The sequence below is a fragment of the Centroberyx affinis genome, unplaced genomic scaffold (genome assembly GCF_046629955.1).
Source record: "Centroberyx affinis isolate AG114_WGS23_722 - 3 ecotype Tasmania unplaced genomic scaffold, CSIRO-AGI_Caff_v1 ptg003164l_1, whole genome shotgun sequence".
In the NCBI taxonomy this organism is placed as follows: domain Eukaryota; kingdom Metazoa; phylum Chordata; class Actinopteri; order Beryciformes; family Berycidae; genus Centroberyx; species Centroberyx affinis.
The window spans coordinates 1-133,577 of NW_027281217.1; the positions used below are offsets into that span (position 1 = coordinate 1).

General features: G+C 40.5%; 2 protein-coding genes and 1 pseudogene across 2 annotated transcripts; 1 reads left to right on the forward strand and 2 right to left on the reverse strand.

The window, feature by feature from the left end:
• Window positions 1-3,389: 3,389 nt before the first annotated feature.
• Window positions 3,390-76,208, reverse strand: LOC139659935 (Golgi phosphoprotein 3-like). Its single transcript, XM_071537957.1, has 4 exons — window positions 75,806-76,208; window positions 37,373-37,504; window positions 24,773-24,887; window positions 3,390-3,442 (listed from the first exon to the last, which is right to left on the reverse strand). Exons 1-4 carry the CDS (start codon window positions 76,013-76,015, stop codon window positions 3,390-3,392), a joined length of 510 nt encoding a protein of 169 aa, XP_071394058.1. The 5' UTR covers window positions 76,016-76,208.
• Window positions 76,209-96,623: 20,415 nt separating this feature from the next.
• Window positions 96,624-129,284, reverse strand: mtmr12 (myotubularin related protein 12). The gene is given in 17 exon segments (XM_071537956.1): window positions 96,624-97,515; window positions 98,317-98,475; window positions 101,266-101,442; window positions 102,386-102,555; window positions 103,855-103,925; window positions 104,037-104,115; window positions 104,396-104,520; window positions 105,430-105,527; window positions 109,855-109,930; window positions 110,218-110,310; window positions 110,312-110,339; window positions 112,757-112,847; window positions 113,074-113,210; window positions 113,309-113,381; window positions 116,717-116,856; window positions 117,767-117,824; window positions 129,017-129,284. Coding segments are annotated over 17 exon segments (2,244 nt in total). The 5' UTR covers window positions 129,086-129,284; the 3' UTR covers window positions 96,624-96,915.
• Window positions 123,860-126,214, forward strand: LOC139659932 (uncharacterized; annotated as a pseudogene).
• Window positions 129,285-133,577: the final 4,293 nt, after the last annotated feature.

Consider the following 133,577-nt stretch of genomic DNA (forward strand, 5'->3'; position numbering starts at 1 on the left):
AGTAGGCTATTGGCCTCTAATAATAATTACAGGAACAAGTGCGCCAATTCTTTTTATTAATTTGACCATATTATACAGGCCATTTATTTCAATTCAAGTCAAAAATTACTATGAAAGGCCTAAATTACAAAAAGTAGAAATAAAATAGCATAGCATACGGTAGGCTCGAGGATAGCCTTTTATTAAGGACAGATAAAGAACAATGCCGATATATCTAATAAAACAGCCTACAGCCAAGATATCTTCTAAAAAAAGGTAGCAGTAATAATATTAAATGATGTATGCTAATAAAGCAAGTCATGGGCCGTGACCTACTTGAATGTGAGGAAACGGTTCTTGCGAACAGCAGCATTTCACATTTCACACAGCTGCGCCTCTTTTGAAAATAATAATGATGATCGAAACAATAATAGCCAGAATAACATAGGCTAGAGATAATAGTGTCTCTTTCTTTACAGTGCATACAAACAGATTGAATAATGCGGTAGCCTACGCCGGCGAGTGTCAGAGAAGCTGATTCATCAGTCGGCTTCTCCTCTCCTCCGCTATACGTGAGGCTGCACTGAATATTCTCTCTCCTACAACTTCAAATTTGCTCATATAACGAATTTCTTTTCGAAAGTGGCTTATTTAATGAATTTTATTTCCTTATGCAAGGGACTAATCATTAAATATGAAATTCTATATAGGCAACAGCTGTGGACAAATGGGAACAAAACGGTATCACACACCTTGACCACATCTTTCAGAATAACACCATCACTTGGTCCAGAAGTATGGTATCGGGGAAAAACAATACATTCAATACCTCCATTCTTTATTAAATTCTAAAATTAACAACCTACAGCCTCCCCCTCTAGTGGAAGACATTTTCAAACTGACACATTTTAAGAAAATGTTTTCCAAATTGTACAAACTAATTTCCTCCGACGACAACAAATTATTTTGAGACCAAGTTTTTTGTTATTTTTCCAATGTGAGGGATGCAGGTACCTTGACAATGATATTAATTATTAGAGAAAAAAATAAATAAAATAAATGATAACAATTACAATAATAACAGTAATAATAATAAACTGCCTTGTAGCACTCCCTCGTAGCACCTATGTCCTGTTGGACCAGAACTTAGCTTGTTGCACTGTCTCGTAGCACTTTTGTCCTGTTGGACCAGAACTTAGCTCTATAGCACTTACTCTCGTTGTTCTCTCCTATCTAGAAATTTGCTTGTGTTGTATGCAAATCTCATGTGTAAGTCGCTTTGGATAAAAGCGTCTGCCAAATGTGAAATTGTAAATTGTAAAGATAAATATATACATATATACACACAGTATATGCATATATATATATATATAAAATATACAGTATATAATAATAGTAATGATAAAATAATTAAAATACATTCATATATACGTATATATATATACAGCCACACTAAACCCCCCCCCACATCCTTAACTCCCCCCCCCGTTTTCCACATCAATCTTTACCGTACTCTAAATGTAATTTGAATAAAGAATAAGTGTAAATGGTTTTGCGTTGGTCAGGGATGTTTGAAGGGGAGAAAAAAAAAAAAAAAAAGTATCTCTTCTCTTCCTGTTTCCTTCCTCGCTATTTTTCTCTTCCCTTTAAGTTAATGTGTATTTAACTAAACTCAATGCTTCCATCAAGGCCTCAAGATTCTTCTGACTAGCATGGTTCATCCTTGCTATGGACAGTTCTATGGATACATAGTCTGTTAAAGACTGGTACCACTTATGAATTGATAATGAATTAGAAGGTAGCCATCTTACAGCAACCATCTTTTCAGCAGCAATGATCCCCAAAAGCATCATCCGCCTCTGAGTTAAGTTAAGCATCAGAGATAAATCATCATTTAATAATATTAGAAGTGGCGAACAGTCCAATTTCACTCCTATCATAACAGACAATTTTTGAGAGACCCTTTCCCAGAATGCTTTAACCTCTGAGCACTCCCAGACCATATGCATAAATGTACCTATCAGATTTAGATTACATAAGGTGCAATTCGGAGATGGGGATATTTTCATCAAATGTATTTTCTTTGATGTCAGATGAACTCTATGTACAAAGTCAAAGCTTATAATTTGATTATCCAAGTTCTGTGATGAATAGGCCTGGGTACCGAACTTCGATACTTTTATGGCACCGACCGAATTACGTCGGTACTACCGAGTACCGATTCACGTAAAATCAATCGGTGCCAAATTTCGGTACCTGAGCGCACATCTGGGTGAGAGAGTAGAGAGAAAGAGAGAGAGCGAGACTCTGAGAGCGAGATTACGTCACCCCTGCAGCTTGTTGCTTGTTGTCAGGGCGATGGCGAGCCGAAAGCGGCCCCAAGTGTGGTTACACTTTCAAAACTTGACGCAGACAACGCTCGCTGCAATGTTTGTGATGCGAAATGCAAAGCTGGCCATGGGAACACGTCTGACCTGAGGAAACGGCTGGTCAAACACCAAATATTTCTAAAAGCTGAAGAGTGTATCCTACACTTATTTGATAGCCTAGTCTAGCCAAGTCCCCCGCAGCAGCTGCAGCTAACGTTAGCAGCACGCCTGCAGCCAGCGCCGAAGAAGTTGAACCCTCCACGGACGCCGAAACTTTAAGTGAGGCATCGACAACTTCATCGAGTTTATCATGTTCAGGTAATTAATTAGCAAGTTGGATAAGTTGTTGTTGGAGATAACTGGGCTTTTTTCATTGTCTTAGCTGACGTTAGCTTAGCGTTTTTACTAGCGTTGTCACTATCATCAGCTCGTGAGTCGTGTTGTTTACACTCTTGCGCTCATTGACAGGTCACCCTGTCCCACTCTCAACCCGCCCTCGTGTCACAGTGAGAGCCACAGAGCTTACACCCTTCACCCTGGTGCAGAAGACGTCGTTACCCCGCCAGAGAGTCCGTGAATGCTACAGGGCAGTGACCACGTTCATTGTTAAAGGGAGAGGGATTTTATTTTTAGGGTTTTATTTTGTGTGGTGTGTAAAATTTTCTAAATAAATAACAATGTTGAAATTGAGAAATTTGGACTTATTTTTTACAGCTGAAATTACATTTTTATTATTACAGAGAGAGTAAAGTACCGAAAAAAGGATCGTTCAGGAACCGGTATCGAAGTCAAGGTATCGGTACCGGCACTGGTATCGAAAATGTTTCAACGATACCCAGCCCTAGTGATGAAAGAGTAATATTGTTAAATAGTCTATCCCAATTTATTGAAGAGCCACCAAAATCAATGTCTTTGTTCCATACTCTTGTAATAGCAAGGGGGGAGTGTGATAATGAGGAGCTACAAAGAGAATCATAAATTAACAAAATACTACCTTTTATGGTTGTCAGAATCTTTTTTCTCAATTCCATGAGTGGATGACTAGTGGGTTGTATATTGATGGGTATACCCGCTGCCCGTATAGCTGACCGTAACTGTAAATACATGAAAAAGGATGTAGGTGAAATGTTATACTTTCCACAAAGGTCTTGAAAGGTAGGCCTCTTTCATCCATTACATCACATCAGATTCAATAGTTTTGAGAGTTGGTGTATAGTTTTTCAAGACAATATTTTCAACTGATGTATAGATATTTATACCCACATATTTAAAATGAGTTACTACTGGGATGTTGAAGTTTTCATGTTCCTCCTTAGATATTTGATTCAGTGGTAACAAGGAAGATTTTGCACAATATAGATAAATTGGTCAAGTGTACTAAGGACACTTGGAAGAGATTGCTTGATATTTGAGAGAAACAACAAAACATCATCTGCAAATAAGGATAAATAATGCTTCGTGAACTGTAATTGGGTCAATGTTGCTTGATTGTCTTATAGCCTGCCTCAGAGGTTCTAGAGATAAAATAAATAATAATGGTGAAAGCTTGTCCTTGTCTTGTCTCCTTGTCTGGTAGATCTTGATTTTTTTGTGATCAACTTTTTTTTTTATTATTGTCAATCAGGTATGCATTATGAGCAGTGTACATTCATTGAATTGTTGACATAAGTTTGTAATTTTCCACAAACAAATCAACGTCCAACATGACAAAAAGTAAATAAATTAACTCACATATACAAAAATCTATATTGGGAAAGTAGGAGTGAGCTTCTACAACCCCCTATTTCTGTTAAAGCAGGTGCTTATCGCATTAGACATTTGACCTACCCACACATGTATGTCACATATCACATCCCCTGTAAACAATTCTCTGTATACACTGAAATATTGGTATGCACTAATTTGTGATACAGCCATAGAGAGAATATATACTATTCTCTCATACCATGAAATACAAGAACAGATGGAGTTCATTCTTTATGTACACCAACACATTAATAGGAAATAAACCCAAATTTTCAAATATAATGCAGGGTTAAGACTCTCATAGAGAAGATTCTATTTTAGCCATTAGGTCTTTCCAGCTGTTGATGTTCTGAGGTTTGGCATGATGAAGTTTAGCAATGGATAGCTCAAATTGTGCTATGTCCCTATAAGCTAAGAGCCATTCCCTGATTGCTAAGGTATGTGATGGCTTCCCGCGACAGACTATCATCCTTTTAGCTGCAGTTAGGCCAGCCAAGAGAATACGTCTATCCTGGATAGACAGTTCTGCAGAGGAGGTGCCATTGAGCAATAAGAATATTTGTGAGTGTGGAATTGCCCCGGTCATGTATATATGTGCCCAAGGTGTTACCTGGGCAGAAAGAGCAGTGCAGATCAAGTCTGTACTTCATTTGGTGTAGATCTTGATATCTTAAAAGGGTTGGAGCATATATTATCTGTCATCACCCTTGCTGAGGGATTTGAGTACATAGTTTTAATCATGCCAATAAAATTGGATCCCAAGCCCATATGTTGCAATACTTCCCATAAAAAGGGCCATGTGATCAAAGCCTTTTTCCGCATCAACAGATAGAACAGCAGTAGAGGTTGGTTATTGGAAGATGCGTTCAGTATATGTAATAAACAACGTATATTATCTGATGCCAATCTTTTTCCGACAAATCCACTTTGATCTATATGAACTAACCTTGGTAAATATTTCACTAATCTACATGTAAGGGTTTTCGAGAATAATTTAATATCAGCATTGAGTAAAGATAGAGGCCGATAGTGGGCACATTTAGTAAGATCCTTGTCATTTTTTAACAGTAATGATATAAGACTACCAAAGGATCCTTTTTGAATAGCAGACAAATGCATATTTAATAGGTGAGGACCTAATAATTTCCAAAATTTTAAATAGACTTCAGGTGGAATGCCATCCATTCCAGGTGATTTACCTTTATTCATTCTTTGGAGAGCATGATGTAGCTCCTCAAGGAGGCTCCGACGACACAACTATATCACTCCCAGTAAAGCAATGGGAAAAGGATTTATCATTCTCACCCAGTACTGACTTCTGGTCTCAAATCTGCAGGAACACCTTCTCAGTGACTAACAATACAACCTACAACTCATATAATATAAAATAATCCACAGGGCACACATTACTCAGCACAAGATGTATAAAATGGGATTCATAGACTCAGACACTTGTTCACAATGCACACTAAACACCCAAGACAACTACCTACACTCCACCTGTCTCTGTCTCTGGAAAGAAGTCACTCAGACTATCCCTTATTATGAGCTGTAGAGATGCACCGATCGATCGGCCGGTGACCGGAATCGGACGGTTTTCAGCTGAACGGCCATGACCGGTGACCGGCCGATCAGTCTCATGTATCCGATTCTGTGCCGGTCAGATCTACACGCATGCGCCGCACGATGGTTCACGTAGCGCACAGAGCAGCAGATAGCAGATAGTACAGCCACACACACCGACATGTCGTCGGTGTGGAGGTTCTTCAGTGTGAGTTTAGAAGACACAAAGCTCGCAATTTGTAACACCTGTCAGTCCAAAATAAGCCGTGGAGGAACAACGTTGAAAACATTCGGAACAACAAACTTAATCAGACACTTAAAAAACCATCACCCCGGTGATCATGCCCAATTTCAAGAAGCTAGCAAAGGCAAAGCGCCAAAAAGCGCAGAAAAAAAAGCACAGAGCCAGCCACAAACCAGCAACCTCTGCTATCTTTCATCGGCAATGAAAAGTCCAAAGCCATTACGCGGAAAATCATGGAATTCATGGCATTGGATGACCAGCCATTTTCCGTAGTTGAGGATAGAGGTTTCAGAAATTTGATGCAGTACCTGAGCCCAAGATACACAATACCAAGTAGGCGATACTTCTCAGACGTCGCGTTACCAGAATTGTTTGATCTCGTGTCAGGCCACATACGCAGCCTGCTAGCCGATTACAAAGCAGCACTCAGTTTTACAACTGACATTTGGACATCTAACGTAAGCTTGATGTCAATGTTGAGCCTGACTGCTCAGTGGGTGGATGAAGATTTCCAGCAACACCAAGTCCTTCTACACTGTCAAGAAATGCCAGGATCCCACACTGCTGTCAATCTAACTGCCACATTTGACAAAATGTTGCAACAGTGGGACATAGACAAGACCAGGGTTCATGTGGTGTTGCGAGACAACGCTAGAAATATGACCAAAGAACTGGATGAGGGCAACTTGGCGAGTTTGCCCTGCATGGCACACACATTACAGTTGGCGGTGAACAAGGGTCTGCTGTCCCAGCGAAGCATCATTGACGCAGTGGCAACTGGAAGGAAGATTATCGGGCATTTTAAACACTCACCGCTCGCCTATTCGCGACTTCACGACATCCAGGAACAGTTGGGTCAGCCTAAGAAACGATTGCAGCAAGATGTTCCTACTAGATGGAATAGCACCTACTATATGCTGCAATCGCTGATGGAGCAGAGACGTGCACTGGGGGCATACGCTGCAGAGCATGAGCTGCCAGCCACACTCAACACGCATCAGTGGGGGCTAATTGATAACGTGTTGAGCCTCCTCGCACCGTTTGAGGAACTCACGAAAGAAATCAGCTCCTCGATAGCAACAGCCGCTGACGTCATTCCAGCCATCACTGCGCTGAAGCGGCTTTTGGAGAGAAGAGCAGACACAGACCGTGGAGTGGGCACTGCAAAAACCACATTGTTGGAGGCGGTTCAGAGAAGGTTCGGCAACATCGAAAAGGAGCCGCTGTACACTTTGGCCACTTTTCTTGATCCCAGGCAAGTTATTAGCTTACTGCTACTGTAGTAATATAACTATCATCATTATTATTATTAGCCTATTATTATACCTATTAAACGAATTTAATAAACATAGCTATAGGCTAATAATTAGGCTATGTGTTTGCCTGGCTATATCTGAAACACATAATCATTTGAACTATCCTTCTTGTCTTTGTCTATTTATGCAAAAGGTACAAGAGTGGCTACTTCTCAGCAGACGTTAAGGATCAAGTGAAACAGGTGCTTCTGACTATGCTGGAGGCCGAGGAGACCAGCCACGCACCTGAGGAACCTGTTGCAGGATCATCCACGGTACCTGGACCTGTCACAGACGCACCTGCAGCCAAAAAGCCATGTAGTCTACTGCTTTCAGTACATGACGAAATAATGAAGGAGAACTCTGAGGTGGAGCAACTGCTGGCCAGCCCTTCGTCTGTGCAGGTACAGAGTTACCTGTCCGAGTTGCCCATCAGCAGAAGCAAAAAAGCATTGACCTACTGGAGGATCAATAAAGATCGTTTCCCTGCACTTGCTCCACTTGCCCAACCTACCTCTCTGCCCCATGTACAAGCGTTGACAGTGAGCGCTTGTTTAGCTTGGCTGGACATGTGGTAGATGAGAGAAGAAACCGACTATCTGGTGACAAGACAGAGATGCTTCTGTTTGTGAAGAAAAACTTGCCATTAATGTCTCAAGTGAGGCCTTAGGCATTAGGCCTATACATATGTTGACAACAACCTAAAGATGCCTTGTTATATTCTTCTGTTCCTATTACCTGTTGCACCTGTTTTAATTTGGAAAAGTACAAATCACTTCATTTTTAGTTGGAGCTTTGTAAAAAAAAAAAAAAGGTTTGTTCTGTAACCATGTGTGAAAAAAAGAGAAAAAAGGTCAAGGTCCTGTAATCTGGTGCGTTTTTAAAGGTAATGTTATTTTTTTTCACCACAAGATGGCACCCCCTTTCATTCATTCACTAAACCTGCCTGTTAAACTAATCCCACTCACCCAATCCCAATCCATTCCACACCAAAACACACACACTCACACTCTCTCTCCTCCTCTCACATACAGTTGTTAATCTAGTTGTTTAGTGTATGTCTGTATGTTTTGTCCTGTCCATGTCTGTGCATTTTGGTCCTTCGATCTATGTCCTGTCTATGTCTGTCCACTCCGGTTAATCAGCCTATGTTCAGTCTATGTCTGTCCCCTTTGGTTGTATCACCAATATTACTCTATATTGTATTCTGTATTGTTTTATCTTGTTTTGTTTTCTTTAATTTGTTTTGTTTTACCCTTCCCTCCTAGAGGCTTCACCACAATCTTTTGTTCATGCGCCCGGTTTTATATATCAGTTTTTTTTTTTTAACATACGTACTTTTCCTGTTTTGTGGTTAGGGTTAGGGCACGTAACCTTTTAATGTGGAATCTTTGCACAGTTTTATAAATGAGGCCCCAGAATTGAGAACCATTGACGAATGAAAGATGTGGCATTCATTATGCACATGGGCTGCACAATTAATCAAGATTACGATTACGGCCACAGCGATATGGTAATCCTGAAAAGTCACAATTACTGCATTCCATTTAAAAGGCTACTCCCACTGTGTCAAAACCAAGTTGTTCTAACTTAGTTTCAAGCTGCTCTAAACAGCAAATGGGCATTGTAACCAAACACAGACAGACAGAACCATTGAGCTTGTTGAGTGCACTGGCGAATCAGAGGCATTCACATTATATGACAAATCCCGAGCTGTGCTGCTGAACCTGCATGAGCATCTTTTAAGAAGTGTGGATTGCTCCTCTGTTTGCGGTTTGTAAAATGACAAAATTAAATAACTTAATTTAACTGCAAACATGAAAAGTCCGGAGTAGGTTTATAAGCCCATATGTGACCCAAATAAGCCCACAAGAGTTTCAACAATATACACCTCACATTTTATTGATTCAACACTCAATATTTTATTTATATTTAAAGTCAGGCCTCAAATAACCAACCTAAACAACTAAAAAATATAGCCATATAAATAATAGTTTTTTTTGCCCTGGCTGAGCATCAACCTGGATTTTGTCTCTGACTCTCTGTCTCAGGTCCCTCCTACCCACTCTATATTTCCTTGCTAGCGCAGCGAAGTTGTTACACTTGCCCTCATGAAACTCATGGCAAGCTTGTGCCATGTTTAGGCAGTCCCTATAATTTTTCTTTGCCTACTCATTTCGTCCCTACAATGAAAATTAATTAAGTAGTTAAGTTCAACAATGGAACGGATGTGTTCTGAGTTAAACTTTTAAGGGCTCTTAATATGAAGTACAATGAGTTCTGGGCTAAGTGGGCTTATTAGGAACAACAGTGGGCCATGGCAAATGAACCTCACCAATTTATTATAGCTAACTTGTAATATCTTAATGAATTGATTCTAATTACAGTTGGAATATTAAATATTTTTTGTGATTTAGATGCCTCTAAAATATTTTCATTTATTATGGTCAACAGTTATTATCAATTTTTGTTGTTCTACAGCATCTGTGTAACCATCATTCTAACAGTGCCCCACGCTCGCTCAAGACACTCATGAATTCTATCTTTTGAAATACAAAATTGTTTTGAAAAGCCAAGAAAACGCATCATATAAGGTGTCGTTTAATTTATTAATCTCTTAATTTCATAATTCTTCTTACCAATACATATTTATAAGGACCACTCATAAAGCAAAGTTTTGGGGTCACTTCTAAAATGCTTCTGCACAGTCAGCACATACTCATACATAACTCAAGAATGAGTTCCAAATAAAAAGTAACATGACAGCAAAAATTTCATGTAGTTGCTGTATAAAAGATCATCTCTCTACTATTTTGTGTATTTATTGTATTTCAGAATACAAGAGCAAGTGGGCTTGTATGGTACATGGGCTTGATCTAAATCAATCTCGAATTTGTCTAATGTGCGTATGACGTAGGGGTGTAATGGTTCAGAAAAGTCACGGTTCGGTTCATATCACGGTTTTGGGGTTACGGTTTCGGGTCGGTATATATATCTGGTTCACTGGGGAGGGGAAATACAATTGTAAATTCCAATTTACACAATGTATTTATTTAAAAAATCTTAAATTTGCCTGAAAACTTAAAAAAAAACGTAAAAAGAAAAATTAACAAAATCAAAAAATTAAAAAATCAACAGACTTTCTTTCAAAAGAAAATACTCCTCCTTATTATAACATAAAATATCCTTGCATTTTAGGTTACGTAGGCCAACATCAACAGTGCAACCTTCAGTGGCTTTACTGTGCCAGCACCATAGCTCCTGCATCACATTCTGCAGGTCTGGCTGTGGTTAGTCCTTGGATGGGAGACCACCTCATTTATAAAACTGCGTGGATTCCACACTAAAAGGTTACGTGCGCACAAAAGAGGAAAAGTACGTACATACAAAAATAATCAGATTTATAAAACCGTGCGTACGCACACCTGCACGCAATTTCTCTTTATAAATCACAATCCAACTTGAAATGACGCGCACGTGAACGAACCTCATACTTCGCCCCTTAACTCCCACAATTAACCATAGATGGTCAATGAAACGCCCTGAATGAATACTGATGTGTATGTAAATGTACTTGTCATTCCATTCTCTGTGTGAGAAAAACAGCGTGACACTGACATGACATTAGAGAGGAAGATGAGAGAGCTGTGACTGGCCCAGGTATCGTAAATGTGCCTTTTGTTTTTGGAAAGAGTGAACGTAACCACGCACTCAACATTTCACATTCATTTGATTTGAATAACAAACGCATAGACAAGTTCTGTATTCTCGTTTTCTGATGGATCAGACAGTGTGCGACCGCGGTGAACAGCTGGCTGAAGAGGACAGCTGCGCCTGGCACCAGCATCTCCGATGCACCCTGTGCGCCATAACGCATAATTATTTTACTACCTTGAGACATCCAGTCAAACACCTTGAATTTGTCGGATTTAATTGTGACAAATTGGGGCTCTGCTAAAAGACTGTAATGTATGTACTTGAGACTAATTCACACCATATCAGCCTATCATGACCTCATAGCCTATAGATGCTTTTTGGACAAATGATCGGCTTTCAAACTAAAGCAACAAAGACGCTATTTAGTTGTAGCCTATAGACATTCTTTCAACAAGGACTATTGTTATTAGAAGGGTTTCTAAGTTGATGTGGAGTCAGCATGAAAATTCACTTTTTTTGGCTTTGGCTTTATTTTACTACTTTGCCATCTCAGTCGGCATTTCCCACTGTCTGCAAAATGTGGCGGTGCGCATATTTTCATGGCAAGTTTGTTTTAATAAATCCGAAAATCTGCATGAAAAGTGGCGCATGCAATTTTCAGGCCGTTTTTGTGCGCACGCAATATTTTATAAATGACGCCCCAGAGCATCAACATAAAATGCAACTTAAATCATGTACTGAAATCATCCACTAATGAATAGGGCTAAAAATCTTTCTATAAACAGCCCTAGTAGTGATGCGCGAGTCAATCCGAAACCCACGGGTCCTGCAGGTGGGGCAGGTTAGGGTCGATTGAAGATAATATTTATTACCTCCGCCAAGGAGGTTATGTTTTCGGTGCAGTTTGTTTGTCTGTTTGTTTGTCTGTTAGCAGGATTACAGAAAAACTACTGGCCCGATTGAAACTTCGTGGAAGGGTGTAGCATCGGCCAAGGAAGAACCCATTAAATTTTGGAGTGGATCTGGATCCGACTCACGAACAAGCAATAATAGCACAAACCTTGGCGGATAATGATAGGATAATATATTCGGATAGGCTATGTTGACGTGTCGGATCGGGCGGTCGCGGGTTGGAAAAAACCTGACTCGCCGAAGAGCAAGTCCTCCTCTCCTGCGTCTGCCAGCGTGATTGCAAAATGACGTTGGACTCTTCTGCGGTGCACCGCCACAATATCGGCACAGAAGCTAAAACGTCATGCGGCAATTCACAGACCAGCAGAGCAGCAGCAGCAGAGCCTGAAACTGAAACTTAAAATTCCACAATTTGTTCCATACTCGCTCCAGCTGTGATGTCCTCGTAGATTGACATGTAATTCTGACAACTGATAGGACAGATACTAGGGGGGGACGCAGAACCGAATGAACCGCAGCACGCATGCACGACCCGAACTGTGGGTGGCAAACCGAACGGTTCAGATTTTTTTTGGGAACCGTTTCACCCCTAGTATGACATCATGTCTGTTATTTGGCGATGCACAGAGCAGCAGCATTGTACTCAATCTGACAGTCTCGGTGTGAAAACCAGTGAAAAATTCCAGTTTGTAAGTAAATTGTCAACCTATGGAAAACACTGGATGTTTTGGTTGTTTATACAGAATACAGTATATGTAGTTGGCAACACAATGCTCCCAGCTCCCACAACGTTAATTATCTCAATAACCCGGAATGTAAAGGTCAGGTCGGCCGAAACGTACTTCTTCCTGGGCGCAAAATTTTAGGATATAGTTTAAGCAGTGCCAGACATTTTGAAATTACATCCAGCCATAGATAAAATTGTTGTCCATGTTGGAAAAAATGATATTCCCCAACATCAGTCTCAACTGCTAAAGCAGGATTTTATCCATCTTTTTAAACACCCTGAAGTCCACTGCAAAGGACATTTTTATCTGTGGTCCAATCCCCACGCTTGGCTGCGGGATAGGGCGTTTCAGCAGGCTACTCAGCCTACTCACCTGGCTCGCCTCTACCTGCTGTGCTCACAACGTGAGTTTATAGATAATTTGAATCTCTTCTGGGTACGAAGACATCTCTTTAGAACAGATGGTCTCCATCCAAATTCAAAAGGTTCACAAATGCTTTCAGCGAACTTGATCCATAGCACAATTCACAATTTTCCCTGTCCACTCACCATGCTCATGCTGTCCAGTCTGTCAGATTGGTTCCGCTAATAGGTTTAGCTATCCCTCTACTGGGTTTGGACTCTCAAAACTTGCTCTCAGTTCTCCCACTTTCAATATCCCAGTCATAATTAAAAATATAAAATGGACTCAAAGCAACAAAGAGCAACCATGCTGTTTTCAACTCCTTTCAGTTTCAGCCTACCAACCTGCGATCATTAACAAGGGGAAATGGGACCAGCAAACGCCATTCCTATTTCTTAGTGTGTTACAGAAATCCCCATCCTCACACCTGTTTCAGACTGAGCCTCGCTAACGAACTCTGAAACTAGCACTATTAAATGTCAGGTCACTATCCTCAGAATCTTTTATTAGCAATTTTAAACTTGATTTTATTTTTCTGACAGAGACCTGGCTTGTCAGCAATGGTTCCACTGTTCTTATTGAAACTGCACCACCAAGTTTTAATTTTAGTAGCTCTCTTTGACATATTTCAATGCAAGCAAGCCTCTTTTGGTGATTTTACTTCTTTTGAATATCTCTTTTAATTTGAAATGTCTCACTGTTTACCGTCGCCCTAAACGCTCGAGTGATTTTATTGATGATTTTGCTGAACTGCTATCAAAAGTCTCTACAGACTTTGATAGTATTTTAATCTCAGATGATTTTAACCTTCATATAAACAACCCAGCTGACCTTGACGCCAGAGAATTTACCAGCCCGATTGATTCATTTGATCTCTCAGCACATATCTGAGCCCACCCGCAATCGGGGGCACACACTGGACCTCATTGTTACCAGAGGTTTAAATGTGAATGCCACCTCAGTTGTTGATATTGCCGTATCTGACCATTTTTGTGGTCTGCCACGTCACTGATCATTTAGATCTACAAGTTGTTTTGAAAACTGTTAAAAAAATGATATATTGATGATACAGTGTTTCCCACAGAATTCAAATCTATTTGTGGTAGGTGAGTTGGCCGGGGGGGGGAATGACTGAAATATTATCTAATGTACTCCATTTTAAATAGTTCCATTTGTCAAACAAATAACTAACCTACATATCTAAAGTGCTCTCTTTCAAGTACTTAATAAAAATATAAGTGCTACACTGTTCTGTTTGTTGCTTGCTTTTGTCCCGTCTACAAGGTACAGAAGAATAGAAATGAGGCCCCTTTTACAGAGAAATCTGCTTTTCTGACCCTCTGCCCTGCTCTCTCTGTGCTGTCAATTTCACCTGTATCTTTACATTGTTACATTACTAGCCTTTGACATTGTTACATTATCTACCCTGTTTTACTGCTTAGCAGCTACCTCTGGTCCAGACTGTCCCTGCTCCTCCTCAGGACAAGTCCTTTTCCTTCTTTGAAAATATTTTTCATTATTAATCTGGATTGAGGGACCAAACATTCAGAGTTAGAGTCAAAAAGTTTATATTAACGTTATCAGTCAATGCTGATATTGTGGCGGGCTGCCATAAAGGGTATCACAATGCAAATTCAGGTCAGGCAGGCAGTCAGTCAGGAACGCTTAGTGAGATAATGCGCTTCTTCAGATGGCTCTCACTGTGAGATGAAATCAAGTTGGTCAGTGTATGGTTTGTGTGTGCGACAGTGCTCGTGTGGTTTGGTAATGCGGAAGTAAATATAATGCCGACCGACTCAATTTTCATGAAATAATGGATCAAATTTAGTTTTTTTCCACTCACTGATCGATCGTATGCCGTCAAAAGACCTGGATTATACTGCACAATCCGGATGGAGTCATTTTATGGACATTTGTTGCCATTTTTGAAGCCAAAGGATTGGCTTCCTTTCACTGCAATTGTTTGGAAGAAAGCTCCTCCGGCAGTCAGTCTGGCAAATTCAAGGTAAGTTGTAAGAAGTACAGACACTAACCCGAGTTTGTACTGGCAGGAGGATGAGTATATAATGACCGAATTTTAACAAGTTGAGTGTAGCCGACGTGTGTTTCGTGCTCAAGCGTAGATTTTTTATAAACTTAAAAGCAGCCCTATACATTACATGATCATATGATTTTCCATGTTTATGATCCAGCAAACTGGATTATGCCATAACTTGGAATGCACAATGTCACGGGGATATCCCGTGCCCTATAGAAAGTAAGGTGCAAACACACACACAACGCTGCATAGCCACTTCTAACTACATCTTGCCGGCATAGAGGTGTCTGTGTTGCTGTGATATCGTTGCGTTTGCTCTCTCTCTCTCTCTCTCTCCCTCTCTCTGTTTGTGATGTCGGAGGTCACCAATATAGCGTTAATACATAGCGACCCAGTTGTAGTGTAACTCATTTACATAAAACATTGCAATGTTAAAATGAAAAGACAAGAGACGTATAGTCTGTGCAATTAAAGGTATATTTATTTATGTACTTTTTATGAGGAAATTGTTTGTCACCTGTTTGCTGTGCTGCACTGGACGATCCTCTCTTTTAGACCCGGAAAACCCGAGACGGAGCGTTCCACTTCCTTTTCTAGAGGGGGGTTTCCGGGGGATCGGACCAAGTGTGGTAAAGTGGCAGGGGTGTTTAATGGTGTTTCTTGAAATGTTATTTTAATGCTTTTGGAGTTGATCAATTGTTATTGGAAATGTCTAATGACCCTTATTATTATTGTTTATAATATGGTGTGATAATTTGAACCAGGGGAATATGGCTAGGAGATAATTGATTATCAGTTAATAATTGATGTCTCTTAGTAGGAGCCAGCTACTATATAAAGGTGGAGGCTGGAGCTCCTTGGGGAGAGCATAGCAGACCTTGCTGAGGCAGGTCAGGACACTGTCAGCTGCGGAGGGCCCTTATCTAAAGGGGCATTGCCTTATAGTGTATATTTTTCTTCTTGTTTATTTTTGCAAGTTGTGTTTTTCCTTTTTTCTGCATTTTGGCCAAATTTGTCTGCACTGTAAATAAGCTGCATGGGACCGCACTGCTGTAAATAAAACACCTGGACTGAATGAACAGAACCATCTCTTTTGTGCCTCAACCAATCGGCCAACCTTACACACAAGTTCTGGCATCAAAGCACCAGCATGCTCTACAAAAAGCCTTTTAAGTAATCTGGTAGGCTGATATTCAGATTGAATGGCCATTTCATTTCCACTCCATTATTCAGTCTGACATTGCCCCCATGTTAGCCGTTTTCTGTGTGGAGGGTGTTGATTTCCCCCTAACCAATTACTAGTGACTGATGTATCCGTCCACTCTGACATTATTTTCAGTTACACTGATGCTGGGCGTATTTACTAACTTTACCAAGAATGTGGGTCGTTTTTTTTTTGTTTAGCAATTTTTTATTGATTTTCCATTAAACCCATCTTACATTTTTTGCAGCATAAATTGGAAAAAAAAAAGTGTATACAAGCATGAGACAGCTGCATTATTCAAATGATTACAATTATGAAAGGTACCCCATCCAACCCTCCTGTCCACCCACCCCACCCAAACCATCCCCACTTGTCCCCTTAAGTCCAGATCTTCACAAGAATGATTGTACATTGAGGTGTTCGTCCAACCAAGGATTGTAGAATGAGTACATACAATATAGCACATTGTTCAAGGATAAATGAAGAAGTATCAGTACAAGGAAGATAAAAAATAAATAAATAAATAAAATCAATCAATCAATCAATAAGTTGATAAAAAAAAAAAAAAAAAAAAGGAAGGGGGGGGGGGGGGGGTGTCCACCGCCTCATTCTAACACTGGTATTCTAGTCATCCTTATCTAATGGTACTTGTAGGCTCTCATAGCACTCCAGAAAGGAAAATCTTCCTAAAGTTTTGCAGAGAGCCTTTAAGGGTGTATCTAATTTTCTCAAGTTTCAGAAAGTGCATAGTGTCTCTGATCCATCTCGTGAAGTTAGGAGGTGCTTGTTCCTTCCAGGAGAGAAGAATGAGACGTCTGGCAATCAAGGAGGTAAATGCTATGACTACATAAGCTTTGCCTTTAAGGGAGCGAGTTTCAGGGGTAAATCCAAATAAGGCACATATGGGATTGGGAGTGATGTCTTTCTGAAACATCTTAGTATAAGCGCTAAAGATATTGGCCCAAAATGTGTTAAGTTTGGGGTAGGACCAGAACATGTGTATATAATCTGCTGGTTGGCCTTTACAGCGAGGGCATAAAGGGTCTACATTGGGGAAAATTTTCGCCAGTCTTGCCCTGGTCATATGTGCTCTCAAAACAATTTTGAGTTGTATCAAGTTGTGCCTAGCACAAGGGGACGAGGTATGTATTAAGTCAAGCACTGCCTCCCATTGATCGTCTGTCATTTCCTCTCCAAGGTCATTCTCCCAAAGTCTCCTCACATCTTGCAGTGAATGAGGGATGATATCGCATATATTGTTATAGAGAATAGAAATTAGACCTTTGCAATATGGGGATAATGAAAGAACATAATCAACCGTGTTGTTCGTCGGAAAGTCTGGAAAGGAAGTAACACTTTTCTGGACAAAATGTCTAATTTGGAGATACCTAAAAAAGTGAGATTTTGGTAAATCAAATAATTGAGAGAGTTGTGCAAACGATCCAAACTTACCATCCACATATAAATTAGAAATAGATTTAATACCCTTTGAGGACCAAACTCCAAAGGTAGAATCAGAGAGAGAGGGTGGGAAGTTCTAATTATTCTTGATGGGAGAGTGCACCGATGTTGTCTGCAACTTGAAATGCCTTCTAAATTGCGACCAGATTCTGATTGAATGATAGACCACTGGGTTAGAGCAAAATTGGCTTTGAGAGGGGGGTGACGGGGCACATAGTACGGAACCTAGATTAAGTGGGCTACAGGCATACTGACAATTCTAAATGGAAAATGTGATGCAGGGATTAGAGTGGCTGTCTGATTAAGAGGAAACATTTCACTTTTTTCGAAATTGATTTTATAGCCTGAGAGTGTCCCGAATTGAGCTATGATATTGAGAATGGGGGGAATGGATTTTAATGGGTTTGTAACATATAAAAGAATGTCGTCTGCGTATAAGGATAGTTTGTGCGTAAGGCCCCCTCGTTCTATACCCAGGAAGTCCTCAGATTGTCTAAGAGCAATGGCTAGAGGTTCAATGGCAATAGCGAAAAGTAGGGGAGATAGAGTGCATCCCTGGCGTGTGCCCCTGCCAAGAGAGAAATATTCAGATTGCTGTCCATTAGTAATTACTGCGGCTAGAGGGTGAGAATAGAGGAGTTGTATCCAAGAGATGAAAGAATCCTCAAATCCGAATTTTTTAAGGGTTGAAAACAAATATTGCCACTCAACTCGGTCGCTTTTTCAGCGTCAAGTGATATAACCATTTCAGCGGAACGGGAGGGAGGGGAATAAACAATATTGAAAAGCCGTCTAAGATTTGAGCTGGAGTGCCTATTTAAAATGAAGCCTGTTTGGTCTGGCGAGATTATTTGTGGGATAATCTTCTCCAGTCTCGCTGCTAGAACCTTGGATAAAATTTTGTAATCTACATTCAGCAGGGAAATTGGATGATAGGAGGCGCACTGGAGTGGGTCCTTACCCCCTTTTGGTAAGAGTGTTATTGCAGCTTGTCGTAAGGTTAGTGGAAGATGACCAGATGACAGAGACTCATTAAACATGGCTTGGAGCAGAGGACATAGTTCGAGTGCAAATTTTTTATAAAATTCTGAGGTGTAACCATCCGGTCCAGGTGTTTTGTTGCAGTTTAAGGATTTGATGGCTTCTAGAATCTCTGCATTGGAGATCTCACCTCCCAATAAAGAGTTTTGTTCGGCTGGAATAGAAGGGAAAGTAAGGTTAGCAAAGAAGTGGTCGAGCTGTGAAAAGTTATCGTCACATTCAGAGCTGTATAGACTATTGTAATACTGTTTGAAAGTGTTGTTAATTTCCAAGTGGTCTGTAATTATTTCACCTGTCTTACTATAAATTTTAGGAATAAGGCGGGCGAGGCGAGGATTGGGCTTGACGAGCTTGCTGGGCTAGTAGCTTGCTGGCCTTATCACCTGAGTCGTAAACATTGAATTGAGCTTTTGTGTTTCTTGTCTGTGGAAAGTATGTTGTATTCTGTCTGTAGCCGCAGTCTTTCTTTAAAAAGTGTTGGGGATGGGGAGGTTGAGTAGTGGCTATCAATCTCTGCAATAGATCGTGAGATGTCATTAAGTTTGGAGTCTCTTGCTTTTTTTGCCCTAGAGGAGTATTCAGTTATTTGCCCACGAACATAGGCCTTAAGGGTCTCCCACAAGGTTGAGTGGGAGATTTCTGGGGAGGCATTGGTTTCTTTAAAGAAATGAATTTGAGAGGAAACGTGGTTTACAAATTGTTCGTCAGCTAGGAGAAGGGGGTTAAGTCTCCAATTGCGAGAGGGCCTGAGGCAGTTGGGTAACGCAACATGAAATGAAACGGCACCATGATCTGATATTGTAATACTGTGATATGAGCAAGAACTAACATTTCCCAGTAATCTATTATCCAAAAGAAAATAATCAATGCGAGTGTATGTACGATGAACATTGGAGAAGAAGGAGAATACTTTTTTGTTATTAAATTTAAATCTCCAAATATCTGAAACACCATTCTGAGTGATGAAATTATTGACAACTTTGGCAGATTTGGTGAGAGATTGGACCCTGTTTGATGATCTGTCTAATACGGTGTTGAGTACACAGTTAAAGTCGCCCCCTATTATCAAACTGTAATTGTTATCAATGGGTATGGTAGAAAATAGCTTGTTAAAGAAATTACAATCATCATAGTTTGGGGCGTAGACATTGACCAAAATGACAAGACTGGCGAATAACCGACCCGAAACAATGACAAATCTCCCATTTGTGTCAGCAATCACCTCCTTAGCTTGAAACAGAATGTCCTTATGTATAAGGATTGCTTTAGCATTGAACCGCGAGTGGTATCCCTGACCAACCCAACTTTTTTTAAGATAGTTGACATGGTCATTCTTAAGGTGGGTTTCCTGTAGAAAGGCTATGTCTGAATTTAACTGTTGTAGATAGGACCCTATTTTCTGTCTTTTCACCCAGTTATTCATACCTTTAACGTTTAAAGAAACAAAATGGATGGGCCGGTTTTGATTGCAGTTAGATGTAGTTGTCATATCTTAAAAGGTTATGGGGGTGACTGATGTGGGCAGCGGAGGTAAAGGCAGAGAGGGGAGTAGAGAGACGGGGAGAAAAAAATAAAAATAATAATAATAATAACTGAATGAAATTAAAGAGGTGAAATAGAAACTTCTAATGATAAGGCGAAGAAAGGCATCTGGGAGGGGACGGGTGACTTGATCAGTGCTCTTAACTACCAACCTAGAGAACACCTAACTTGCTCTTGAACTCTGTTTTCACAACAAGAAAAAAAAAAAAAGGAGTTACAGATTTTAGCATGAAACTCTGTGCAAGGACACTGTGGGGCTGCAACTGGAACAACTGTAGGGTATTGCCACTAACAGATGTATATATGTGTATATACATACAGTAAACGAACCTTACAATGTGGCTGCACCAGCGCCCGAGTGGTTTTCATAGTCTGTATTTTATGAGGTAGACGGCGTGGGAGACGCGCCTGGTCGGTTGTTTTGAAGAAAGGAGGAAACTTCTCCAGGAGAAAAAAAAAAACGTTTTTGTCCGTTCTTGTCGGTGACTTGGAGCCTGGCAGGAAAGTACATCCTATACCCGAATCCGGCGTTCCTCAGCTGTGACTTGACCGTTGAGTATGCTGCTCTTTTCTTGGAGACCTCAATGCTGTAGTCGGGGTAGATGTGTATTTCGGATCCGCGGAAAGAGAGAGGTCCAGCCTCCCTAGCCAGCTTCGGGATACGCTCCTTGGTCTGGTAGTGGTGGATCCGTGCGATGAATGGGCGCGGAGGGTCGTCCTGTTTCTTACGGAAGGTGGCAACTCTATGGGCCCTGTCGACAGCTGGAGGAGTAGGAAAAGGCTCTGTACCAAACGTTTCTTTCAGGAATACCTCCATGAAAGCGGTTGGTTGCGAGCCCTCAACTCTTTCAGGTAAGCCGGTTATGCGGATGTTGTTGCGCCTCGATCTATTTTCAAGATCATCCGTCTTAAGTTTGAGGGTGTCGTTTTCTTTGGACAGGGCTATGCAGGTGGATTCGAGGGTTGCCAGTCTGGTCTCCATGTCGTTGAGTGACGTTTCCAAGTGTTGAATTGTCTGGTCGTGCCGGTCGATAGTTGCTCGGTCAGCAGAGAGCTGGACAGATAGTTTGGCTATAATGCGGTCCTCCATTGAATTGAGAAGTTTCTCCATGTCCGCCAGGGTTAGTGGCTCGTTGCTAGTAGCACGTTGTTCGTTTTGGCTAGCTTGCGTACCGTCATCTTGACTATTTCTAGAAGATTGCTCGTCTGTAGATTGATTCTGCTTTTTAGTAGGCTTTCCCATATTTATTAGCCTTTCGCACAGGTTTACACAGGTTAATTGTGGCAATAAAGCACGTATGAGTCGAATCTAAACAGGATTTCAACAGAGCTCTCCCGGTATGCGACCTACTCCGTCATCTGTCAAACCGGAAGTCCAATGTGGGTCGTTTTTGACAAAATGACCCACATATTGCAAAGACAATATGTTGGTTACGGGTATTACTCCAGTAGCACATATACTAAAATATGTTGGTTAAGTAATGATTTCAACAAATACTATGCCGAAACGCCAATGAAAACTGTTGCATGAACTGGCACAATCGTTTTTCCAATCAAGAAATCACCTTTGAATAGAGCAACACCAGACTCTCTGAATCGCTCGACCAAATCTGAAGAGGGGGCGGGTCGCAATTCAGGAGTCTGGAACCAGGCTAGTAATCTGGGGAAAATGGTGTGGAAAAAAAAGAGTCTCATGAGTATATTAGTCAACTACATTATTTAAATTTTCTTAAGAATTTATAAATGTATTCATGTGAAACAAAAGACATATATCAAGATATCAACACATCAGAGGTAAAAAAAAAAACCAACTACAATTCATTAGTTAGGGGGCTCTGGGCTCTCTGCTCCCCCAGAGAGAAAATTCTTTAAAAAAGCCCAACTTATTGGGGTCAAGTTAATGTCACTACAAAATCATTCTAAGGGTAACTTTGAGGCACTGGTGTCACAGAATTTGGCATGGAGGGAGAAAAAAAGATGCAGAAGAAATTAAAACTAGCAGAAACTTCAATGTTGTCAATTTTGTTAAGTTTTTGTCATAAAACGGATGATACCATCTGTAAACTACCCGGCCCCTTCCCCCCTTGCTTTCACCTGGTCCCGTATGTTTGAATTGCTACAGCGATATCTACTGAACAGTGTCTCATTTTCCAAAAGATTCTTAAGGCTAATATGATCATAGCATCTATTTTACGAAGCATAGTAAGTTTGTAAAGTGTTTCCGAAAAGCATCGTAACACTCAAATTATGACTGCCTTTGACCAGTTTTAGAACATGAAGAGCATCTTGAGAAGGAAAAAACACTCTGCAAGATTCATTGCAAAGTTAAAAAAAACGTTTATTAGGCTTATAGCCGCATGCGGCTATATTATTTGACGAGGGGTCCAAGCACAGACCATGTACAGGTCCACTTAACCTTACTTCAATACCACAAGGTAATAACGTTTCCTACACTTAAAGTGTGTAGGGCAGCTAGAATACATAGGCGAGTTTGGTGCAAATTGTGGAATGTTACGTTTCACTTTTGTTTTCACAAGAAGAGACGATTAAATACAATGCTGCTGGTCTGTTGGTCATCGCCAAAAGACATACATGACGTGATCTGCACATCAGGTGAATTAGAGATCAATTTAGATCTACTTCTATACATTGACCAACTTGTATTTTGCCTATGTATGGGAAACACTGCATCTCACAGTCAAAGACGCCCTTTGCTCCTAGCAAAAATATACATACAGCAACTTGTATTATAAATTTGGTGGCGTAGAAAGTTCTAAAATGTCATTTAACTTTATGAGATTGCTTTTTAATTTCTTGTTAGTAATTGTGATTGACTACAGCTGGTAACTTCTCTGTGCCTGTATAAATAGGGCTTGATTGACTGCACGCATTAGATTAAGCCACAAACATCACAATGGGAAAGTCCAAAGAGGTCAGCACAGATCTGAGAAAGCGCATAACAGATTTACACAAGTCAGGAATGTCACTTGGGGCCATCTCAAAGCAACTTCAGGTCCCAAGATCATCAGTGCAAACAATTGTTCATAAGTACTGAGTACTGGGAACAGTGGTCTCTTTGCCAAGGTCTGGAAGAAAATCCAAACTGTCACCCTATGCGAGAAAATTGGTCCGGATGGTCAGATGTAATCTAAGAATCACCACAAAAACAGGTCTGCCATGATTTAGAAGCTGCTGGAACACAGGTGTCACTGTCCACAGTCAAGTGAGTTCTACATCGCCATGGGCTGAGAGGCTACCGTGCAAGACAGAAACCCCTGCTCCAAAATCGGCTGATGTCACTTTCAATGCAGAGACATCTAGAACAGTGTCAACTTTGCACTGAAAGTGACATTATCAAGCGAATGACACTTCAAATAGTGTTACCATTTTTGCTTACATGCAAGTATCTCAAGCAACAGAAAAATCTGTCAACGCATTTATCAATACACAGGATATGATGTTAATATCCCTTGTGCCATAATCCATGGTGAGCATTCATATGGAGGCCCAATTCAGTTTAACAGAATGATACACTACCATACCATGAAGAGAACCATGCTGTTCTGGACTTTTGGAGTGCCGCTATCCCATGTTCCTCATGGTTCTCTTTATGTTTTAACGATAGCAGAGCACCCAGCCAAAAGCGCCACAAGAGGAAGCGTACCTGCTCTACATTTGAACTCTACCATACCAATGAGTACCATAGAAAACATCAGGCTACACCGTCATAAAGTCGCTGCAACGAATACTCCATGAATAATTACACAAATATTCCACACATAAATGCAGGAAGGAGGGAGGAGAGATGCAGAAGAAATAAACAGAAATATCCTTGATGGGACTGTCGAATCTGGTTTTCCTAGTCATAAAATCCCCGATACCAGTTGTGTGGGATCAATGAATGTGGGTGTTGTACCTATGAGAAGGCTAATTTTGTACTTGCCTCAAATAAAGGTTGGAGTTAGACTCTGACCTTACTGTAAACACCATGGCAAAATTAAGACAGGTGATGCACAATCAGGGCTGTAGTGGGGAGGCGGAGGAAGTGGCGCTCCGTCACTTATTCATTTCAAATTGTGTCTTAGACTTCATTGACTGTAGTGGGGAAAAAGTTCCACCTGGATTTAAACTCCTTATCAACTTATACTCATCCCATACAGTTCAGCTGAATGTGAGCGCGGCTTCAGCCACATGAATCTAATCATTGTAACTCCACTCCGTTCATGATTCATATACTGCATGCATGCCTATCTGCACTTACGTTTATCAAACAACACGGACCTCCACTACACCCCACTTTACAATTTGACTACAAGTACACCTCTGCAGAGAGGGAATGGCTGAGGACCCAGACCCACTGGCAGTGAGCTTTTTTTAAATTGTCATTAATGCTTTTAAAGTATTGCCTCGTTAATTAGGCAGTTTTGGTAAGATGTGCATTGATGCAAACTGTCCAAATAATTGTTTAATGTGAAAGACAGCAACATAATATTTGTAGTAGCCTATTGTAGCAGATGCAGTGCCTGAAAAATACTGCCCTGACTAAATGACTCCCCGCCCTGCAATAGGCCAGTGAAGGAGCTTTACTCACCACTGAGGAGTTCGATCCAGCTCTGCACTGTCTCTGGTGGTTGGGTGTCTTTGATGTGTTTCAGGGCTTCGTCCAGGAGCACATCGCCTGTTGGTGCATCCGACTTACAGATCACCTGGATATTGAAATATGATGACAGGCAATTACAAGTTATAGTCAACAGGAAGCAGTCTAGATCTGATGTATTGGGTATTTCGCTAGTTCGACTGGCTGGCAGAAGGATGCATGGAGTTCAGTTATATTGTGTCCAAGAACAGTCATGACTCTCCAGAAGGCCTTTGAGGTAGACAACTGTGTGGGTGGAGGGTGGGATGGGGTGGGGATTCATTAAATGCTACAGCACTAAACTGATAATTCTACAGCTAAACCAGCTTGAAAACGAATGCCTAGTCTACTAGATCTCTAGCATACAGTTCTTCCTAGGTAACATCCATCCAAGCAGTGTTCATTTTGTCAACAAAATTCATGATGATAAATTTTCGTTGATGACAAATATTACCATGACGATGACATGACGTTGGCGATAATGTACTGAACCTTGAAAATAAAAAATGACAAAATCTACTTACAGCTCCCCATGACAAAAATTATGAAACAAAAACCACAATGGAAAAAAAAACAAATAACGGCACAAAAATAATAAAAAGCCTTTATAACGATATGGAAATGAATAATTTTGAAGAATGGACATGTTAAAATTAAACCTGTGATGATCCATACAATCAAAATACCATGTCCCACACAGTTTAACTCCCCACTGGACAATTCCCATTACGTTGAACTGTCCTCACTTTGAGAGAAGTGAAGCACAGCGGAAAATTTTATGTAGTCAATATGGCATCAAATCCTCCTGGCAAAGCTTCAGCCACATCAGTAGGGAAAACAAGCACAGATCCTGTACAGTCCTACGGCATGTGTTCAATTCTATGCACTGAAGCACTGCGTCACCATTAAATTACCCAGTTCCACTAACGTTACTTAAATACTGTTGCCTGGCAAACCCAGTACAGGGTCCCAGCTCAGCCCTCACTCTAAAGTAGGGGTGGGACAAAATATCGATACTGGAATATATCGTCATACTTCCTCTTGCGATACGTTATCGATACACTGGCGCCAAATATCGATATTTTTATTAAAACATGCAGGCGCTCTGAACGGATTCCCCTGCATTAAACCTGTTACCATTTTTACCAGAGTCACTACTTAATGACTCCTCGTGGTGGCGCTTATCAAATGAATGAGGGTAAAGTGAACTGAAGTTAATTAACTTGCGGTGAAGAAGACAAATAACTCACTCAAGGGGAAAATGGCGGACAGCGGGGGAAAGCAAATCAGAGAGGCACCCAGGGGGTTCCCCAAGCGCCGGCTGCCGGCTATTTAGCCGTCTACTCACCTCTGTCTGGCCGGCTACTTTTATCACTGAATGTCACTAAACGTACACACTATCAGAATTTGGTAGTGACAACCGAATTTATGAATGAGAGTGACTGCGCATATGTATGGTACATACTGGAGCAGACTGAAGTAAAATGACTAGACTGTGTCTGTACGGTTAACAGGAGTCACTCCATTCCTCCAATCTCGCGATGGCTCTGGCTATGGAAATAATGTCTGTAACCATAGTAACGTTTACCACTGCCTGTATTTTCAGTTTGTTTGACACCAGTAACACCAGTAACCAGAGGCGTCAATTTATCCATAAGATCTTAATAAACCACCACTGACACTTTCTCTTTTTCCACTGCAGGAACTTGATACTTTTAACCGCAAAATCTGGGCCGAGACCGCAGAACTGGTAGGAGCAACTGCAATGTTGAGGAATATAAAATTTGAGAATGTCCCACAACACTTACCTCCGTCTCTTTCAAATTAAGGATGATAATGTTACGTAACATAACGAGTGACGCGCCACGTAACAACCAGTTGTCCAGTTCCGTTCTGGTTCACACTACTAACCGAAACCGCTGTCAAATTGGGTAGTCAGTACCTGATTTTTTCAGGTAGTGAGTTTGGTTATAGAATGCGGTTGTCACTCTCCTTAATAACCGAACTGCGTGTGAAATTGCAAGGAGAGTTGTGAGTTTCATAGAGGTTTCAAAATAATAGCGATTTCTGCTGAACCTCTGATCGCGCAGCGAACGGTTGCCATGGTAACGATGGACTCAACTGAAGCATTACAGCTGAAACTACTGTATAACGCTAAATACAAGGCATTAGCTGAGGAGATCATTTTAGGGGCTTCATGTAACGCTCCTAAAGAAATTCCTGGCCTTTGATGTTACCACCCAAGTTTAACCAAGTCCCACTGACTCCATTTTGCCAATGTTCAAAATATAAATGGGAGAAGTAAAGGGAGGAAAAGGGAAAGATTAGAGGGACTTCTGTTTTAGGAGGTTTGTTAAACCCAGTATGCAGGTGTTATGACCATGTAAAATTGGGGGCATTTTGCCACTGCAAACATCCCTTAGCCGGCTACTTTTCCCATCTGGCTGGCTACTCAAAAATTTGGGGAACCCCCTGGGCACCACAGTTCCTGCTTTTTGCCTTTTTAGGGGTATTTTTTCTTCTTCAGTTACAGATATTGTGATGTATCGTAGATGAATTGTCTTGCAATATATCGAGTATCGCAGAATCGCTGTATCGTGATACCATCGTTATCGTGGGCAACGTATCGTGATAGTATCGTATCTTGAGTTACTCTGTGATTCCCACCCCTACTCTAAAGTGGCCTATTACCACAAGGTAATAACGTTACCTACCGTTAAAGTTTGTAGGGCAGTCAAAGACTAAATTGGTGCTACTAAAAAAAACTATGCTTAGAGCCCTGGGGCCGCACAATGGAGGAACAAATGTAGCCACACATGATTCGAGTAATTAGCGTAACTAACATAACTACTGGTATGTTCCCTTGTTACATAACATACACACTACATAATCCATTCTGAAATTACCAGTGGCTACCAGAGGTAATGAATACATAAACTGTATAATTAAATAATAATAAATAAATTAAAGCTGCAAGCAGCGATGATCGGGCCCTCGCACCTTCGTGCATGTCCGGGTGTGCCGCAGCCGCGGCGTCGTTACCGGACATTGACCGGTCGACGTGGCCCACACCATGAAAATTCCATGTAAATCAAATGATGACTGTCACACAAGGCTTATTTCCTGTTGCCAGTAGGTGGCGCTATGGCTATGACTCCTAATTGGCATGTAGATGTCCTCAGGCCTGGACTCTCGTCCAGCATGTGAAATCTGGTGCAGATCGGACAATGTACACTCAAGTTAACGCAGCTTCCTGTTGCATGGCGAAACATCGAAATTCGCCGCGCTGCCAGGGAAACGTCGTTTGACAAAAGCTCCCAACCTTCACAATGAAGCGTCATCAAGGTCCTACAGCTTTTCTGACCACATTTGAGGTGGATCTGGTCAACCCACTAGGAGAAGCACAGCAAAGTATAAAACATGGCATTTCCTGTTGCCAGTAGGTGGCGCTATGACTATAACTGAATATTGGCATGTAGATGTGTTCAGGCCGGGACTCTCATCCAACGTGTGAAGTTTGGGCCAGATTTGACTATGTACAGTCCAGTTACAAGCCACTTCCAGTTTCGTGGCAAAACATGGAAATTTGACGCCATGCCACGCCCACGCCGTGCGACGAAAACTCAAGCTTAGCACAACTTTTCATCGTCAAGGTCTTATATATACGCTGACCATGTTTGAGGTGGATCTGATCAACCCCCTAGGAGATGTTCGTTAAAGTACGACCCCTGCAAATGGCAAAAAATGCCCAAAAATGTCACAATAAATCCAAAATGGCCGACTTCCTGTTGGGTTTAGGGCATGGCACCAATTGACTTTCTGGACATGTGCCTACCAAATTTCGTACGTGTATGGGAAACGTACGGCAGGGGCTACTTCGTTGAAATTTTGTAGGGGGCGCTATCGAGCCATTTTGCCACACCCATATGTGAGACCCATAAAATACATAATTTTTCGCCACTTCTGACGCGTGTGCAAAGTTTGGTGAGTTTTCGAGCACGTTCAGGCCCTTAAAAATGCTTCACACGAAGTCGTGCTCAGGCTCTAATAAACCAGCACAAAAACAATAGGGTTTCAGCCCTACGTGCTTGAACCCCAAAGCCCTATATGACGCGTATCTCATAAATTATTATTGCAACAGGCAACTGAATTAATTTTGTTGCACAGTGTGTTTCTCTGTCTCCCTATCTAGGCTTGTTTGTCCCTGCCTGCCATTCTGTGACAAGGGAGGCGGCTCCTCCTGTCCCTCACTCAGGTAGAGAGAAACTTTGTCCCTCATTGTCGAACGGAGAATGCGAAATATCAGAGAATGTCAAACAGAGAAAAACAAATATATGATGCACCGCCAAACGTCTATAAATGCCAAGTGTGCCCACTTAAAATAAGAAAGGCGGAAAACTGGACAACAGTGTGGCAGTATGCAGAAGCTGCTGAGCAGCCGTGAAACACACATGCAGCACTACAAATCCTGCGACCCACACCAAACCACACCAGATTTGCTGTTGGAGAAAATGTAGCCTACCTGCTTCACCCTCTTCATCTGCAGGTAGTTCCAGTGATATTAGCGCTATTATAATAACAGAAATGTAGAGTGGCATATCGTTTGCAATGGAATTACAAATTACCACAGGTGGTCCTAAAATAGCCCACTCCCTTGCCTAGAAGAGCACAAAAGTTCATTTGTTTTTTTTAAGCAATTATACAGTACATGTTTACATTGTGTATATAACACTGCAGCAATGCATTATCAATAAACACCATGGCCAGTTTGACAGTATTATGTTGAGTTGACTGATTTTCACATTTTTTACCATCAACAACAAATTGGATTCCAAGTAGGATGTTATCAGGTCATTTAAAGGAACCATTTCAATGTAAATCTTTCTCTCTCCTGTAACTGGATTCTGTTGATTAGGCCTGCCTACTAGATTTCTTATTGCAACCAGTGTTAAGGATGTAGTAGAATTAAAATGGAACCTTTTCCATGAGACTAACCTCACAGAAAAACTTCAAATGAACATGACTTGTTAACAAATTACGTGTTGGTGGAACGGAAAGTTTTAAATGTATGTATTCCCAGCACGAAACGGTTACGCGAAGGAGACACGACTATAATCGGGAAGTAGTGTCACATTGAAGTAGTGTGGTGGCCGGGGTGGTGGAAGGGCGTATGCATTTGCCTTCGATGCCGGCGACAGGGGTTCGATTCCCAGCGTTTTCAAAGGACATTTCAACCGTAAGTCACATTTTAATTCTTAACTAACATTTTTCTTATTTAACCATGACCAAGCCCGTTCCCTAACCTTAACCAAGTTCTTTTACTTGTCTAAACTTAACCAAAGTTGTTTTACTTGCCTAAACTTAACCGTTAACCAACCTTTGGGACGTAGTTAAATTTGTGGTGGAGGAACGTATTTAAATTCGTGGCAGAGGAACGTATTTTAATTGGTTGCGGGGGACGTAATTTGGTTCGTGGTGGAGAAATTATTTATTTTCCCATAATACATGTCCACAGCACCTAAATCGCCACTTTAGAGTTCATGTTCATTTCACATATTTGTGTGAGATCATGTTGTTTTCCATTATATTGAATTGCATCGTATCATATCGCATTGATATCGTATCGCATCTACAGATGTCACTCGTTTCGTTTGTCTGCTTTACTGCCGCGTTACTACGGTGCTGACGTGGCGGTAAAGGTGGGGGCTGCACTAGACAACTGTAGACGCTAGGTGGCAGCAGAGTGCTTGAATCCTGTTGACAGAATTTTACTATATACCCCCTTTGCCACAATGTGGTCAGCAACGGCAGAGTGGCGCTGTCCGTATTTCCGCTGGTTGACTCCACAGGAAGTGGAGCTGTAGAACCCGCTGAGGCTATGTATGTTGTATGACTCCTAAAGAGAGACTTTTCATTTCGGCTGATATTGACCTTAAACAGCTCTTCTGTGAACTAAGTTAAATAAACTAAAGTAAGATATGTAACGTTAAGTTACTGTTTGACATCAATGAAGTGTTGTTTAGTGTTTATCTTGCGGCGCATTTTGTGCCCTGGTTGAGCTTGTTTCTCTGCCGGGTGCACATACTGTACTGTACACTCTGTCCCGGCTGCTCCGCTGGCAGCTCCGCTCAGGCTCCCCGGTCAGCGCGAGGCTTCCCTCTTGACTTCCCCTCTAAAGTCTGAATAAAGTTAGAGTCCAGTGCGGGACTGTGCTTGTCTACACAGTGCAGGTCACACGTAAATTTGGGCACAGCCGTAATTTAGACTCTATTAAAATTATTGGAAAGCATTTCTTTATCACATTCCAGAAACAACATTTAATCTGATGTATTGACGTGTAATTGAAAGAAACGGTTGAAAACTTGGGAGTGAAAAAATGGTGAAAAGTAGGGTACTGCACTGGCCATCTGCTATTGGCTGGTGTTTGTGCCAGGTGATGTCACCAGCTGTTGTACTCTATTGAAGGTGACATCACCTGGCACAAACACCAGCCAATAGCAGATGGCCAGTGCAGTACCCTACTTTTCACCATTAGGTGTCAGGCTTCACCACAGCTTTAGGTGGGGTTTGGTTACTCTTTAATGTGTTATCTGTCTGAGTTTCAAATGTTGACTTTCAAATGTGAGGGGTGTGAATTTCCTCAGGTCTTTGTTTGCCTCAGCGGGGGGGGGGGGTGGTCGGAAACTTTCTCGTGATTCCCAATTCAAAACATCTTACAATGTAGACTGTTTCAGAATCACTTTCAGAGGCCTGCAACAATTACATCGACCACTTGGACAAAGTGATACCGCAGGTCATTGTGTTAAATGGAGGTCCTACTGATATGTAGTAAATAAATGTAAATAAATGTAAAATAAAATTAACAGTAATTGCTTTAATAGCTCTCCTGCTGCTGCTTTCTGCCCTAGCCAGGCCAAAAGCTGTTGTAAATTTGACTGTAGCCTACTGTAGGACTGTCATTACTATACTTATTACTTAATAAAACCCTTGAATATTTCATTGTTGACTTCTGGTGATGGTTAATGCATTAAGATTCTTTTATGACACACTATTATTTATTGAAGTTGAGTAAAAGCTCTTTCACACCGAGTGCGAATTTCGGTGCGGATTATTCGCACGGAGATTTACAAAAAATGATTTTGTGGGTTATAATGGAAGCTTGCACACCAGGGCGGAACTTTCGTGCGGTAAGAAAAAAATTCTGAACCACTTTGTCTTCTGCGGCATTGCGTCTGCGAAAATATACACTTGACCAATGAAATCTTTTGCTTTCTATGTCACATTTTCAAATGTTGTCCCAGGCTGAAATAAATATGTGTGGCTTTCGATCGCTAAAAGGCTTGGGTACGAGGATGATGGTTAGGTCGTGCGCCTTTATGCACAGGTGAGGCAGAGGCACACTCTGATCCATGTTCACTCAGTGGACTAGGAAGGATAATATAGATATATAGGCACAAATTAAATTATCGCCTGCCAAACAGAGTATGGTAGCGCTGTCTGAGATTCTGTCCTTTTTTCAGTTTGTGGATTTGGGCGACACAACTCAAGAGTATCACAATGTACATGCAAGAACGGCCATCAGGTGCATTGTGATACAAGCGTCCAAGATAGGTTAATTTACATGAAACATTATCATCACCATCAGGCCATGAACGACCTCTATTTATTTCCTTAGTATATTGATGGTGGACAATTCCAGAGAGGGTCACATTGATTTTTCTACCTACAAAAAAAACCATCTTACAATGTAGACTGTTTCAGAATCACTTTCAGTTGTATTTTTACAGAATGTACATAATAATAGTCAGCAGGATTATTATTGCTTTATTGTTTTGTATGGTTTGACTGAGCTATTTTCTTTGTATTTTATAATTATTACTTGTCAGACGTGACTCTGACTGGCACACCTCTTCATTTAAAAGTGTCAAACCCGCTACAACAGTTATATACATGTAACATTGGGTGGGTCGAGTTTCAAATGTTGACTTTCAAATGTGAGGGGTGTGAATTTCCTCAGGTCTTCGTTTGCCTCAGCGGGGGGGGGGGGGGGGGGGGGGGTCGGAAACTTTGTCGCGATTCCCAATTCAATATTACAGGCACATTTACAAACGTGCTTGAGCAACAAAACGGCACAAAGAACTGAGCAATTAAATGATAAAACATTAACGAACTATAAGGTATTTAAAAAAAAAACATGACAGGCTCTTTCAATCATTGTGAATTTACTGCATGGAATCCTTGGAATTCGCCATTACGTGGCGCCAAGCTCACGTTTCCTACAGCCGACCTTACAGTGTTATATAGTGTTAAATCATAGGAAATAACCAGTATGGATAACATTTGCTAAATGTGAAATATTTGTAGATATATAATGAGCTCTGTCCATTAAATCCTTTTGGGGACGTGCTTTAGCACGGATGTCCCATGGAATACAGAAGCACAATATTGCGCAATTAATCTTTCAGTTTATCCACAGACAGAATATCTCACGTTTCATGTCCAGGAGCTCTGTCTCATCACACTGTTGTTCTAAAGGTATGCAATCATATGTGTGAAATTACTTTACATGGAGTTTTGATTGCGCTGAGTTGGTCAGTGGAAGAAAGGAGGAGAAGGAGAGGGAGAGACTTCACATCTGTCTACCAATGCCCTGTAGCCCGTCATACTGGTGTAAATTGCGGGTATGTTGCAGGGAGAAAATTGAAAAAAATGTATTTAGGTACAATACTCGTTTTTTTTAATTCTGAAAAGGCCTTAGAGACCATAGTATTTCCAGTGTTTCAGAAATTTTAATTTAAAATCTCAACGCCAGCCCATGGCCTATCGTGTTAATAGAAAAAAAATACACCAAAATACTGACATTACAATGGTTAAAAAGCCTATGCAGTGGATTTTACATGACGCGGTGCCAATCGACCCTGAGCAACGACTTGCAGTGTGTTTGAGGTGAAACTAGTTGCTGTTCTGGCTACAGCTGTGGAGAAAATAGACCATAGTTTGCATATGTTGTCTGTGAAGCGCTACCATACTCTCAGTTTGGCAGGTGATAATTTAATTTGTGCCTATATATCTATATTAGCCTTCCTAGTCCACTGAGTGAACATGGATCAGAGTGTGCCTCTGCCTCACCTGTGCGTAAAGGCGCACGGCCTAAACATCATCCCCGTACCCAAGCCTTTTGGTGATCGAAAGCCACACATTTATTTCAGCCTGGGACAACATTTGAAAATGTGACATCATAGAAAGCAAAAGATTTCATTTTCATTTTCACACCCCTCACATTTGAAAGTCAACATTTGAAACTCAGAACAGATTAAACTCAAGTGTATCACTCCCAAGTTTTCAACCGTTTCTTTCAATCAAATGTAAATAAATCAGATTAAATGTTGTTTCTGGAATATGATAAAGAAATGCTTTCCAATAACGTGTAACCTGCGCTGTGTAGACAAGCACAGTCCCGCACTGGACTCCAACTCACAACCTCGGACATGGGAGGCGGGCACGCTAGCAATGAGGCTATAACCCATGGGCGATAGTGTCTGTCGCCAGCACGCTGGCTACTGTTACATACGCATCCACATTTTGCGCAAATTATGGCATTCAAACTTTAGAGGGGAAGTCAAAAGGGAAGCGGAGCTGCCAGCGGAGCAGCCGGGACAGAGTGTACAGTACGTGCACCCGGCAGAGAAACAAGCTCAACCAGGGCACAAAATGTCACGGGGGCGCCATAAGATAAACACACTTTTTAATATTACATTCTGGAGGCCAGACTCTTATAATAGTTCACTTTCAACTTTATTATTATTGATTATTAAAACTGTGTCTGATAGAGAAGTCTAAACTGTGTTGACGGATGTTGGTTTAAATATAACACAAATGTGAGAGACAGAGAGACTGCATCTGGACTGCTCACGTGCCACCTGGTGGTAGTTGGTGAGCACTGCAACTACTCCTGGATAAATAATTTCACAACCTTCACTGCCGTTGCGGCATTGCTGCAGTACTGCCACGGTAATCAGGTCAATTGAAACGAGTGACATCTGTATACTGGGCTGAATTGAATCGTATCGAATCGTCGGCTGCATAAAATGTACTTTACATGAATCAGATCATTGATCACGTATCGAGATACGTATCGAGATACGTATTGAATCGTCTCAGAAGGAGAGATACACACCCCTAGAGAGGCTGCATTCAGCTCTTATGGTGGTCTCAGTGAGGACAAACAGGAAAGGCAGCATGGTGGGGGGAGTTGACATCAACCTGGCCTGGATTCCAACCAATTGTTGGAGCCAGCACAGCCAAAGTGAGCCTGATGGTTGACTGCAGCGCTGCCTACTAGCTCGCTGCAGCACTGCCTACTATTGGTCCATAATAGCCACTAGGAAAACAATCCTGTTTTATATCCGTTATATCCCGTTAAGTACACAATTATTTTGAAAATCGCCTTATGGACACACATTAGAAGTGAAATTAGCTACTGGGACCATAACCTCTTGTCGAAAAAATGTATTGACTTAATATTTTGAGTGAGAAGTTGGGTTGTGGTCCCATTGACTTGCACAGAGTTGGGCCAGGTTTGGAGTCTTTTTGCAGCCAGTCCCTAGCAGACGTTAGAGGAATTGCCGCCTGCTGCCACTTCCTTACTGGCTTCAAAATTCACCAGTGGTTTTGGCATAGACCACTGAAACACTAAACAGGAGCTGCGTGCTTTGTTAACACAGAACTAATAACAGAAGTAGTAGTAGTGTTTACATTCTCTGAAGCTCATGTTCTGAAGTTAAACTAGGCTATATGACACAGTTCTCGCTACCCGCCTGGAAGGCTATATGACAAAACGTATTCATAATGATCAGACGGGCTTTATTAAAACTCACCTGGCGTTGGTTAATATTCGTTATCTACTCCATGTCATTCATGCTGCTAAAGAGATCACCTCCCCTAGTGCTATTTTGTCCCTAGATGCTGAAAAAGCATTTGATAGATTAGAATGGGACTATCTCTGGACAGCGATGGATCGATTTGGTTTAAGCACGGATTTCATCAACATGACTACTACTATGACAGTTTTTGTATGTGCTAATCCCTCTGCAGTGGTTATTACTGGTAATAATTGCTCCTCACAATTCCCGGTCATTGTCACGTCAGGGATGTCCCCTTTCTCCTCTGTTTGCCCTTTCTCCCGAAAACATTTGTTAGTCCATCCCATCACTTGGATGGACTATATGTTGGTCACGCAGCCTCTTCAATTCCTCATTTGCTTTCCACATTCAATCTTTTTAGCTCTTTTTCTGGTTACAAAATTAATTGGACCAAGTCTGCATTGCTGCAATTAAAAATTCAGTAGCTGATCCGGTCTACCTGCCTGTTCATATACCAGTAGTGACACAATTTAAATACCTGGGTATAGATAAAGAAACAAACCCCAAAAACTGTAACTTGAGTGATTTATTTTGCTTTGCGCATCGGCCAAACAGCGTTTGTCAGAGCATCTGGTGTTTGGTGGGGAACCATCCCATAAGTAGACAATGCTCCACCCCATCCGTTCCATACATTGAAGGAGGGTGGAGTTAAGTGAAAATCAGTGATCCAGTAGAAATAAAGGTTATCCCGGTTGTTTGTATTGTGGAACAGCTTTATAATACACAAAGCTCTATGCAGGTGTCTATTTCGTTGTTTCATCTCATCTCCACTTTAAGGCATTTTTGGTGAATAAAAAGCTGGGATGTTGACTCCTCTCTGTTAGCTAATGTAGCCTCCACACACACATAAGGAGTGATTTTTTCTACCGTGAGATGTTTTGACAGGTACAGTCTTGTGCAAACGTGAGGCTGCATTCAAAGCACAGAATCGCAGACGGAGATACCGCAGCTTCTAAAATGCTTACCATTTGAAAACCGTGGCATTTTAACATGTGGCTAATAGTGACCTAAAAGGCTAAAAGTCCCTGATGAACTGTAACCATTTTGAAGTTTCATGAAAAGTAAATCAGCACTAAATCACATAGGGCAGAAAACTCACAGCAGGTGATTGACATCTGTCAATGGCAAAATACCTGATTTGGTGTCACTGATTGGGGTGTGGCCAGATGTTTCAACCCATAGAGATCACTGCAGATCAGTGGCCCATGTGATTTAGTATTGATTTTTTTGTTAATGGAGAGCACTACAAAGTCCTTTAGTTCTAAGTTCTTCCTTTTCTCTCGTGTAAACTATTAAATGGCTAGATTGGGCTCCGTATTGCTGCTTGCAGCTATAATTTAAAATGCAATTAGATTTTTTGTCAATATCTTTCAGCACTACTTTCAAGCATGTTGACTGCTGGCCACACCCCAATCAGTGATGCCAAAGCAGGTATTTTGCTAAATCTGCTGATGGAAAACACCTACTGTGACATCACTGATTAGGGTGTGCCCAGCAGTGCAACATGCTTGAAAGTCTCAACCCATCAAGAGAGCAGCAGCAATGTTCTTCCCTACGTGATTTAGTGTTGATTTACTCTTTAAGTATTGGATTTGACACTACAGGTCAAAAATGTTTCACTAGCTGGGCCTACCTTCCTGGCCAGCAGGCCTTTCCTCCTCATTCCACAGGCCTCCAGCTGCAGGCGTCCTCGAAGGGCCAGCTCGATCAGCATGCAGCCACGCAGCCCTGACGAAATGCAGTCATTCCAGAAAGAGGTGTAGCCCTACAACATAGAAAAGCCACATCAGACGACTGTTTTGTTAAAAAGTGTGTAAGTATATTACAACAAGCACATTAGAAAAGAGTATATAGTAGGGTTGTCACGATACCATTTTACCCTGCGATACTATACCAGCCAAAGTATCACGATACCGGGTAGTATCGCGATACCACGGAGAAATCTATTTTTTGTACAATCACAGGGACTTAGTGGGAGTAAAACAAGTGTTTAACATACATGCATTAAATGGTAACTACAGGTATTTAAGTTAACGTAGAAAAAAGGCACTTTTTGTTAAATAGAAGCAAAACTAGTAGGTGAACACTACTGGCCCCTTGACTAAAGGTAAGAAAGATGACAGATTTTCACTTTTGGGTGAACAATTACTTTACATGAGTGGTGCATGAATAACATGCATAATGCATTACATTGTTACTCTACTCTCTAAGTTAAAAATAAAGTAGTGAAACCAATATTTTTGTGAATAACGTGTTTATTAAGGGTTAAGTTCATTAAGTGAACAGTTCAGTCTGCCCTTCAAAACAAACTGAAACATCAAACAGACCCACTGGCCTTTTGTAAGAGCGTAAGAGAGAGAGAGAGTGTGTGTGTGTGTGTGTCTGTGTGTGTGTGGGGGGGTCTTTTTCACCAACTTGGTGGACTTCTGAAATGGCAATACCACTGGGAAACAGAACAGCATATTAAACATATGATAGAGCTACTTCAAAACTGTAGCTAAACTTAAGACTGAATGTAATTTTCAATGGTAATATTCAATGGAAGATTGTCACTAAGCAGGGCAGAAGTGTGGTTAATCAACAGCAGTCCTCCTACACCTACAGTACATTTCACTTAAGTCGTCTTTCACCGTTTCTCCTTCATTTGAGGCAAGGTTTTTGCCAGGAAAACAAGCATGTCCACCTTGTCTTGAGCCAATCCAACATGCTTTGGGCTGCAGATCACTCCTGAGGTGCTAAACACTCGTTCGGAGGCACAGCTGGATGCTGAAATGCACAAGTACTTTCTTGCACATTGTGAGAGGAGTGGTAGACTTCCTGCATTTAGTTTCCACCAGACAAGTGGGTTTTCTTCTGCACCAATCTCCTCCATTTTCGTGTAGATTTCCAGCTCTTTTTGAATTCTTAGTTGCGGTGTAATGGTCAATCTCTCCTCAGCTCTGAGGTCAGTGCTTTCTCTCTTCTTCCTTGTTTTGATGCTGGCTTTCTTTCACGTCGGGTTCCATTGACACAAAGGTGTGTTTGAAATGAGGATCAAGGAATGTGGGACAGTTGAGGGTAATCTGTAAATCTTGGTCTTAATATCGCTTCTTCAGATCCGCTGAAACTTCATCCTTCATTTCATGTGCAAGAGTGTGGGGTGTTTCTCTCCACTGAGGGCATCCATGAACTGTCGCAGTGGGCCAAGCACCTCCTTCACGGTTTCAAGGGTGGTGATGTCACTGTCCTTTGGCATCAGATGCCACTTCTTCCTGTTGTTGGCCAGGACACCACTCACAGCTTGCTGCTGCTCCAAAAACCTCTCTACCATGTCATACGCTGAGCTCCAGCGTGTTGGTTCATCATGAAGCAGCTTGTGCTTTGGTATATCCAAGTCTGTCTGCTTTTCAGCCAGCAGCCTAGTCATCTTTTGCTGCTTTTCCACCGCATGTTACCGGCTCAACTCGCCTCGGCTCGACTCGACTCTATTCGCTTTTGGTAGTAAGGTTTTCCACTGCAGATAGTACCCCCTCAATGTGCCCCACCCCCCACAACTGGTCGTCATAGCGACGCCGCAACGCTGCATGAAACGCGACACACACAGCAACAATGCAGGATATCGAAGGGATGGTGTTCTTGATTCTCGGTATGTGAAACAGATTTTATTTCAGAAGCGGCTGAAGGCAGCGAGACAGCAGACTGCTCTCAAAGGCGACACAAGAGGGTAAGCTAACCTGGTAGCTAACATTAGCATTATGTCCCGTGTCGCGATGACGATTTTCTCTGACCAATCAGTAGTCTGCATTGTTTTCACGTCACCTTTTGGTATCGCCTCAGCTCGCCTCAGCTCGCTTGGAACCTCGACAGAGGTGCTACGAAAAAAAGTACCAGGTACCATACTACCTAGTACCTGGTACTTTTTTTCGTAGCACCTCTGTCGAGGTGCCACCAAAAAAGGCGAGGCGAGTCAAGTCGAGTCGAACCGGTACCATGCGGTGGAAAAGCGGCATTAGATGACCTTGAGAAAGCGGAAATTGTTTTCCGTAGCCTGGACAGGCTGGCCGAAATCCTGTCAATGGCAAGTGATTTATTGGTGGTCAAATCTAGATTGTCCCCAAAAAATTTTATCCAGTTGTAGTCATGCGAAAAGGCTTTTGTGTTGTTTGATGCATTGTCAGTGGTGATACCTGCCATTCTGCTAATGTGCAAACTCCACTTTTCCACGATCATCTTATCCAGGGCCTCCCGTAGGCTTTCGGCAATGTGGTCACTGTTCAGCGCCGAACACCCCAAGCACCACGCTTCCATCTCCCAGCTCTCTGTTATCAGCTGCACCGTAACAGCCATATAGGCGTCCATGGCCCTGCTGGTCCACAGATCAGTAGTACAGGAGAAGTACTTGTTGGACCCTGCCACTGTGCCCTAACTGCCTCTCTGGTTTCCACATAAAGCTTTGGTATTTCCGTATACATGAAGAAGTTCCTCCCAGGAAGCTCATATCTGCTATTTAATTTCTTCAACAATTCCCTAAAGCCGGATTTGTCCACCGTGTATACTGGAATTTGGTCCAAACAAATGAATTCTGCCACTGCTCTGTTCAGTGTTTTGGCTTCCTTTGAAATTTTCTCATATTTTTTTTGCTGCTGAAACACTTCTGGTAGGGTCTGGGAGGGCTGCTTTCCTTTAACTGGGGTAGCTACTTGTTTCTGAAATGAGAGGGTTGGGAACGCATGCATTAATATGCATGCGTTACCCATTACAATAATTGTAATTGTATTATAATATAATACAATTACAATTATTGTAATGGGTAATGCCATTGTACTAATCATGTGGTGCTCAAGACCATACATAGATGGGGATATAACAAGGCTCCAGACTAACTTTTTTCACCACCATCCCGAAAAATAATTTCAACCGTCCCAAAGTCAGTGTAAACCGTCCAAAATTCTAAATGTTATCCTTTTACTTTGTTATTGTCATCTATAGTAGTTATTTACATAAAAACACACAACTCAAATGATTAGCTAATAAATTATTGTATTTTTATTTAAATATTTGCTTTGATTAAAAAAAAATCTTGGCATTAGTAGTTTTAATTTTTTGCTTTTGTTGTTCCTCCTTCAAACAACTGTATTTATTCAAGTTTCTTGCCAAAAACAAAATTTTACAAGATTACATTTGAACACATCATGATAACGTTATAATTTACCTTCGCCCAATACTAATTTTTACTGAATAGAGCTTGAACAGATCATAATGTAACTCAATGCAACCTAACGATAACGAGGAGCCGACAGCAGCTCAGTGAGGGTCAGCGACTAACGTTGCGGTAACCCGACATACAACATTAACGCTAGCAATCATTTCCTTATAGCTGATGACAGGCACTCCATTAGCTCGCTAACGTTGGCTAGCAACAGCACACGTTTTAAAAAGTTTATTCATTCATTTTTAATGGCAAGAAAACTGCTAGCTAACCTCATTTGCTCTTTGCAAAACACACACAAACACACACACGTATCACAGCGCTACTAGTTGCTTCCACAAGAGGGTGCGCTAATGTCAATATAATATTGTGACTGCAGAAACCAGTGAATTTGGGAACAGAGGTAAAACATTGTCCCGCTGGTAATGTATTCCGCGGTAGTAGCGTAAACTAAGACAATCACTGAAAAAATATTTTATTCATGTGTCGACGCCACTACAGATACGAAATCACTGAGCCACTTCCTGGTATGTATGAATGTACTGCACACCAACCTAGAGCTGGATTATGCTTGTGTAATTTATACCGTACTGCTTAGTGTATAAGCGCACACTGCGTTTTCCTTGTGCAGGGGTCTTAGGGCTCTGTGTGGCCTAAAGAGCACATACCACAATTCCCCTGTGCATTGCAAAAAGCGATATGCACGAACAGACAAAAGAATGAATGAACAAATGAACACACAGAGCCTAGTTCTTATAGAGGTGCTCCCAAGCACCTAAAATAACTTGCCTGTGCTTAAGGAAAGGTCTTTGGCATTGGTCACAAAAATCATTAACACAGGGTCTTACTGTCTCCGTCCAAAAAACACAGTTGTGTTGAGGAAAACCTACAATTCACAGTTCATTCTCAAGTGTGTTGTCCAGGACACTAAAGGTAAAAATGCTTCATTTAACTGCCCAGATAACTGCACTTAAGGAACCGATATGACAGGATGCCAGCTATTTGTTTTTCATATCCTCTGATAGACCTGTCTGCCAGCTTGATATTGCTCTAGCTCTATACTCAACTTCACCCTTTATCTAAATCACAAGTCCCATACTGGAGAATTAGCAATGTAAACGAAAAGAATGTAATAGGCGTATAATGTTTATTGTCGTTGCTGTGTATTGTTGCATTTTTATTTTCATTTTACTGTGTATGTATGCATGTCTGTGTATATGTTTGCATTTGTTTGTTTTTTTTAAACTTTTGTGATAATGACTGCGTATTGTGCATATTGTATTGTATTTTAAGGAAACACCAAGCATTTTTATTTATATATATATATATATATATTTATTTTTTTTTGTGTTTTTTTTCAGTATATATACACACACACACGTGTAGTTGAGATCAAAGTCGTATCTCATTTCATCATGAGGCATCCAAGCTCTTTCTGATGATTTCTTTTTGTATTTAACCATTATTTAACCAGGAAAGCCTCATTGAGATACAGGACCTCTTTTACAACAGGGACCTGGCCAAGAAAAAGCAGCATCAATGACAGGTTTAAAGGTTACAGACACACAACATTAGTAAATATAAAGCATAAAAACATACAATAAAATAACTTTAACCTGATGTTTTGCACTAGACCGTGCACGGGCCGTAGGGCATGTAATTATTGTTCATTACTCATTAATAGGGTGAAATTTTCAATAAATCTGGTCATGTTACACATCGTTCGAAAGGAGCGAGTCTCGCGAGTCGATCGAAGCCAACCGTTCTAGGATCACAGAGACGCAGCAAGAGCAAACACAGCTTGTGTGTAAAGAGTGCACAGAAAACAAACCAAGACAAGATGGGAGCTCCCTACTTTCAATGTCGTCTGGAAGTCCAAAAATAACATGCATCATGGTAATCTTGGTATCCAGATCAAGGCAAGGGTCCAACAAACAAAACTAGCCATTGCATTTAGTCACACAAACATGCTGACTCTGGAAATCATCAATAAAACGCCCTTTGTTGACTTTGCAAGTCTCTGAAGTAGACATTGTTTGTGTCCGGTTTAGCGTTTGTAACGCTTGACGACGGAGGGCTACATGTGAAAGCTTACTCTCTCTGTAATCTATAGACTCTTTGGAACAAATCAAGCCATCCCACATGATTCTGCGATCCGTATTGGCTAAACAGTGTGTCAGTAAAGCGAACCAGCGCTTCCTTGGCTATCGGCAAACCAGGTGAGTCAAGTTAGCGTCTACGTCATACACATCGAGCCAATGGCAGACGAATAGATTTCTGACTGACAAGTCTTACAGCCAATGAGATTCCGATTCCAACGATGTATAACATGTTATGGTTCAGCAAGAGGGCATGCTTTACAGTGTCGGCGTAATACAGGTGGAGAGTTTTGGCTGTTTTCCATTGCGCACCGCTTTCGAACACTGAGCGCGTTACGCACAGAATACAGCGCTTCTACGCCGGCAAAATACTTTTGTTGACCATTCTTTTGGATTTTGTTGCCATTTTACAATGCCGAAAGCAAAGCAAAAGACTCGGTATACCGTGGATGAAGCCGTGGAATTGGTTACCCGTCAAAGTGATGTGGATGAAGACATATCTGACGATGAATCCGGTACTAGCAGCAGCATTGACTCCACAGCGGAGGATATGTTTCTCCAAGGACTTGATGCTGTGCTAGATTGGTGAGTATCTAAATACATTTTCAAAATGTTATTTATTCAATGCGTTTATGAATAAGGAGTAGGCTTGATTTTCCATAATTAAAATGGCATGTGGATTTGTGGGATATGTTTGATGCATACAAAGGTGATGTAATGCAGATATCATAGCTTGGTACTTACTTTCATGACGCCGATTTATAAAATTCAATAATATGATTTATATAGTACTATAACCTATTGATTTTCCAGCCAGCCAATGTATTCCTTTCTATTTATGAATGCTATGTTACAGTGTAATAAACAATGAGAAGTCTATACAAAGGTGTTTACTTGGAACAGAGTAGAGACCTGAAACTAGGGGTGGTGGTAGACAATGGGTGTTCATTTGCATTAGAGTGGTCACCTGAAACTGGGGGTGGGGGGCAGACAGTAGGTGTTTATTTGCATTAGGGAGGTCACCTGAGACTGGGGGTGGGGGGCAGACAGTAGGTGTTTATTTGCATTAGGGAGGTCACCTGAGACTGGGGGTGGGGGGCAGACAGTAGATGTTTATTTGCATTAGAGTGGTCACCTGAGACTGGGGGTGGGGGGCAGACAGTAGATGTTTATTTGCAGCAGAGTGGAGACCTGACAATGGGGATGGGGGGATTTGATTCAAATTGCAGTCACTGCACCTCAATAAGTGGATCAGTAAATAAGATGGCTAATGTTTGTTACTATGATTTTTTACATTAGCCCTTCATCAGATGAGGAGCCATCTGATGAGGACTGGGAGCCAGAGACCACCACACCACAGAGGAAGCGTAGCCGTTCTTCACTGGCCACCACCTCCCCCGCTGAAGAGCCCTCCACCTCAACAGCTGCAGCATCACAGCCAACCCCCCCTGCTGTTACTGTCTCCAAGACCTCCCCCGCTGCTGCCAGAGGTGGCAAGGGGAGAGCAAAGAGAGGAAGGGGGGGCAGGGGAAGAGGACGAGGGAGCAGATCTCAACACACTGCTTCCACCAGCAGCTCTGAGGACAGATGGCGCAATGTAGATGAGGCAGATGTTGACCCACCACAGCCAGTCTTCAGGCCTGCCAGAGCACCTGGACCACAGGTGTCCTCCACTGCATCCTACAGTCCACTGCAGTTGTTTCAGCTGTTCATGTCGTCCTCAACGCTGCAAACAATTGCAAACCACTCAAATGCCTATGGTACCAAGAAACAAGAGGGGAAAGCCAGGCCATGGCATTTGATCACACTGCAAGACATGTACTCCTTCCTGGCACTTGTGATTTACATGGGTTTTGCCAGATTCTGCTCACTCACAGACTACTGGAGGAGGTCCGAGCTGTACGGCCTGCAACTGCCCAGCAGGATCATGTCATGCAGGAGATTTCTGGCCATCACATTTGCTCTCCATCTCAGTGATCCAAAGGTGGATGCTGAGAATGAGAAGAAGAGAGGAACAGCAGCCTTTGACCGGTTGTGCAAAATCAAGCCACTGTACAACAGCATTAGGGAAGCCTGCATGAGCAATTTCCAGCCATCACAGAACATCTCCATAGATGAGAGAATGGTGGCATCAAAGGCCAGAATTGCACTCAAGCAATATATGAAGGACAAACCTACAAAATGGGGATACAAACTGTTTGTCCTGGCAGACTCCCTGTGTGGTTACACCTGGAACTTTTTTGTGTATGAAGGAAAGTCCCCTGTCCAGCAGGGCAAGGGTCTTAGCTATGACTCTGTTGTGATGCTTCTCGAAGAAAAGCTGTTGGGCACAGGCTACAAGTTATATGTGGATAACTTCTACACGAGCCCCACACTTTTTAGGGACATCCTCCAAAAGAAGGTAAAGGCTTGTGGCACTATCCGGACTAACAGGATTGGCTTCCCAAGAACCACAGTGAACGCCTTGCCCAAAAACGCTCCCAGAGGAAGTCTGCGCTGGATCAGAGATGGTGACCTGCTGTTTGTGCAATGGAAGGACATACGGGAAGTGTCCATGTGCTCTACCATCCACAAAGCCTTTGGAGGAGACACTGTCCAAAGGAAAGTGAAGGGAAATGATGGACAGTGGTCACGCAAGGATATCCCTGTTCCAGCAGCAGTGAAGGACTACAACAAGAACATGGGGGGAGTGGATATCTCTGATGCCCTGATTGGGTATTACAACGTGATCCACAAGACAAAGAACTGGTACAGGACTTTTTTTCTACCACTTTGTCGACATTGCAGTCGTGAATGCCTACATCATCCACAAGGAGTTGGCCAAGGCAAAAAAAGAAAAAGCTCTTACCCAGAAAGCATTCCGGGAGACACTTGTCTTGGAGCTCTTCAGGATCGGCTCACCATCCACAGCTACACCTCCACCACCTCCCCCTGCTCCTCCTGGTGCTTCTCACAAACTAGCGTACATTGCAGGTGACAGCACGGCTGGTAGGCGGAAGTGCAGGCACTGCCACCAGAAAACCCCTTTGAAGTGTGTGTCCTGTGATACACCATTGTGCCTGTTGCCGAAGCGGGATTGCTTCAATGCCTGGCACGATCTGAACAACCTGTGAGGCAATGACCCTGCTTGCTTCAAAGCACTTCTGTGCAACCATTGTAAATAGTTCGATGTAAACAGTTCTGATGTGTGAATGTGCAAAAAATATTTTCTCAAAGAACTTTTAGATATATATTTTTACTTGGTGCAATACTTTTGTATTATATTTTACAACAGTATTTTTTATTTGTTTTTTTGGTCAATTATTGCACAATATTTTTTGTACATTTATTGTACTTTTCTTACGCTTTGTACTTTTACATATATATACAGTATTTTTGCTTGGTGCAATACTTTTATTATATTGTACACGTGTTATAGTGTACAAGTTGGTAAATTTATATTTCTTATTTGTATAATTGTGCTCTTCTGTATCAGATACAGCCCTTCAAAAATAAAGAAAACTATTTGCACTGAAGTTATTTGGTTTGACTCTGTTCTTCTACCTAAAGTGTTATGTTTGGTATGTTTTTCAGTCACATAAAAATCATTTGGATAATGGTAAGCCCATTTGGCCACTTTTGGAGAGGTTTTGGGTGACTAAGAGATGACCAAAAAAAAAAAAAAGATTTCTAAAATAGAACAAAGGTTTTTTTATGAGTAATTTGTGTGGTATTGTTGAAATAAACAAAAAAAAATAGTATTATATACCTCTAAAGACCCATAATGTCATTTGGTTACCAGGTGCCCATTTGGAGTCTCCAAATGGCCATTTGGAAATCCGCCTAGATATTACCCTACAAAAAACATTGCTAAATACTCATATTTTGTTGTTTTTCCATCTACTTTGAACCTGGATTTGGTCAGGCCTGTGGCTGTGGCTCCATTGAGTTTCTAGGCTGAAGTACCACAGCCACAGGTAACTGTCTACACTCAAAAAGTGTTTTTCTTTTAGGCGGAAATGAAATTGCAATTTCCACTGTGTTTGAGCTGGTGTTACTCAGTGTCAGTAACACTTAGAGTAATTCTGACACTTGGAGAAGAAACTTCCAAGGCTTAGCTTTCAGGAATGATCAAGCTTTTGCCTGTAGTCATAGGGGTTCAAGAACAGTAACCATTTTATTTTGGGTATGTCATTTTCAGCCTTGTCTTCAGAAATAGGGTGGCTATCCATCAGGTTAACTCCCTTCTGGGAGATCCAGTGTGTTCTCCCACAGGGCTCATTCAAATAAAGATTAGGGCTGAAACGATTAGTTGACTACATCGATTACGAAAAGATGTTGACATGGATTTTTATCACCAACGCGTTGCATATCTTTACATTTTCAGGCTGCATCAGGGCTATATACAGTCAATGATGCAATGCACAAAGGCAGCGCTAGGTGGCAGCAATGCTTAAAATGTCCATCTGATCGACATGCAGTAGAGAGGCAAAGAAGACGTTTCCCTAATCCCTAATTTCCCTTAGATGGCTGAAAATACCATGGAAAATATAACCAGATCTGCAGGACATTCAAATAAATAAAATAAATGTACCACGAGACTGCGAGTTTCAAAAGCTCTATCAGAAGTTTTTTCAGCTCTAAAGCATAGACGCTCTGAAGCCAATACTACAGCAGAGTGAAACCTCTGGAGAATAGAATGGCACCACACCAACATTTAAAACAAAAGTATCCCGGAGCAACTTCTGAAACGATAATAGTTGGTGAGTAACGTTGTTTATGCTACCTGGCTGTCAGTGATGAGTAACGTGACTACAGACCTATATGTGATGCTCGCTGTGGCTAGTTATAGTTAGATAACAAGCAGTGATGAGCGGGCCCTCGCAGCTGTGTGCAAGTCGGGGTGTGCCGCAGCCGCGGCGTCGTTACCGGACACCGACCGGTCGACGTGGCCCACACCATGAAAATTCCATGTAAATCCAATGATGATTGTCACGCAAGGCTTACTTCCGGTTGCCAGTAGGTGGCGCAATGACTGTGACTCCCAATTGGCCTGTATATGTCCTCAGGCCTGGACTCTTGTCCAGCATGTGAAATCTGGTGCAGATCGAACAATGTACACTGAAGTTAACACAGCTTCCCGAAACATCGAAATTCACCGTTCCGCCAGGGCAACGCCGTTCGACGAAAGCTCCCGATCTTCACAGCTAAGCGTCATCAAGGTCCTACAGCTTTTCTGACCACATTTGAGGTGGATCTGGTCAACCCGCTAGGAGAAGCACAGCAAAGTTTAAAACATGGCATTTCCTGTTGTCAGTAGGTGGCGCTATGACTATAACCGAATATTGGCATGTAGATGTGTTCAGGCCGGGACTCTCATCCACCATGTGAAGTCTGGGCCAGATTTGACCATGTACAGCGGAGTTACAACCCACTTCCTGTTTCGTGGCGAAACATGGAATTTTGACGCCATGGCTTTTGATAACTTTTCATCGTCAAGGTCTTTTATACACGCTGACCAAGTTTGACGTGGATCCAATCAACCCCCTAGGAGGAGTTTGTTAAAGTACGACCCCTGCAAATGACCAAAAATGCCCAAAGATGTCACAATTAATTCAAAATGGCCGACTTCCTGTTGGGTTTAGGGCATGGCGCCAACTGACTTTTTTTTAAGTCTGGACATGATACATGTGCCTACCAAGTTTCGTACGTCTAGGGGAAACGTACGGCGGGGGCTATGTCGTTGAAATTTTGTAGGGGGCGCTATTGAGCCATTTTGCCACACCCATGTGCGAGACCCACAAAATATATAATTTTTCGCCAATTCTGACGTATGTGCAAAGTTGTGCAACTTTTCGAGCACGTTTAGGCCATCAAAAGTGCAATTTATTTGGCCGGCGTAAAATAATAATAATATTCCTTCAGTTTCAATAGGGCTTCGCACGATGTCGTGCTCCGGCCCTAATTACTAACCTTATAGGATAAAGATAACTGACAGCTCTCGCGCTCAAATATCACAATGTTAAAGAACAAGCCCAAAGTTAAAGTAGTAAATTCATGTGGTCTCTCACCTCTACTTCCATGGCATTTGCAGGCATTAAATTACTGAATACAATTCATCAATACATTTCTGTATTATCAACACCTAAGACAATATTATTCTATCATAACATACAAAGGTGTATATATGATTTTCTCCTCAGCAGAGTCTTGACAGAAAGCCTCCTACACCTGCTCCTCCAAGACTTGAGAGCTCAATAAAGCTTTGCATTTTGAGCTGTTTGATTCATTTTTATTTTGTCATGAATAATGTAACTAAGAAAATAATCTTTAGATTAATCGAAAAAATAGTCGACAGATTAATCCAATAATCCATAGATTACCAAAATAATCATTAGTTGTAGCCCTAATAAAGATGCAACAAGGGTACCACCATGAGTGCCAGAAGTACAACGTAGTTATATGCCCTATAGGCAGGGCTTGACATAAGCACTGGCCCGGTGGCCCGACAGTATAGTATTTACAACCCCCGGGCCAGCTGGTAAAGCCTTTAACTGGCCCAGTGTGCCAGTAGGATCCACATTTTTTACACGGATTTCCCACCCGCGTAAAAAGTAATCCCAATTCAATGTAAGCCTCACCGCGCTCGCGACCGGGCTACTGTGCTTTGGCTACTGCTGCCATGTTTGTAAAAAAAACGGGGTGCAGACGACTATGAAAAAAAGAGGAAAAGAGCCTTCTTACCTCATTGGTTAGAGCGGTGGCCGTGGCTAGGCTATAATGAAGAAAACGGCCAAGTCTACTGCAAACTATGCAGATCCTTGCCCGCATACGCAAACAAGTGAGTCAAGGTGGAAAAGTGACAGGAATGTTGAATACAAAGTTTGTATCGAGCTAGCCAAACGGAGGGTGATGCTGCAGCAAAACCTAACTTTCCTTGCTGAGTTACCACACACCGGTGGTAATTGCAGGGAGAGTGTGGATTTTCGGAGCAATCGGCGTTTGTTTTCGGGATAACGGGCTGTCGGACAAATGGGCTTTGGGTCCAATGGGACATTTTTCAGACTATTGGGGTTTCGGAATAATGGGCCGTCGGAACAATGGGCAGTCTCCGCCCTGGTGGTCCCTTCACTTGGTCTTCTTCTTCTTCTGTTTAGTTTAACAGCATTTGGCATCTTGGCATCCATAAATGTTGCATTACCGCCATCTACTGGAAAGCACTTGGTCTTCCCTGCATTTGTGGATTTTGTGAGGCTTAGTTGACGATTCGCAAATGAATTTAAGGATTGTGAATGTTATTAAGTCATGCAAATGGGGGTGTTTGAGTAAAAATATGACAATGTATTTGTACAAATGTTTGTGTTGATTTACAAGTAATGATATGCGAGTTGTAGATTAGACGCATTTATTTACAAATGTTGACGCATATTTTCAAATCAGTTTATTCAAATGATGGGTTACACATACAAATCACTCCGCGTTTATTTGTGCATTGTGTTTTAGGAGTTACGTAACTTGACATTTGTTTGTGAATACTTATGAGACTGTTTTAATACCATAGAAACGCTCCCATTTTAATCAGTACTGCTGTCTACACCGGCCGCGTACAGGCGCGCGTTCCATTTTTTCCCGTATTTTTTCTATTAACACTAAACAGGGCTGGCGCAGGGGGAGTAGCCAGCCAGATGGGAAAAGTAACCGGCTAAGGGATGTTTGTGGCGGCAAGACACATTTTTCCAGTGATGCCACTTTTTTTACCAAACTTTAAATATGTTTATGAAAGCATGAAAATATCATGAATAAACATTTTTATTAAAGGCTCAATGCTCAATTGAAAAATAAATGGATAATCTTTATTAATTGTGGTTAGGATTAGGGTTAGTTTAATGTACTTTCTTGAGTCAGTGCAGAAATGCAGTTTTTAATTGTAGAAAATAAGTAGGCTAAAACAAAAATATTATAACAAATCGTAATAAATATAAGAACAAAGTTCATATTTTAGTCTTCTCAGAGCAATACTGGATCTCTCTCCTGAGTACTACTGCACTCAGAGAACTGAGATCCAATAATTATGGAAACATAAATCAGTTTAAATAATGAGGAAATGCCCTAATTTTACATGGTCATAATACCTGCATACTGGGGCTTTAACAAACCCTCCTAAAACAGAAGCCCCTATGATCTTTCCCTGTTCCTCCCTTTACTTCTCCCATTTATATTTTGAACATTGGCAAAATCAAGTCAGTGAGTGAGTCAAGTGGGACTTGTCAGGATTGGTTAAACTTGGGTGGCAACATCAAAATCAAGGACCAGAATGGCTTGCGCAGATTAACATTACGTTGGTGTGTGACGTAAGGTGAAACACTCGTTACGTTACTTAACGTTACCATCGTTAATTTGAAAGAGACGGAGGTAAGTGTTGTGAGACATTCTCAAATTTTCTATCCAGTCTGTTTCCTCAACATTGCGGTTGTTCCTACCAGTTCAGCGGTCTTCGGCGCAAATGTTGCAGTTAAAACTATCAAGTCCATGCGGTGAAAAAAGAGAATGTGACGCCGCTATCAGTGGCAGGTTATTAAGATCTTATGGATAAATTGACGCCTCTGGTTACTGGTGTCAAGTAAACCGAAAATACAGGCAATGGTAGCCGCCATATTGATCTGAAGTAAACATTACTATGGTTACAGACATTATTTACAGCCATCGTGAGATCGTAGGAGTGGAGTGACTCCCATGTACCATACGTGCATTCACTCAATTCGGTTGTCACTACCAAATTCTGGCAGTGTGTATGTAGCTTTAGTGACATTCAGTTATAAAAGTAGCCGGCCAGACAGAGGTGAGTAGACGGCTAAATAGCCGGCGCTTGGGGAAATTTCTGAAATACTGGAAATACTACAGTCTCATTCCTCAATGACTTTTTCTAAATATTTGGGCTTTAAATGCCTGCATTTTCAGAATTAAAAAAATAGAATCGTAAATACATTGTTTGCAACATACCTCCAGCTTACAGCAGTACAACGGGCTACAGGGCATTGCTAGACAGGTGAAAGTCTCTCCCTCTCCTCCTTTTAACATAGATCAAGTCAGCACCATCAAAACTCCACATAAAATAATTTCACATATATACGATTACTCACATAGATCAACAGTATGATGAGGTGAACAGAGCTCCTGCACAGTCTATGTCTACATGGGACAGCCTGTCTGTGGATAAACTGAAAGCATTCATTGCGCAATATTGCGCTCCTGTATTTCCATGGAATATCCAAACATGAATATCAACAGCTAGTCGTCAGAAACACTTTTTTCAGAAAAACCATGCCAAGGAGCCGCTTCAGAGAAATCCAGTGAGTGTGTGTTGTCTGGGTCGGAGGAATAGAGGCGAGGAGAGAAAGTGTGTGCGTAAAACGTTCCCAAATGGATTTAATGGACAGAGCTAGAGATGCACCGATTGCAATTTTCTTAGCCGATTCCGATTTCCGATTTTTTAAAAGTCTGACCTGCCGATTCCGATTTTGGCCGATTCTGATTCTTTCTAAGAACTATAATTAACAGCATACACACACATTTTTTTTACTTTTCTTTAATGGAAAATTTAAATTCAATTGTATGTTCATAATAAAACATTGACTATTAATAACTTACATTTTCTCCAAAACTGCACCAGGTTACAGGACCTTCTCTCACTCTCACTCAAACAAATCTCAAAATTGTGCTCCAAGTTACTGGACAGAGCTTTTGTGCACAAATAAAATCCAACTGAAAATGAATTGCAGTATATCCTGCTTTATCTAACATGTTTTACTTTCCCAAAAGAAAACAGGTGCAACAGATCTATATAACAACACACATCAAAAGGTTATCCATGGAGCCCAGCCCAATGTAATGGAGATTTAAAGAGTCATAGTGCCATCTTGTGGTGAAAAAAAATGACTTTTTGTTTTGACTCCGCTGAGATCGGGAGATAGCTCGTTTCTCCCACACAGTAAGCAAGCTGACCAATATCATGCATGTGATAAACATAAGCTTGAAAAGTAAAATCTATACAATTACATCATATCACCGTTTATTTCCATGCATATGCGCGAGCTTCTGTCGGCGGAGAGAGAGACACACAGAGTATGGTGGTTTCGGCGCATCGGCCGACGCTTCCGGAGTTTTCTCGGGTGCACGGTGCCGGTCCGATATTTCGGCGGGGGTCCCGACGCTAATGCGTCACCGGGTGCCCGGCGAACGGGTTTTTCGACAGGATCGGGAGGATCGATGCGACCCGTGTGCGCGGTGGAAGGGACAGCGGCGGGAGATGGGACGCGCTGGAACGGAGATCAGTATGGCTGTATGGACTATTACAGCAGAGTTTTTACCGTTGTCTTAAATTTGACCGGCGCAGAATCGGATATATGAGACTGATCTGCCGGTCACCGGTCATGGCCGATCAGCTGAAAACCAGCCGATTCCGGTCACCGGCCGATCGATCGGTGCATCTCTAGACAGAGCTCATTATAAATGTATAAATATTTGACATTTAACGAATGTTATCCACACTGGTTATTTTATAGGCCTATAACACTAAGGTAGACTATAGGAAATGTGAGATTAGTACGTAATAGCGCATTCCAGGAATTCCATGAAGTAAATTCACGATGATTGAAGAAGCCTGTCATGTTTTTTAAATACCTTATATTTCGTTACTGTTTATCATTTAATTGGACAGTTCTTTTTGCCGTTTGCGTACTCAAGTGCATTTGGCGACGTGCCTATAATATTTTATATAATAAAGTAATGGCTACGCCTCAGTTTCCCCCTGTATATATTGTATACACAGACACTTATTTGGTTGTGTTGCTTTTATTACAAAGATGAGGTTTTGAAGTATGGTGTTGTTTTCTACATTAGGTTATTAGATGCGGACAGGTTGTAATGCTGATGCGGTCTGTTGGTGTCTTTGCTTGGGTGGCGAAGCCTATAATCTAGACAATAGCTGAGAATGATGGTCTCCTTATTCCTTTCGGTTTCAATTATAAGTACTAATCATGGACTGATGCACTGATGCTGCATTCTGGAGAAATTTTAATTACATATTCAATGACTTTTGTGTTGATATAGCCTACATACGTATAGGCTTATTTGCCCATATCAATGATGTATTTCAATTTCGGCTAGTGTATTTTGAAGCTTTGTTCTTGTTTTCACGCTTTTGAATGCGCGGCTAAAACGCAACTAAAACTGAACCAGTGTAGACACAATGCAGGACTCATGCGTGCTGCTTACGTGCTGCTGACGTGACACACCCACTGTAGATTTGGCGCAAGATATAAGCGAATGTGACTGCTTGCGAGAAGAATTCCTAATAGCTAGGCCTATATATCTACTCCATACGTTATTGGTAATGAAAACGACCCACCTCTTCTTTTATCTGATTGGCTAAGCAACCAAAATGTGACATTGACGAGCAGTGCTGTTTGGCTTTCGAACAAAAATTGGAAGGCAAGTCGCACAGGAGAGGAAAGCGGCAGGCGCGTCATACCAGAGAAATACAGTGGATTTCAAGCAGTGCGCTCATTAGTGAAGGTGCGTGTGGAGGTTTCGGAGCACCGGAGGGTGGATATTTCAACTGGTAGCTCAGGCATGACACCGAAATGAGGCACCGAAATCTGCATTGCATTTCGGTCCAGTAGGTACCGGTTGTATAGGAACCGGTGCCATAGTGGTGCCGGGTATCGGTACCCAACCCTAGTAACAAGGGGGTGCTTGAAACTTTCTCCAGGATCCCAAAGATAAACCAAAAGCCAATAGGAACAAGAGAGCAGCTGACTACTGGGCAAATACTTGCTCAGTAGTAACCTAATGCTTTGTTGTGGCCAGCAATGTAATACATTGTTTGCTGTGGTTATGATTGCTGAAAGTGACTAGCATAGCTTCTAACAGTAGCTAGTTAGCATTAGCAGAGCTAATATGGGGATGTTTACTGTTTAACCTGAATACTGAATACTAAGGTAAGCTTTTTGCCAGGGAGCACTGGTGCTCCTAAGTTGAAAAAACATACATAGGCGCACACAGCAAAGTCTAGGAGCACAAACTAGTTATGAATGTCTGTGAACCCATCTGTCTGCCATCTGCCCAATAATTGCACAGAGCGGCAAACCTGTGGCAACGGTTTGAGCATTTGATGGTAATAATAGTGAAGAAAAAAAAAATCACAAATTCACAGTTGTTATGCGCTAATGACAAGGAAAATCAAATGAGCATTTTATAATTACAGATTTTATTGTATTTTTCACAACATTTCTGGTTCTGCAAAAAAATAACGTACTCTATATTAAAATTTAAATACAGTGGAAAAACGTATGTAGCCTAGTTGCCTTTTAGAATTCACAATAGTTGCCATTTGAAAGTGAAATAATAATACAGTAACTGCCTTTGGAGATAAACAAAAAAAAATTATTAGACTTGTGTGCAATAGGTTCGTTTTTTCCACCTAGCCTGATACAGATGCAAACAGGAAGTCAATAATTGCACCAAACGAGCTGATTCAGCCCTGTGAATGGAAGACACACTGCTGAGAATTAACGCTGGAATACCTTTGGACTAGATTACGTCATGCCACTTTGAGCTTTTATAAAATGTAATGCATGTAAAGTAATGATGGGCGCTACAATACTTCCATTTGGTTTACGTACAAGTTAAACCTGTTTCAAGTGACATCGCTTAATCGCTGCATCCCTACTCTCACACCGGTGCCCCTAAATTCATCCTAGGGCTGGGCGATATGGTTGAAATCAATATCATGATAATCATAAGGATTTTTCTCGATATCAATATATATCACGATATGGTTCATGTATGCAAAATCACGTTAAATGATCAAATTAATGTTCATCTCATTGAACCGAATGGTAATGTTAGGTGTGGTGTCAAACAAAACTGAAATTTTCAAATAATATTTCTACCATACCTCATTTTATCAGTTTTTAATTAAAATGTACTTGTCATCATCAATTCAGACAGCAGAAATGTGTGTCACGATATTAAAATATCTTCATATCATCACGATATGATTCCACTGAAAGACGATAAATGATAATATTGAATTATCGCCCAGCCCTAATTCATCCTGGCATTTAAAAAAAAAATGCAAATGCAAGCATTTTGCTCACACAGTAGAACCCTATTGTAATGTTGTTATGTTACATAAAGAAGTACTGTGTTTGCATATTTGGCAGACAAGCGGAAACGCTTGCTTTCTGTGGACGCCAGTAGAGCTGCAACGATTAATCGATTAGTTGTCAACTATTAAATTAATCGCCAACTATTTTGATAATCGATTAATCGGTTTGAGTAATTTTTTAAGAAAAATAAGTACAAAAATTCTCTGATTCCAGCTTCTGAAATGTGAATATTTTCTGGTTTCTTTACTCCTCTATGACAGTAAACTGAATATCTTTGGGTTGTGGACAAAACGAGACATTTGAGGACGTCATCTTGGGCTTTGGGAAACACTGATCGACATTTTTCACCATTTTCTGACATTTTATAGACCAAACAACTAATCGATTAATCAAGAAAATAATCGACAATGAAAATAATAGTTAGTTGCAGCCCTAGATGCCAGCGTACACAAGGTATCTGCAGGTATCAGCAAATTGAATTGAATGTTTTTTAAGACCTTTTTAATAGCACAAAGACATTTTAATGCCACTCCAAGCCGTAACTGGTCACACCATTAAGGTTACACAAAAGTAGTATGTGAAAGCAAAACCACGCACAGTCTTGATGGGTGAGAAGAAGTCCATCACTTTGTTTTACCAATGGGAGGGCCACTGTAGCGATGACAAAGAATGGAGTGGGAACAAATTACTAGCATTGATGCCCATAGTGTATAACTTAAATGATTTCTTACAGACTGCACAGTAGGCTTCCCGGTCATTTATGTTAACGGCACGCAACCATGCCTGGAAATCTTTCTCTTCCAGCTATTGTTGTGAAAATTTCCATTTTTCCATCTCTGGATTAGCTAGCCATCTCCTGTGCATCTGTATGTCTCCACAGACTTTCCCAATTATTTATCACACTCATTTCAGTCTAAAGTTCCCAAGCATCCAGTAACGATGCATCAATTTTATTCCGGCCTGAATCAGTCTGTCAGAATTATAAAGTTCAGCGGTTCCTACGGTATGCCAACAGACATACGCAAATTACTGGCTATAATAAATCACAATTAATATTAAAATTCACGATTAAAATTTGAAATTCAGACAAGTAATTAGGTTAAGGGATTAGTAACATGGGCCCTTTAGTAATATCTAACAGCAGCCACAGGGACTACAACAACATCAGCAAACGTGTGTCCCAAGGAGATCCTCCTCCACAAGTCACACAGCCCCAGCTCCACCCAACCTCTCTCATCCCTCCTGTCCCACTGAGCTACGGTGGTCTGAAACTGACAAAGTATGAACTGGTGTTTTCACAACAGACACCATCTAGGCAAGTAGTAGGGGTATAACAAGACACGTATTCGTATTGAACCGTTCGGTAAGAGGCTTCTGGTTCAGTACGCATTACAAACCGAACGATTCGTTGGATTAATCCTATTACATTTGGAAAATAAAATATAGCTTAAATTGTGTGAAATATAATGTTTCAGTGCCACTGCCCTCAACAAGGCCTGTTATGTGCTGTCTGCCCCTCCCTTCCCAAACAAAAACATTCCCTACTCCAGTGAGGCACACCAGCCGGCACGTTACGCTAAGATAGTATCTTAAGCTACTAGCTGCAGTGGGAATACTTCGAACATGTCAACTCATTTACGCCGACATCACCCCAGTGTGTCAATAGGCGGAACTAGACGAAAAACAAGGAGCAACACACATTTAGGCAGCCATTCCCAGCTGATTCAAATGGCAAAAGAAATCACTGCAGCGATTGGTACGTTTAGAGCCACGGATATGAGACCCTACTCTGTAATGGAAAACGTAGGCTTTACGAACATGCTTGAGGTAATTGAGCCCTGTTACACGATTCCTTTACGAGCCCATTTCAGCCAGACCATAATTCCTGCTTTGTACAAAAAAAAACAAAAGCCCAAATAGAGAACCACAAAGCACCCGCTGTTGCTCTGACCACAGACGGCTGGACGTCAAGGGCTACACAAAGTTATCTGACTGTAACGGCACATTACCTTACCGCTGAGCGGGAGATGAAAAGCCCCGTTCTTCAGACACGTTCCCTTGAGAGTCACACCAGCGAGAACAGTCATCCAAAGGGATGACAGAAGCAGTAGAAGTTGGAGCGAGCTAATGTAACTATTCCTGTGACTACTGACAATGCCAGGGTATTTTCCACTGCAGGTGACATCAAGCAGATCTGTTCTCTCTACAGAAAATGTGGATATTCTCATCTTTATGAAAAAAAAAATGTAATTGAGTAAAAACATACTGAGTTACATATAAAAACAGAATTGTTTCTTTTGTTTGTATTTGTTTATAACTACTACAATACTACATTGTATTTTTTGTAAGGAGCTGTTTTTGTTTTATTTGCTGCTAAGAAGACACCCCAGAAGATCAGGTCAGGTATAACTCAATCATTGTGTTCCAAGTAAAAAAAGATCATACTTTATGATGTTAGTTTTAATAAATAAAATTTTTTTAAATCATGCATGTCTTTTGCTGTATCGAAAACATACCGAACTGTGACACCACTGTGTTGTATCGAACCACACCGTGAATTTTGTGAACCGTTACACCCCTAGCAAGTAGTGTTACAGTTCAGCATGTCAAGTGAAGAGGAAACATATCCCATTGCACTCTGCTATAAATGTTTAAAACATCCCACAGTTACAGAACTATAATGAAGTCAAGTTAACAGATAGAATTAATAGCTAGTGATGCTCTGTTATCAGCTAACCCAGAGGTCTAGCAGCTCAAGCTAGCTAACGCTAACCAACTATATCCTTTCGCCGCTTACCAGCAACAGGTTGTTTGTTGACAGATATTTATGCGCAGTGAAGTCATTCAGTAGCGCCGCCGCTGCTGAAAATCTGCTAGATTTTTTTTTTCATCAAATGTATTTCTGCCGAGATGCATCTTTATGGTCGAAATGACTATTAGCGACATGTGGTTGTGAAAGAGGCGTCAACCCCCCCGCGCTGTCAGAAGAAAATACAGGGGAAACACTGGAGCGAACGTTTGCCATGTGACGTGTGTCGCTAACTTTAGCTACATAATAAATTGTTTATCTGTCCAATAAACACAAGGCCAACTCCACATCGCTCTTGTTTTCAGAGTCCTAAGCTCCTCAACCTTTCCAGCAATATTCACTCTGGTTTAGGAGCAGCTTTCTTACTGCGGTCTTTGTCAGGCTTTTTAAGCTTACTGCAGTTCGTTCTGCCGTGGTTGCACAAATGAAACTGAAAGAAGTCCCGAACTCAAGAGGGGCGTGGATCATCTCCACCAAAACAGAGAGTATGGGTCAGACTGCTTGTTTAGGTAACATTGAAGTAACAGTGGCATTGATCAACAACACTTTCAAACTGCCCCGCTAATATATTATGGTTATTTTGTGCAACAAGCCAACACTGAGTATTGCTAAAATGATTAAGAAAATATTTAAGACCTCTGGGAATCTAATTTCAGACTTTTTAATGCCATTTAAAATGGAGATGAAACAACGAATAGACACCTGTATAGACCCAACTTTGTGTATTACTAAGATGTACTACAATAAAAAATAACATTATAAAAGTAAGGCATTGTTGAGGAAATCCATTTTTGATTGGGGGACGTCCTGCTGAGACACTGATGCTCAATAAACAACAGGTGAGCTTATAACAGTACCTACATTCAGCCGCCACGGGAAGGTGCTTAGAGCATACCAAGAAACCAAACCCCACACACAACTCTCCACACAAAGTCTGTGCTCTACTACTGTCTCCATCAACTTGCCGCACCACAAACGCATCACGTCTCTGCTTACCAAACTTTAGCAGCCTAATCCAGCGGTCATGGCCACACGCCACAATATAATGATCAATATACCAATAGACCAAGTCAAGTCAAATCGAAGCACTTTCTGCATTACAAAGCAGGCAGACTAGGCAAAATAAATAAACAGTATGACTCACCATCAGAAGACTTGTCAGGGTTGATTGCAACATTTCTCCTGGCAGGAATGTTGCGATTCGGGTTAGATAATAGATATCTGCTCCCAGCTGAAAACCGGGTTTGTGTTCGTGCACCTATCCTCCTCTCCGTGTGGATAATTAATTTTTGATCCTTGATGTGGAGACAACAAATACTGAATCATGCTGGCACTCCGGTTAAGGTTTGGCCACGATCCAGCTCCCTCCTCAACTGTCTTATCGGCTATGCATGTTCGCCATGCTGAAACCGTAAACCGAGATCAGCTCACTCTTCAGCCGCGTCTTGTTGTCCTCTCCCGCTTCAGCCACTGCTTCTGCATATCCATATAATTCATCCCAAAGTCCAAATCTTCTGTGAAAACGGCAAATAAGAACTAGATCAGCCTGCACCACCTGCACGGTGCAGCATGTGTCCCGTGTTTACAAACACCATGCACAGTAAACGGCGTTCCGCCCCTTCACACAGCTCCAACTTGATTGACCCTACCCTGTCATGTTAGTTGTGAAAATATTCTATTTTTGTTTACTTTTTATTTCAATATATTATGATTAGCATATAATTACTGTTACGATGTAGACTTAACTGACTTAACTGTATGATTACAGTGTTTCCCCTAGGATGGAGTTGTAGCAGCAGAGGTGAAGCACGCGCACAAAGAAAAATTTTGTTTTCTGCACTAAAAAATTTTTTTTGCACAAAATCTTTTTTGTGTGCTTGCAAAGCGTGCCCTGCCAGGAGGTTTCTATCTACCGGCACCAGAAGGGCTCTTGAGGCCTAAGTACATACAGTACATTTGTGCACAGTAATGAGCATGGGAAATGTATGTCTAGCTTACATATGAGGTGTCTCAAGATTTAGGAAAATACACTTTTAATGAACATAATAAAAGTATAATCTTTAAAACAATTGACATTTATTGTCAATTATTAATTCTTTCTTCTTTTGATCAGCCAGTCTTTTAAACTCATCTGAAAATTCAAACGTGATTTGATATCTAAGCTATTAGTTTATGTGACCCATATCACTCACTGGGTGACCGTTTACATCCATTGGGTGTTAGCTAGGGGCTAGCTAGCTGTCATTCATTCTTCCAATTATTCATTCTTAACTGTCCTTTTTTCCAGAATTAACTTGCATCACCACACTGTTGTATTATCAGTGTTAATTTACTTAAATGTAATGACATTTTCAATGATAAAATAACTTAGATTTATGACGTTTCTTTAAGGGAATCCTATCCAAATAATATGTAACGTTAATATCTCTGTGAGGGAATCTGTCAGCTGTCTTTGAGATTGACAGCTTTCGCGCGTCAAGGTGGCCCTCGCGCATAGTAAGGCCCGCCTCCAGGAAGAAGAAAACAATCGGTGCATGTGGAATACAATCTTTGTATCAAGATGGATCTTCCAAATGTTTATTTCACCGATATGTGTTTCCTTGAGTATTCCTATCAAATGATTGCGTTTGCTGTAACGTTACTGTGCGATACGTGAAGTTGCAGGACTGTTTTCCCTTTGGCGAATGGTAATCCTGAATCCATGATCAGCATTGCTTGCTTCAATTAGATGCGTTTACATGCAGCCTTTTAATCAGAACAGCAGCCCAATCAGAATAAAAATGCCTCATATAAACGCTTCAATCAGAATAAACTGGCCGATCCGAATGAAATTTCATTCCGTTTGAGAGGGCTGTTTAACTCTTTCATAATCCGGTCGATGGATACAATTTCGTCATGTAAACACTCATTCCGATCACTTTCTTTATCTCGCCTCTTTCTGCACAAGCTCGCGCATTTAACGTAAGTAACGTCAATTACGTTACCCTTTTTTCCGGGAGGATTCGAATGGATGTGCTTGTTATTAACCCCGGGGCGCTCGGGTTTGATATAGGCGGTGCAGCCCGTTTTTATATCAAGTCTGACTCCGCCTCTCGGGCCGGTTTCGGTTTACAGCGGTGAAAATTACAAATGGACCCAATCATTGCGGGGGCAAAACAAAACGTCTTTTTGTGACACAGAGTCGTATGTTGTGATAAAACTGTCACTTCATCAGAAACAACAGCAGTAAAGAAATAACCGACATCCATCTCTTAAAAACGTAAGCCCATGTTAGAGTGCTGATTCTGTGTTTTGCGCATGTCAGAAACTTTTATTCTGATTACATACTGTGGAGCATGTAAACGCACATTTAATGCGATCGTTATATGTATCGCTCATGTAAACACTTGCGTGGCAATCTTCCTTCAGAATGATTTCATTCAGAATGAAAAAAAAAAGTCTCATGTAACCGCAGCTATTATCAGGTAAGCGCGAAGTTTCTCGTTTATATGCTTCACTCACAGGTGTGTAAATTGACCTGGATATGAAGCGTCCGTAGCGCAAAATAATATAGCTTAACGTTAGTTTCCTCTCCTCTCCTCTCTTCTTCTCCTCCTCTCTTCTTCTCCTCCTCTCTCCCTCCTCTCCTCTCCTCTCCTCTCCTCCTCTCCTCTCCTCTCCTGAGCAGCGGCGGTCATATTTCAGCAGCGGCGTAACACCGCTGCTAGGTACATGTAGGGGAAACACTGGATTATACAGTACTGTCTCATATACTTTGTGATAATCCTGATCATATGATGTATAATTTTTTGTGTTAAATGAAATATTAATGAAATATTTAGGAGCACAGTTTTGGCAGTAGCCCAGCACACACATTTCCCGTGCTTATTCTATTTAAAGTAATGTTAAACGTAGGTTGAGCAGATGAGACGAACCATCCCCGTGACTTCACCAGCTAGCTTGATGGAAGATGGCTGCGCCCTAGTGGCGAAAAAGTTAACTGTTGTTGATTTTTCTAGCAAATCTAGGTGAATTTCAGACTTAAATGCAGTGTCATGTCTTGTCTGAGGTAAATTGCGAATGAACCAGAGTCATATTATCAAATGCTTCATTTCCACTATAAAACGTTCGCCAGCAAAAATATTTTTTGTGACATAGATTAGCCAGCTGGCTAGGGGCAACGCAGAACGTGGTTTTATTATATTCAAAGTAGTTCCCTTCCTGTGTACTCATGACGTACGCTGTACTAGGAGCGGCAGAGTGATTATTAAAATATTAATTTCAAAGTTCCTTCCTGCGCTTGTGCGTATTAGGATATATGTTTACTATATGTATATATAAGCTATAAGCATGATTTTCTACTACACACCCTATCAGCTGTGTTGTACTGCCGCCCTCCTCCTCCCACCGCCTTCTGGGTGACAAGTCAACAAGCACAGATCCTGTACAGACTAGGAAACGATTACCGAAAAAATATCCAAACTAGGGATGTCAATGGTTAACCGTTAATCGGTTAACCACTGAGAATATTTTTGACCGGTTACGCATGTTGGTCAATAGGTTAATTTGCATACACACTCCGCTCAACTAGCAGTCTGAGCAGGGCTGCCAACTCTCACGCATTGACCGAGAGACTCAAGCAATTGCCACTTCTCACACGCTCTCACGCCACAAGTCTATTTTCTCATGCAGTGAAAAACAAATTCATAACTGATAATGTCGCGCCGCGAAAAGAGACACTGACAGAGCATGGACAGACAAGACAGAGCAGCACAGCGCAACAGCAGCACCGTGCAGCAGCAAGTTATTCAGACCATCGGGGGAAAGCGAGAAATATACACCAATCTATTATATTGTAATTTATTCCCATGCATGCTGCTCAGAGTAATCTGGACGTCAACGTCTCTTCTCTCTCCTCTCGTGCCGTGCGCACGCAGGCAGGAGTGAGAGTGAGTTGCTATGGTTACGGGGGCGCTGTGTGTCTCTGTCGCTCTGAAACTTTCTTGCGGTTCCCAATAATAGGTTTTTAGGTTAGTATGCCTACGCAAAATCATGAATGTAAGTACCTCAATGCTGAAATCTTGTAATATAACATAATTTTACATTTATGGTTAACATTATACAGGGTTGCTTTGATTGAGTCAATGGAGCGCCGGACTAAAAGGAAAGCGCCACTTTCTTGTATTTCACGTCATTGAGCGTTTTTTCTTAACAATTTACCGGTTAGTTACCGGTTAATGGGTGTCGGCCTATCGAAAGCAAAATTAACCGAATCTGACATCCCTAATCCAAACCGTTCAGTTCGCCACCCACGGTTTGGGTCGCCCATGTGTGATGCAGTTCATTCGGTTCTGTGTCCCCCATTCCCCACGTGGGTCCGATCTCCATGGAGAGTAGCCTATCTGTCCAATCAGTTGTCAGAATTATATGTCAATCTACAATGACATCACAGCTGGAACGAGTATGGAGCAAATTGTGGAATTTTAAGTTTAATTTTCAGGCTCTTGTCAGATTGACTACAATGCTACTGCTCTGTGAATTGCCAAATAACAGACTGATTTTTGGCTTCCGTGCCGATATTGTGGCAGTGCGTCGCAGAGGAGCCCGACGTCACTCTGTAGTCACACTGGCAGCACCAGGAGAGGAGGAAAGCCGGTAGGACCAAAACAACTTGCTCTTCCTGCAGCTTTTAAGTAGGGCTGCAACTAACGATTATTTTCATTGCCGATTAATCTGTCGATTATTTTCTCGATTAATCGATTAATTGTTTGGTCTATGAAATGTCACAAAATGGTGAAAAATGTGGATCAGTGTTTCCCAAAGCCCAAGATGACGTCCTCAAATGTCTTGTTTTGTCCACAACCCAAAGATATTCAGTTTACTGTCATAGAGGAGGAAAGAAACCAGAAAATATTCACATTTAAGAAGCTGGAATCAAAGAATTTTGACATATTTTTCTTAAAAAATTACTCAAACCGATTAATCGATTATCAAAATAGTTGGCGATTAATTTAATAGTTGACAACTAATCGATTAATCGATTAATCGTTGCAGCTCTACTTTTAAGCAATCTCTCAGTGCTAGTTCAGACAGGCATGGAGCAATAACCAAAACCTTGGGGGTAGGTTTTTTTTCAACCCGCCACCGCCCAACACATCAACATAGCCTATCCAAATCCGCCTGTTCGACCTCAATATTATCTTCAATCGACCCTAACCCACCCCACTCACGGATAAACTTGCGGGACCCGCGGGTTACTTGGGGGTAGTTATAGCGAAAGATTTGTAGCCCTATTTAGTCGTGGAAGATTTCAGTATATGATTTTAGTTGCATTTTATGCTGATATCCTGGAGTAAAGCCACTGAAGGTTGCATTTTATGTTGCACTTTATTGATGTCGGCCTACATAACCTACAATGCAGGGATATTTTATGTTACAATATCAAAGCAGAGTATATATTTTCAAATGAGTCTGTTGATTTTGTTATACTAGACTTTAATTCAGGCAAATTTAAGATTTTTTAAATAAATACATTGTGTAAATTTGACTTTGCAATTGTATTTCCCCTCCCCAGCGAACTAGATATATATACCAAACCAAACCAAAACCGTGACCCCAAAACTGTGATATGAACCGAACCAAGAATTATCTGAATGGTTATACCCCTGAGTACAGTGCTGCTGGTCTGTGCATCTCCAAATGACAAACATGACGTGATGTGTACATCAGGTGCATTACGGTGCATTAGAGATGGATTTAGATCAATTTGTAGACACTCACCAACTTTTGATTTTGTGCCTCTATGGGAAACACTGAATTTCACAGTCAAAGACGCCCTCTAGAGGCCATCTGGCAAAGCGCATCATCCCACAAAGCATCAGGTGACTGACTGCCTCCCTGACCTGAATTAAGCCAGGACCGTCACTGTCTACATGTCTTCTCTCTGTAGTCTGCAGAGGGGGGGGGAACAACGGCTTTTTGATTCTTCTTATCTATCTGATTCTTTCAGCAGCAGCGCCTAGAAACACTGGTTCTAACAGCAGTTTAGCCTACCAAGTGTTTTAAGCAAAAAAAGTAATTATTTTGAAAATATTTTTAGCATGGCATGTCATGATCCTACCGTGGAAGCCCGCCACAGTAGAATATATACAGGGGAAGCACTGGACTTCTACCTGACTTCAACATCCATCTATCCTTTTAGTCATGAAAAAAAACAGAGCGTTAGTTACACTTTGTTACCTTACAGATGTGGCAACACATAGCCAGTGTTAAATCACCAAAAGAAAAAATGAAAAAAAAAAAGATGTAGACAACGAAAAAGTCACAGAGGGGATCTGCGTTTCAGCAAGAGGTGGCGTCAGAACGATACATGTGTGTGAGTTAAAGGTAAGTTGTAATTCCTGTTTATTTAGTGTTGATTTTTCACTGAAAAACATTTGAATAAAAGTTGTGAGGCTTAACATCAATTTGCATACTAAGAACTTAAAGTAATAATTTTAAATGAAATATTGCATGATGCAGTTTTATGGCCGGTAAAAAATATTTTTGGCCAGTAAATTTTCTCCGTTTACCAGCCATTGGCAGATGGGCCAAAAAGTTAATTTTGGAACCTGCCACCAAACATCTGTTAACTCGAATTCTCACAATTGCAAACTAGGCTACTTTATAGTACAATGCTGTGATTAGGAATAATATGGGAACTAATGTTTGAGCTAAGACAGTGCTGACTATGTTGTTTTTTGGCACTACCACTAGGAGTCGCCAAAATCAACAATTTTCAAATCCTACACATAGGGGCTTGAAAAATCTATATTTGATACTGGATTATTAGGGGCCGGCAGCAGCTCCGCTGCCGGTCCCTGTTGTATTTGTATGTATTATAATTCTATCTTACTAAAACTGCCTTCCCATGCATGAAAACTCACCAAACTTGGCATATAGCTCCAGTCCCATGCCAAACGACACTCACTTAAGTCTGGGGCGATTAGTCCAGATGGTGGCGCTACAGCAGCAGTCTAAACTTTAAAACTTAAAAAAATCATAAAAAAAATCAACAATACATGCTACAGCTCTGTAATATTCTGATGTTATCGGCCCAAACAAGACAAAACTTTCATCCACTGGTACCTATACTAAATTATGAAGTCCACCACTCTGTTTTTATTAAAAACTGTAAAACGAATTAAATCTAATTAGTCCCACATACTTTGCACAAATTACATGAAAATCACTACAGAGCATCATAAGACCTGCCCAAATAAAACTATTGTGAGCTTTTCCATTTAATCAAAAATTGAGCCCACAGCTCATCAAAATATCTGACTGTAAATGGTACTGTACATAGCCAAGGTCAATTGCTGCTTACTCGATGTCCAATCTTCATGTAAGAAAACATTTTCCTATGTTGGTAAATTAGACGTACACAATTTCAGACTTCTATCAGAAAAACTGAATTTTTAAAAATGATTTGAGTTCTGCCCTTATGCCCTCCTCACTCTCCTTTACATCCTATTTAGTGCCCTTACTATTTCCTCAGCACCCCTTTCTAGCATCAGCCTGATTGTGCTCACCTGTTCAGCACTATTTAAACTACTACACTACTTAAAGTGACTAAACCCCACCCAAATCTGTGGTGAAGCCTGACACCTAATGGTGAAAAGTAGGGTACTGAACTGGTCTTCTGCTATTGGCTGGTCTTTGAGCCAGGTGATGTCACAACAGGTACAACAGGTGGTGACATCATCTGGAAACTCCCGAAACTCGCGTACAAACTTTTAAACTAACCGTTGTCGATCTAAAATGACAAAAAAAAGAAAAGACAGATTCAGCAACTGCATGGCTTATTTCTCGCCTCAAATGTTTTCAGAAACACATTTCGGGGAACTATTTTCGGAATATAAGAGAAAGTTTGCAAACGAGCCGCCATGTTTTTCCAGTTTGAAATCCGGGGGCAGACGGCCCAGCGAGTGAAAGCATTCGCCCAGTCAGGTGCAACAAGGAACCAATATCGAAGCACGCCTATCAAGCGTCCAATACTGTGAAGCAGCACGATCCCTCGCGTGAAATGACGCCCCTGTGAAAATGTACCATTACTCTTTAAGCTGCTGCAGCACTGCTCTCTCCCTCTCATTCTCTTTGTCATGGGGTGGCAGTCAGTTCACCTCTGTGCATGAGTACTGCTAAGTCAATTTAATTTGCTCTTGATTGTTCAGTTCTGTTTGTTATGTCCATATCTTCCTTAGTTTTCAAGTTATCCAAAATATTATCTTATTCTTAATTATGGACATTTCATTTCAAGAGTGAATTGATTTGATTTATTGTTCATGTACATTGTTTGTTAAATGTTTTGACCTCTTTTCTTTGTCTTCTTTCCAGATAACTACCACTTGAAATCATCTACTTCATCAGCCCATGTGTGTCTTTTGTTTTCCGTATTGTGTGTTAAATAAATCACCATTCATTGGACTTCATTGAGCCTCCTCATTCATACTGGCATTCTAACCGATGCCACCTGATGATAGTTACCAGCCATTCCTAATTCCTATTTAATACTGAGTAAATGAGTTTTCTTTGCTGTAGCTCTCTTTTTCCTCTTCCAGTACATCTGCCAGCCCCATCCATGACTGCTTGCAGTCCTAGTTCTATGTGAGATCCTGGCACACAGTGGCCCCCATACTAATAAGGCATCTGGAAAAAAAAAAAGAATTATGCATTTATTGTTTCCCAAATAAGTCAAATGAAAAGGGGGGAGAAGGGGGGGGGGCATTTTGGGAAAAATAGATTTGTCATAGCATAATATCTGATTCAATCTAAAAATCATAACAATAAATTGGGTTTATTCTGTCATAACATTAGGAATACTTGAAATTATAAAGGCAATGGCAATCATCTTTTATGGAATCAAAGTAAAAGATCCCAGCCATCTATAAACATCCCTGTTGGGAATGATTGGGGGGGAATTCAGGAACTGGAGAGCAGGGGCTTCCCCAAATTTTTGAGTAGCCAGCCAGATAGGAAAAGTAACCGGCTAAGGGATGTTTGTGGCGGCAAGATACATTTTTATTAAAGGCTCAATGCTCAATTGAAAAATAAACGGATAATCTTTATTAATTGTGAATCTTTAATGTACTTTCTTGTGTCAGTGCAGAAATGCAAATTTTTAAATTGTAGGAAATAAGTAGGCTAAAACAAAAATATTATAACAAATAGTAATAAATATAAGAACAAAGTTCATATTTTAGTCTTCTCAGAGCAATACTGGATCTCTCTCCTGAGTACTACTGCACTCACAGAACTGAGATCCAATAATTATGGAAACATAAATCAGTTTAAATAATGAGGTAATGCCCCAATTTTACATGGTCATAACACTTGCATACCGGGGCTTTAACAAACCCTCCTAAAACAGAAGCCCCTATGATCTTTCCCTGTTCCTCCCTTTACTTCTCCCATTTATATTTTGAACATTGGCAAAATGGAGTCAGTGTGCAAGTGGGACTTGTCAGGATTGGTTAAACTTGGGTGGCAACATCAAAATCAAGGACCAGAATGGCTCGCGCAGATTAACATTACGTTGTTCAGTCAATAGCCTCTTTAACTCCAGAAATAGCTACATACTCACTGCAACTAAATAGGGTTGTCACTCCTCATTTGAGCGCTTAACTTCACACACAGTTCAGTTATTAAGGAGAGTGACAACCGCATTCTACAATCGAACTCACTGCCTGAAAAAATCAGGACAGGTATTGACAGTTTGAGAGCGGTTTCAGTTAGTCCGAGTAGGGTGTAGCAGAACCGGACTGGAAAACTTTGTGTTATGTGACGTAAGATGAAACACTCGTTACGTTACTTAACGTTACCATCGTTAATTTGAAAGAGACAGAGGTAAGTGTTGTGAGACATTCTCAAATTTTCTATCCAGTCTGTTTCCTCAACATTGCGGTTCCTACCAGTTCTGCGGTCTTTGGCGCAAATGTTGCGGTTAAAACTATCAAGTCCATGCGGTGAAAAAAGAGAATGTGACGCTGCTGTCAGTGGCGGTTTATGGATAAATTGACGCCTCTGGTTACTGGTGTCAAGTAAACCGAAAATACAGGCAATGGTAGCCGCCATATTAATCTGAAATAAACGTTACTATGGTTACAGACATCATTTACAGCCATCCGAGATCGTAGGAGTGGAGTGACTCCCGTACATACACAGTACATACGCAGTAATGTTACACCGGTCTGCTCCAGTGTGTACCATACATATGCGCATTCACTCAATTCCGTTGTCACTACCAAATTCTGGCAGTGTGTACGTAGCCTTAGTGACATTCAGTTATAAAAGTAGCCGGCCAGACAGAGGAGGGTAGAGGGCTAAATAGCCCTCCTAAATAGCTTTTTTTTTTTTAAAAAAAAAGCACAATTTGTGATGTGACCAGATCGGTGTAGGTTACAGCCGAAATACATGGGACACGGACGCGACGCGTCACGTAGGCGGGGCGGAGTGGGTTCTTTTACCTGCTACACAGACTCCGTCTTTGTAGCGTGTGGTTGCGTGCCACATAGATGATCGGATTCACTGTTTTTTGAGTTTTGCCAAGTGATAATGCAGTTGCTTATGCAGGGTTTGCAAGTGTAGGCGATATTAACTGGTACTGAATTAATTAACTAGATCGTTTTAACTACAGGATCATGGATACACATTGACTTGATTGATTTATTTTAATGTGCAATGTAAAAACACCCACAAGGTTGCTCTGCTGCGTCACATTGCCTCTGGTACAATGAGGTATTTATTTTAATCATTTTTTAACAGATTGTACTCGTTTTTTACACAGTTCTATGGAGTTTTTACCTGTTTGAGGGCCGCGTTGCCGCGCGTAGAGGGGAAAAAATAGACCAGACGCGCAAAAATAGAGATGAGCCGCGTGATGCCCGCGCGCACCGGCTTCCGTGGTCCGTGTAGCAGCTTCAGTTGATTATAATGGACGCACTCTGTTGCGGGCATTCTGCGGCAGACGTGTCGCGCCGCGTCCGTGTCCCATGTATTTCGGCCGTTAGGTTATTATGGCTGCTGTGACAAGCGTTTCAGTTACATCAGCAATTTACTTCAATGCAATTGCGGCATGTTCTAATTAATGCAAGACGAGTCAAAATAACTTTATTGGTCAGATAACGTGGAGCTGCGCGGTCGCAGTAGCTGATGATCCGTCAAATACGTTTTTTTCCTGGTTGAAAAACACTAATAATTAGCAGGACTGAAAACTGTGTTTTTAGAAACGCTCTTTATAATGAGTGGGACCGTGTAGCACCGCCATACTGGTGTCATATTGATATTGTGGCTAATCAGAAGCTAATATGGGCACTGCCAGCGCTGTACCATTTACCATTTCATGAAGAACAAATGGCCGTGAAAGGGCAACCAGCCTTCACTTGCACATAAACACGTTAGTATGAAAAATAATATTTGCTTGAGGTTTTAGGGATCACGCTAATGTTTATAGCTAATGGTGTGGATGCAGAGCTACTAAACTCACTGTAGTTTAGCCATCCATCGTTTAACTGTTTTCAAAGTGAGTGAATTACACCTAACACCTGGACAGATTATTGTAAGGACTTGTGAGTTAAACTTCTATTGTATGCAAGGGCGGATATTTCCACTGTTGGGGAGGACAATAAACAGAAAAATTTCTCAAGAGCAATTCCTGAAGGGGACACCAAAGGTGCTGCCAAAAGTACTGTTGTATTAAATGTATATAGAGGTCCATTATGAAACATTTCCATAAGCACTTCATTCCTTTCTTATGAAGATTTTATCAAATTGCCTTTGATATTACTGGGGTCTTTCTACTTACTTGGCGTTTCAGTGCACTGAAAAATGATTGTCTGTTCTTCTTTTCTCTGCCATTTTAACTGACCTGGCTGGCTGACAACACAGCATGCAGGTTATTTACAGTAGTAGGAGAGAAGCAACACCCATTAACTGAACTAAAGCTAATATATGCCTAATTAGATTAAGTTTTCCCGAAGAAGCAGATCTCTAATGTTCTGCTGTCAATGTGTAAAAGTCCAGAACGCTATGAAGCTTGCCAGAAACTTAACATTTTAACATGTTAAGTGTTTGTTGTAATTATGTCTTTTTTATGAATTACGTCTTCATTTATTTCCAAAATTATAAACAAAATCACATAGTGGCAGCCATTTTACATGCAGTAAGAAAAAAAGAATATACTTAGAACCTAATTACGAAGGGTAAGTTAATCTTAAATATTATATTATAGAAATATTACTGTTACCATCTACAAAAGATAAAGTATTTTGGTATGAAAACCCGCATTTCAATTTAACCAAGTATCCTGTATCATAAATACACATCTGGCATTTGTAACAAACCAAACCGCTTGAAAATCGGTCGAAAATTCAGCGAGTTATGATTTTAATTGTGGATAGACCTCCTGCCTCCATAGACATACATGCATTAGGAGACGCGGCTGCCCCGTACCAATACGTTGACGCACAAGATTCAACCGCGAGGTAATGGAGCGAACAAAATGTAGTCTGGTTACAATTGTAAATGTGTTTTATTCTATTGAGTGGTAGAAGTAAAGAAAAATGTCTGACACATCCTTTGTTTTAAGTTAACCTTTGTAAAGTAGCTACTTACTGGAGGTCAGCCACCACTGACACACTTCCAGAGATTGCACCACAGACACTCGTACCGAGGGCTAATGTGTGTTGGGGTTCGGGGATGGTAGGCAGTGGACCAAACCACTGTGAGGCATATGAGGGGGGGGACGCAATCTTTCGAAACTTAAAAACGCATTGTTTTGCGTCTATAATTAGCACAAGTGCTTTCAATGCATATTATTATATTATTTAAAATTATATAGTTATGTTAATGACATATTGATGGGGACAACTCTCTGTTTTTCCCAGGAAGGGGGGGGTCCGGACCCCCCTGTCCCCCCCGTAATTTCCACCCATAATTGTATGTGAAACTTAAGTTCAATTCTGGTCACTTTGTCAATTGTTATAGCTTACAAGTGAGATAATTTACCTCTTGTCTGCAGCCATGCAGGTGCTGCTGAGCCGATAGGCAGTGGTTGAGGGTGACAGTTTTCTGAATAGCCACTAGACGGCAAAATCAGACAAAATGGGCAGGCCAGGAGGCGAATACAGTAACCTCTTTCATATTAGGGAGCTAGGGAATAATCTCTTTCATATCGGAGAGGAAAGACATGGACACGGCGATATCCGATATTCAAAAAAAGGCAGATATCGGCCCGATATATCGGGCCGCCCTAATGCAAAGTCTTGCATATTGCCCCTGTTCCATGATGTATTGAAAAATGGACATATTAGCCCATACATATAATATATATTGAAAATGAGTCGTCGCCCCACCCACCCTCCGTCTGCCCCACAGGTAGACTACATTGTCAACCTGTGGTCTGCAGATATATCAGTGCGTCCCTGAGAAATGTTTATTATTGCATACGTTTTCAGGGTTTCCCATTAAAGTATTACACTGTGGCGCACCCCCACAGTTTCACGTCGCTGAGAAAGAAAATGTTGCCGTTGTTATTAGTAGTCTTACTATTGTTTTGCGGTCTTTGCCTTCATAAAACTCAGTCTCCTTTCAAGGGGCTGTCCCTCCCCCCTGCTTTGGCAGGTGCTGCTAAACACACCCTCATCCCAATATGTATGAGATGAGACGTAAACATACACGTGCACACACACTACGTGATACTGCGGATGTCTCTCATTGAGGAACAAAGCACAAGCCACGACCTGGAACACATTTGTAGCAGGCCCACTCACACAAAGAATGACAACTATAAAGATAACTATAAACTATAATGATATGCTGTTGCTCAAGTGTCACACTACAACGATATTGGCGCCAAATATTCAGAAAAAACAAGGGAGCTTTACCAACGTTCTTTTATTTTACTCACTCTCTAAAGTAAATAACAACAGAGCCGATGGATTTTGGTTCATGAATTGCCGCAAAAGAGAGAGGAGCCAGCAGAATCAATAATGCTCTTACACAGCGCTTTCATTACATTATTGTGCTTTGTTTATATGAGAGCTAATTGTACTAATGGCCACCAAGTGAAGCTATTAATTTCTTTACCAGTAGGAGACTGCACACCACATCTACTGTGGATCAAAGAGTAAACTCCCCTGTAGCCCATGTTGAGAGAAACACCTGTAACTTCACCGTGGCTAAACGCGATTCAACAGGCTACTGGAGGGACACATGTTACCTCCCGGTCATATTATAAGAACATAGGATAATAGCGCATTTGCGGTCAGGTTGGCCAAGACATGGTGCTATTTCGTTTAGCTAGCAAAAGTTAGCGCGTTAACTAGCTTCCAGTAAACTGCCATACCGCTATCCCAAGAGCTCTTCCGATTCCGATCGGTATGTCACGTTTCTTTTCAACATTTTTAGAGGCGATGGTCTTTGTAAATAGCGCCGGGTTCCTCTGGGTCTCTATGAGTGAAAATGCAACATCACTGTATCCCAACGTTCATTCGACTCAACCATTATTTTTAGCTGCATGCTTACACCCTATTTTTTGCTGTATGTTTACACCCTTTAAACAAGAGATGATGAGAAACATCCAACATCAGAGGTAGCATGGTAATAGTAGAGAAAGAGCGAATTTTTAGGAAAAATATAACTCCACAACATAAATATATGCATTAATCAATAACATAGGCTTGTTTGTATTTATAATATGCAGTCATGACTGCATTGCTTACAAAAGCACAAAATTACTAATGGCACTAATACCCCCCACCTCCGTTGGTGACACACACACACACACACACACAGTTTGCCAAAATTCTGTGGGAAACACTGCATTTTTATTAGTCTGCGCTACAATTTTTTTCTTTATGCTACAGAATTTTTGACCGTAATAGCACCAGTGCTACCAGACAAAAAACATAAGCACACAGCCCTGCTTATGCCAGCCCGCGACACTTTTCAAGGGAATTTCAAGGGAGCTAGCCTAATATTTATTGAAAAGACAGCTCAGCTAGACTGGTTTAGACCAGATTCACATTGCAATATAGAAAAACACAATTAATTTACCTTAAGTACGAAATTCAGCCATTTATACTGTCACCACTAACAAGTCATTCATCTGTACTGTTCAAACAGGTCTAGCTAGATTGAAGATAAGTCGTAAGTCATGGTTGAGAAACTTAAACAATCTATTGAGTTTGATGGGACACTTGTGCTGACTTTCTGAACATAAATCCACAGAAGAAAACATATAGTACATTAGGTTAGTACTTTTGTTAAGTAGCCTACCACTTGGGTGCATACATACCTTCCACTACTGTCTGGCCAGTTATAAGGTAACGTTAGCTGGAAGAACCGAATTACCATCAGTTCAATGCTTCCACTGTGCAACTGTATTCGGCTTGCCTTGCGACTTGTCAAACAAACATCTACATTGAGTGATTAACCTTCCTGCTTTAGCTGTCATAATTTGCTTGCTGGCTAAGTAGCTTGCTGGCTCGATGTAGACACACAGACATCACAACACAGCTTGTGAAAAGACAACATGATGTTTAACCAGACCACTGGGTTAGCTGGAAAAAAATAAAACCTTTTCGACTTGTTCTTTACCAAAATTGAGCGACGTTAACCACTGAACGCGAAGCCCATTGCTAGTGTTAGCTAACGTGGATAACGCTCTATATCCAACCAGACCGGTACTACAAGCAGGACACCAATGCTATCTAGGTTAGCATATAACCTGGATAACTTAAAAACGTCTAATCGGGTTTTCGCGTTTTAAGGTTACTTTAAGGACCAGTAATTGTCTGCTAACCTCTCGGTCCTTCAGTCCTAATAGGAGGACTTCTTCCATCAAAGTGAGTCGTGTTTCTTTGGAGTCTCCGGTATCGTCGTCGTCCTGCTCGTCTCCCCGCCGAGGCTCATCGTCCTCCTGCCCGGACGGACGCTCTTTGTCGACGGCGCTACGTGAGGCCTCGGTCCGCCTCTGCACGAGGCCCGAACTCCGCTTAGTCAAGGAATTCATGGCTACCGGCTAACTAGCTAAACAACGACAAAAAACAAACCGCCTCGGACTCTTCTGCCCGAGATTTTAGACTTAATCAGTTATCCTGACACATATAACAGTTCTGTCGATGATTTTTGCGTGTTGACTATTATGGCCTTGCTATCGTTAGCCACTGAGTTACTGTTTACCTCCTCTACGCCGTCCGCTGTTAGATAATGTGCAATTGTGCATCTAATATGGCGCCGAGCGGTGGATGTGGCACCAGGCTGAGCCAGCAGGTAAACTTACCTGAAGCCAAACAGGGTCCAGGTAACATAAGCTAGTTTCAAGCACAAATACGTACATTTACATTATTATATGTATTATTACGGAAGCGTAGCCTATTGCATTCACTAAAAAATCAGCCCGGTTTTAACGAATTGTGGTTATGGTTTTTCATAATTATGAATAATCTCGTAATTATGAGAAAAGATTTTAGCTGACATTACGTAATTTAATCAAGTTTATTTCAGTCTTGGTTGGCATTGTCATTAGTTTAACTGGAGCAGACACGTTAGGGGTGCATTGCATTTGGTAACGATTTCTCCTTGTCTCCTTTCCTCGCATCTCTTCCTCGACTCCTCGGTCAAAGGTCACGGAGGAAACGAGGAGAAGATGCGAGGAAGTATGGAAGGCCGATGGTGCGGAATCCGCATTACAAAATACTTGTTGACACGGTCGTTTCTTACCTCTAGACACGACCAAAAAACCCACATTGAGATGAGCAAAAAGCACGTGTTCAAAACACCTGTTAACACGCATTTTTATACCGTGTCAACAGGGCAAAAACCTATAAAAAAAAAAAAAAACACGTTGCTTTAAATACCTGTAAAGGCAAAACCATATACGTGACATCACTGATGACGTACAAGGAAGTACTAAAAGCTCTTGCTCATCTCCTACACACCTTATGCAGTATTTCCTTATCCCTTTCCACCACATCTTAAACAAATCATTCCCAGTTTATTTATAGAGTTTTGTATAGCCTATACTTTTTTTTTGTTTTTTATTGCCATTTGTTAGGTCTAGAGTTTAGAAGAAAGTTCCGAAGCGCCATTGTTGAATACATACTTGTGTTCCGCCTGCCTGAATGGCAAACAAACAAAATGCAACTATACAATCTGTACAATGTTCAATACCGTAAAACTTCAATTAAAAGCCGAGTCCCAATTAAACGCCGAGTCCCTTTTACTGGCCGGGTGTGGCTACACGTTTTGACAAATAAAGGCCGGTCTCAATTAGAAGACGGTTGCCATTGATGCTGCGAAGCAGTTCATTTTTTTTTTTACTTGTATTCAAACGTCAGTCACATTTGCTGATCGCCATGGCGGCACAGAGAAAAAAGTACGACCTGAAATTCAAGCTGTCAGTTGTCAAATTTGCTGAACAAAACTCAGGAGAAGCAGCAGCAAGACATTTCTCCGTTGAAAAGTACAACCTCTTGCTGCCATAAACTTTTTTCGGCTTTCATCCTTTCTAAGGTATTTTGATACGGGGCTCTTTCTCTCTCTCTCTCTCTCTCTCTCTCAGTGCATGAGGTTGGCCTAGATGCGCTGTCTCTTGGAGCGAGATCAAATGAATGATTTGTAATTGATATGTTATTCGATAGCCTAATTTTTATACAAGTAATATTCATACTGGTTTAAATAAACAATTTGATAGTATTTCCCATCTTTGCTGAGCAAGATTTTTGTGCAAAAGGAATTAAAGGCCTGTCCCATATAGACGCCTGTCCCAAATATAGGCCAGTTGAGTTCAGTGTTTGAAGCAAATAAAAGCCCGGGCTATTAATTGAAGTTTTATGGTTATCACTTTGTTGAAGGTTTCCCTCAACATTTAAACAGAGATTTGTCATTTTTGGACTACATAGGCTACACAGATTAAACACTACACAGGTCATGTGTCATTGTAACAGCACAAGTTCTATGTCAAAACACTCCTACAGACCTGTACTTTCACTACACACTAACTAATTTCCTGGGCAGCAGGACCATCATCGATAATATGTCACAACTGTTTAGCCTGAAACAATTTCATTTGAAATGTTTGAATCAAGCGTGAACATGACTAGCTAGTAGGACATAAGCTTCTCTGTCCAAACCATGAGAAAATATCAGCCCCACTCCCCAAAATCATGTAAAACTGATGAGTGCAAAAAAAACGCCACTAGAGGGCAGTATGCACACACGTTGCTGTCTTGTCTTATAGGCCTAAAAATCAAAAGCCCATTCGACAACACAGTGTAGACTGTACACTAAAACGTACACTGAGTGGACAATCTATGCTATTTCTCTAGACCAGAATAAAGAAAATAGATTTACTTGAATGAAACTTCTTATTAATAAAGAAAGACATGTTGTTATGACATGCTATTTATTCTGCAGACAGGTGATAGTCCCAGTCTTCATTTTTACAAACTGTAGGCTATTATTATCTTCCTTTCAAATGGTTACATTTCTAGTTAGAGCAAGTTAAAAAAACGATTCCGTTATGGCGTTATTAAAGCAGACTGCAGTAGCTGGGTGGAGGTGGTGGAGGTTTGTAGGCTCCGACTCGCTTTCAGAAGGGACACAACAATAAACTTCACAACCTGGGAATATTTGCATTACTTTGAACTGATGGAAGAAAAGACTAAGAACATTTTTGTTAACTGCTGTGCATTGGGGAACTGAAGCACCTGCCAATGTGTTGTGAGCGCTATCCGCTGTTTATTTTTTAGACCATGATCAATCAAAGCTTCCTCTGTGATCTTACTAGTTTACCATAAAGACTCGACCCTGAATAAATGAAAGCTACCTTGTTTTAGATAAAAGTAGATTACAGTAGATGACAGTATTGTAGCATACTCTGTGATGACTTCTATATGAGAGGACATGACCAGAAGACATAAAGGCTGTGACGTTTTTAAGTGGACGCACTTTACTGAGTTACTTAGTAAAGACTACCTTAGTAACTAGCCTACTATTTAGAACTATAGTAACGACGTGATTGTCTGCCTCCATGTCTTGAGAGCAAATGACTGAACCTCTATGCGTTCTATAATCGATCTAGTGTTTATACTTTTTATGAGCGACAGCATCCAAAATCAAAATCGAGCGATAATGGAATGTTGTTGACAACATTAGCGATGTCCATTGGGCGATCATAAATCACTGTACTGCCCTTAAAAGTCTCGGCGATGGGCGCAGCGGCCATCGGGTGATTTGACATAGGCTACAGTGTCTGATATTCTGCACAGCTAATAGGCCTATGCAGTCTTAATAGTTAAAATGGCACATATAGCATTTTTCACTATATAGCTATATGAATATAACACAGCGTCTTTCCATGCTCTGAAAGGTGCGTAGGTGCTTACATACCAACCAACCCGTTCTCATTCCCAACTCGTCCTATGTTGAGTCTTTGTCAAATCCCTTGGTGTCGCTATAATGACGCTAAAGGTAACCTTTCGCGTCTGTGTAAGACGCACCGGGTGTTCCATAGACTCGATGGTAGAGCCTCTCGCGGCAGTTTTAGACGCCTGCAACTTTCTCTCCTGGACCACGGAACACACAGTCTGGCCTACATTTTCTGCCCAAATAAGGCATTCTGGTTTGATGCATTTCTTTACTTGAGCTCTTTGGTGCTAATATTAATTAAAAAAAATTGGTTGTAGATCAATTTGGAGGCCAAATGAAAAAAAAAATTGATTGCATTTACCATTTGATGTCACCTGCTAGATAAATAGAAATAAATTTGGCTCATAACCTATATAACAAGTTATTTCAGTGGTATCTCAATAAACTCCATAAAATATAGCACTTTATAACGTCTGTATCATTACATCTACTTTACAATAAGCATAATTTAAATAGAAGAACCAGTTGGGAGTTAACGTTTCTAAACGTTGCATAATCCGTTTCGTCATTGAACATACCTCTTTCTGCCCATGAAACACAGCTGATGAAATCGCGGTAAAATAGCACCAACAAAAGTATATTTTTTGTAATTTATTTGATTATATCCTCTTATAACATCAACCTGTTGGTTCAGATTGTATTGCATCTTTCTAATATTGAGCAGTTTGCCAGTAAACAGCAAACTACAGTTTGCACTTCCTATGACCACTTCACAATAAAAGCCTTGCTCCGTGGGTTTTGTTGTTTTGTTGTTGTTTCTTCCATAGTTGACGTTGTAAACATGGAATTGACATTGTAACTGGGGTATTTGAGGGTGGAAAAGAACAAATCTTTTGTCAGACTTCAGCCATCTTAATGGGAAGCATGTGAATTTCAGAAAATATTGCATTTCAACCCAACTCAGTGCCGCCTGCCATCAGTAACCCCACTCCCATGAAAGTACAGCTCAATAGCTTTCTAGAGAAGTTGACCCCATGTCTCTTGCCCCTTGTGTTGCTGTATAATAAGCCTTCAAAAGTAGCCTGGGGTCAGGGTTCAAAGAGCAATATTGCAGTACAGGAACCACCCATGTTCTTCAAATTGACATATGTTACTCTCCAGGTCAAGGCCATTCCAAAAATGTCTTTAATGTTGTCCTACGACAAAGTTAAATTTTCAACTCTGGCCCACCCCAGCCTCTTTTGGACGTAGTTTCTGAGACCCTTTGAGACTCCAGCCTGGGTAAAATCAAGTGAGCTTCTTAAAATAATATCCCAACTTGGGTTGTTGCTAAAAAGCAAACATACTGTATTAACCACATAGGTAACAACTTGCTATAATGAACAGTTAAGCAGGGTTGGGTCAGATTACTTTGAAATGCACTGAATACAAACAACATGGCAATATTAGTAATCAGTTACACAATACACTTTTTAGCAACAACCCAAGTTGGAATATTATCTTAAGAAACTCACTGATCTGAGGCCATGCAAATGTCATGACCATATCCATCTGATTATCAACTCATCACCCCATGGTAAGTATAAGCCACAAATCAGCTGTGGAGACTGCCACCTACAAGCTCATAACAGGGTCATCTTCAGAAAGGAAACTTCATCTGTAAACAGAGGGATATTGAGGCTACAACATACTATAATCCTGACCATGCAGGGGGTTTGGGGGAGGGGCTAAAGTGCTTCAAAAACAGCAATGTTATCCAACCCTAACCCTCCTATGACAACAATACAGATGTAGGCTATAATAAGGTCTACACTAGCCCAAATCCAAAAGTATGACTGTGATTAGGAAAAACATCAATATCTTGAAGGATCTTTTCAACTAAATAAGCAAAAAATGAAAAGACTTGATCTTATCCAGGCTGGAGTCTCAAAGGGTCTCAGAAACTACGTCCGAAAGAGGCTGGGGTGGGCCAGAGTTGAAAATTTAACTTTGTCGTAGGACAACATTAAAGACATTTTTGGAATGGCCTTGACCTGGAGAGTAACATATGTCCATTTGAAGAACATGGGTGGTTTTTTGGTCATGTCTAGAGAAAAGAAATGACCATGTAAACAAGTATTTTATAACGCAGATTCCACACCACCGGCCTTCCATAAGGAGGTGAGTGAACCTGGCTTGTCAATTAGAATGTCCTCGCACGGTCATATTGAACTGACGTTTGAAGCGTTGCATTGAGGCTCCTCCCACGCAGGATGACAACTATCTAAATTATTCTGTGGCTCATGTTTTATTGACATAAAAACGTTTAATAAAATTCAGATTAATGTTTAATTCATCTAAATTATGCCAACCTACATTTTCATTTTGTGAAGCGCTTTGTAGTACTGATAAGAAAGGTGCTATACCAATGAGATTATTATTGGGCTATTAAAGAAATTTCATGAGCTGATGTGTGTCTGTGCGTTACTTTTATCCTTTATGCGACTTGGATCTGCACGTGCCAATGGTTAATTGACTGTGGATTTTATCTGTCATTTTTTTCCAACACATTTCTGGTGGTATGGAGCTGGGTTTAGGCTATAGGCACGTGAATTATCTTCAGTCATTATTTCCGCATCAAAGATACACCTGAGTATCCTCCGACCACACCTTATTGGAGGACGGAGGCGAGGAGACATGAAGGATCCTTCATGCGTCTTTTAACCAGTTGGAACATCCTTAATGATGGTGGCTCATTTTTGGATGCCAGGTCAGCGAGGAGACACAAGACAATGGGTGCATCCCAAGTCTCTTAAATTGCATCCACGTTTCCCTCACTTGCGTCTTTTCCTTGCGTCTTAGTCCCTCCCACCGAGGATGCATGGAGAGACGCAAGCAAACCATGCGAGGAGAGAGGAAATAAGGAAATATGTTTTTAGAGAAATGAGACGTCCTTTCCTCTGAAGCGTCATGTGAAGCGACGTCCGTTTCTGCATGACAAAACGGGTTGTGGATTAAATAAACGTAATTTAGGTTCCCAATGTTCTTTCATTAACATTATATATCAAAAAGCATAAAATAACGGGCATTTACACTTGTACTGTTTCTCCGCCATCTCGTTCAAATTTGCCAGATATAGGGGCGGAGAATTGATGTCATGGCGTTCAGCTGAAAGTCTTCCGGGAAGGCTGCTCTCGTGTCTCCTCGCTCATAGCTCCTCAGAGATCCCTCCTCGCTCCTCGGAGCAGAAATAAGAGCTTTGGGACGACCTTCAAAATGACGGACCAGAACGACTTCCGGTTCAAGCGAGGATCGAGGAGCGAGGAAATATCAAATAAGAGACTTGGGATGCACCCAATGCACCCGAGGAGACATGAAGGATCCTTCATGCGTCTTTTAGCCAATTGGAACGTCCTTAATGATGGCGGCTCATTTTTGGATGCCGAGTCCGTGAGGAGACGAGGCCGCAAGGAGGGAGGAGAGGACACATTTTGGCCAAATGGAATGCGCCCTAGGACTTTAGGGTTGCTCAGACGGAAAACCCACCCAACCTGCTTGACAGTGGGTGCATTCCATTTGGCCAAAACGGCATATGGAGCAACATTTCCGTCAAAAGAAATCGTACATAAACCCATGTGAAATGGTTCAAACGTAAAAAACAGTTCTGTAAATCTATAAACAGGATTGAAACCCATGTTTTACAAATGAAATCCTTAAGTACACCTACAAATGACTATTTATGACTGCAGTTCTCATTTTGCATCTCTGTTTATACATTTACAGATTTTTTTTTTTCACACTTCTGGCTGTTTTTGCCCAAACCGGTCTCATGTAGCTGTTTATCAACTGGCTCTATCAACCAAGGATTTACCTATCCTGAGCGCATTCATAAGAAAGAGGCGGGGTTTGAAACAAATTGCCAATCATATGCAACATAGACAGATCCAGATCAAACGATTTGGATAAGGTAAGATGAAAATATTGATCCCCGTGGGAAATTAGATCATTGCAACGGCAAAAGTATTATGATTCAGTGGGGAAAAGGATATGGAATATAAACACAAAACTATAAAAAGAAGCAATAGAAATAGGAGAAAATAATAAAATAATCAAACAATAAAAGCCATAGACAATATAGACAATAAAATGGATTACTAACATTTGGGTTCATCTTTCAAGAAGAACAAACTCTTAGAATGAATAAATGTCAGCATTACAAAACATAACAGCGATGTTATTTGTTGTTTCTGCTACCAAGGCTAGAGAGGATTATTGGAGGAACTGCCCCATCATTAGGACACAGTGGGCATATTTTCCATTGATAATAGTTTGTGGACACACTGAGGCTGTAAAAAGATTTGCTATTCATGGAGTCGGCGTCAGGCTGCAGCAATGGAATATGAATGCAATAGGCTGCATTAAACCAAACACTGTCGGGAAATAAAAAAAATTGGTAACCCTTCATTTTACAGGTCCCTAACAACGTATGAACTATTTCTAAGTAGACAGAAAAAAAAAACTATTACACAGTAACGTGGCTAATAATTATACAACAACATACTGGCGTTCATATATAATTACATAGTACTGGACCTGTAAAGTAAAGCGTGTCTATTTTCTACAATTCAATAGTAATTCCTATATATTTAAATGGTACCGGACCTGTAAAATGAAGCGTATCTATTTTCTATAATTCATACGTTGTTAGGAACCTGTAAAATGAAGGGTTACCAAAAAATTCAGCACAATTAATATGCAACAGCAGAGTTCATTCATTGATAATATGGTCAATTAAATAGCCTACCTGCTATATATCTGATATAATAAATTATCATGGACAGCAAAGTAACTTGTCATTTTCATTTGAATGCAGTATTTTTGTCCATATCGGGATCCTGTAGAATGTAACTCAATGTTTCCAGAGAGCTGATTGGTGAGGAGGCGGGCCTGTTACACTTCTTGATCTGATAAAGACCGTGCGTAAAATAGTCCACGCCCATCGTTAGGGAAATCACTGCACCACTCTCCATTCACCTTGTGTGACTGAATGTACATGACTGTCATTATTCCCAAAATTAAACATGCCTAAAAGCTGTTGTGTGGTGGGCTTCAGTCAACAAACTTAAAAACAGTGAATTACAGTTTTTTGTGCTCCCGAGCAAAACAAGGGAGCCGTTAAGAAGAAAAAATGTGGATCCAGGCCATAAGGAGAGAGCAGCTGACAGTGGTACACGGTAGAAGAGGGGTAAACTTTGGGACCCCAAGACTAAGTACATTTATGTATGTGGCCAGTATTTTGTCACTGGTAAGTACGTTACCAGTAATTATCTAGTTATATTCTTGTAAGATAACGTATATGTTAAAATGTGTTTAAAAGCTACCATGCTGTCCTAACATTAGGTTGCTACTAAGCTAACGTTACTGAGCCAATTCCTCTCTATAAAACAGATGAGTGTGTTCATGTGTGGGTCTCAGGATATTTCTGGTCTGTATTGACTGCCAGTCCAGGGTGCAAAAGTAATGAGAAATCTCACCCTGACTTGTTACCTAACATAAGATAGTTAACTTAGCAACAGTCCACTTTAATAACCAATGTCACATCAGCGTCACTCAAACTCATACTCTGAAAAACATAGCTGTATTTCAAAATTTTAAATATGAAGTGAAATTATTCAAGGTTAACTTATTATCTTACCTGGTGATTCAATTAAGGTGTTAAGTGGTAAATGTTGAAGTATTTCACTTCAGGCCACTGTGGGGGATCATTTATCCAGCTTTATTGGAGCAATGAAAAAGGACATTGATGGTGGCCAAATAAGTTCATTATTCATGTACCTTTCCCTCTCTGTTGGAGGCAGCATGCCAAAATAATTCTTTGACATACTTGTCTACTCAAAAACAGGAAAAACCTTGTCAAGCGCTTCATATCTGTTAAGGTTTCCTCCTGACTGCCGCTATTGCCGGTTTGTTAGCAATATTGTTTTCCCCTACAGTGGGCGTGGCTTTCAAAGTATGACGTACTCTGCAGTGTGTCTACAGCCTGAACCTAACCTGCTCTGGAGCAGGTTAGCTGTGCAGCATAGGTTACCATGGCGATCTACCCCGGTTAAAAGTGAGTCACCTTTATGAGACCGAAAAGCCAGGGTTAAACCCGAAGTTAGCTCGCTAACCCACTAATCTCGCTTTGTGAGTCAGGCCCCTGTACTTTCACAACACACTAACATTTAGCCAATTAAATCCAAATAAATTGGTTTGAATCTATTTCTACAGGTTTAAACTTTTGTGCTTTTGTGTTTTGTCTTATTTTCCAGAGTGGCCAACCCTAAAGTCCTATGGTGCCTGCGAAAAGTTTAAGACATACTGAGCAGGATTTTACCACTTGAAATTGCATAAATTCATCCAAATGTGATCCTACTCAATCATTACTTGTTGGTAGTATGTGAGTGTCTGTGTCTGCAGAGACCCTCCCTTCTGCCTGGATTTTCTTATTTCTGAATGTTTGGTACGTTTCTGGGCATCAACCTTTTGGCAGTGGGTGTGTACGCCTGCAACCAAAACCACTGCTGAATCTGCTGCTACGGTAGTGGTCCCGAACTCTAATACAGAGTAACTGGAGTTCTGGTCAGAGCTAGTGTGGGTCGTGAGCTGGCAGCTAGCTACCATTGTCCTCACTCTTCATCCCCATTCTCTCCTTCAATACGGGTGAAAGCCAACCCAAGATTCACTCTTGTTTTGGAACGTACCTTGTCTGCTTGGCGTTTCGCCTCGCTGTACTTTTTTGGTACTTTTTTACTATTTTTTACCGTTCATGGAGGAGGCGTCAACTTTGAAAGTTGTGTTTACAAGCCACAACCAGCAAAACCCTACTCAGTATTCAGTGGCCTTCTGTGAAATGCAGCTCTACAACCTCACATCAACATCTCAGCTCTGTTTTATCAAGATAATTATCACAGAATTATGAAATAATTATCTCAGAATCAGGGCTCAAAATACATTTTTGGCTTGAGGAGGATTTGCCCCCTTATAAACATTTGGGGGGATTTTAAAGGTTTGGGAGTGAATTTGAGTCGGGGATGGGTGGCAGCAAAAGAGGTGCTGTAAAAGACAATCATGGACAAAATTATGCTATATGCTTTGATTAACTGCTTTTCGTGTTGTAGTGTACGTAGTGCAGAAACACTACTGAAATTGTAAGGATTATTATTTTTCTCTGCTAAAGGTATCTGGGGCTCAGAAACCGCAAGACCCACAGCAACCAAACTTGGCGGATATGTTTGAATTGTCAGCCGCTACTCAGGCCAAAAAAAAAAATACACTGATTGGCCAGATGGTGGCGCTATAACAAGACACTTTACGTTTTGGCCTATAACTTCTGAACCCCCCCCCCCCATAGTGGGGTCAACTTCCGCCATATTTGATTTTCCACCATTTTTAATTTTATGAAAAACACTCCAATATTTTACTTTTTGCCTCCAAAATTTGTACACAGCACTATCACACTAAGTTACACAAACACATCCCATTTTGTTTCCTAATCGGTGTAACGACATGGCTACAATTAATTAAATGAAAACTCATGAAATTTGATAAACATACTCAGTGAACAGGTACTAATCATAATCCAAAATCCAAATTACTTCCGGTGGGTGTGGCCTATGACATTTTATCTTATACCTTGGCTTGTGATTGGACGATTGCTATAAAACTGGCTGGGCTCTTTAGTAATCCTACAAAGTTTTGTCCCAATCGGTGAAAGTAAGGCTGAATGGCAGTAATAATAACCAAGTCTCTCATAGACTTCCATTGTAAGCCACTGAAAACAGTAGAAACTCCATTCAACTTTCTAAATACTCATTATGGCACACTGATCAACTGCATAATATTTCACAACAACTTTCATAGTTTTAGTTATATATACATTGATGCCAATGAGCCATATCCACTGCATTGTATACATGGGCATTACATACAGCAGAATCTTCTTTCAAATTTTTCAGTGTTTCTTTCCTTCTTCTGCAAAAAGTAATCTTCAGTCATATTGGCGTGTTGGGCTCGAAACACTACAATTGTATTATTGCCACTGTTTCTTGTAAAGATAAATGTTAAAAGTAAAACAAATTCTATTTTATGTTAAAATATATGATCAAAATGATAAAATAAATCACACCTGCCCAGGCTATTGTAGTTGTGTTCATCATGTAGCCAGGCTGGGCTGTTCTGTGCCTAGCATGCACTATCCCTGGCTACGAAGTCTGTGTTGCGTATTAGTTCGAAGGAGAAGACACTGGACCACTGCTCTCTTGCCAACTGGTGGGGTTTATTCTCTCTCTCAGCAGGCTGAATGAATTAAAAAAGAAATCAAAACAGCTTGTAAGGTTCGGGTTTCATGCACACCTCTCTCATCAAAGTTCCCAGCAGACTGAGATTATACATGGTAATGTGCAGTTAAATGAAACTGTAAGGTTACAAATATATGTGTATATATATATACAGTATATATATATAAACATCGAACAAAAAGTTCGGAAATTTGTGTTTGGTAGATTATTTCTCTGTTGTAACAATGCTTCTTGGCAATACATTTTATACCGTTGGAAACCCTGTTTATTTCCCTTTTAAATGGTGCCCCATTTGTAAGGAACATGCATTTGTGGGATGAGCAACACAGCTGAGTATGTGGGTTGCGCTCATGAAAAATTTGCCAAATCTTCTCTGCCAATGCCAAACAGCTTATTCTGCTGTTGCTATTGACTCTTGTTTTGAGCTTCCGGTACCCCCAGGTGCTGACAATCAGGTACCTGATTGGCACCTGCACTGGAACCTGAACATGTGGAGGAACGTTATGTTCAGCGATGAGTCCAGATTCTGCCTACAGAAGTTGGATCGTAGGGTCAAAGTGTGGAGAAGACGGGGAGAACGCTATGCTGATTGCTGCACCGATAGAGTAACACCTTTTGGTGGAGGCAGTGTGATGGTGTGGGGCGGCATCTCCATCACTGGAAAAACGAGGCTTGTCATCATCGGAGGCAATCTCAATGCAGAGAGATATCGAGATGAGATTCTGCAACCAGTGGTAATCCCATATCTCCACAGTCTGGGACCGAACTCCATCCTCCAAGATGACAACGCTCGCCCCCACAGAGCGGGGTTTATCAGAGACTACCTCCAGAATTTGGGAGTAGAGAGAATGGAATGGCCTGCCGACAGTCCTGACCTCAAACCAATTGAACACTTATGGGATCAGCTTGGGCGTGCTGTTCGTGCTAGAGTGACCGACACAACCACGTTGGCTGACTTGTGACAAATCCTGGTTGAGGAGTGGAATGCCATCCCACAGCAGTGTGTGACCAGGCTGGTGACCAGCATGAGGAGGAGGTGCCAGGCTGTTGTGGCTGTGTATGGTTCTTCCACACGCTACTGAGGCTCCTGACTGTTTGTTAAATGAATAAATTGTAAAATTGCCAATATGTCTTGTTTCTTCCTTGTTACTGATAGACTTCAATCATCCAATCCACCAAACAAGAGTCAATAGCAACAGCAGAATAAGCTGTTTGGCATTGGCAGAGAAGATTTGGCAAATTTTACATGAGCGCAACCCACATACTCAGCTGTGCTGCTCATCCCACAAATGCATGTTCCTTACAAATGAGGCACCATTTAAAAGGGAAATAAACAGGCTTTCCAACGGTATAAAATGTATTGCCAAGAAGCATTGTTACAACAGAGAAATAATCTACCAAACACAAATTTCCAAACTTTTTGTTCAATGTTTATATATATATATAGGACAAAAAAATATACAACTAGAACATATAGTTCTGAATAAATCCATTGAACACATTACTGTAACATCAATACAGGTAAATATTCCTCATAACATCTGAAATGCATTATTTCCCCATCCATCAGTAGCTATTTTACTGGTTAATACCAAATAAAAAGATGCTGGATTAAACCAACGAACAAACAAATGTACTACTAAGAATACAATATGTATGATACATAACATGAGATTATTTCCATGAGTTTGTGGTATAAAACAAATGAAAAGACCACATACCTGAATGAATTAAAAAATAAATCAAAACACCAAGCTTGTAAGGTTCGGGTTTCATGCACACCTAACAAGAGAAACGACACAGAGGGGAGAAACCACACAGATGCGCCCCAATTAAGATAGCTTGCGATCGGAAAAATGACAACAATAAAGTGCTGCACTCGACAAAATGCTCACTTGTGTATAAAGAAATGAGAACAATTTTATGTGGACAGTTATGTTATCATACTACAGTCTGGATTACAACATTTTTGAACACTTTTAACCCTTTGTTAGCGGGAACACTTAGGCAAGCTCACCTCTCTCATCAAAGCTCCCAGCAGACTGAGGAGAGCACACAGATAGTAATGATGTTACGTTCACGAACGATCCGATTCTTTTCAACGGCTCTTTGCTACGGCTCTTTGGTACGAATGAAGGGAACCGAGTCGTACTTGGTGAGCCGTTCTTTTTATCGTTTTTATTTATTTATTTATTTTATACAAAAATTGTATTGTAGTGTACATTGTGTAATTTACGGATTGTATTTATTGCGTATTGTAGTTCTTATATTTTGTACTGTATTGAGTAAAAACAGGACAATTACAGTTACTACATTTCAAGATATAACTTGTAAGCCTAATTCTGAGGAGAGAACACAACAGAAATATATGGTCAATCTGTCCATACGAAAATGCTTATACAATTTCACTCATATTTCAAGTACAGTCAGCAATCACTGACTGACCCAAGGGTTGAACTACATCACTGGTGGGGGACAACATGTTTACTATTTGCTTGTTCTGGTCTGTGTCAACTGCTGGTACAGTGTCTGGAATAGCTAATGGATCATGGTCCATGTCAACCATTGGTACTGCAGCTAAACTGTCACAGTCAGCAGAACTATTGACGTCAGTCTGGAGTCTGAGAGGGTTCTGGGTTCCACTGTCTTTTTCAAACAACCCTCTGCTGCTGACCCCAGCCGCTACCCAACTTGACTGGTCCTGTCCTATATTATCATCATGCAAAGACTCATGACTGACAGCATCTCCCATTCCACTCAGTATCCATGAACTTGTCCTGTCCTCTGAATCATCCTCCCCCAAAGAGACTAGGAGATCTGTTACATGAGACTCTTCCTCTGAATCATGCACACTGTGTTGAGCAGCACTCCTTCCTCGTTGGGTGTTGTAACAGGCAAAAAGCTGATGTCCAAGATCAGATTTCGATGAACTACCTGGGTGTTCCCATTGCTGTCTTCCAACATGTATGTGTGTGTCTGCAGGTTTCTGTCTTTGACTGTATAGTCCGTACTGTCCCATTTATCGGCTAGTTTCTTCTTTCCCCTTTCACCCTTATTAGCTATGAGTACACTGTCTCCTTTGTTGAGGTAAGTGCCTTTTACTTTCCTGTTGTAACCTCTGGCTTGTTTGTCCTGTTCTTTGATAGCATGCTTCTGGGCAATGCCAGCTGCCTCATGAAGGTGAGACATGAGTGTTTTCACATAGCTCCTATAGTCTACAACCACTGGGTCTTGGAGAACCTGTTTGAACATCACGTCCACAGGGAGTCCTGGAATACGGCCAAACATTAGGTAGAATGGCGCATGTCCTGTTGTTTCGTGCACAGTTGCATTATATGCAAATGTCAAAGTCTTTATCTGTTGAGGCCACTTTTGTATCTCTTTAAGGGGCAGAGACCGAAGCATGTTCCCAAGTGAATCTTTCAGTCCCCCCATTCCCTATTGGATGATATGCTGTTGTGTGTGACTTAGAGACTCCTGACAACTTGAGCAGTTCTGCTATGAGCTCACTTTCAATGTTGGCCCCCTGATCTGTATGGATGCAGTCAGGGAACCCATACACACAAAAGACATGATCCCACAACTTCCTCGCCACCTGCTTTGCTGTCTGATTTGTGCATGGAAAGGCATGGGCCAACTTAGTAAAATGATCTGTTATGATAAGAACATCCACAGAATTCTTTTTGCTATCTTCTGTGCTCCAGTAGTCCAGACACACCAACTCCATGGGGGCAGAAGTTCTGATGCTTTGGAGTGGAGCTCTGGCGGATAGGTCTGGAGTCTTGGCCTGGACACACTTTCAACAGCATCTTTAATGTCATGCTCCATTTTAGGCCAAAAGAAGTGCTGCCTTGACAGGTGCAGGGTTCTCGCCTGTCCCTGATGTCCGGCGAGGTCGTGTAGGCTTTTTCTTTCAAACTGCGCGGTAGAACAAACTGGTGTCTTTTCTGTCTACTGATCGGGTCTTTAGTAACCCGGTAGAGTATTCCATTCAGGACTGTCAATCTTTCCCATTGTTTGATGAGCTCCAAAGCTTTTGCATCTAATCCTGTCCTTTCGCGTCTTGCTGGTCGCCTTTTCCGGTTCACAAGTGGCATTATATTTGAGATAGTGGGATCAAGCTCTTGGCTCTGCTGGAGCTCTTCAAGTGTGAACACCAGGAGTGTGTCTTGCCCTGCTGGCACCAAACTCTGCACAGACTGAACAAATTGTATTGCCCACATTTCAGTAAGTACATCCCACTGGTGTGCATCCAAGAGAGCCTTAACAGCCACACTATCGCATGGACGTGCGAAAGAACCAGACTGGGGCGGCGTAGCACCGCGAGCTGATCTTTTAACTCGTCACCGAGATGGACCTTCCCTCTGAGGGTCCAGTGTCACCACTGGACCTTCAGATGGAAGGTATCCTGAACTCCATCTTGGCCAACCTCTTCAGCCTCAGCAAGCAGGTGACTGTAACACTCTGTGATGAGTCTGTGGCTGACAGTTTTTGCAAATGGGTCTCGACTGAGTGTGTCAGCTACAATGTTCTTTGTTCCAGGAATATGTTTCAGATCAAATGTGTAGGGGGCAAGTTTGGACACCCATCGCTGTTCACATGCGTCAAGTTTGGGTTTGGTCATAAGGTAGGTGAGAGGATTATTGTCTGTCCACACGGTAAAAGAATGACCTTTCAACCAATGACAGAATTTTTCACACACACTCCATTTAAAAGCTAAAAATTTGAGTCGATGAGCTGTTACACTTAGAAATAACAGGTTAAACAAGTACTGGAATAAACATAGTGTGATCTTTTATTAGAAATCAGAAATTTACAAAGCTATGATTAGATTCAACAGTGTGACACCGTCTGAACATTTAGATGCTTGCACCAGTGGTGTAACATACAAGTGTATTACAGTTTCACCATTCTCTCTCAGTAGTGCAGAGAAAATATAAAGGTTTATAAAAATACAAAATGACGATTTTATCTTTCATACAGTAGAAAATAATAGTACACCTTTTCCTCCCTATTTTCAGTGTTCCCCGAAGCTTATTGGAGAATACCGGTATAATTTATAGTTATAGTCCATTTACTTCTTTACTTATGTCTGATTTCACCTTATCAATGGTATGCAATACATACCATGTGTAATTAGATTTTTTTAACATTTACTTGTTTCTTCTTGTTCTTAAAATCCTAACTTTACAGTGTCAAACCTAGCTTGAATTTAACTGCTGTGCCGGCTTACAAAGACCCCCTGAATAAAAAGACATGGATGTCACAATAAAGTTTGTAAGGCGACATGTTTTGAGGCATTATTTCCTGGTGGAGACTTCTATTTCAGGTGATTGACAGTAATCAGAGTATAATGTAATGCACATACTAACAAAACCAAATTAAGTCTTCATGTTTACTATGATGGATTATTTAGTTCGGGCAATTTTAAAGTCTGTGGAAGTCGTTTTTCATACTGTACAAGAATGATTGGCAGCAAATGGCTTGTTCTGAAGGCAGGAAAACAAGCCATGATACCTCCAACTATGGTGACTGTGAGCAGAGATCACAAGGAATAATGGAAAGGAGACGGGCAACCTAGACCATTGGCACAAAATTTAAAAAACACCGGTATTATCCTTTAAGGTATATACATAGTATTAGATAGACAGCAGTACAGTTGGCCCACAAGAAAAGTCCTTGTATTTCTACCTTTCGAACTTCATCTAACTTTAATAGCTTACAGTAACTGTACCCACATTTTCTGTGAGCACAAAACATGTTGGTTTTAATGAGTGAGAGAGACATTCTAAACATGAATTTCATGCACCCACAATAGGGCTTTTCACACAGCACATTCTTAGCCTTGATTTGTCTTAACCCTGGGCTAACAGTTGGCCAAAGGTTAGCTTAACCCCTTTCACATTTAACCCACGGCTAACTCTTAGCCCAGGGCTAATGATTCACACAGTGTTCTCAGTCTTCCAACCCTTTTCACACAACCCAACAGATTGTTTTAAAACAATTTTCTGAGAATAACCCTTAAAATTAAAGGGTAATTCATATTTCTGCATCTAAGCTACGCCGTAGCTACACCATAAGGCAAAGCAAGGCAAACTTTATTTCTATAGCACATTTCATGCACAAGATAAATTATTTGCGGTGCCGGCATAGCCCGCAGAGGCTGCTGCCTGGTCTGTGCACCTCTCCAAAAATGTAACTGCACAAGAACTGTGATTGGACAGCTTGATATTTGCTCCTACCTGTATCTGGTTGATGTCTGCCGATAGCAAAGACAATGGAGCAGATTGAAGAGAGACTATATTCATTTGTAGTACACCTTATCTCTGAATTATAGAGTACCAGATGTCATGAATTGTTGGTGAGAAATATCCCAGGACATGAGTTTCTGAGAATGTCAACACACTGTTATTCTGTTATTACTTCCGTGTTAACAAAGCACTCCACTGCCGTCTAGCTGTTTGGTGGTCTGGGTGCAGAATCACCAACACAGAACCATATATGCTTGCACCACCGGCATAGCTTCGATGCAGAAGTATAACTTGCCCTTAACCCTTTTCCAGAGCAGGGACCACTAGCTCTGTGTGAAAAGCCCTAATCAATGTTATCAGAAGTAAAGGAAATTGGTTTGAGATTTTAATATCCCATTTATATAGCCACAGTGTGAGTATACTGCACACTAAAGTTAGGCTTATGAGAAAGTCGATCAAATACCAATTCAACATATCAAATATGTCTTTAGAGATATGCATTTGACATACAATGGATATCCAAGACAGATCATAAGTAAACTCAAATCACTTGAGACATTGTGTTATCACTAATGTTGGATTCAGATTATTTATGATAGCAGTCATGTTTAATACTTACAACTTCTAAATAGTGAATCCTAATTAGAAATAGCTTCCATCAAAGATTTACAAATTAACCTATAACATCACTTCCATAGGCTAGTTGCTATTAGTTATTTACCACATACTTAACAACTGTGAATAAACTATAAAAATGTATGCATTTCATTCTAAAATAGTCAATAGTGAAATAGTTACCATGTGGGGGGTTGGGGGGGTACAAAACGGAGGACAAAAGCAAACCAACTCTCTCAAAATCTGCCTAATCTCACCTGTTTTATTACAGCTCCATTTTATGTACAAAATTGGCTAGACGTTGCTCTAATGGCTCTGGTGTGCATATTTTTGGCTTCGTTGCATTTGGTCCACCAACCACTACATTACAAAAAGCAGCATTAGGCCCCATTCACACATAGCGTTTTTTCCCCAACTGCCAGCGCCCTTTTCTCACTAAAAGTAATGGGAAGCGGCCGCAAGGTGCACAAAAAGGCAGCTGCTCCTGAAAAGCGCTGCAGCCAGCATTTTTTTCCGTCAGAGCGGAGCGCTGGCAAAAGTTGAGAAATGTTAAACTTTTCAGAAAAGCGGCAGGTGAAGTGAACCGCTTTTTCTCAGCCAACCAATCGCGATGACGGAGACACTGGCCGTTTCCCATAGCAACAACAAATATGGAGAAAGTGAAAGTGCCGGTGGAGAAATAGGTTGTTGTAATCAGTGAATTTCCGTTACCGCAGCAGGCAGTATGGATTATGCTGGACATGTATTGGAAATATCTGGAAATATCTGGTAAGCCTTTGCTTGTTCCACAGCACTGTATTTTCTGATAGAGCTAACCACCTGGTTACTGAGCTAGCAGCTGCTCAGCTAACGTCAGGTGACGTTATCATGATCTGCTTTTTATTTCTCCTCACAAAAAGCGCTCCAGGCAGCGCTTTCTCCACACAAAAAAATGCTATGTGTGAACGCAGCCTTATAGGGGACATGGCTTCTTTCCAAGTAAGCAACCTCTGGTACATCTACCCATTTCAAGAAACCTCATCTATCTATCTATCTATACTCTATACAGACTTTAGGGAAGTGTTCACCACCCTGCAACCTCTAATGCCAACTTGATGAAGACATTAAATGTTTACTCAATAGTCATGTCTCAAAGCTGTACATTCAACAATATACCACCCTCTTTGGATAGTACTCGCATCAGTATGGTAAAGCATTCATCACAGTTAATTCCTTGTATAGCATTATTCTTTGAAAATGTTCCAAGCTCAGGTTTCACCAGTGCACCACTGGTATCAAGTTGGCCATTGTTCTTTAGTTTAAAGGATAAGTTTGCTGATTTTGGACCTATGTATAATTTGTCTCTTACATAATACATGGACCCGCAGACAGTATTGGCTACAGAGTCATCTGTTGGTTGAAACAGCAAGCTCCTGTTGCTAGCCTCTTGCTGCTAACAAGCAGTCCAAAATGGGTATGTCAAAACAACAATAATAAAAGCCAGTCCGTGAAAACGATATGGCAACTCACCGACATCTTTATTTTCATAGCCCGGAAAGCTATAATAAATAATCTTCTACCAAACTCTAACCGGCTCCATGTGCAATTATTTACAATCTGACCTGACCGTCTGCAAAACTAGATCACACCACCAGTAGCGCACTTTCACCTCACAGCAGTCTGAGAAAAATAGTTCTGTGATTTCCTGATTGGTGGATTTGCTAATTTAAATTTATTTTTCCTTTCCTGTTTACTCTTAAAGAAGCCTACAAATGGCTTTTTTGGAGATATTTTGACACCCTGTTTAGACTGCTTATTGTCAGCAAAAGGCTAGCACCGGGAGCTCACCATTTCAACCAACAGCTGACTCAGGAGCCAATAATGTATTACAGTATTACAGGCTTGAGAAAAGAAGATCCCGCACACTGCTCTTGCTCAGCATCACAATTTATTGATCATACTAACGTTTCGGTCCCTCTGGACCTTCGTCAAGAGTATTTATTTTTTATTTTTTTATTTTTAATACTCTTGACGAAGGTCCAGAGGGACCGAAACGTTAGTATGATCAATAAATTGTGATGCTGAGCAAGAGCAGTGTGCGGGATCTTCTTTTCTCAAGACTGAAGTGATGCTTTCCAACGCACCTGCATCGGAGATAGTTGGATGTGCAAATATCTCCATGGAAAAAAAGTATTACAGGCTTGAAATAGACAAATTATCCTGTGTAATAGGTCCAAAATTGCCAAACATATACTTTAAGGTTGCATCTTGATTGATTATTCTTAACCTTTGACCACCTCAAGGGGAAATTTAGAACCAGCATTACTATTGAGATCTTCAAAACTATCCAATTGTTCTACTGGTGGTGTATGCTACTGTCAGACCATAGATTCTGGGTCATTATCATCCTCCTTGTCTGCTAAGTTCCCTGAATTCATTAGGCTCTGAAGAAGGCCAGTGGGGATAGCTGGCTTAAAGGACCAATTATTTCTCAACGTGGTGAAAGGAAACGATGATGAGAGGCGCACAGATGATCTACTACCAGTCTCAGCTGTGGCTGTTTTGGCCCTGGTTCTTTGGCGATAGGAGGCTAAGCTGCAGCCATGATGGTCAAGTTGCCTCTGCAGCTCCTGAACTTCATCCAGCAGGTCAGACACTTTGCTGAGGACGGTAACCAGGCCGCCGCCAAAGATCTGCACCTCCTGGATCCAGCGGAGGTACCTCTGCATCCAGACCCGGACTGCAGGGCCATCCAGGCAAGGCAGCAGCAGGCCATGGTAGTCCAAGGGTTTGCGCTGCCAGGTTTCATAGAACTCTCTGGTGTTGGAGGAGGGTTGCGGAGAGTCTGGGGAAAGCATCCAGCGGCTAATGCGTTTGACCCGCAGCATCTTCTTCAAGCTATCTGCCTCATCCTTAAAGAAACCTTTCTTTGGAGGGGTCTTGAAGGCTGAACTGGGCAAGGACAGCTGCCTCTGGTGCTAGAAGTGAAATATGTGTTTCAAATTTTACTGAATATCATTTTAATAAAGCTTAAGTGATGTTATGTTTTGGCAATGGAAACTATCAAAGGCACGATTCAGTATTTTGTGTATCTTATTCATTATCAATTATCAAGCCTCCACTTAGCACTATCAAAAAGTTTGCCAGATGGTGTTTTTGTTTTTATGAAAACTTTTGGCTCTTGTTTGCATTTGTTAGAAATGCTTGTCATTTCCAAAGACATTAAAATGGCATTAAAACACTTCTATTTCTCATTAACATTATTAGTGGGGAAATAGAACGGCTTGCGTGTCATTTGGAAAGAAATCCTCATTGACTAGCATGAGCACTGATAGCACGTCAAATGAGGCTGCTACCAGTTTCTCAAAAACAAAATGGCGTACTTTTCTATGTCTTAAGGGGAGGCATGATTAGATATAAATAAGACTGGCTTCTAAAAGTCCTCAATCTTCCCTTTAAAGGAATAGTTCATCCAAAAATTAAAATGTTGTCATTATTTACTCACCATTAGTGAAGTTTTTATGTCCACATAACACAATGAGTTAGATAACGCAGCTCCATGTCAGCCTTCTCCAAAACAACTGAATTGAACGGGAGCTGGTTCTTTAGAGTTCATGACCGTAAAAGTACTCCAAAGAGCTCATGCAGCATACTCAAAAAATTTTTTGGGTGAACTATTCTTTTAAGAGTACTATTCTTTTTACAGTAATTACATTAGCATCACAGACTTGGCTTCATTGAACAGGAAAAAGCTCTAGGCTTTTTTTTTTTTTTTTAACCTTAGGCCGGTGTGACTTCCTCACAGACTTGTCCAGTTTGGGCTTCTCGGCATACAGAGGGTTAACAAAGAGATCCTGGGCCTTGCAGTCAAACTGTACTGACCAGTCCCACACAGTGGGGCAGTTCAATGGGCCTCTTTGTGAGTGTGGTGACTCAGCCTGCCAACACAAGAGAACGGAGTATGAGTTAGGCTTAGTAAACACTACAAGATTTCCTTAGTTATGTAGAAAGTTGCTGTCTGAGCTAAAAAAAATTCTAGATTGGAGAATGCAGCAAAAGATACATGTGATTGACACCAAATCTTAAAGGGGCAATTCATCATAAAACAAGTATAATTTATTACAAATCTCATCTCACACATACAGGGGGTTCCCCAAATTTTTGAGTAGCCAGCCAGATGGGAAAAGTAGCTGGCTGGTTTGCGATGGCAAGATAAATTTTTCCGGTGATGCATTTTTACCAAATTAATAAACAGACCTTAAATATGTTTATGAAAGCATGACTTAAAATAACATAAATAAACATTTTTATTACAGGACCAATGCTCAATTGAAAAATAAACTGATAATGTTATAATAATGTTGTGAAGGGTTAATGTACTTTCTTCAGTCAGTGCAGAAGAAATAAATAATAGTCTAAAACAAAAATATTATTACAAATAGTAATAAATATAATACCAAAGTGCATATTGTAGTCTTCTCAGAGCAAGACTGGATCTCTCTCCTGAGTACTACTGCACTCACAGAACTGAGATCCAATAATGATGGAAATGTAAATCAGTTTAAATAATGATTTTACATGGTCATGGTAATGCAGCCCCTAAAATGATCTCCTCAGCTAAGTGTCTGACAATGCGTCGGACACAAGAATATATATTCCTACATTAACTAACGTTACATTTACACTTTGTTATGACATTTGTATATTTATTTTATTTTTTATACTTACAAAGTATTTCAAAGCTTTTAATCGTATTTTAAGTACGTTGTAGTGTATTTTTTATTGAAAAAAACACTTTAAATGCTTAAAGGAGTGAGAGTTTTACACAGCCAACTACCTAGCTTCACTGCACACATCTCCCCAAGTGTTACCTTTATTTCATCCACGGAATGCATTTTTGTCCACAAAATGCTTGCTGTGTGTCACAAAATATATTTCATACCACAAAATATACTTTGGTAATGAATGAGGCAAAGAATACAAATTAATAAATTTACATAAATAAATAATTTAATGTAAATATGAGCTTATTCATCCACAAAACGAAAACAGCGTTTTCACTTTTGTCCACAGAATTAAGTGTTGTTTCTATATTTTGTCTTTTTGGATTTCATGTTACGAAAATGCATTTTATAAAAATGCATTTTGTGCCATGAAATCAATTTTGTGAACGACATTTACAAGGTAACAGTTGGAGCCCCATAAATAGCAGTATATGCACATCCTACCAGGGAGACCCATGTATCATTTTCATCTGAAGCTTCTGTAATATTGAACATAGTGTGTATGCAGGGCTGGCTATGATGGGATAATTTTCAATACTGATTAGACACTCCAGGATTCCGCGATTGTGGAATTTACCATGGAAAATAGGTCCACCCGCGGAATATGTGTTCATCCGCGAAAAAAGCAGCATTCACTCTCGAAAACATGAATTTTTCAAAATTACCACTAGATATCACTAGGGTATAGGCCCTTTTCATATTGTCATGCAACAGCTTCCGAATTGAGAAACAGGTGCATTACAACTTGCTGTTGCCAGCTCTGGCCTTTACTAAATCGCGCCACAACCTGCCCAAAATTAACATTGGTGAAGTACAAAGAACGTTTCTATTGACTCCTGGATCTAAACTAGAGAAAAGGCAACAAGTTCCCTCTTCGATTATGAAGGTGAGTTTTAGTTTCAGTTTCTCCTCGTCAGCTGTCATCTCTTGGCAGTCATCACCTCATTTGCATAACGTTACATTATGGGGCTCATTCATAAAACTTACCGGCAAGTTTAGCGTGACGTTAGGGGCAGATACCGTCATGGTGTTTTCTCATTCATAAACGTGAAATACCAGGACGTTATTTGTGTTACTGTTCTCCCCCTACTTCCACCCCTTTTGATCATTTACATATTGTGAAAGCAATTCATAAAAGCACACGGCACCGCAAACAGCAGTTTCCATCTGGTTTGATTCAGTTTATCATGATGAAGAGAAGATGACCATATGCACATCCCATAAACGTTTTAGCAGCTGCTGGAGTGAAGTAGAGCCTTTAATATTTAAGAAAGAGAATGCTGCACATTGCTGCCACTGCTCCCATATATTTATTTTACAGTGGTTCATTTTTTCATTCCATCTTGTTTATGTTTACACATGTGGAGGTTCAACCCTCTTATTTTTCAAGAGTTCCAGTTTAATACATGTACAGTAGGAGTTTAGAAGGAGCATGTTTATTCTATGAATATATTACAGATCCCTTTTAACTGGATTGATGAATAAATATATATTTTTCAGAATAATTGATCATTTTTAGCTGTTTTTCCTAATGTCTGCAGAATATCGCAGAATAATGATTTCTAGCTGTAGAATTACCACAGAATTTGGAATTTTTTTCCAAATTGGAGGGACTAACTGATAGCCTACTGTTTCCAATACTTGCAATTCAATAGTTTCATATTTACATTTTAAAACAATACTTTTTTCGTTACCTTTCTTTGTTGAATGCAATAACATTGTATTATGCAAAGCAGTACAACTTATAATATGCTTATTTGAATTCTCCAATGAACTACTAGAAAACTTGATCCTATTGCAAAACTACACAAGTAATGCTATTCAATAAGTTTCAATTCCTTTGGAGGCCTTAAAATTGATTCTGATACAGAAAAACTGTACAGTACTGATAAGTATCACTTTTTTGACATCCAGCCCTGTGTGTATGAATGTGAAGGTTCTCACCCTGAGGAGGCTGGCCCTGTGGTAGTGGGAGTTGAAGAGGAAGGTGCTGAAGACTGGGACATGAATGCTGTCGGACAGAACAGTCAGGTACGTCTCTGAGAACTGGAATGCCGGTCCATACTGCTGGAGGAGCTGCCATACACACTCAAGGAAAAGCAGGAACACTGGAGAAGCATTCTAGGTGGAAGGGTGCAGTTACAATCAAATCAGTCAGGTTTTTCAAGAAGCAGGATTACACAGATGGTCAGTGCCATAAAGATATAATTTATTAGTATTGGTAGGGCTAAATGATTATGGCTAAAATTATCTTGTAAAGTCTTGATTATTTTGCTGAATATTCCAATCTTGTAATAACAGCCAATAAAGTAATAAAACTAAATGTAATAAAGCTGATAATATACATGTATTTTGCATACTAAAATGGATGCTTTCTTTAAAATACGGGGACCCTTTCTGAATTATGTAGAGCCTGGTGTTGCTGCAATACTGCTACTGGGATTTTTGGTTGTTACCTTACTGTACATTGCGGTGGTTATGGTTAATCATTTATTAACCATTTATTAACCTGAGAACATTTTTTTTGTTTTGTTTTTTTGTTGTATTATTGTCTACTAAGTTATTTTTGAATAAAAGGAAAAAAAGGCAAAAGTCCTTGGGCAATAATTGAGATATAATATTTTTTTTTCTTTCATAAAGGGCTCCCAGATTCCTATGAGTGAAAAAGGCAGAAAATCAAGTAACTTTGATTTCTAGATTTAATTATTGGCAAAGTGATCTTACGACAGAGAGCCTACCTCTTTGTCCTTTTTTTTTTTTTTTATGAACTTTGTTTATTGGTTTTTAAACACAAATTGACAATAATTTAAAGTGCTTGTAAGTGACAGTGACATAGTAGTACAATAAAAAAAACAAAAAAACAACAACATACAATACACAGCAAATAAAGGAAAACACAACACAAACACGGTAAACACTATAACATCATCAGGCCAGAATAAGGATAAATAAATAAAAATAATAAGTAAATAAGATAAAATGGGATCTTATCCGGGGATAACTGGGAAGGTAATTTTCTCTGCATAGGCAAAGAAAGGCCCCCACATCTTTTTAAATTTCTTACCTCTTTGTCCTTGAGGTGCAGCTGATTGCAGCGGTCCAAGAAGCTGTGGCCACCTGCCACCCATTCCTTCTGGACCAGGCTCTGGAAGCCTGGCAGAGTCCTGTAGAAGGAATCCAGCATCAGCTGGGCCAGACTGGAGATGACACAGCAAAGGTCTGAGCCGCCCTCCTCTGGAACAGACAGATATCATCACCCTCAGCTAGTTGTCATTGCTGTCTTAAGTAGACAAAATTAGACTCAGTGAGGAATTACACTATTGAAATATGTGAAATTCATGCAAACAGCTACACATCAGGCACTTCTGAGTTTCCATTTCTGTTTTAGTCACTCTATTGGTGTTTACTTAGCAAGCTGAATGGCACTTAATCTTAAATATTAACAAGTTTAGTCAGCTATATAAATTAGGTTAAGTGGCATTCAGTTAACATAGCAGCTAACGTGAGTCATAGCTAACTTTCGCTAACTTCACTAAGATGGCACAAAAAGGTTCTATATGGCTTGTTAAAGCTGCACCAAGCTATTTCCGACCACTAGAGGGTGACAGAAACCGCAACACATTTGTAAATAAAGCACAGCAATACTCTTGAACTACGGAAGCCCCTAAGGACAAACCGTGCATAAAGGCTAAAAGCTAAACGTACCTACGGAGATGTGTTGCTGGTTACTAGTCTCACTTTGTTCGATTTTTCTCCCGCTGAAGGTTACATGTCCCACAATGACAAGTGAAGCGGTAGGTAGCAAGTTTACTAATTTAAAAGTTTGCTCACTTCATCGATTCCGGCATTAGGAGAATTTTTTTCAGGAATGGGAGGGGGTGAGCGGTGCTTTTAAACAGCGAGGAAGGAGACAAGCTAGTTTTAAAAAAATGAAAAGCTACTGGATGGGCTTCGAGTCAGTCTGGATTTTGACAAGTTTTAGAAAAGAGGTGAAAACAGCAACACAGCTGGTCCATGTGTGTGGACATTAGTTTATATCATTATGTCTCAAGAAATTCTCCACATAGCACACGTTAGTTTCAGGATTGGTTATAGGGTTGGAAATTGCTTCTTGCAGGTTTAAGTGAACACTGATAGAATGGCTAGAGCAGATGATTTGATAGCTACAATTCTTTCTAATTCCATGAATCAGCCTCTTCAGCAAATTTATCAGGCCAGCAGCAGCACTTTACTGCTCTGGGTCCTCCTCTCGGTTTAATTTTGTCACCCAGTCCTCTGTTTTTTGCCTGTTCTGACTTTACTGACGTAACCCAAAAGAATCCCCAAAAATTTGCCAGACTTCTGCTGGTTTCAAGTTTGTGATCAAAAAGTACCCGGAAGCACCTGACGCGTAATTGTTATGTGAATTTCACATATAAATGGGTAATATCACAGGTAAGTGGTAGTTCCTTCATATGAATATGTTTTCATATGTTTATAGTTGTACTTAAACATCCCCGCAATGACAGTGAGATTAAATGTTAAATTACCTACCCATTATTAGAACATTGGTGTTTTCCTTTTCAAGGCACTCCACTACCTCCATTGCTTTGTGAAGGCACTGCCTGAAGTACATCAGTGCAAGTGTTAACACATGTATGCTATAGAAAAAGGCTGATACATGTATGCCTGCCTGGGTAAAATACTAAATTTGAGGACTTTTTCTTTGAGCTGACCTGATGATGTCCAACCATCCACAGTTGTCAAGTGAGGAGAACCATTTCATATCCGATACCCAAAAGTCTGTTGTGCTGTCTATGAGAAAACAGAAATGTATAAACAAACCATGCAACCTGTAAGGTAAACGTTTGTATGTCAGTGGCATCACATTCAGCTTCCTTATTTTATCAAAGACAAGAGTGCGTGTGCCCCACTAAGCTGCTACTCTCATTCATTTCTAATAGTGATTCCTCTTTTCCTACTTTTACCCCAGTATTTCCTGCTTCTTGCATTGTCCAGATACCATCCCTGTCTCTAGTGAGAATAGGGCCTCACATGTGAGGCCTTAAGTGAGACAGTCTGAAAGTCAACTGACCAATGAAGAAGAACTGTTTAAATTTGTTGTAAGACAGCTGTACATCCTGGACGGTAGGCAGAGTGTCAGAAAGGTCCTCTGTCTTCACTGAGAAAAGGTAGTTATGAGCCACAGCTGTCAACATTCTGCAAGACAACAAAAACACATTGTGAGACAATGGAAAGTTGGTTCAACCTCATTTCAAAAGACCTATTTTCTAGAGCAGAAGAAATAAAACTGCACCAATCCTTCTGAGCATTGTTCTTACTTTCCCGTGTCATATGACAAAATCAACATTGTCAAGCAATACACCCAGCATGAAGAGCCACAATGCCATCTAAAGGGTAAATTATGCTTCTGTGTCGAACCGACGATATAGGTACCAACAGCATAGGTGGGCCTAGGCTACTGCGGAGCCCACAGATAGCTTACGTGCACCTCTCCAAAAATATAACTACAAATAGGGTGACGCAAGACCGCAAGAACTGTGATTGGTCTGCTTCATACTCCCTCACACCTGTATGGATAGTGTCGATAGTGAAGACAATGGAGCGGATCGAAATCGCAAATATATTGATTTGTAGGACACCTCGTCTCCAAATTATAAAGACTACCAGATGTCACTTAATTCATGGTGAGAAATATCTAGAACATGAGCTTCAGAGAATGTAAACTACTTCCATGATAACATAGCATGCCACTGCCGTCTAGTGTTTCAGTGGTCTACACGCACAATCACCGATGGAGAACCATAAATACTTGCACGCAGGCACCCACGCCATTGCTACGGCGGCAATTTGACGCAGAAGTATAATTTTCCCTTAAGACTATTACATTGAAGTGCCATGGCAAATGGCTGCCTTTGAAGAACTCTGCTGCTAATTATCCGATTTGCCTAAAACATATGAATCACTGTTCACTGTAGAGATTATAAGGACTAGAAGAGAATAGCAGAGCTTCTAGTGTGGCAATTGGCAAGATGAGAGAGGAACACATCCAAAATGTTACAGTACAGGATCAATAGAGAAAGAATGCATTATCTGTGTGATTCTTACTTTTCCACATAAGAATGTGGGACATTATCCTCCTGTAGCAACGGCAGAGATGCAGTTTTGAAAAGTGCACATCCACTGTGATGGGACCAACACCAAATCTGGTAGGACATAAAAATATTTTTTGCCTTTTTAATCAGCTACTCTACAATATCAGTAAGAGCACAAAAAGTCAACATAAAGATCAACAAAAAGTCTGAGGAAAGAATGCCATATTTGACAAGGTCCCTTTATATACCAATAAATTGTAATATCAAATGAAAAAAAAAAAACCTAACTACAGGAATCAACATGAATTCATGTAACTCTATTAATACCCAATGTTAGAAATTAGAGGTTTAGGGCTCGATTCAGACAGCGCAAAGTTATATAGGTCTTCCACAGATTGAGATCTGCATGTCTGAGCTTTTCCTATTCATGCCTTTGCTTGCTTGTGGGTTTATCAAAAATCATACACAGAAAAGGACAAAAAACGGCCATCCCAACACTAGGTGCCAAACAGAATCCTAAACATCAAGAATGTAGGAGTCGGCATACTGTTCTGCTCCCAAGGTGTGTAAATTTATTAATGGTTAATACCTGTGTGAAAAAAATACAATACATATGTTTAAAATGATGGAGTGCATCAGTCACGGCAGCAGTATGTCTCTGTGATGTTTTTTCTATGTATTTTTTTTTTTGTTTAAAACAATGGGCGCTATGACTTCCAGGAGGTAGAGCATACCTGCAGAGGAACAGACGGCAGCTTCTGACTGTGGCAAATAGATTGGTGGGTTTAAACGTTTCGTTATATATTATTCATTGGATTTAGACTTGTCATTACACAAATGACAAGTGTTTTCTACACCATTAAATTCACACTGTGAAATGAGAAATGAGTTTCACCTTTTTAGCTCATTCCAACTATCATACCATACCACCTCATATACCTATTTGACAATTTATGACAAAAACAAGACAAAATTTGTATCAAAATCACATTTTTACTTCCTGGAAAATGGAAAATCTTTTGTGACTTTGACTGTACAATCCCGCCCCTCCCATCAAAAACACTCCCTTTCAAGTCCAAGTTTTATTTGTCATATGTACAGGTACAAGTACAAGTATAAATAGTATCCCTGCATTCAAGTGGTTGTTGGATTTACGGTCTGAACGAGTTTCCGACCAGGAAGTGCCACATGAACACCTTACTATGTCGCATGGTCAAGTCAGAGAAATCGGGATTGCAGATCCGTTTCCCTGATGGCAGGACTAATCCATAGTTGGGGTAGGTTGGTTCTTTGATAATATCGTTGGCCCTTCTGACAACGTGTTGTATATGTCCCCTATGGATGGGAGTGGCGCTCTGATGATGCGTTGAGCTGCCTTCATTACACGCTGGACGGACTTGCAGTCAGAAGCAGACCAATTGCCGTACCAGACCGTGAGACAGTTTGAGAGGATGCTCTCTACTGTGCACCTGTAAAAGTTTGTAAAATTCCTGGGTGGCATGCCAAATTTCCTGAGTCTTCTGAGGAAATAGTCTCTTGGGCTTTGCTGAGGAGGGTGGTGGTGTTATGTGACCATGACAAGTCCTCAGTGAAGTGTACTCTGTGGAACTTGAAGCTGTTCTACCTCCGCCCCATTGATGTGAATTGGGGTGGGTGGCCCGCTTGGTTTTGTCCACATTAAGTGACAGGTTGTTGTCAGTGCACCACACTACCAGGGCCCCGTTTCACGTACGTGGCTAACTCAGTTAACTGGATAAGTTTGTTGACAATTTGGCATAAGCCCAGGATTTTCTGTTTCACGAAGCGAGACAATTTAGCCAGACTTTTTACCAGGGCAATAGAGCCTTAAGCCCAAACCTGCAAAAACCCAGGTTTAAGCTTAAGTTAGCTGGATAATGTAATGATGAAGGAGCAATCATTATAAGGAGCATTTAGAAGGAAACGTGTTTTTACAGATTGATCCTTTAGCGCACGCAAATAATCATCTTTATGAACGCTAATGATTTAGTCGTGAGTGAATTATTTACCTACAGCAATTGATAGCAATAGATAGCAATTAATAAATTAATTAATTTATATCCACAGCATAAATGTAGTGTCTCATAATGTTCAGACAATATTGAGAGCAATAGTAACAACTCTGATGCAAAGAATAATGTCCACTTACTTGCACATTTCCTGGTTGAAAGTGTAGAATTACAATAAAGAGGCTACCTGTTTAAAATATAATTTTATATTTGATTTTCACTAGTTGTCAGGTCCACTGCCAGGGAATCCCAGGGAAGTAATTAAAAATAATATAGCCTACTATTTAATATTTAATTTCATTTAATATTTGGTGACATTATTAGAAAGCACAAGAGTCCAAATATTATGGGCTTACAACCACTTTAAAATTGACCAGAATTAAATTAGCCACACTCTTTAGTGAATACAAGTTTTTTTAAGGTTACATTAGGTTACATTATGAGAATTTAAAAAAAAAGGTGTTGCTTTGGTCAATTTCAATATGTTACGTCATCCTGCAAAGGTATCCTCGCCTCGCCTCCATATAAGGAGTGTGGTCCTCTTTTTGGTGTGCGATTCATCTCCTCTTTGTAGCAGAGTGGGAGCGCGCAGTTATCCAAGATAATTTAATGCAGGATTGACTAATCAAATCCGAATCCACGTTCGGTGAAACGGACTAAGCCTGAGCTCAATTGATAAGATAATTCGATACGGCACGCGTCCAATTATCCTGGATTGTTTAAGCCACGTACGTGAAATGGGACCCTGGTCTTCTTCTCTGTATGTTGACTCATCATTATCCACTAGTCCATACCCAGGGATGCGCGCGCCACAACTCCGTGCAGACTTGCCAAAAATGCGCATAAACAGCGTAAATTTGAGAAAATGGAAAAATCAGCTTCGTCAGTCCCTGCCTATGCCAATGCTCAATGCCCATGTGCAGTTTCAGATTGATTGGCCAACCCATTGAGGAGCAAAATGGATGCAGACAGACAGGACAGAGTTTTCCTCTTTTTATAGTAGGATAATCAGACCAATAACTGCTCTCGTCCACAAATTTGACAATGACGTTGTTGCCATGTCTGGCCTTGCAGTCATATGTATACAGGAAGTAAAGCACATGCTGGCGGTTTGATTCCCAATCCTGACTGTCAGTGGTCTGCCTGAGAGGAAGTCTAGCACCCAATTGCTGAGGGAGTTTCTCTCCCTCTAACTGATATCCCATTGGTTTACACTTTCGACTGATCCCTCCCTGCGTTATATCACCCCAATATCCTTTCAACAAAATGCATCACAAGAAAGATGCGCTCAAAATGGGGTTTCACTGTGACTAAAAGTACCCAACAATACTAGACCTGATGTACAGTCATGTTCATGTGTACAGTCTAATTCATGTGTATATTTTGTATAGTATGTCCTCACAATAGGTGTTAATAAACACCTTGGAAGCAGATAACAGTGTGCAGACTCTTTTTGATTCTTTATTCAAAACCATGGCTTCTTTGTCCTCCCCAATGGTACGGTGGAAAGAGCTAAGGAGTTTTTTTCTTGTCTTGCTGCTGCCTTTAAACCTGCAATAAGCGATTTCAGACCCTATAACCAATCCTGAAACTAACGTGTGCTATGTGGAGATTCCCTAATGACATAATGATATAAACAAATGTCCACACACGTGGACAGCCGTGTTGCTGTTTTCACCACTTTTCTAAACCTTGTTGTCAAAATCCAGACCAACTCGAACCTCTTCCCGGCCCATTCATTAGCTTTTCATTTTTCTTTAAACTAGCTTGTCTCCTTCCGCACTGTTTAAAATCACGATTCACCCCCTCCCGTTCCTGAAAAAAATTCTCGGAATGGTGGAATCCACGAAGCGAGCGAGTAAACTTGTTAAACTAGTAAACTTGCGACATACCTCTTCCCTTGTCATTGTGGGACATCACCATAGGTACGTTTAGCTTAGCTATTAGCCTTTATGCACGGTTTGTCCTTAGGGGCCTCTGTAGTCCAGTAGTTTTGCTGTGCTTTATTTACAAATGTGTTGCTGTTTCTGTCACCCTCTAGTGGTCGGAAAATCGCTTAGTGCAGCTTTAAATGCCATGCCATGCAACAATGAAATATACTTTACAAAATATGAAATGATTTATTCTATTCCACATTTTGTGAGGCGTAGCCTTATCCCATGCTTCCGGGCACACAACTGAAGCGATGCCTCATTATCCAAGTCAAGAGTGGGTAACCTCTATCACTTATAACAAGTGAAGTGTATATTTGACCTTTGGAAAGTGTTTGGAATCTGTAGTTGACTGTGAATCTTTGTGAGTCATGGCCTAACTCCAGGACTAGAATCAGCGGGATGTAAAAAATGAATTAAGGACCACCGCCTGACGCTTTACTGAAGGTCTGAATCGGGCCCTTACTGAATGGCACCTACTGGTAATCCCTTTCCCTGGAAGAGAGTCATGTCTGCTTCAGAAACATTCGCTGGAACAATGAAAAACTGGGGCAAGCTGTCAGGGGAAAAAAAAAAAGTTTTATCATTCAAACCACTTATGCCAATCCATGGCATACTCATTTCTGAAAATTCAATGTGAGCACTCCCAACTTGGAGCGCATGTTTGATTATAGCTCTCTGGATCACACTTTTACAGCATGAAAGGAATCCATGTTTGCCATCACCCAATTAACGATTGGTAGATACCTTGTTTTGCCATTTTCATCATGTACCAAAGATGGGGCTTTTACATTGCATTCCTGCTCATCTTTGACTGAGATTGGTGGGCTTAAACATACTCACTCGGGTGAGAGCTCAAAGTTGGCATTCTCAGTGACCAACCGGCAGCTCCCTTTGGTTCTCTTCAGCTCCTGGGTCCAGTCCTCAGCTGAGTCACATCATGGTCCTCTGTTGCATCTGCATCCCTGAAAAACATTACAGAATACCAAACAAAAGAAAGGAGCTTTTCTTCAATTTGCAGTGTAACAGGCTCACCATGAACCTGGAAGTTCTAGCCAGATACAGGCCTATGTCCCACCTCCCCTTCCCGTTCAAGGATATCTGATGGCACTTGGTGCTGGGTTGCCCTCACTTCTCATTACCCTGAACTGGCAACATTCACACTACTGACTGTGCCATAGTGAACATCGGCATTGCCTTTCCAAGATGGAGAGTACTTAAAGATGAGATGGGACTGAAGAGAGATGCAGTTGTCGCTCTTTTTCTTTCTTTTTGATTGGTAGGTTTCGCTATTGACTATATATTTATGATGCGGTCTACATTGAGTGTCTCCATTATTATGCTGGGCAAGTACCTATACTGAGTTGCAGTTAGTAAGATCAATTGCTACTTAACTTTAGCTCTGCAACGTTCCGATACTGGAATTGAAAAACTTTGGGCTTCCAACTCCAAACTTGGATGCTCCCCATTAAAACTTGTCCCTCAATAATATGGACAAAAAACCTTAGTAGTAAATCTAGGTAATGTTACATAATCAAAAGGCCAACACACTTTTATTCTCCTTAGTCAAATTATCATCCTGTTATGTAACAATGCTGCTTTTAATGACACCAACATGGAGTAGGTCTATCATATCTAGCTAACACACTTATGTTTAGCTTGGTTTTCATAAGTTTAGTGATGGCTTGGTTAGCAGGTTAAAAGTACCAATGTAGGTCTATTACTAACGTTACTGTAAGCAGTCCCTGTCTTTTGTCAATATGTTATCGGTTGGGTATTTGCTTGCGTCTGTTAACTGTAATAGATGTGCAGTAATTATGTAACTACAGTTATCACATTGTTTTATAAAATGTGTTTTAAAAAGTGCTTTTGGCTTGTGCCTGTAACATTTCATATAATGACTTGCCCCCCTGTAATGTTGTATTTTGGTTGTGTTGTTTTTATTCCAAAGATTAAGTTTTGAAATTTTTTCCTATGTAGGCTACATTAGTTTATTAGATTTGCTGTGGATGCAGACATCAGCTGTACTGCTGATGAGGTTGGTGTCTTTGCTTGGCTAGAAAAGCCTGTAGTCCAGACAACAGCTGACAATGATCCCATCTCTCATGGTCACTTTGTTTCTTTTCTGTATTCCTGTTGGTTTCAATTATAAATATTCATCATGGACGGATGTGTAGTCGTAATCCCTATGATATTTTTCCATTTTCACTTTTATTTAGGCTACAAGAGCTTGCTAGGCTATAAAAATAAAATAGTGATTCCTCAAGTAAAATAATCACTTTTATGAATAGTAGGCTATGCGTCTGTGAGAGCACTGTTGTTGCTGAATCCTCAAGAATGTTAAATCAAGTATTGAATGACTTTTGTGTTACAGCCTATATATTTCAATAATATAATATTTCAAGATAACTAGGCATGCTCTTGGGTGAGCCTATGAAACTATGTATTCCATCTGCCATCATTCCAAAATAGGATGGGAACACTTTCTCCTCTTTTTATTGTCTAAAGGAATGAAGGTAACAATGTTGTCACTGCTACTTTCTAGGTCCATTTCCTCTCAGATAATAAGCAAATTTTTTTTGTTGTTTTTTTTTTTTTATTAAAATAATGGGAGCATGAAATTTGACCATGTAAAAGTTGTATTTATTTTCAGGCAAACAAAAAACTTAATGTTTTACATCCACTCCATCTTTTGTCACTTTGTGGTGAGACTTGGAGCTAACAGTGACTTTAGGGCTGAGTAATGTGACTGTTCTGGCCTTAGGCCTGTTACTTACTCCATTCACAATCTGTCAGCTTCCACAGTCCACACACCAGCAGCTTCCTACAAATACTAATGCTACTACTACTTCTACTGTTACTATCACTTATAGTCTTGCAACTACCACTGCCACCTTTTTGACTCGTTTGTTTTGTTTAACTCCCTTTTCATGCTGTGCAGCAATCAGACGCATTTTCTCCAGAAAATGCTCCATTCTAGTTATTATTATTGTTCATCCGCATTGGCGCAAATTGCCGTGAGCTGGTACATCACAGAGACAAAGTTTTTGAGATATTTTGAAAGTTTTGAAAAACACATTTTTTTTCCTCTCCTGCTACACCGTTTGACCAATTACCACCAAAGCTGGTCAGCAGCATCTATCGACCAAGCTCTTTACATTTTGTTTATAGATTGTTGATATCTACTGTAATTTTGAAGATATTAACTGTTAAAGTTGTGAAGGAGGCGTGGCCTGTAAGCTAAATTGTGATAACTTTGTGATAGATGGTCCAGTCATCATGAAACATGGTTTTGTTTGTTTTAAATTCAAGGTATGGGTATCGAAAATGTTCAAACTATCCAGACCCACGTACGTACTTGCATATTTACTCCATCACATACCTGGAAAAGCAGTGTTTTCACAAAAGGAAAAGGCAAAGATATTTTTCAGAGACTTGGGTTCTAAACAGTGGTGGACAATTCCTTGGAAGATCTACAAGGGAAACAAACAAATGAACAGATCATATGCATGCAAGTCATATTGTATGACGAGTAAATGACAAAACATTAGATGTTTAGCTATTTTATCATTATCATTATTGTTGATACTATTAATACCATTAATACCATTCTTTTGGTTAGAAGAATAAGGGATAATAGGGTTGTTTTTATAAATAAAAGGTGCACATATATTTGAATTATATTTATATTTTCTGTACCCTTTTTGCATCCTCCTCTTTACAGAAGGTCAGAGCGAACTGAAACACACGCAGATCTTTGCAGTGAATGATGATTTTAGAGGGATACTTATTCTTCACAAGGCTTCCTGTGACCAACTTCCTTTTGTCCTCATACCCTGAAACAAAGGATCACAAACAACTCAACAATGCCAAGAACAAATCTCTGAAAATCATTAGTCAATAGCAAAAAGAAGCAGCTATTGTTAAGCTTTACCTCCATAGATGTTATCCACACACGAAAGAGGGATGTCATTTTCCCCATAGAGTTTATTTTTGAAAAGCAGGGCCTAAAAGGAATAGAGCTGAATTAGATGGGTTTTGCAATTAGGCCTAATACATTTTAAGAGGGTGAGGGATATAGTTTGTAACTGGAATCTCTTTAATCCCAATTTGACTACTCTGTGAAGTCTACAGTTCTCGATAAAGCATATGGTTAAAAAAAAGTGGCTCTGTTAAAATCAACAAATAATTATTCTAAAATTACTAAAATTGTTAAATTTAAAATTACTTGTACACTATCAAACTATATCACTTATCTGTACCTGTACACAATCTAACAACATCACTCCTCTACACCTGTACAGGGTCAAAATGCATTATTCCTCTATACCTGTACACTATCAAACTACATCATTCTACAACCATCAATCTACATCACTCCTATACCTGTATACTACTACCACAAAATAAAAACTACTTTATACCAATCAAATCTGTTTTTAATTGTGCAGTATCTACAGTGCCTTCAAAACGTTTTCAAGCCCTTTTAATTTTTCCTTTTAATTTTGGCAAATGTATTGATTCTTTGGCTGAAGTCATTCCAGTGTTGATTTATGCTCCATTCCCTTAACCCCTAAAATTAACCACAGATGGTAAATGAAACGCCCTTTATGAATACTGATATGCATGTAAATGCACTTGTCATTCTATTCTCTGTGTGACAAAATGGCAAAGTTGGCCTAAGACAAAAAAAAAAGACATTTCCCTGGTGGTCTCAGTTTGGGTTTCACCAACCAACAAAGTTAGAGTAGCAACATGTCACAGCTGCAGTTCATGCTGCCAGGTCCGGGAGCTGGACCCTTTATAAGAAACCCAGACCTCCCTTTTGTCATAATAAAGTCTCCAAATAAGAACTGAACCAAAACTGAGACAAAGTAAGGATAGATGTGGGACCAAAACCCAAATGACTCCAACCACTGCTACATAAAAATGTAGGGGAAACACTGAAAGTAGTTCTAGTTTAACTTCAGTTTAATTGGTAGAGCAACATAGACAGGTGGTTTGTTAACATGAGCACCATAGAACTAGAAAAGTGTTATTAACTCCCATGTGTTACTAACGGGATTTGTAAAACGTAAACAGAGATGTGTAAAACTGCTCAACACACAGAGTTAACATGAGTGCAGTGTAGACTGCCACACTGCCCCTGTTTACCATTGGATTCCACTGAGCACGTTGTAGGAGACAAGCCCCTCTGTTTCCAGAGCAGGAAGATATCCGCATTCCTGAAGTGGCACAGAGGCCGCATGCTGTGACAAACACGCACCACCCCCCACTACAGAGACCGCATCCGCACCTGAGCAAGGCACCGGTTACAACAACCTCACGTCACGCCAAATGAGCAAGGTCTCATAAAAAACAGCTGACCCGGTTTTCACCCCAAGCCAGTCCAAAAGGCCAGAGCCATTTCCCCTTTCCAGGTCTGCTAAAATCAACAACGCTGTTGGCTGGCGATCAGCCAGCCCAGCATGACTAACAACTGGTCACCAGACACTCACCATTGGCAATAAACAGTTTACCATCACTTTGACATGCGCACTCCATGTGACCGCACGACCCTTAGGAATTCCATCATTGAAACAAAGGACTGCAACTATATGAAATGAAATTTAATGTTCTTAACTTATTTTCTATACAGGAACATGATTATTTTATTTTGTCTTACTCTGTGGATGTGATAGTCAACATCTTGTCCTATTTGTAAGCTCATAAAGTTAGAATGTATTAAGTTAAATAACAAAACACTATTACTTCACCAATCTTGACACTACAGGCCCCAAGTTTGGTATCAACTTGTTTGTTTTGATCTTGACTTTTCAAATCTGCCACCAGAAAGGTACTATGACCAAGTGTACAACTTTGGTGAAAATAATAGAGAAATCATAAGATTTCAAAAGGTGCTATCACCCAGATCAAATCAGCATTGGTCATGGCACCACTGCTGAATCTGATTGGCTGAACGCCATCCAAAGGTAGAGACACCATATACCTTATAAATCGTTCCCAGAGAACAGCTCAGTGAGTTAGCTTGTTTCAAGTTCGCTTGATCAGGAGTTTCTCCACTCACCCAGTCCAGTCCGTCCAACTTGGCTCCAAAGACTCTCTCTCACCATCCAAGTCCAGCAACCCAGCCACAGCAGACTCCAGGACACAAGCAAGTATCACAGCACTCCATTCTACTTTGCTCTAACCTCCTGATGCACTGTTAGAGGTCCGTTTATCAATTGGCATAGCCTCCAAATCTCTGTTTTTTTTTAATTACACTCAACTTTCTGTTTCTCAGGGAACGATCTATAGGCCTGGTTATTTCAGCCTGTCAATAATATGATGTGATTTTCATTCTGTAACTCTCCCAATGTTATACTGCGCCTTGACATTTTCCCTTGCCCTCTTGTCTAGACTGTGTTGTGTTTTTCCCTTTTGTGTTGTTTGCTGTAGTACTGTTTAGTTGTAGTTGTAGATATAACGGTAGAAATAAATGTGTTTGATACTAAAAGTAACTTGCTCTGTGTTTGTTTGCTCACAATATCAATATTAAACCGGAAAATATCTGTGCTGCCCTTTTATAAATAATTATTCTGTAGTATTAATAATAAAATAAAAATATGGTATGACTATAATAGCAACTTAACCTCTTGTGTTTGGCCAACCTAGAGGGCTTTTCCCTTGTGTTATTATCAGTCCCTTTATAGAAATTGGTTCGCTGGACTATTAATTGTCTATTTGGGATGTCTAATAACACTTACAATTTCCCTTATTAAATATTATAATCTTTGAGCTATGATTTCCTACAACACGCTGTCACGGCAGGTAAGGACAAGTAATTAATCCTATTGAAATGAACCAGTGGTTATGGTCAGGGCTGCAGCTAGTATTTTCATTATTGGTTATTTGTTTGATTAATCGATTGGTAATTATTTTTGACATTTTTTAAATTAAATGATTAGAGCCCAAACTGATGTCTGAAAATTGCTTACTTAATCTTACCAGGAGCCAAAACTAAAGTTTTTATATTATAATATGAAACAGAGAAAGCAAGTTAATGTTAGCATTTGTGAAGCTGTTACCAAGAAATGTTTGGTATTTTACTTGATAATTGACTAAATCAATTATTCATAAATTCAAGCAGTGTTCAAGTGAAATCCTACTCTAGACTCAGTCACATACATAGTTCCACAAATGGCTTCTGATATGGGCTAATGTTGCCTTACAAAATGACAGCTTCGTCTCAGTTTGCATACTTACACAATTCACACATACCATAATTCTAAATTAAATCAGTAAAATCTTAAAGCCAATTCTTTGACTATCAGGTAACCAATAGAAAAATGTCAAGTCTCACCGTCTCTTCCTCTGGTTCCTCATCGCTGACGAAAGATACACGGAAGTTGGTGCAGAGGAGAGTCCCAAACGTGCCGCGCTGCGACACCTCGTCCTGGGTGAGTTTTAGGACTGTACCAGCACTGCAGAACACCACCTCGCCTGCAGCATGGTGTGAAAACAGTGTGACAAAGTGCCTGATAAACAATAAAACTATAGTACATATAAGTCAATATGCCAAAAATTGAAAAAACAAAATAAATGGCAAAAACAAAAAGAATCGACTCCCTCTCTCTCTGCTCCCTCCCTCCAAACGAGGCTCAGGTGCATGCCTGTCAATTTAACAAATTTTACACAAAACACACCTCTGCTAACTCAATGTAGTTTTAACTAAAACTTTCGCCAGCAGAAATAATTTTTGTCAGCATAGATTAGCAATTGCTGTTACAAACACAAATTGTGATACAGACATTGTACATAACAAGGCACTCAACTACAGTGTTCAGGCTTAAACTACTGTAAAACACTGAATACGAGCCCTAAGCTGAGGAGATCGTTTTAGGGGCTTTATGCAACACTCCTAAAGAAAGCCCTGGCCACAGAGAATGATTTGCCTGAAGGGAAAAACTTGACACCTAAAGTATTGCATGTAATTGGGTGCTGAAATGTAGTCAGAGGCCAAGCCTAGATATGCCCTAAAAGTAATCAGTGGAATCTTAACTCTAAAACAGGAAATGCTAAAGAGTAATATGATCCTTAGTTTTAGTTAAAAGCCATGATCTAGCTGAAGAAAGGAGAGGGACAGCTGCCATTATCTAAACAAGTCATGGTAAAAGCATGGATAATTTTCTCAAGATCAGCAAAAGATAATAAAGACCTTATTTTGCCAACATATTTAACTTCTATATTCATAATGGACACAGGGTCCAAATCATACCCACATATTGTCCAGGCTTTGTTTGTTTTTGTTTTTTGTAAGCCAGTCATACAAATAAATTATTTCCATAGTAATGGCATCAAAAAAAATTGTTGTGAAAATTAAAGAGCGGATTTGTGTGACATAGCTTTTTACCTGGTAATAAATCAGGGTGCTTCTCCTCCCTTGAGGTGTCCTTCTCTGAACTGATTTCCTGTAAAACAAAGAGTTCCGTTTAATCAATTTGATTTAATCAAGCTTAATAAATTTGAGCAAGTATTGACATTTTGGTGTAACTTTGTGCTCATCTGTACCATTATGCAACCATTAAGCAATGTACATAAAATTTAAAAATACGAGGTAAAAGCGATTTACAACAGAGGTAGATAAATAGATAAATAAATAAAAAATTAAATGCAAAATAATAGGACAATCACTTGAAACAATTACAGAGGTTGGGAGGTTTGTGATCAAGGATTGGAATTGACCAATGGGTATGAAGGTATCTCAGCTTTAGGGTATGTTGCAGAGTGTTCCATGTATCTGGCACAGAAAAATTTAAAGCAGATTTTCCCCAATTAGTCTGGACACGGGGGACTCACTTCAACAAATACTACTCTGCCGAAACACCAATGAAAAACCATTGCAAGAATGGTTCATACTTTAGTCCCACCCACAAATGCACTGATTGGCTCAATTGTTTCTCTGAGTTACAACAACCTGTTGACTAGAGCAACAACAGACTCTCTGAATCGGCCAACAAAATCTGAAGAGTGGGCGGTACGCGATTCAGGAGTCTGGAACCAGGCTAACCATATCCATCAAGAGTGCAGGTGTATTTACAATCTCAGTGAAATCCAGTGCTCACTCATTGAAACTCAAAGTCCGTTTGTTCAGGTTCAAGTCATTACCTAATTTTAAACGGGAATGATTTGTGTCAGAAATTTTACTTGCGTAACCCCCGTTCTCTGAGTAGTATGAGTGAGATGTCTCACTGTCTACTCTGAGAACCGGGGTTACACAAGTAACCTAAAGTTCACTTTAATAGCATTTGTTTCGATGTCTCACTATGGAGACTCCCGTATTGCCAGACAAGCTTATCTATGTTTTGCCTGGGAGTCAATGTACTCTTTCTCTGTTCACTGTAAAGCCCAGGTCGGCCAGGTGAGCCATAAACTTGTTCTTCTTCGGGGATTAAGCCCTCACTACCATTGTAATATCACTGCTGCATGGAACGCGGCATAATTCCAATTCAGGGAAGAAGGATTGTTAGAGTAAATATCCGACCGCGAGGTCCAACAGCCAGCTTCCTCCGTTGCACCCAGGAAGGTCCGATGACGTCATTCTGCATAATAATTAACCATGTGCTTCTGTTTGTTTGAGAAATGATGGAAGATTTAGTGTGAACAATGGACAGATAAAGAAATATAAATTTGCCTCAGAGTAGATTCATTATAATTAGTATTTGGAATGTTTGTTTAAATTATAGTTAACCTAATTTGTTAACTTGTTACATATAATAATGATCTGAGGACAAAGGATTTATTTTAGAAATGTATCTTTCTTTATCTGTCCATTGTTCACACTAAATCTTCCAACCCCCAATTCCAGTCGTTGCATTTACAAAAGTTAACAAGTCTGGTTTTCCACCGTTGGAAGTTTCCCCTGAACGTGTATATCAGATACGGTATAACACCGCTGCCGCTGTTCATCTCTTGACTCGGCAGCAGCGAACCATGAGTTACTGTTTGTGACCATTAACGTTATACATTAACAGCGAAATATTGCTAAAGATGATAAGAAGATATTAAGGACTGTAGGACTGAGGGGGGCTTGTCAAAAAGAATGTGTGTTATTATGTTCATTCAATTCATTTATATAGGCTTGCTCCACACAACACATTACCACATTCTTTGCAGTTAAAGTTTATTTTTTATTTATTTATTTTTATTATTATGTATTTTTTAAGATGTTTACAATGCGGAAAAGCTGTGCTTTCTGCATAAACCTGCCCCTGTTGGATTGGCAGTAGCTTGCTTGTCCTACACAGTTGCCTTGATTTTATTTTTTTGATTTTTTAACGTTATATAGGCAGCATTTTATGTTTATTTTCTTAATTTAAGCTATATATATATATATATATATCTTTTGTTCTATTTGTGTTTTTTTTATTTATAACTGAAGTTTACTGTTCAGTGCACTGATGTCAGACTCATTTTGGATAATAAAGTTTATTGTTAAACTGTAAAATATCCTGCCTCCATTACATATCTTTGTCACAAGTGTTTGATAACCACATTTGAGGGATCATTGCAAAAAAAATGTGTGTTTATGTATATATTCTGTATATATACAGTATATAAAGAATATCGGCTGATATATCGATATCGAACATTTTTTACTCCCTAATATCGGTATCGGCCCCCAAAAATCCAGTATCGGTCGGGCTCTAGTATATATATATATATATATATATATATACACATATATATACACACACACACACACACTGTATATATATACTGTATATGTATATATACACACACACACAATTCTTCCACGGCATCAATAATCACAAACATATGTAGTTAAATGAATAGAAATATAAAAGGAAAAAGATAAATCAAGGAAATACAATCCACAAATATTGTTGATTGCAAAAAACAAACACAAATGTAGCCTATTCCCCCATCCATAAATAAATTATTTCTTACTTGTTTGGAAAACCATTTGTGAAAAAAGTTTTGTTTGTATAAAATAAGTTCAAGAGGTTTTCAGAGAAGTGACAACACTTACAAACATACTTACAAATATATTTTCCAATATATTTTCAGAGCCTAAAGAGACATTTAAATTGTTGAATTTGCATTTGTTAATTGAACTTCACGTGACTCCACCAGTTGAAAAAGGCCAGAGCCTAAGCCTTCCTAGTGTTGACAACCACTCAGGCAGAAGATCTTAGGAAGAGATTGTTGCTACCATAGAAGAAAGAGATCTAGTAGAAGCCGAATTGACTCGACATGGACCAGACAGCCCCATGTTTTTAACAAAGTGCCTGGTGTAAATTTTGACAGCCCTACGGATATTTAGCTACACAGTTAGGCCTACTTATACCATCAGTGTCAGTACAGTTGGTAAATGGTAAATGGACTGCATTTATATAGCGCTTTTATCCAAAGCACTTTACAAGATGCCTACATTCAGCCATTCATACACCGATGGTGGCAAGCTACCACGCAGGGTGCTGGCGCAACCATCGGGAGCAATTTGGGGTTCAGTATTTTGCCCAAGGACACTTCGACATGCGGACTGGAGGAGCTGGGGATCGAACCACCGACCTTCTGATTAGTGGATGACCTGCTCTACCTCCTGAGCCACAGCCACAGCGGCAGTTCCTACCACTAATATTAACGACATAAGTAGCTAGATGCATGATGTTAGCTTAGGTTAGCTGGCTAGCTAGCTACTCTGTTAATGTTCATCGTCTGCTGTGGCTGTGAAAGGACAAGACGGCAATATAAAATTTGACTTGGCTTCTTGCTAACATTCGATCACACCAGTGGTAAGCACTATGGTGAATAGCCTACATGGCTTTTGGTGATATTCATGGCAGATTAACAAAATAAACTAACTGGAAATCTCTTATGTAATGTGATTATCGTCTGATTATCAATCTCTGACTGATTAATGACAACTTCAGATGGCAAATAGTCAAAATGTAGCCATGATTATGTCTACAAGTAGGTCTGTATCAGAGTTAAAGTCAGAAAGCTGTCTCTGTAACAGGACCTTTCTGGTGATGGAGGTGATGAGAGCCGTCCTGCTGTGGTTGAAAGAGACCTGTCTGGCCTCACTACAGCTGTACAAGATCCACATCAACAAAGTTAAGTTCAAAGTTACTTGACATTGAGAATAATAAATAGGACAATTATCATTTTATCTGCTCATTTAGCTTGTGTAACCTTATTAAAATGTGACTCATGTTGATCACAGAAGCCCAACTGTACCAGACCATCCCAACCTTCAGTCCATCTATGACACAAGTAAGAAATCATTTAGGCCATTGGTGGATGGAGAGATACATTTGTGTTTCTATTTTTTGCATTCAGCAATATTAATACAAATTTGTGGATTGTACTATTTATTTATCTTTTTCCATTTATATTCATTTTATTACATTATTGATGCAGAAATCCCTCCATACATGCAAAATCCGCATCGCTCTTGTTTTCAGAGTCTTAAGCTACCTCCAGCTTTGAAATGCTGCAGCAATATTCAATCTAGTTTTTGAGCAGCTTTGTTATTGCGGGTTTGTCAGGCTTTTTAAGCTTGTTGCAGTTCGCTCTGCTGTGGTTGCACAAATGAAACTGAAAGAATTCCCGAACTCAAGAGGGGCGTAAGAATGGCAAAACAGAGAATACGGACTGAGTGACCGGCGTTGATCAACACTTGCAAACCCCCGCTGATATATTATGTTTATTTTGTGTTAACAAGCAAGTAAAATATTACTGATTACAGCTAAAATGGTAAAGAAAATATTAAAGACCTCTGGGAATCAATCCAGCCTCAGACTTTTTAATGACTCGTGGATACCCTGTAAATGCAAGCGCAGCCTTCCCCTCGCTGTCGGAGTTAGTCATGATGAACGCTGCCGATTCATCGTCTGGGACCCATGTTACATTTGGTAACACATAAGCTGTGCGGTGCAGCCTGCAGTTACTCAGTTGACATATTAATTAGGGGTGTAACAGTTCAGAAAACTCACGGTTCGGTTCATATCACGGTTTTGGGTTCACGGTTTTGGTTCGGTATATATATATATACACACACAGTACTGTGCAAAAGTCTTAGGCACCCTAGATTTTTTATATAAATTTCGTAGAAGTCGTAGATTTGTTTTCTGCATTAGTTTGTCAGTAGACTGCTGTTTATTGTAAACTTTTGATATTCAGAAACTTTTCATTTCATTAGTTTTGAAAGCATCTTCGCTTTATGGATTCCTCTGACATATGCCTAAGACTTTTGCACAGTACTGTATATCTGGTTCACTGGGGAGGGGACATACAATTGCAAATTCCAATTTACACAATGTATTTATTTAAAAAATCTTGTTTGCCTGAATGACAAATTTTTCACTGAAAATTTAAGTCCATTATAACAAAATCAGCAGACTTTCTTTCAAAAGTATTATGTTATTATAACATAAAATATCCCTGCACTGTAGGTTAAGTAGGCCAACATCAACAGTGCAACATAAAATAAAACCTTCAGTGTTTTACTCCGGGGCATCAACATAAAATGCAACTTAAATCATGCACTGAAATCTTCCACTAATGAATCGGGCTACATCTCATCAAAATCTACATCAAAATGTTTACAACTAGAAATCTTTTCTACAGTTACAAATTATTTTTGTTTGCTTAAATCTAATACATTCATGCAATTTTTTTCCCCACGTTCACAAATGGTGATATACAACTGCAAGTCTAAAATTATTTGCAAAAATCATTTCACAAGCTCAGAATCTTTTTTACAAGCTCAAAATTGTTTTGACCCTTTATTGAGCCCATATTTCTTCAGCATTATCTAATTAGCTAGCCTCGTTTGCATTCCATTAAAAAACATGTTTATTTAATCTTTGCATTTTGACTTCATGTAGGCAAGGTTTCCAGACCGAAATTTACCAATCTGATAAACTGGCTGAAATCCTTGAATCTATTTCTGTTACAGGAGTAATCCTGTAACAGAAATGAGAACACATTTCTGACAGAACAGAACACATTTTGGTTTGGAAACCTAGCCTACCTGAAGTCAAAGATTCGATAAACATGTTGCTGCTATTGTCCTAAGTCGGACGCATCCGGATTGACGCACTCTGACGCACTTTCCGGTCTTTTCGTGGGGATTTGAATTCACTGATCGCCACCTAGTGTAAGTGGAATTAATTTATACATATCTAAGGATCTATATGTCAAATTTCATATGAATACATGGAGTGTGTGTCTGTGTGGGTGTGTGTGTGTGTGAGTGTGAGTTTTTTTTTCCTTTTTACAGGAACATCAAGATGTTAAAAGTAAAGGTGGATATAGAAATGTAAATGCTGCTTTGGTTTAAGGTAAATATACATGGCTATGAATGGTGATATGGCAATTTATAAAAAAAATGTCAACCTTATTCAAGGGATGAAATGTGCCTGTAGACGTAATTTTGAGTTTATTTCTGACTGAAAAAATGTATATCAATTTACAGATGCCAAACATCCGGCAAATTAAAAAGAGGGAGAGGAAGACGAGGAAGTGGACCCCGGAGGCCATGGAACAGGCCATGCAGGAGGTGGAAGCAGGCAGGCTCACTTGCAGGCAGGCAAGCGGTTTGGGGTCCCGAAGTCCAGCCTGAGTGACCGAGTCAGTGGAAGGGTGGCCTCTGGCTGTGTCCATGGCCACTTCTCGCCCCTGAAGATGAGCATTCTCTGGTGGAGTACTGTTTGTATTCTGCCAGTCATGGGTTTCCACTGACGAAGCCTCAGATCCTGGCCCACGCTCTGGCCATCTACAACTACCGCCACCCAAACACCCGGAAGACTTGGCCAGACGTGGTGGATTAACTTCAGGGAACGGCACCACCATCGCCTCACTGCCCGGACCACAGACATAATTGACCGTGGGAGGGCATCCTGTGCCAAGAGGGGGCCCATAAATGAATATTTCAGGCTCCTCACTGCCACCCTGGAGGAGCACGGGTTGAGGGAGAAACCCTGTCAGATCTACAACTGCGACGAGACAGGGTTTCAGATGGACTCCATGAGAAGAAAGGTCATCGTGCCCCGAGGGACCAAACATGCATATAGGCAGGCCCAGGGAACCAGGGACCACATCACCGTCCTGGCCTGCTTCAATGCGGCTGGGGAGGATGTCCCCCCTTTTGTCATCTACAAGGGGGGATATCCAGGGGGCCCCTATAACAAGGAAGGGGTCCCTGATGCCCTCTATGGGAAGTCGCCGGCAGGGTACATGGACAGTGAATTGTTTAGGAAGTGGTTTGTCGGGCACTTCCTGAAGTTCGCCGCCCAGGAGCGCTGATCATGGACGGACACCAGTCCCGCCTGGATCCAGAGCTGGTCCGGGCGGCACAGAGGGAGGGGGTCATTCTCCTGTGTTCAGGAGGTGTGGCCTCTACCCTCTGGACCCAACGGCCATTGACTGGTCTCGGGTCATGCCGTCCGGGCCGCGGCGTGGGACCTCCTCACCACCTCCGCCAACCCCACTGGCATCTTCATGGGCCACGCCTGATGCTACCCACCCCATCCAACCTCCCCTATCCCCAGTTGCCCCACCCCGATCCCACCTGGCACAGCAACCCTGGCCCAGACTCACCTTACCACTGCCCCCCATCCCCTGAGCCCACCCCCTGTCCCCAATACCCAGAACCCACCTCCCCCTCCACCTACCAATCCTTACCTCACCCATCCCCTGGTAGCATCAGGCCAGATAACAGCTGACCTGGCCCACCTCCTGGCCGAGATCAACTTCGCCCGCAACACCGGCAAGGTCAGGAGGAACACCACCAAGGCCCGGATCCTAATGGCTCAGGAGATGTCCGATGCCATCGAGGAGGCGGAGGACCGTGCTGCAAGGCAGGAGGCCCAAGCTCTGGCCAGACGACACCGAGAGCAGCAACGGGCCGAAGACACCAGCCCGGCAGCCACTTCCTCTACCCTGCCTGGCGGCTCCCGCCCCAGCCGCAGAATGTCCCTCGGGGCTGCTCCAGCCACCAGCTCCGGCCTTCCCATCGCCGGTCCCTCAACCCCCTTGGCCCCCTCTTGTGCCTCCCATGGTCCCCGGCTGCCTGCCCCCAGTGGCACACCATCCCCAACGAGCCTGCCTGCTCAGGAACATCAACACCATCCCCCATCTCCTGCTGGACAAGCGGACGGTAAATCATATCTATTTTACATTTGACTGTGCATTTAATTGAATTTAAATATCGAAATTTAAGAACTACTGTGATGCATAGACATTATTGGGAGTATGTATTTTCATGTTTTAATATAAAATATTATCATTCTTTTAGAGCCTTCAACATCAGGATGTGGCCTCCGGGGGTCCCAAATTTCTTCCTCTCCCTCCCAAAGTAAATCCTTTATATAATCTGTAAAAACAAACAACATTTTAACATGTTGGTGACAGTAGCCTTGATGAAGAATAAACAAGACATGTCTAAGCTTTGTCTCTTATTTTTACAGCCTCCAACCAGGCTTCTGTTTCCTTGTCGTCCTGCTCCTCCTCGTCTGCTGGACCCACGACATCCACCGATAGTGTACTTCATGCTGACTGTCTTTGCATGCCAACACATGATAATCAGGCAAATTTCTTACTTTTTTTTTTGTGAGTAGGTCACACCGCTGGGAAAAGAAGACAGGAGCCAACAGTTTCGCCGTGTGGCCAGTGCAGGAAACCTGACCCTCTGGAAAGTTCGGAGGGATTGGTGTCGTGGGTCCAGTGTGACAACTGTCACAAATGGTTTCATACCATTTGTGTGGGCTGGGAGGAGGAGCTGGACGACGACGATCAGGACTTTTGGTGTTTTTGGTGTCTAGACGTTTGATTTTGTTTGTCTTATTTATTTATTTTTTTGCATTTTTTTGTCCTGTCTATTTTATGTTAATCAATAAATATTTTATGTTAATTAATAAATAGCTAATCTTTTCCATCATTTGCTATAGTCATTTGTCTTTGATTCAGACATTACCATTTTAGTCATAAACACTAATGTTTATAGTCCTGCCATAAATACTCTTGTGTGTATTACTGGCAATTGTTATATGTACATATGTATGAGTGTATAATTGCTCAATTTAATGCATCAGCTGGTATTTTGTAAGTGATCGAACTTAGAAGAGAGTTTAACAAAACATCCAGCAGGTGGTGGTAACGCAGCAAAATGGAAATTAAGGAGCCTTAACTGCATTATTTGGAGTTGTTGAAGCAAGTTATCTTATTGTGAAGGACGGAAGTATGGTGCCGGATGTTTTGTCATGATTGATGTAGACTTGGTTGACTCAAGAACAACCTAAAGCAGGGCTATTCAATTACAAATTCAGTTGGGCCAGATTTTAAAACCGGGAAATGTAGATAGGCCAGACATTTAAAACCTTTTTTTTAGCTTTTGGTAATGATAAATTTAAACAAACGCAAATGAATGTAGTAAAAAATAGCAATCTTTATTGTTTCACTTTTGAAATAAAAAAATATATTTTTGGTCACATATCTGACCCAGGCACATCACAACGTGCAGAAACAGAATAAAAAAAGAGCTCAATGCACAGAATCATAACAATAACAGTAACCAATAACACACTCTATTACACACAGTGGTGGAAGAAGTACTGAGATGTTTTACTTAAGTAAAAGTAGCAATACAACAATGTAAAGATACTCCATTACAAGTAAAAGTCCTGCATTCAAAATCTTACTTAAGTAAAAGTACATAAGTATTGGCAGCAAAATGTACTTAGAGTATCAAAGTAAACGTACTCATTATGCAAACTGTCCCCATTTAGAGAGTTATATTTTTCATAAATTATTGGAATATTAATACTGATTTCTTGACATACATGTACATGTAAGCAGCATTTTAAAGTTGTCAACGTGAAGCTAATCTTAACAATTTAGCTATACTTTTGGGTAGGCTAATCTATAACAATGCTATTTTATAGTTATTTTATAAAGATGATGTTTTAAATATAAAATATTGATCTGAAAAGTAACTAGTAACTATAGCAGTGAAATAAATGTAATGGAGTAAAAAGTACAATATTTCCCTCTAAAATGTAGTGGAGTATAAGTACAAAGTAGCATAAAATGGAAATACTCAAGTAAAGTAGGCTACAAGTACCTCAAAACTGTACTTCAGTACACTACTTGAGTAAATGTACTTACTTACTTTCTACCAGATTACACATAACTACTATTTGCTAGTCCAGGCAGGGTTAAACCGACGCTTTTCATTGTCAATTTTACGTTTCAGGTTTGACAGAGACATATTTTCAGAAAAAGTGGGGGTCGTCTTATATTCGAGGACTACACAAACGTGTTCCCAACATCAGACATTCTTTTTGAATGGATAAAGTACCGGTGTAACACCGACTCCTACACGGACTGTTGCATTATGGGTTGTTTGTAGCCTTAATGTTGCTAGGCTAGCGAGTGTCTTACAGTCTGTTTATAGTGAGTCTGTTAGAGTCAGTCAGCGCCAAAAGTGTTTCGTTAGTCCAGTTTAACCTGCAGGAGTTTCTGAAGGCTCGTGTAACGTGTTTTTCTGCCAAGGAGGAAATAAATTCATGACGAGTGAAAACGAGTCCAATTTTTTATGAAAACAATATTACAATTAAAATCGCTATTAAAATAGCCTATTTAATTCAAGCTCGCTGGGCCACTCGGAGGTTGCTTCTGGGCCGGATGTGGCCCGCGGGCCGCCAATTGAATAGGCCTGACCTAAAGGCCCTGCAAAATCAGCAGCGCGTAGTGTTTACAGCGTGAAGAGAGGGGTGTCCGACTCAGGACAAGCCTAGCGCGCAGCTAAATGGCGATAGCGTCCTTTTTCCGACTCTGGTAAAGACAGATCTAAAGTAAATGATTAAAACGATATATGGTTAGAAAGGTAAGAAGTTATACTTGACTTTTACACCATTAAACTAGGTGGAAACATTGCATGATCGTTTATAACAGTCGTTAAAGCAAAATCTTAATAGAATGTTAGCAAAAAAGTGTCCGGCTCAGGAAACAGTTCCGCTAGCTGTGGTAACACTGTCCCCAAGACCGTCTCGGCGAGAGCGTCACGCCAAACAAAATAATCTGACAATTTAATACTGCCTCGCGCATCAAACGCACACATCTGGTAGCTTACACTTAAGACCTTTTAGAAATCGTGAGCGGTCATTCATAATGCAGCATACAGGTGATTCTGCACCAGCTAATTCAATCAAATGTGAACTTTTACAATTGGTTCACACTGCTCGCTATCAGAGCCCACGGTGTGACGTTATTTTGGTTGAACATTGTGGGACTAACAGGCGAACCATTTATAAAAGCTGAGTGCTGCTCGGAGTATCGCGTGAATTTCGATTTGACAGTGGACTCCACTGGACAGTGGACAATGGCCCTAAGGTCTTCAGCTAAAGTTATGTTATATCCGGTTTACATGAATGTTTGTCAGCAAGCAAGGCAGCATTACATCAAAATTTGAATGGAGTTTAGCGTTCTCTTCTTACCAGGGCGACACGAATCGGGGCTATGGAAACCCCACCCTGTCCTGTCTTCCCAATTGGCCGAAGTTATTAGCTCCTGCTAAATTGACGAGCTGAACGATAAATAATTATCGTTCAGCTCGTCAACACTTCAATCTTACCTCTGGAGTGACGTAAGAAACAAACGACGGTTTTGCAGATTTCCCTCCTCCGCTTCCCAGACTCAACATTTCAGCAACTTCCACTGGCTAGTTAGCAGACAGCTCTCTATCCAGATATATACTAGCTAGCTCAAATGGTGGATGGCAGCTAGCTCTTTGCTGTCTACGGGCAAGCTGTCGATGAGATCACGTTTGCCGCGTTGACGTCATGTCAGATTTAACGTAAATACGAACTGCCTGCAAAATCGTTCACTTTTACCAGAGACGGTTACTTCCAAGGAGGTTCTATATTACTTCTTCCTTCTCTCTTCGTCTTCTTCTTCGTTTAGGTATTTCGGCGGTTTATATGCTTCAAGGCACATTACCGCCCTCCCCCGGTCAGAGTCACAAAAGTCATTTTATGTCATACTCGCTGATAAAAGTCAGCCGCATGTGAGAAATGTATGACCTGCTAACAGCTGTTAAAGCTGCCACACCCTGTTCCCACGGGAAAAGATTATCCCATCACTATTCAAGAGTTAAAGCAAAAACTGAAAACTCTTAAAAATGGAAAGGCCTGTGGAATTGACAGAAAAGGTTGGTTGAAAACTCCAGGTTGCTCTTAAACTGTGCAACCTAGTTCTACGAAGTGGACATTTCCCTGTGATCTGGAACACCCTCATTTAAAATTGGAAATAATTTTGCCCCAGCAATTACAGGGGAATCTACATCAAGAGTAATCTATGTAAAGTTTTTTGCAGCATATTAAATACCAGATTATTGCCATATCACTGTGAAAAACACCTTATCAAAAAGTCAGATTAGTTTCTTACCCAAACATCAAACTTCAGACCACATTTATACCCTTCATACATTTAATAATTGTGTCCACCTCAAAACCAAGGATAGATACTGTATTTGCATGCTTTGTTGACCTGAAAAAAGGCTTTTGATTCAATTTAGCACAATTTATTATTTTTCCAACTTCTCCAAAGTGGCATTGATGGCAAAGTATATGATTTTATTTATCCAAATACTCTGACAATTAATGCTGTGTGGAGATTGGAGATAAAATAACTGATTTCTTTACCCTAATCTGAGGAGTCCATCAGGGCTGCAACCTTTCCCACCCTGTTGTCATTTGCATCCATACATTAGCCACTATTATTGAACAATCTCCAAGCCCAGGACTACAGCTGCAGAGAAAAGAAATGAGGTTCTGGTTGTATGCAGATGATTTGGTTTTATTTTCTCCTACGCAGCATGATTTACAACAGAACCTGACACTGCTGGAGAACTACTGTAAAACTGGGCACTATCCATCAATGTGGATAAAACACAGATTATATTGTTCCAAAGAAAAAAATACAGATCACAAGCAACCAAATACCACTTTACTTTGACCCAGTGCCTGTTAGTCCATCACTAAAACTTTCCTGTCTTTGTTAAGTAGCCTAGGCCTATTTTGTAGAGATCAGTGGCTTTCTTTAATTAGTTGACCTTTTCTCAGAATAGAATATCTTGAATTTTTGTATGTTGATGTTTAAACATAAAAAATCCAAGTTATTTTTAAGATTAATTAACACAGACCAGTCCCTTGATGTATCAATATAGTGAACAGTAGTTCATCGGTGTGTTTGTGTGTATGTAGCCTATTTTTTCTGGGAAGAGCTGACCAACCCCCAACGTTGACTTCCCCGCCTGTCACACCAAATTTGCACCCATGCATTCACTATTGCTTGGAATCATCGGTGGAAAAGGTATAGTAAAAGTTGAATTTCTGATGGAACTTATTAAATCCATATTGAAATCCAACAGGGCACCAGTATGGGATCCCCATTTGCACCTAATTATGCAAACCTATTGGGAAGAAAAGTTCATTTTAAGCAACAGTAATCCATGTTTTATATTATTTTTAAAAGACTTTTGATTGGTTTTGTGGGCTCTGAAGATGAGTTGTTCATATTTAGAGACTACATCAATAATACCCAAATTTTCAGAAAAGAAACAGACAGAAATACTACATACATGCTGAAAGCTTCCTGAATAAATGATCACAAACACCCAGTTCTTAAGATTAAAATGTATAACAAAGTGTCAGACCTTGAGGAACAGAAGATCATGTCAACATGTTTTATCAAAGAGAGAATGTATAACTGAAGCTATTGATAAAGTTAGCCAAGTAGACAGACACCAATTGTTAACCCCCTCTAAGACATCTACAGACAACAGGGTCACTTTTGTTTCGGAATATAGTAATGTTTCTAAACATGTGAATAATGTAATCAGAAAGCACATGAAAATCCTACACTGTAACCCTAATCTGAGAGATTTGAGACTTTGTTGTAACAAATATGTACCAACTACACATACTACCAACTGGGGTATTTGGGAATGGTATTTGGGAATTTTAGATGTGGGAAGTGTACATATTGCTCTACATATTGACCTACGATGCCAAAATTGTTAACCACCCTCATACAGGGTGAGCACATCATACCAAGCCCAAGGGGTTTGGTATGATGCAATATGATAAAACAGCTCTTGAAGAGGGAGGCACACTTTATTTTCACACTGAACATCCCTAGACCTGAGTGATTTCTTATGACAGGAGTCTTGTGGCTCTACAGGTAACTTGGTAATGCCCCATAACTAGCCCATAGCTAGAAGTTCCCTGTGCTAATACCACTTATGGCCGGTCCTCCTTCCAATTTGCTGCTCCCAGCAACTGGAATGAGCTGCAAAAGACTTTGAAACTGGACAAATTTATCTCCCTCACTACTTTTAAGGACTCTATTGCAGAGATGTTCACACACACCTGCAAATGCCATCCAGCCCTTCAACTTTCATGACTTGTTTGGTGTGTGTTTTGATTATTTCCCAGTTCCCATACTGTTTTGGGTTTCTCTGCCTCTGCGATGTATGTAACATTTGTATTTGATAGTCTCATTAGTCTTATCTGGATTGTTTTGTTTGGTCTCTTTTGCCTTTCTTTTTTTTACTTTTTTTTGTCCACCTCTTACCCTTCAAGAAGTCCTTCTGTCCTCTTACCAGGCAGTCATTGTAAGTAAGAATTTGTTCTTAATTGACCTGCCTCGTTAAATAAAGGTTAAAAAAAACAACTAGATCACCAAAAATGACAGAATGTAATGTATTTATTAGAACAACTGTACAGCCCACCTACTGTAGCTTCCTTATTGTGTTTGTACTATGATCATGGTCAATGTCAGTATTGCCATTTGCCCTTCTTAATCCAGTTTTGTACTTTATGCTTGAAAGACGATTGTGTTATCCTTTTCATTGTGATAATATTAGTGTAGCCTATGTTGTGACAACTATGTTTTGACAACTTTGTTACCGACAATTCTTTTGCTAATTTAACTTCGTTGTTAACTTAATTGTTGTCACATGATTACTATTAAACTTTTCTATTGCTACATTGAGAGCAGACCTGAAGAACCAATGGCAAAGAGTGTTCGCTCTGCAAACAGTGTACAGTGAACATACCTATGGACATCGTTTACTTCTGCAGTCACCAGCACCATAAAACGCACAGCTGTGCACAAGACATACAGTTCTGTCAAGCCTGTTTGCATGCTGGCAGATTTTTTTTGTCCAGTTTTCACATCTGGCTCCAGCTGTGCCAAGCTGATACATACAAGACTGGATGCTGTATCACTACCAAAGGTGCTTGTACCAAGTATTGAATAATTTAATGTGGCATTTCAAATTTAAAAAATTGTCCAAAAAAAAATTGAATTCAGGTTGCAACACTACAAAATGTGTCAGGGTGGTTCACACTCTGAGGGCTCTGTATCAAAAACTTATTATATCAAGCTAACAAGCGTTGTGGTTACTAGGTTTACAACTAACCCTAGCCCAAAACTGTATCATGCATTTGGTGGGTGCACTGTATACCATGAAAGAAAGCAGTCAAGTAGCCAGCAGACGGCACACAATTCTTCATTCAGGAAATGTATTTATTCTGCTCATTGTAAAGCAGAGTACAAAGCCTGATGGGCATTCAAGAATGGACCTACATTGAAATGCAATTACAACATCTAAATTACATTTTTTCCCCTCATTGTCATAATTCTAATCTTATATAGATTATTGAAATTAACGATGCAGCATCAAACCAAGATAAAGGGCAAGCAAGGCATTAAAGTTTCCCATTAACAAGTAAAACAAATGTTAAAAGTCAAAACACAATAACGAATGATCTCAGCACAGCCATGCTTTCCATAAACCAAAGCCTTTTTCGTCTATTGCAAGATTCTATAAATATTTACATATATATATTTATATATATATATATGAAAATATAAAGAGACATATATAAAGCTACAGTTAGGGATAACCTCACTACTAACACAAATGTCTCAAGAATTGATGTTTTCTTCAGAATTGTAGTGCAATGCCACATGGATCTGTTAACTTAATTGCAGCCTAGCCTTTAGACATGACAAGACCACAGCATCAAACACCACTTGCATTAAGCACAAAGAAACTAATATTCAAAAGGACAACTTAGAAAATAAAGTTCCAGACCAGATTAAGTGTTTCACAATGGCTACAAAAC

Bases quoted from the DNA above. Each gene is read 5' to 3' on its own strand.
- LOC139659935 (XM_071537957.1), bottom strand. From the start codon at position 76,015: ATGAATTCCTTGACTAAGCGGAGTTCGGGCCTCGTGCAGAGGCGGACC. The intron at 37,505-75,805 runs GTTAGCAGACAA...TCTATGTTGTAG, and splicing joins TAGGACTGAAGGACCGAGAG to GGCTACACCTCTTTCTGGAA. The intron at 3,443-24,772 runs GTGAGTAAAGCT...ATGTATTTACAG, and splicing joins CTGGATCGAACTCCTCAGTG to TTACGGTCAGCTATACGGGC.